Below are 144,179 nucleotides of genomic sequence, written 5' to 3'. Positions count from 1 at the left end.
ATGCTTGTAATTAATGCCTCATCTCTACTCAAGAGGGTAATGTCTATTATCAGCAAGATTTAGTTTCAAATGACATAATCTTTTAATATACATAGTGAGCCAATGGGAAGGCAGAGCACTGAGGACTCAAACGATAATGATTTCCAATTATAGGCAGGAGGCCAGGTGTATGAAGCAGTTTATAGCCAAAAGAATACTGTACTGGGGATGCTGCCAGCACCATGGGCACATGTGAAAAGAATATACAAATAACAAAATAACAGCCAAGACCATAAAAATAATAGTAAACTCTGCCCTTGGGCTGTTCCCACCATAACAAAATACCACAAACTCAGTGATTCAAACAACAGCAACTCAGTTTCACCGGATCCCAGAGGCTAGAATCTGAGTCCTCAGCAGGGTTATTTCTTCTCAGAGCTGGCCTTCCGCTGTGTGTGTGCTCTTAATCACTCCGTTGTAGAAGCACACAGGTTGCATGGGCTTAGGGTATAACTAAATGACCTCACTTTACCCCTCAGTTCCCTAGAGGCTCATCTTCAGATACAGTCATATTTTGTGATGCTGTGAGTTAGAGCAGCCAGACGGGAGTTTTCAGGTGACACAATTCAGTCCTTCATGCTCCCCTTCTTCCCAGTTACTCTGCAGTGCTGAGGTGTCTAGGAGGCTGGTGGGAGGGCCTGAGGCCACCATGGGGCTGGGTGTGCATGACAATGTCAGGTTGCTCCCTGAATGGGAGAATGCCGTAGGAAAAACAAAGAGCAAGCAACTATAAAAAATAAACATTTCCTGACAGTGAAAGAGATTAAAAATAAAATCAAATAAATGTAAGAAGGGAAATAAAAATAAGTTACGTGTAAAACTACACAGGAAAAAGTCAAATCCTGTTAACTGTAGAGAAGGGGAAAGGAGGCACCGGGAAAATGGAAAAAATAAAGGAAGCCGAGGCAGAGCAAAACTACTGCCTGGTAATGAAAAACGTCTAGACCAAATCAGTTGAGTGTCTGAAGAGGAACCGATTTAAATATAATGAAGTAAAAATACTTCTGAAAGCATGGAAAGGGAAAGAGGCACCCCAAGGGGAAGAAGATGAGATGCTGGAGGGTTTATTGTGGGGGTCCCTGAAGGCTGAAGAGCGCTGGTTATACGCCCAGAGTTGGAGGAAGGCGAGTGTGGACTTTGTCTTCCCATTGTTCTTGAACCTCTCACTTCAGATGTGGGTTCTCAGCTCTTCCTCTTTTTCATTGTGGAATAAGACGTCATGTTCACAGTGTCTTTTCCCTCACCAGCGCACACAGAGGCAGCCTCGACTCTACTATCTTTCTTAAAGGAATACATTTACTCAGGAAATGAAACATTTTAGAATTATAACATTCATTTTTCAAAAAGCCCTTTTCTCAGTGTTTTCAAACTCTTGACACGTTACTCTTTGAACTACATCCTATAGGAATATTTAATGAAAAACATGATGTGAAATTCAGACCTCAATAAGCTTAAAAGCCCTCGTGGAATCACATGTGGACATTGCCCAATTAAGGACTTATTTTGCATTGAAGATGTGTTATATATACCTTGAGAGATCATTCAAAAGACATACTTGATATGTTCTATATATGTAACCCACTAGTGTGCAATTGATTTTTATTATTCTTTCTTGTTTTCCTTTCTAAATGTTACACCCACATGCACCTTTAGTTACTTTAGTTACACAGGTATAGATCATAGACCAAGATCTGCATTTCAAGGAGAACATGCAGGTTTATTCGGAGACTTCACTTGTACATTCTAAGTCCATTCATTTTCTTACAAATTTTGTATTTTCATTTCTCCTTAAAGAAAATCATTACTTATAATATTCCATTTCAAATGTTTCAGATTCATTATCCATTTACCTGTTGATGGACCACTAGGTTAATTCCATTTCCTTGCTGTAGTGAATAGAGCAGCAATAATCATGAGAGTGTAAATATCTCTGTGGCAGGGTATGGAGTTATATTAGTCAGAGTTCCCCCAAAGGTTAAAAAAAAACTATAACTGATAAGATGAGTAGATACTAAAGGGGGGTTTGTTAGACTGGCTTACAGAATGTGGTCTGGGTAGACCAACAATGGCTAGTCACAATGAAAAGGCTGAGAATTCAGCAGTCCCGGAGAGCTGCTAGTTACTCTTCAGTCTACTTTGGAATCCTGAAGAAGTAATCTTTAATACCAGCCTCAGCAACAGGATAGATGAACTTGCCAGGCAGAGTGAGGACAAGCAGGCAAAAAGCAAAGCTTCCTTCTGCGTCCTTTTATGTGGGATGCCACCAGTTGATTCCGGATGTGGTCAAGTGGACAACCAAGACTGACCGTCACAGGAGTTATCTGGGTAAACCATGCCCAGGAGTAAAGTAGCCACCGTCCTCACCAGAGCATCAGTATCATCAACATTCACATATAGCAAGACTGCAAAAATCTCCCCTTATCTGTGGTTTCACTTTCTATAGTGTCACTGAAAATCTAGAATAGTTCAATTAATTCTATTAGGGAAGCACTTCATGTCACATGTGTTACACTGCTATAATTGTCCTAATATTATTTATAGTTGTTAACTGCATAGTATACTTAATTTTTATATTAAGCTTTGTCGTAGGTGTAGTTATTAGGAAACACCACATCATTTATAGTGTTCAGTACTAGCCATGGTGTTAGCCTAGTGCCCACTGAGCATCTTGGAATGCATAATCTGAAAGGGATCCACAAAGTTGTCACAGAACACACCCAGACCCCAAGTTCTCAGTGCAAAGGAGATTTATTATCCCAGAGGGACTAACAGGGAGGGGCTGTCTCTGGATGGGACAAAGACAGAGAGCAGGCATCTCTGCAGAAGTGGGTTTTTAAGGAGAAAAAAGGGAAGTCTGTACTAGGGTGAGTTGGGAAGTCCTGATTGGACAGGTTAGCCAGTGTAGCCAAATGATGAATTTTGATTGTTGGACTTCGATGTTTTGATAGCTAGACTTCGGGATTTCAGTCAGGAGTAACAAAATGGCCAAATAAGGGAATAGACCTCATTTGCTAACTTTAGGAATGCAATCTAACTGTTTAGCTAGCGAGGGAGAGGGAAGGGGGGTGAGTAAGACCTGCTGGTGCCATGTTTGCCATGCTGCAGTCTGATACAGAGCCCTTTACAATCCTCAAACCCTTAGAAGTCACAGCCTAAAGGAAGAGTTAGCCAGCTCAGTCTCCCACTGTCTTTGCTTCCCAGCTGCCATGAGTTGACATCTGCACTCTGTTACCGACTCCCATTACAGTATGCTGTGCAACCAAAGGCCTAAAGCTAGAGGACCAAGAGACTGTGAGCTGAAATTTCTGAAAATTCACACACACACACACACACACACACACACACACACACACACACACACACATACACACATGAACCATTTTCATTTTCCTGGTACTGCACACTCCCAGTATGATTTTCCACAGTGGTAAGTTTGAACAAGGATACAAAGTCATGTGTTCCCTTTTCATGGAAAAACAAAGAAACAAAACAATGAACAAAAATCTCTTTATAAAGAGTAGCAAAGACAAATTGCTGAAGGTATTTGCCACAAAAGTTTTATTCTTTCTAGTTGTTTAGCATGTATGGACAGGACATATATTCCACATGACTGTGACTTTCTAAAGCCTAGAAGCCAACCTAGATGAACAAGGAACTCAGCAGGACCCAAACAACTATGCACCCTGTTCTGCACCAGCCATTGGCTGACCATCAAAAACCATCCTAGAAGCAAAATGGAGTTAATTACACCATTCTCAGAGGGTCTAGCTTAGCTCAACCAAAGTGTAAAATTGACAACCTGAGGCGGGGGAAAGGCCAAGTAGTGATGGCACTTTCCTTTAATCCCATAGGCAGAGGCAGGTAGATCTCAGAGTTCAATGCCCACCTGGTCTACATAGTGAATTCTAGGACAGCCAGGCCTATACAGAGAAACACTGTCTCCAAAAATCCAAAAATTAAAATAGAATAAAGACACTCTAGCTCTTGAGGTGTCACAGACATGAAATAAATATAACAAATGGCAATTAATAATATAGGATGACTCACCAGATTCTCTGATGGGGAGCCCCACTAGGCAAAGACCATGGGGTTACTGGCCATAGAAACTGGTTGTTTCTGTCTGTAATTTTTCTCATGTGCTGTCACAATACCTGCCTAAAAAGAACAGCTGTGGGGTTCTTTCCACTGCCACTGGTGATGTGTTTTGTACTTTTGGGGCATTTATTCTGTGATTTCTTCTTAAGCTGTATAATTTTGGTGAATAGAAATATACTTGGATATGCTTCATAACTAGATCTATTGTTCTACAAGGACTGTAAGACACTTTGAAGCCTGCTTTATTACTCTAGCTCAAGTTGACAAGACAAGCTACATACATTTAGCTGATATAAGACCTCCAAACAAATTCAAAACAGACTAGTCACTCCTGCAAATGAAATGCTCAAGGACAGATTCCCAGGTGTCTGTTTGCAGAACCAAGGTCAACCATGAAGCAACTTTAGTAGATGTAATTCTTTCAGCAATTGGCTCTCTGCACATACTCCTAAATCTCAGTTTTATGATACAAGGCTCAAGATTCAGCCAACAAACTGTTGTTTAGGTCCTGAATTTCAATGTCACTCTCTATTGGGAAATAGATTGGGAAATGTTGGGCACTGGGTACCTACATGCCTCCTGACTTTGCTTTATAGACTGTACATCAGGGATCCTGGCTGACAGAAAAGATTCTTCAAGACCTGGGAAATAAATTCACTCAATGGGTTTCTGCTACATGCTTACTGTTTAATGTGGTCTTAAGTCCAGCAGTAGCAATACTCCCACTGCTGCAAGCCATCAACATGTTAGAGTTGGGCAAGCAGATCCCATGCCTACATGCCATAGATATCACTCTGTGTAAATAAAATTCTGATCGGCCAGTGTCCAGGCAGGAAGTATAGGTGGGACAAGAGAGAAGAGAATTCTGGGAGGTGAAAGGTGGGGGCGGAGATTCTGCCAGCCACCACGATGACAAGGAAAATGTAAGGTAATGGTAAGCCACAAGCCACATGGAAAAGTATAGATTAATAGAAATGGGTTAATTTAAGATAGAAGAAGTAGATAACAAGAAGCCTGCCACGGTAATACAGTTTGTAAGCAATATAAGTTTCTATGTGTTTACTTGGTTGGGTCTGAGCGTCTATGGGCATGATGAGTGACAGAGATTTGTCCTGACTGTGGGCCAGGCAGAAAAACTCCAACTACAAACGGTGCCCAATGTGTTGGCAAGAGTTTCCACCTAAAACCTGAGGAAAAAAAGAGTCTAAAACAGAGCTAAAAACAGCTTCCTACTTGTCTCTCTCAAGTTAGCGGCAGCCTGCCGGTTTCAGCTACTATGGTGGGTTCCTGGCGTGTGCATCCGACCGGCAGTGTGGCGGGAATGAGGAGTCTACAAGCTACACTTTACTCTGCTGCATGGTGGATTTAGCCTTTGCTAGTTAAAAAAAAAGAAAAAAGAAAAAAAGTTTCTGGGCTATGCACTGCTTTGATAGAACTGCTTCTGATAGTTGATGGTACACATGGCTCCAGACCCAGAGCTGGCTGTAAACTGTACCACTGCCACTTTGGGAAGCTGAGGCGGATATTACACAGAGAATCTGGTTTATGTTGTCTTTGGGATTTTTAACTACAGGAAAAGGTTGGATCGTAAAAGCTGATGAGTTAAACTAATATGTAAATTTTAAAGGTACCTTGACTTCAAATTTTGGATATAAGGATATGTTGCTTTGGAAAAGAGTCTCTGCTTTTATTTCCACAGAAAGCAAGAGGCTGTGGATTTGTTCCAGATTAAGGTACATCAGGTTTGATCAGCCAAGACCCCCTGAAAGGTCTCCGATGACACCATGGCCCAGATGATCCAACATCCATAATGGTTTCAAGGCAACAGGCTCAGAGGTTCACCCTCACGGAGTACTCCATAATCCTAAAATTTTCTTTGTGTCCCCATAAGATACAGCACTCCCCTCCAGCAGGAAGTAGTAAGAAAAACTATGCCCAAATTCCCAAAATTATCAAGCTGGCTTTGGAGATGGAATTGGCTCACTCCTTCTCTAAACCCAGACATATTGCTAAAAGAAAAGGTTAAGGGATTTTTATGTCCCAAATCAGAAGAGCCCTCTGGTGTGGGACACAAAAAAAACCAGTATTTTTATTTAAAGCAGGTTGATTATAAACGCGATCTCTTTCTAAAGAAGAAAAAAGGATATGATATAGATATAATAGGAAGGAAGGGTAGATTAAGGAACTTATTTCTAAAGAGCAACAACTTGTTTAAAATGTTTTACATTGGTATAGATTTTAGTCTATTGATACAAACTTAAAGTTAATTTTGTTATACTGTGTGTATATTTCTACTCGTGTTTAAGGTATTATGTTTGTATAGCTCATTTAAAATTGTAATGGATAATTAAAAATAGATTAATAATTAATCACTATGATAATCATACTTGTAGCCACGTTAGTTAAGTCTTCTAGGTATACATAGAGATATTTCAGATAGATAGGTAATCTTCAAATACTTCAAAGACCTACAGAATATGGCATTTAAGACAAGTTTGCTCCTGACAACACCGATTTACTTCAGAGAGGAGGATGGGCATTAAAGACACTTCATATCTTATCTTCACCTTGGCAAAAATAGCCATTTGGACAAGAAACTGTTCTTGCCTGGACTGCTTGATCAACTGGACATGCAGGACCCATAGAAAGGTGACCACTAAACTTTGCTTGACAAAATGGTCCTTCAGGTACCTGCTTCGCAGAGGAAACTGCCAGACATTCTACAGGACACTGAGAGAAATGACCAAGAGACTCTAGCCCTGTGGGCTAAAGACAAATGCCCCAACTTTACAAAGGAACATTAGGTCCAGGCTGCCAGCTGTCTCTGTCTACTCTTGGAAAACACCCAAAAAATGTTTGCATCCTTCTCCTGGTTCTCAGGTAATATTATATCCTTCTGAGGTCTTTGATGTGGTTGAAGACTAGATAGTTATAATTTCCTCAGTTGTGATAAAAGATAAGTTAGATATAAAACCTTAGACTCACAAATATAAGATAGATAGCATATCTTCCTTAGTACTGTAACTGTAATTCTTGCTTGATAATTGTTTTGTTATATGTAATTGTACTATGTAAAAGTTAAAACCTTCCTTAAAAAAAAAAAAGAAAAGGGGAAGTGCTGTAGATATCACTCTATGTAAATAAAATGCTGTTTGGCCAGTGGCCAGGCAGGAAGTATAGGCGGGATAAGAGAGAAGAGAATTCTGGGAGGTGAAAGGTGGGGGCGGAGATTCTGCCAGCCACCACGATGACAAGGAAGATGTAAGCCACATGGAAAAGTATAGATTAATAGAAATGGGTTAATTTAAGATAGAAGAAGTAGATAACAAGAAGCCTACCACGGCCATACAGTTTGTAAGCAATATAAGTTTCTGTGTGTTTACTTGGTTGAGTCTCAGCGTCTATGGGCCTGAGGAGTGACAGAGATTTGTCCTGATTGTGGGCCAGGCAGAAAAACTCCAACTACACCTACCACTCAGGGCTCTCTCTCCTTCTTTTGCCTCACCACCACTCCAGGCAGTTCAGAGGCTTCTGCAGCTAATGCTGCTTGTCTACTGTAAATATAATTGTCTCCTTTTGCCAGAATTACACACCATCCAGCCTGTTGTTCACTGTCTTGTTCAATGCCAGCACCATCTGCGCAAGTGACCAAGGGACATTCTGTGTCTCCTTTCTTCCCAGTCCTTGCTGCCATCAGGTGGTTTTTGCTTGTGTGTGTGTGTGTGTGTGTGTGTGTGTGTGTGTGTGTGTGTTTGTGTGTGTGTGTCTACACAAACATGTATACATATGACACACACATATATGCATATACATGTATATGTATATACACTCATATATACAACATACACACACACACACATACATATATATATATATATATATATATATATATATATATCTTAGATAGAATATATTAAATATTAGACTCAGGTTCTTTAGGATAGGACACCTTTTGGAATGATCTTTGTAACATGCCACCTACCCATGCTCTAGACTTCCCTGGATTTTAGTATGTGTTTTTTGCTTGATATTGTTTGCATTTATTGTAATTCCAATTTATCTAGGCCATTATCCCTCATTACTCCTGGACAATATTTGATAACCATTTCTTTGTATATAGTCTTGTATTAGGTTAGAACCTTCTTATTTAGACAAAAGGGGGAGATGTAGTGGGTAGCCATTCCAGCCTTGGCCTGGAAGTTCCAACCCCCATTGAGGCTTCGATAACGGTCACACCCACAAGGCAGGGCTGAGGGAGGACACTGAAGACCCAGGATCAAGAGGAAAGGCTTCTCTTGGTTCCAGAACCCTGGACACTGGAGGTAGACCAGCAAAGTTCTCCAGAGAACACCTCCGGGCTGGGCCATACCTTTCCCAGACCCTGCAACCTATCCCTTCATTTGTAAGTTACCCCACAAAATAAACTCCCTTTTAACTATGTGGAGTGTCCTTAATAATTTCACCAATAGATGTCCCTTTCACTCCACTGCCTCCCATATTCTGCATTAAACTACTGAGAAGTCCTCCCTCCTCCCCATACAGGCCAGCAGCAGTTCATGTTTCTTCAAACCCTCTTGGGTTTCCTCTGTTGGAGGTACATTTTCCTTTCTTCCTTCCAAACTGAAGAAATTCGGGGAAAAAAAAAAAAACCTAACTGGAAGTACTTGTCAAGTTGAAATTGACTTTCATCATCCTTTGCTTATCTCTATTGCAACATCTTTGTTGGCTGTATTTGTGTGTGTGTGTGTGTGTGTGTTATTTTCTCTGTATGTTTTTTGATGATACAACTTTATTTCATATTTCTAGTGTCTGGCAGGGATCTAAGCATAGTTTGTGGTGCAAAGTTAAGTAGTTTGTACAGCACATGGCAAAAGCTGAGTCACACTGTCTAAGAGTTGTCTAGTTTGATTCGTGTGCCTAACCACCAAGGTACATGATTGAGTTACTCAAGGATGTTGAGGAACAAGAAGAAAATCCAATTACATATGGATATACAGTTAGAACAAATGTATTTTACAATCTTCTCAGCTTACTAGACATTCCTCAGTCATGTTGGAGTTCAACTACTGGTAACATCCAAAAGAGAAATTGCAGTAGGGAAATTCAAACCATGAAGTTACCTTCCTTTTTACATCAAAACCCATTAGCCAACTTCATGCATGCTTTTTACATCAAAACCCATTAACCAACTTCATGCATGTTTTTTTTTTTTGCTCTGTGTGTGTGTGTGTGTGTGTGTGTGTGTGTGTGTGTGTGTATTGGGTCTTTTTTTGAGATAGGGTTTCTTTGTATAGCCCTGGCTGTCCTTGAACTCACTCTGTAAACCAGTCTGGCCTTAAACTTAGAGATCTGCCTGCCTCTACCTCTCAAGTGCTGGGATTGCAGGCATGTATTACCACAACCTGGCCCATGCATGATTTTATAACTGCTCAATGTTGACAAATTTGATTAGAATAATGTCAAAAATAACATTTGTTTAAATGTTTATTAATCTCTCCAGCATTCTTTTAAATGAGAGTACTGATAAGCTCACAGTGGCATATATAGTGTTTCCAATTTTTATTTTTTCCTTAAATCTGTGTGCATACATGTGTGTGTGTACATGTGTGTGTGTTCTAAGGTTGTCACCTCTGGGTGCTTTAGGAAAAATTTCCTACCAGTTATTCCATGTGTTGATTCCTACTGTGATTGCTACCTTTGAACCAGATCTTTTTTTTTTTTAATTATTCAGATAAATCATTCTTCTTTGCTCTATTCCTCTTTGCATGCAAAATAGTTTGCTATACTAGAGGGCTCCTGTTGCAAATCACCTTCTGGAGTGATGGAAGGACCTTTCTACTGACACTTGGAGGAGACCCAATCTGGGGTTGGTGTGGGCCTGGGGTTCTGCTTATGTCTTTCCTCAGGACAATGAAATTTCTCACTGGGTTTCTGAGCACTGTGTACACCCTGTGGCTGAGCTGAAGCCCAACATGGCAGAGACCTATTGGGCCTTCGTGAAAAACTCTCCCCTCCCGATGCCAATGGGGACTGAAAACCTAATATGACCAGCTTTGGCAAGCCTTAACATAAACCTAGGAACTGCAGTCATGCGGTTGGATTCTCCAGAAGGTAATGTATGGTAACTGCTCTTTCAAGTATGTTTGAGAATGTGTCACCCAGACACCTTGGAGATTAAGGATAACACTGAAGATCACTGACCTCCATTTATTAACAGTAGCATGCCAGCTAAGCATTTTCATTCTCATAATCTTATTCAAGCTGGAGCAGTACCTGCTTCTCAGGAATGGCTCTGTGCAACATTTTTTGGCCTCCTAAAATTCATTTAGCCCCCCTTGAAGGTACCTTAAAATTTGTGAGCCTGAATGTAGCCATTATGAGACCATTAGTTCTGCTCCTTGTGAGCTGCCTGGTTTTTGTTTTTGTTTTTGTTTTTGTTTTTGTTTTTTAATGGTTCTTAGTTGTTCTTTTGCAGAGCTGCCATCTTAAATCGTTCAAGAAAAACAAGCCTTGGAGGTTCATGTTCCTAGAGTTCTGTCTGTGCCAATGGACGACCACACACTCCAGAAGAGAATTTGACATCACTGCTGCCATTGTTGCTATTATAACAGTGATGACTACTCCTACTACTGTTTCTGGGATTGCCATTTCATAATTGGTTACTACAGCTAACACAGTGGAGACGCTGGCAGCAAAAGTAGCTACCACAGTTAATTAATCTTTTATCCTATTGGGCATGACAAGTTTCAATCAATAGTTATATACATTTAAATTGGCTTTAAAAATTAAAAATATACAAACTCAACTTCCATTGGCTCTAGGGATATCATTTTATAAGTACTCCAATTTGCAGTAAGGCTCATTAAGAAAGGGAATGGCTCATTTGCCTACTGGCTATGGGTGGGTTAAGACTTCTGTTGGTCTTTTCTGTGTCAAACACACAGATTGCAAGCCCAGTGCCACTTAGAGATCTTTGGCAACAGTTAACTCTGCAGCTCTCACACAAGTGAGCCTGTATGATAATGGGTATTCAGAGACGGGAAATGCCTGGGGGACGCTCACCAACGTAAGACAGAACGCCTGTGTGGCCTGGACAGGTGTCTCCATGTTGAGTAAGGTGATGTGCTGACGTAGCACACAATGAAAATTAGAAGCTCATTTTTTAGTAAAGAGGGGGTACCTGTAGATCCCTGGCCCCCGTTTTTTGTAACTGTTGCCTTGCTTGCTGACCTTGACCTTGATATTCTCCCTATGCTAATTCCCTGAGAGATTCCTCCCTCCTGAATGCTTAAGGGAAGCTCCTTGTCTGCCTATCCAGTATATTGGGCGTTACCAGCTTAGATGCAAGATTGTAAAACATCAGAAGCAAACTTCTGCCCTCCCAGGTTCTCCCATTGTGCTGTAAGCCTGTATTTAAGAGCTCCTCCCTCCTTCAATAAATGGCATTGGGCATGAAAAAAAAAAGGGAGGGGGGAGAAATTGAAGACAGCGATGTTGTAAAAAAGGAAGTGGTGTTGGTGTCATGGGCCTATGAGGATGCTGGACTAAAGTCTATCAAATGGTGCAAATAGGAAAATTGAATACTATGTGAATTATCTGTCAATAAAGATCTTATATAAGGGTTGGGGGTTTAGCTCAGTGGTAGAGTACTTGCCTACCAAGGGCAAGGCCCTGGGTTCGATCCTCAGCTCAAAAAAAAATAAAGAAATTATTGCCGGGCAGTGGTGGCGCACGCCTTTAATCCCAGCACTCGGGAGGCAGAGCCAGGCGGATCTCTGTGAGTTCAAGGCCAACCTGGGCTACCAAGTGAGCTCCAGAAAAGGTGCAAAGCTACACAGAGAAACCCTCTCTCGAAAAACCAAAAAAAAAAAAAAAAAAAAAAAAGATCTTATATAAAAAAATAGTTTGCTATTATAAAACTGATATGCATGGGCTGGAGAGATAGCTCAGGGGTTAAGAACACTGATTGCTCTTTCCAAAGACCCAGGTTCAATTCCCAGTTCCCACATGGAGGCATGCAACCAACCATCTGTAACTTTAGTCCCAGGGGATCCAATGCCCTCCTCTGGCTTTCATAGGTACTGATGCACATGATGTACAGGCATGCAAGCAGGCAACACATTCATACACATAAAATAAAATAGTAAATAATCCTTAACAAAAATGATCTATGTTCACTGTATAAAAGTTAGGAAATCGCCCAGGCAGGTGAAAGACACCCACTGGCCAGCCTGGGTCCTCACAGTCTGGACTGGCTGAAGACATTCACAGGCCTTGTGGTGCCAGGTGGGGGGGAGGTGCCATTATGAAGAGCAAATATATGGTGGAGAAATGGGGCAGAAAGAGAAGCAGAACAATCCATGTGCTGTGGAAGGAGGCAGAACTGAAGAAGTGAAGGTGGTGAGGAGTAGGCTGATGTGGGTAGCAGGGTGATATCTGGGACCAGGCTGCTGCCAACGGTCATGTCTGGATCCATGGTCCTGCCTCAAAAAGGGTCTATATTGACATCCATTGCCACCAAGGATGCCTGGGGTCTGGTCCTGAGTCCATGTTGGTGTTGGAGACTCATGCAGCCACCAAGGCCATGCTGATCTGAGTGGCCTGTGCTGTCACACAGGACCACGGTGACATTTAGGCCTGGGCTGCTGCCATGTCTGGGTCCATGGCCCCCATTGCCATCAAAGGCCACATGGATACCTGGAGTTTAGGCCACATAACCTGTGGCCATGTCGGTGTCTGAGAACCATGCCACCATCAGGGCCATGCCAATCTAAGTGGCCTGTTCTGCCACCTGGGGCCATGGTGTCATCCAGGATGAGCTGCTACCATGGGCCATGTCTGGGCCCATGACCCTATAGCAGCCAGGGTCTGAGTTGATGTCCATGGCTCCTGTTACTATCAAGGGCCATGGGGATGTCCAGGGTCTGGTCAGCCACCTGAGACCATGTTGGTGTCCAAGGGCCATGCTGCCTCCATGGCCATACTGATCTGGGTTGCCTGCACTGCCACCAGGACCATGGTGATGTCCGGGCCCAGGCTGCTGCCAACAGCCATGTCTGGGTCCACAGTCCTACTGCACCTTAGGTCTGTGTTGATGTCCATGGCCCATGTTACCACAGGAACCACAGGAATCACGTATGCTGAAATCTGAGGCCTATGCTCAGCAAGCCCCACACTTCATTGGCCCTGGGATAGCTGGTCCTGCCTCTAAATGGACACTACAGCAGGAAACCTGGCCCCACCCCTCATGAGAGAGCTCCCCCATGGCATGGGTCTAAGAGAGAAGGCTCTGCCCTCACCTGAGGCAAGCAGTCCCAGAAGCCAAGACTGACCAGTTTAGCTACAACCCAGGCACACATCCTGGGCCCTAGGCTGGATCACCCTAGCATCTACCCCATTTATGACCTGCAGGACCATGTGAAGGGACTGGTTCTGCTGAATGATAGACACAGGATCTCCATGATTTGGGGCAACCACAGGATATCTGAGAGGAGTTTTGGTGAAGGTCCAGTGATGATGGTGTGCCAGAGGCCAGAGGCCTTGAACCAGACCAATGACTCATTGCAATGAACATTTGAAGGTAGGGCTGATTGGACAAAAGGGTACGCTGCATGACACACCATAGCACCCAATGCCACTTTCAATGAAGTAGTATTGGAGAGGTGGGAAAGATGGAGGAGTGAGGTGACTTCTTTGTTTTTCCTTGTTTTTAATTAAGTTTTTTGTGGGGGTTTCTGTAGTTAGATTTTCCTGCCTGGCCCAGTCAGGACAAATCTCTCTTACCCACCAGTCCCACAGTCGCTCAGACCCAACCAAGAAAGCACACAGAAACTTACATTATTTACAAACTGTATGGCTGTGGCAGGCTTCTTGTTATCTACTTTTTCTATCTTAAATTAACCCATTTCTGCTTATCTATACTTTGCCACATGGCTTGTGGCTTACCAGTGTCTTTACATGTTGCTTCTCATCGCGGTGGCTGGCGGTGTCTCCCTCCAGCCTTCTACTTTCCAGAATTCTCTTCTCTCTTGTCCCGCCTATACTTCCTGCCTGGCCACTGGCCAATCAGAACTTTATTTACACAGAGCGATATCCACAGCAGGTTTCTTTAGGGAGGACAATGCAGGGTTGAGGCTTGGATATGGAGGGACTGGAAGGTGAAGGGATTGGGGTGCATGATGTGAAATTCTCAAAGAATCAATAAAGAATTATGTTACTTTTTTAAAAGTCAGGGAAAATCCTTAATCCAGCTCACAGAAGTTACAGCATTTCTGTTTTCTCTCTGCTTTAAGCAGCCATCAAGCAGGCCTTCCTAGGGAGAGACTAGACCAAGCCCATGCTCTAAAACGGTTTTACATATTACATCCTAATTAAAACTCTCAACCAAGCACTCTTTCTTAGAAACAGTTCCTTCTCCTCTTTCGCACTCACCTATAAGAGTTTCCCATGGCTAACGTCCAGTTACACAAATTTAAGGTGTTAAAAGAGTGTAATTTGGGACTGGGGCATGGTCCCGTGATTAAGCACTAGCTGTGCAAGTGTAAGGACCAGAGTTCAGATCTCCAGAACCCACTGACATGCTAGGTGAGCATCGTGGCTCACCAGTCATTCCAGCCTCAGAAAGCAAAGACAGAATGCCAGAGCAAGCTGGTTATAGAGACTAGCCATATCTGTGAACTCTGGGGTCAATGGAGAGACTCCACCTGATTCGATACAGTGGAAGAGGATTTCCAACATTAATCTCAGTTCTCAACTTGCACAAACACCTACACATGCCTGTCCATGCACATGCAAATGTGTATAGACATACACCTAGGCACACCACACGCAGACACAGGAGAATCAAAACAAAAAACAAACGAATAACAGAGCCACCTTGTATAGGGTCTTCTTCCCCAGCAGGTGCTAGCAGAGCTGCATGCCTATCGGTGCTCTGGGGTACTCTTCTTTACTCAGTGCTGGAACTCAGCTAGCAGTAACTTCTTGAAGAACAGTTGCAGTGGGGAATGTGAAACTGTGTGGGGAGTCTCCTGCCTCTTTGCTTTATTTTAAGACTCAGCTTGGTTTTCTTTTCCAGCTTTCAGAGGCTGCCTGGGCCTCTTGGCTTACTGCTTCCTTCCTCTGCCATGATAGCCAGCTCCGGTGGGCCACATCACAACACTACCATCTTTGGCGTGTCTCTACATAATCATGCTGCCCTCTGACCACAGCCAGGAGAGGACCCACCTGATGTACTCATGAAGATGAATATGAAGTGCTTCCCACCAACTGGTGAGTTGAACATCTGTTCCCCAGCTTGCACTGTTTGTAACATTCTAGTGACCTTAAGAGGTGAAGCCCACCTGTGGGGATGATTCTGTATTATACATTGCTCTCGCCCATTCACTCACTCTTGATCTCTTTCTCTCACTCCCACTCTCCTCCCTCAGTCTCTCACTTGTGCTTCTCCTTCCGGTCTGCTGTGCAGTGAACAACCTATGCCACATGTTCCTGCAGCCATGATACTCTTCCTGACAACTGGTCAGTGATATGGCACCAAATAATTATAGACAAAATCTTCTGAAACTGTAAGTTAAAATAATTTTTCCCCTTTTAGGTTGTTCTCATAAGCATTTTGTTTACAGCTACAAAAAAGTAACTCATTTACAGATATTTCAGGTTGATTTCCCTGTATTAAGCTCCTCAACCTAATCACATCTTCTACATTTTCCCTGTCCATATAAAGCAGATATTCACAGGCTATGACAATTCAGATACTGACATTTGAGCAGGTATTATTCTGCCTTCTACAATTACTGGCAGAAATCAGAGACAGCTCTACTTTTTTCAAAAGCAATTTAAAAAGTGATATACTTTATTGGCTCGTCTTCACTGGTACTTATTCATGACCAGTGATAATTAGATTTATATGTCTGTTTCTGTCCTAGAGATGAATTAGGCTTTTGCTCTAATTTCCAGACCCTTGATGTGTCCAAAGACAGATAGTACATCATTTATCTTCATGTTTTACCTACTCTTGGCCAATTACTTTAAAATAAGTGAATATATTGAATATATATCTTCATTAATAAAATACTGTCTAGTTTAAATTGTAACTAAAGTGCCCCAAACATTAGGTAGAGTATTGTCTCTTATCCACACAGCAACAAGAAAGGCTGTTTCAAGACAGCTCTATAAATTGATCTCAAAAACTATGAAAAGGTGCTAAATCTTTTCCCTCATTTATTTAGATGTGGTCAAACACATAATAAAACATCATATTAACCACTTTAAGTATATCAATTTAAATGTATCCCATAATACAATACAATCACTATCATCCATCACTATCATCATCCATCACTAGAAGTCAATGGACGAGTCAAAAAAGTCATCTAGTAAATTGAAAACTCCATGCCCACTAAGCAGTTGCTCCTCATTCCTCCTTCCTCTTGCCTTTGATTATTCCCCATAGTATATGTAAATATAATCATATGCTGTCTTTCTGTGTCTGGCTTCTTTCCTTTTGTACAATGCCCATCATACTTTGAAATGTGATGGGAGTCCATGTGATGGGATTATAGTGCATGAATTATAATCATACAGCTATGCAGTTATTACCATACAATTCTAGAGCAATTAACAATGTACAAGAAACATGAAGAGAATTCACAACACTGTATTTTCAAATTATTTCTGGATCTGACATGAAGAGCAAAGACAAAAAAAAGACATATAAATTGGACTTCATGTAAATTAAAAGTCTTTTGCATCAAAAAGGCAACAGAATGAAAAAGATCCCCCACTATAAGAAAATATCTTCAGGGAAAAAGGCAACAAGGGTGACTGGACAGAGGGAGGGAGAAATGGAATTGGTAGAATAAACCACAAAGTGTGGACACTTCTAAGTGTGAGGGTACAGACTGGAAAGACACATTATACACATATGACACCCTAATTCACTGTACAAGGTTAATTGGATCTGTTAACCAACCTCAAAATGTGAGATTTTAGAGTACTCTGAAACTTGTACAAAGTAAGAAAACTAAATGAAATAGTAGACTAATGAAGTTGGAGGTCTCTTCAAGTCACATTCACTAATGAGATAATGAGATACACATAGAGTAGATACTCACATGATTGCTAGGAATCAAAACTAAGATCATTTCTGTCCTCAAATATCTCCTATTAGAATAAGGTGGACAAGCAGATAAACAGATAATTGCATTATATTATGTTCCAAAATTGGATTGACAACAGGAAACTTTAAGATTATTGTATATTTAGTATCTATTCTGCTCAACATAGGATGTGAGTATTGTAAAATAGTGTTTGGTGATGGCTGACATAGAAGATGAATTTTTGAGTTGAGAATGACACAGCAACTTTGCAAAATCTTAAGTACACAAATGACCACAGGGCGTTTGGTACAGTTCACACCTCCAGCAAAGTTTCCCTTTCAGCCTTGTGAATCTAGTCAGAGATACAGAAATAAGCAGTAGCCAGAAGCCATGGAACCATACAATCGAGCCCCACTATACTTTTCTGCTGCCAACTTGTCAAACCACATCCATCTATTTACCTCTGCTATCATTAGAGCCCAAGCTTGTGAGGTCACCATTCACAATTGAATCCTGTCCTAATAGATCCTTTCCTGTTGCTGGAGTTTTCCTGCCTGGCCCAGTCAGGACAAATCTCTTACCCACCAGTCCCACAGTCGCTCAGACCCAACCAAGTAAGCACACAGAGACTTACATTGTTTACAAACTGTATGGCCGTGGCAGGCTTCTTGTTATCTAGTTCTTCTATCTTAAATTAACCCATTTGTTAGTCTATAAGTTGCCACGTGGCTTGTGGCTTACCTGTACCTTACATCTTCCTTGTCATGGCAGTGGCTGGCAGTGTCTCTCTGCCCCAGCCTTTACTTCCCAGAATTTTCTTCTCTCTTGTCCTGCCTATACTTCCTGCCTGGCTACTGGCCAATCAGCATTTTATTTATACAGAGCAATATCCACAGCACTTCCCTCCCAAATCTCTAGTCCTAGAGATGTTCCCCCAAACCCTGAGTTCTCATGCCCCAAGTACATGAGGAACAAGAGATAGCTGTCTTCCTGGCTTCATTTTCCTGTGGCTAAACCATTACTCTTGCTCCAACCTTTAGACCCTAGAATTCCTTAAAAGTTAATGGTATCAGGAATGTCACACAAAGCTATTATCATCTATTGATATCTTAGGAACTCCAACCAGTATACAAAAAGGAAGGTGTTGGCTCAGGACCACTAAGCTTCTTTTTTCCTTATCTGTCCCTATTCTTCATGGCACCTGCATCCATGCATCCACAAATCCATAGACCTGTGGCTGGACCATCCAATATCCCATCCCATGACTTCTCTGATCTTCTTGAGCCAAATGAGAACCTATTTGTCTAGGGGCATTGGACAAATGTTAAGCACTATTAAAACAATATTGAAAGCTGTTAAAAAATAATTATTATGGTAAGTAATTTTCAACCTTTCATTGAGCTTAAACTTTTAGTTTTGAAAGGAAATCTCATGTATTTTGGCATTAAATTCTCTTTATAGCCAAGGATAAGTGTCTTGGATGGGTTTTATGTCAACTTGACACAAGCTAGAGTCATCTAGGGGTAGGGAACTTGAATTTTAAAAAATGCCTCCATAACACCAGACTGTAGGCAAGCCTGATGGGTATTTTTAAAATTAGTTATTAATGTGGGAGGGCCAAGCCCATGTGAGTGGTGCCACACCTGGGCCAGTGGTCCTGGGTTCTATAAGAAAGTAGGCTAGCAAACCATGAAGAGCCAGCAAGTAATCAGTATTTCTTCATGGCCTCTGAATCAGCTTCTACTTCCAAGTTCCTGCCCTGACTGCTTTTGATGATGAACTGTTATATCAAAGCATGAGTAAAATAAACTTTTTTTCTTTACAACTTGCTTTTGGTCATGGTGCTTCATTACAACAAAAGAAACCCTGATCCTGAAATCCTGATGCTCCAGCCTCCAATTCCTGGGGGCTACAATTACAGATATGCACTACCTGTTGGACAAGACTGGAAGGGAGAGTATAGGTAGAATTTTTCTGTGTCCCAGCAGATGCTCCCAAATAACCACACAGAGACTTATTATTAATTATAAAACTCAGCTGACACCTTATGCTTGTTACTAACTAGCTCTTACAACTTAAATTAACCCATATTTATTATCGACCCTCTGCCACATGACAGTAACTCTTTCAGCATGGCATGTTCATCTTCTGCTTCATCTTTGTCTTGTTGGCAACTCCTCAGACTCTGCCCTTTTTCTTCTCCATGTCCTCCTAGTCTGGCTCTCCCGCCCAAGCTCTTCCTGCCCAGGTATAGGCCAGTCAGCTCTTTATTAACAATGAGAGCAGCACATCTTCAAAGTGTACAAAGATTGTTCTATAGCAGGAGAGTCCTGGGCATAGGGTCAGAAGGTGGCTAGAAAAAGCAGAGCAGGCCTTATCAAAATACACATTTCCAAACACACCCATAGCAATCTAAAGAAAAATTGACATAAGAAAATATTTCAGGCCTGTGAGATGGGGAAACGGCTCAGCAGGTAAAAACACTTGCCTTGCAAGCCTGAAAACCTGGGTTCGATTCCAAGAACTCATGTGGAAGGAGAGAAGCAAGTCCAGAAAGCCATCTTCAGACCTCACATGCGCACCATCATGGGTGCCCACCACCACTCCCACAATAATAAATTTTTTTAAAAAACCTTATTTGCCCTCACAAAGGAAATGCGTCTCTCTGTACACCTCACCGGTAAATTAAAGGCTAACATTGATAGAGAGCTGGGTATCTCCATTTTAAAGGGTGAGCTCTTTGAAGCAAAGATTCTGGTGTTCAGGCTTTTCTAGTTTCAATACACTTTTGCTAAATTCACGAATGAAGTCTTCAGGGACATTTTTTATCTCAGTGTTTCAGTGCCTTCCCTGATAGAGGGCCTTGGTTCACTGGGCAGCAGGGTGTAAGAAAGTTGAGTCGACATCTCTAGGGTCCATTAATAACTTAAGGACCTTCACATGCTTAGTGTAACCCCAAGGTATTTTATATCATTTGTGGCTATTATAAAGGGTGATGTATCTCTGATTTCCTTCTCAGCCTATTATTCTATTGTATATAGGAGAGCTACTGATTTTTTTGAGTTGATCTTGTATCCTGCTATGTTGCTGAAGGTATTTATAAGCTGTATCAATTCCTTGGTTGAATTTTGAGGGTCACTCATGTATACTATCATGTCATCTGCAAATAGGGAAAGCTTGACTTCTTCCTTCCAATTTGTATCCCCTTAATCTCCTTATGTTGCCTTATAGCTCTGGCTAGAACTTCAAGTACTGTATTGAATAAGTATGGGGAGAGGGGACAGCCTTGCCTTGTTCCTGATTTTAGTGGTATTGATTTGAGTTTCTCTCCATTTAATTTGATGTTGGCTGTTGGCTTGCTGTAAATTGCCTTTATTATGTTTAGGCAGGAGATCCCCCTGGATCAAGAACAGAAAGGGAGAACGAGGAATAACAGACCATGATAAATGAAGACCACATGAGAACAGGAAGAAGCAAAGTGCTAGAGAGGTCCCTAGAAATCCACAATGATACATCCACTGTAGACTACTGGCAATGGTCAAGAGAAAGCCTGATCTGACCTAGTCTGGTGATCAGATGGCCAAACACCCTAACTGTCATGCTGGAACTCTCATCCAATAACTGATGGAATTGGATGCAGAGATCCTTGGCCAGGCCCCAGGTGGAGCTCCAGGACTCCAATTATCGAGAAAGAGGAGGGACTGTAAGAGTATGAATTGTTGAGACTAAGATTGGAAAAGCACAGAGACAAATAGCCAAACTAATGGAAACACATGAATTATGAACCAAAAGCTGTGGATCCCCCAACTGAATCAGGCCGTCTGGATAAGTGAGACAATTGAATAGCTTGAACTGTTTGGGAGGCACCCAGCAGTGGGACCTGGACCTGTCCTTAGTGCATGGGCTGGCTGTTTGAAACCTTGGTCTTACACAGGAACACTTTGCTCAGCCTGGAAGGAGGGGACTGGACCTGCCTGTACTGAATCTACCAGGTTTAAATGAATCCCCAGGGGAGTCTTGGCCCTGGAGGAGATGGGAATGGAGGGGAGGGGCTGGGGGAAAGGTGGGGGTGGGAGCTGGAGGGGGGAGGACAGGGGAACCCATGGCTGATGTGTAAAATTAAAACAGAAATATAATAAATAAAAAAGGAGAAAAAATAAAAATAAAAAAGAATAAACTTTAATATAATTTATTATTTCAAAAAAAATAAATAACTTAAAGAATTTCCACTGTTCACATATTTGCTCAGTACCTGCTATGGTTCTGGATTACAGAGAAAGTATGCAGCTCATGTTTGCCAGAATTTTATGTGAGTAAAAGTTGAATGTGTAGACATTCTACTCCTGATAAAATTAAGCTCTGTTAACCAGGAAAATTTAAATATTTACTGACTAATATTTTGGTAATTTAAAATTTCCTTCATTCTGCCTTTAGCACACACAAAAAAAATCTGTGTGCTGCCAGTGTTGTGTTTATACAATCCTGAAGTATAAAGTATACTTTAGCACATCTGTTCTTTGGTTTGAAAATAAGTAATCTTCAAAATACTTTGTCCAACCACTAAATAATTGTTATTTTTAAAAAATGAGGTCTGTAAGTCCTTTATGCATAAGGTTTTAATTATTATGCTTAATTTAAATGTTCATAATTAATATCTTAGAAAAATACATTTTGTTAAACTGTAAACCCTGTCTGCCTTTATTTTACTAACAGACCTACTAACCAGCATACCTGCTGAGCCAGTTCATGCTATTTTTGGTTTTGCCTTGGGTGCCGACCTCCTTCCCCACATCCCCTGAGCTTGTGCCTCCATTTCTTCTGAGAGTGGGACCAAGCTTCTGTGTTCACCGTGTTCTAAGGCATGGATACCTTTAATCCCTGCACCAGGGAAAGGAGCCATCTCCGTGCACAAGGCCAGAACGGATCTGAATACTCTGTCTGAGGCTAACCCAGGTCCCAGCTGCCGATCCTGTGAAACCCAACAACTTGGAGGTGTTGCTGAGACTACCCAGCTCAGCTGAAATCCATCCTGGAGAGGATTCAGAATCCTACAGTCTGCAGTCTGAGGAAACAAGAGCAGCTGAGGAGTTGACAAATGAGCAAAACGCGACCTGAGAACATAAAAGAAGGCGCCGCCCAGCCACCGAACCAGAACACCAGAATCATAAGCCTACACTACATTGCCTGGGAACAGATAAGCTCCCATCTCCACACTGGCAGATCTGTTCTCTAGCTCCTAGGCCCTACCCATCAGAGTCCCAGTGGCCAGACAGCTACCTTTCCCTGCTCCCCCACCAAAAAACAAAAGACAAAAAAAACCAACTAACCCCTATGAACCTAACAACCACTGAAACTATAAGCACACCCTACACCAACTGGGAACAACTGCTCCCAGAGACAGAACCCACTAACACTGATTTGACTAAGCTGCTCCCAATAAAACAGAGCCCAACAGCACCAATTTAACAAAGAATTAGTGAACCAAGACTAACAATTAGAACAAGAGAGGCACCTTCAGACACAGATACTGCCTGTACTGAACAGAGGAAGAGATGAGTAGACGCCAGTGCAAAAACATAAAGACCTATATTACAACATCAGAGCCTAGTGACTCTACACCTACAAGACCTGAATATACTAAGGCAGAAGAAACAGAAAAATGCTATTTTTAAAAAATGAAAAGATGATTAAAGAAAGTTCTAAGTCATGAAAAATAAACATATACTTCCAAATGTCAATCATTACCAAAAAGACAATGTCAGGAGGGCCCAAACCTGAGGAGTAACCAGAGTGAACCAGAACTTAAAACACAGACTTCTGGAAAGTGTCCATTGGGTTCTTGCTCATTGAGTCTGGTGCTTGAAGGGGAGGGTCTGTAAGCCTTACCGTGGCTTCCATGTGGACTGCTCGAGGGCCAGCATCAGATCAGGCTTCCCACCGTAGGAAGCAGGAGGAGACCTAAGGCCACAGTACACCGATGTGTTCTGGAATCATGGATAGCTCTTTCCGCTGCTTGATTCTGGAATAGCCTGACAAAAAGCACACATGACAGCAGTTACTACCCAGAAAGCCATCTTTATATTTCCTTTCAGTGGGCATGTAGATGCTTTATTTCTGAGGTTTAGTTATTCTTTGAAAGAAAAGTCACTTGAAAGGAAACTTCCAAGACCAGGGTAAAGATGTTCCAGCTATCATAAAAGTATTCATTTACAAGCCTGACAAGTCAGGTTCCATCCCTGGAGACATGTGGTGTGTTATGGGAATTTTGTCACCAGCCTGCTATCCAATTGAAAAGTGTGTTTTAGTCCAAGAGGTGAGGTTTACTCTAAGGATGGACAAGAGGGAGAAGAAGCAGAGCCAGGAGCAGGGCGGGCCCTTTCTGGGATGCTAGTGGCAGAGGAATGTTTTCTTGGTAGCTTGTAATCCAACTTGGTTTTTTGTTGTTGCTCTTTAATATTTGTGCACGGGTTTTGCTTTTAAATAAATGATAAAAGAAATCTTCATCATTTGGTGCTCAACATTGGGCCTTGTTAGACCACTTGAGAGTGTACAGCTCTGCCACATCAGCCCCTGCCTCAGCACCCACTTCTCTTTTTCCCCACCCCCCATCCTGGCTGCTTTTCTGCTTTGGGGGTTTTCTGAACCCATCTCTGGGCTGCTAATCCAGGTAGCTCCACTCACCCCGAGGCTCACTCAGGACTTGGAACTTTACAGCTGCTGTTACCAAGTCACTGGTGGTGGGCAGGAAAGTCAAGGCACTTCTAATATAACCTTGCATCTCAGGCCAGTTCTACCTCACAAACACCAGGGTGGAGCTAGCCTGGCTATGGCCATATTTTATTTGTGCTGAAATGTGATTTTATTTGTATGTTAGTAAATAAAGTTTCCTAGAGATCAGAGGTCAAAGTGGGCCATAAACAGAAGTCAGGCACTGGTAGCACATGCCCTTAATCTGATCACATGGCAGGCAGAATCTCTGTGTGGTCAAGGACACAGCCATGCGTGGTGACTCAAATCTCTAATCCCTGTACCAAACATAGAGACCTGGAGGTTTGTATAGACAGGCAGTGATGAGGAAGTCATGTGGTTGGGTTTAGTGCCAATGAGAAGGCAGAACAGAAAGACAATAAAAAGACAAGTAAGACTGGAAGAAGCTCTCTCTCTGGGGAAGCTACTGCTGGTGGTAAGCTAAAGCTAGTCGTGGCTCTCTGATGTCTTTGGCTATAACTTCTGTGTTTGGCTCTGTGTTTCTTATGTACTAAGACTGTTTCAAATTTCATCTACACCTGCTGCTTGGCCCAACCTCTCCAGCGTGGTCCCCACAGGTGGCTCAAAGGCTGGAGGGCAATTGCTCCTGGAGTGCTGAGTCAGTGCAGCCTCCCTGCCCCTGGATCTCCCACTTCTGCCTTGGTACCAAACCTGCTCCACCTGCTGGTCAATCATCATCACTGCATCTGAATACCTTAGCACAACCCAATCCTGCAAAGATCAGCATCACAAATGGTAAGACAATTGGAAACTTTTAACCAGTAAACTAGGCTGTTAAATTAATTAGTTAATTTTTTAAAAGAGAAAGAAAAAAGGGAAAGGATAATCTTAAAACATTTCCCATGTTAAAAACTGGAACTATCACAATACAAGGAATTAGGACCCTGTTCACTGCTACTATGGATGGGATGCAAATCGAATAAATAAATGAGGAGATAAACAACTTAGCTGGGATTGATGCAATGTCAATCATAATTACTATCAGTCTGGTAATTCGTATTTTATCCTTAAAAATTGGTTTGATAACTGTCCAAATATGAGAAATTGACTGATAACATAGAAATCTTAGAAAAACTTATGATTCATAAGATACAAGCCTTAGAAATGGTTACTACTAATAATATTCAATCCTTACAAATAATTACTAAAGGAAATAATACAGTTTTGACTGATAAGATAAAACTTTTAGAAATATTTACTGATAAAGAGAAAAAAGATGACTTATAATACACAAACCTTAGAAAAACTTACTAGTCATAAGATACAAGCCTTAGAAGATGTTACTATTAATAATATGCAAGCCATACAAAAAATTACTAAAGAAAATAATACAATTTGACTGATAATTTACAAACCTTAAAAAACTTATTAAAACAGATAATAAAAATATTCAGATACAGACAGAGAAATTTAGAGGAGAACAAGCCTCACCATTAAATTATGAAATTAGAGAGGAGAAGCTCAAGGTTATTAGAAAACCAACCTTAATTAATCCAATCACCATACAGGAACAACTGCCAAATGACAGGTATCCTCAAGGATATGGAAGAGCTGACTGGATTTCTGTGGAAATGTTAGATTTGAGGAGATTAAAGGAAACAATAAGTTTCATATGGTATGCATTTACCTTTTGTGAGGCAAATGTTAAAGTCATGGGCAACTAGTAACAGAATTGTCCCCCAAAACTGGAAAGATTTGGTTACAACAGTTTTGGAACCTGGTCCTTAGTTACAGTGGAGGACTTGGTGGAAAGATGGGGCTAGGACCATTAAACAACAAATAGGGCTAGAGGTATTAAAATTTCCCAAGACCAATTTGCTGAAGAGAGTGATTATGCTGATATACAAAGGCAGTCTCTATATGATTACCACACCCTGGCTCTATGCTGTGTAGCAGCTTTGAATGCTTAGGACAGAGTTGAAGGGGTCAGAAAGAGAACTGAGTCATTTGCTAAAGTTATACAGGGCCAAAAAGATGCCTTCACTGATTTTTCACAAAGATTGACTTCAGCTGTAAATAGTATGATACCAAATTCAAAAGCTAGACAAATAATAATCTTTGGCTTTTGAAAATGTTAATTCTCAATACAAAAAGGGTAATTAGGCTTTTAAAGGCAAAATCAGGACTCATAGAGGAGTGGATCTGAGATACAGTGAATATTAAATATCATAATCATGATGATACTTGGATAGGAGAGGTGATTTCCAAAGGCTTGAAGAAGAATCAAAATGTCAGATGTTTTAATTGTGGTAAACAAGGCCATTTAAAAAGAGCTTGTTGGCAGGGCATTCCTAGAAACAATGTCTTTTCTAATGATAATTCAAACAGAAGGCCTCAGGCTTCTGGAGTATACAGAAGGTGCAGCAATGGCTGACACTGGACCAATGAATGAAGATCTACAAGAGACAGACAATGCAACCTTATGCCATCAAGGAATGCCTTTGGGGCCCACATATCAAATTTGGTTCAATCCTTGTCATCATGGGGAAATGCCTCCACAGAGCAATTAAAGGACCTAATCCCTATTGTAAGAAACCATACTGTTCTGGATGACAGAACACCATTAAAAGATAAACAAATTTTCAGGAGAAACCATAAAACAAATATTTTGACAAATGTCTTTAAACAATCAAAGACCAAAGTTAACAATACAAATAAATAGCAGTGGAATGTAAGGTGCAGTGGATGCAGGGACAGATGTAACTTTACTTGCACCAAAATCTTGGCATCCAAATTGGCCTTTTCAGAGCTAAATGTTCAGCTTCTAGGGACTGGAACTTTATCTCAGGTGAGACAAAGCAAAAGATAGGTGGGATGCATAGGACCAGAAGGTTAGAGAGGAAAATTAAAACCATGTGAGGCCAACATAGCAATGAATTTATGGGGATGTGATTTATCACAGTAATAGAAACACAGATCAATATTCCTACAATCTCAGAAACAAACCGTAAAATAGAGAATGCTTCAGGGATAAATATTAAAAGATAGTCTCTAGAGCAGTCACAGACTGTTCAAGTTGTACATAAATGGGACCCAACAGCTGGTGACCTCTTAATGGTGCCAACAGACCTAAATGGTTAAAACTGGCTGGGTGGTAGTGGCACACGCCTGTAATCCCAGCACTCAGGAGGCAGAAGCAGGTGGAACTCTGTGAGTTCGAGGCCAGCCTAGTCTACAAAGTGAGTTCCAGAACAGGCTCCAAAGCTACAGAGAAACACTGTCTCAGAAAAAAAAAAAAAAAAAAAAGTTAAAACTGATAAACCTGTCTGGGTGGAACAATAGCCTTTGACATTATAAAAATCACAGGCATTAGAACAGCTGGTACAGGAGCAGCTAAATGTACAGCATATTGAAAAATTAACCAATCCTTGGAATTCTTGGAATTAATGTATTTGTCATTAAAATAAAAATCTGTAAAATGGAAAATGTTAACAGATTTGAGAGCCATAAATAAAGTAATTCAGCTAATGGGCTCTATACAACCTGAAATTCCCCTGTCTTCTCCATTACCTAAAGAATGGTCTGTTATAGTGGTTGGTTTAAAAGACTGCTGCTTCACTATACCTTTACAAAAACAGAATAGAGAAAAATTTACTTTCATGGTGCCTTCTTATAATAATTCCCAGACTACTAAAAGGTATCAATGGAAAGTTCTCCCACAAGGATGTGAAACAGCTGGTGGATGTATTTATGTATGCTGTGAATATGTGTTGCTCTGCTTGGTTGATAAATAAAACACTGATTTGCCAGTAGCCAGGCAGAAAGTATAGGTGGGACAAGCAGATGAGGAGAATTCTGGGAAGAGGAAGGGCTGAGTCAGCAGTCACCAGCCAGACACAGGGGAAACAAGACGACAAGGCAGAACTGAGAAAAGGTACCAAGCCAGGTGGCTAAACATAGATAAGAATTATGGGTTAATTTAAGTGTAAGAGCTAGTCCGTAATAAGCCTGAGCTAATAGCCAAGCAGTTATAAATAATATTAAAACTCTGAATGATTATTTTATAAGTGGACCTCAGGACTGTAAGGACCTGGTGGAACTGGAGAAACTTTCTGACTACATGAAACTGCCTCACCCTGTGCCAATATTTTGTCCACAGCCATTGGAAATAATTCATTAACAGTTCTCACAATGTATAATTTACATTGTATGGGTGATACCTTAGAAAAAATGTTTAAGGAAATAAAAAAATACCTTGCTGGGGATTAGAAATTGCTCCCCCAAAAATACAAAGAGGAGATTTTATTAATTACCTAGCATAGAAAATAGGTTTATAACAGCCATTGCAGTACATTGAGCTCCATAGAGACAGCGCCAGGGCAAGCGAGAGCCGGACGGGCACTGGGCGACTCTGTGCCTAGTGGAGGAAAATCAACTAAACATGGGCAAAGGAGATCCTAAGAAGCCGAGAGGCAAAATGTCCTCATATGAATTCATTGTGCAAACTTGCAGGGAGGAACACAAGAAAAAGCACCCGGATGCTTCTGTCAACTTCTCAGAGTTCTCGACGAAGTGCTCAGAAAGGTGGAAGACCATGTCTGCTAAAGAAAAGGGGAAATTTGAAGACATGGCAAAGGCTGACAAGGCTCGTTATGAAAGAGAAATGAAAACCTACATCCCCCTCAAAGGGGAGACCAAAAAGAAGTTCAAGGACCCCAATGCACCCAAGAGGCCTCCTTCGGCCTTCTTCTTGTTCTGTTCTGAGTATCGCCCAAAATCAAAGGAGAGCACCCCGGCTTGTCCATCGGGGACGTTGCAAAGAAGCTGGGGGAGATGCGGAACAACACAGCTGCGGATGACAAGCAGCCCTGCGAGAAGAAGGCTGCCGAGCTGAAGGAGAAGTATGAGAAGGATATTGCTGCCTACAGAGCTAAAGGAAAACCCGATGCGGCCAAGAAGGGGGTCGTCAAGGCTGAAAAGAGCAAGAAAAAGCAGGAAGAGGAAGAGGAGGAGGAGGATGAAGAGCATGAGAAAGAGGAGGAAGAAGAGGAAGACGAAGATGAAGAAGATGATGATGACGAATAAGTTGGTTCTAGCGCAGTTTTTTTCTTGTCTATAAAGCATTTAACCCCCTGTACACAACTCACTCCTTTTAAAGAAAAAAATTGAAATGTAAGGCTGTGTAAGATTTGTTTTTAAACTGTACAGTGTCTTTTTTTGTATAAATAACACACTACCGAATGTGTCTTTAGCTAGCCCTGTCCTGGTGGTGTTTTCAATAGCTGCTAACCTTGCCTGGTCCAGTCTGGGGGTTGTAAACTGGCATGGAAATTCAAAGCAGGTTCCTGTTGGTGCACAGCACAAATTAGTTCTACATGGGGACGGTAGGTTTTTGTTGTTGTTGTTGTTTTATTTTTTTGTTGTTGCTTTTGTTTTATTTTTTTTCATCTTCAGTTGTCTCTGATGCAGCTTATACAAAGATAATTGTTGTTCTGTTAACTGAATACCACTCTGTAATTGCAAAAAAAAAAAAAGCAGCTGTTTTGTTGACATTCTGAATGCTTCTAAGTAAATGCAATTTTTTTATTAGTATTGTCCTTTTCATAGGTCTGAAATTTTTCTTCTCAAGGGGAAGCTAGTCTTTTGCTTTTGCCCATTTTGGGTCACATGAATTATTGCAGTGTTTTCTTTTCATATAGTTAGCTGGATAAAAAAAGCTTTTATCTACACGCCCTGCATATTGTGATGGGGGTAACATTTTCATCCATAGTTGAAACTCCAAAGTCGTGATCAGTTGGATAAAGAGATAGTACATAACCTACATGCAAAGCTGAGAATGATCGATGATCGACTCTATCACACGGTGTGGGATTATTAGAATCAAACCATCTGAAAGTCTGTCCTTGAAGGAGTAATAGAAAAGTATGTTCTATTCTAATCACAAGGACTCTTAACGTCCATTACTGTGTAATGGCAGTGACATTCTGCAGTTCCCTGTTAAAGACCTGAGAATGTGTCCCCAAAATACGAGACTGCCAGATTAAACTTGTTGACCTCAGTCCTAGCAGAGGCTGTGGTGAGAACGCTGGCTGAAATGCCTTTGCCCATCTAGCTATAGGATTATTGCTCAGGAAACTTGACTGTTTGAAAAGTATTTTTAATTAGTTGAGCCAACTTTTGTTAAAACTATGCCACATTTAAAATTAAAGTGAGGGTATATTTTCCTATATTGTGATTTATCCCTTGATAAATCAGATACAAGAGAAGATGATAAACTTTGCACATTAGTACCCGTTGTCCAATCCATTTGGTTTTTCTTTATAAAACCCAAACTCATTCATTAGTCATTTTTAATCTGCTTAACAGTTAGGGAACAATTTGGCAATTTTGTGGTTTTTTGAGACTATCATTCTCTTAAAGTTCCAGTGTTTTAAAATAGTGTTCTTGTGCTTTTATGTGCTTTTGTGATGGAGTGCTGTTTGTTACATAATTTTGATTTGGGTTCTTTACATTTGCGTTCGTTTATGTAATTTGAGGAGGAATACTGAACATGAGTCCTGGATGATACTAATAAACTAATAATTGCAGAGGTTTTTTTAAAAAAAGAAAATAGGTTTATAAAAAATTCAATCCCAAAATGTGAAAATTATGAGAGATCAATTGCAGGCTCTTAATGACTTACAAAAATTGCTAGGAGACATTAATTGACTATGGCCCACAATTGGATTAACAACTCAAGAACTAAGTAATTTATTCAGACCTGACAAGGTAACAAGAATTTAAATAGTTCAAGAAAATTATCAGCTGAAGCTGAGAGAGAATTGGCTCTGGTAAATAAAGAATGACAGGATGCAGCCCTTGGATCCAGAGCTTGGTTGCATCCTAAATATTCTACCTTCTAACTATTCTCCTACTGGAATTCTTATGCAGAGAGAAGATAAGATTTTAGAATGGATATTTTTGCCACACAGAGAAAAAAACTAGAGACCTATGTAGAAAAGTTTTTTAAATTGACACTAAAAAGATAATTGAGATGTCATTATCACAGACTGGGAGACCATAGCCCCTGAGCTATTCTAGGATTGTAAATAGAAAACCTCAGAGTATCAAGGGTTTAAGAAAAAACCCTTTTCTATCTAAAGGCTAGACTTTTTCTATCTGAGGATTATAATAAGTTTCTATCTATCTGACTGGTAAAATAAGGAAACACACACCTTTTCTGATGATAACTTTCTCTTTTACTTCATTTTAAAAAATGGTTTCTGACTCTTTCTGTCTCCATACAGCTACATATCTCCACACTGCTGCATACAGCTACATATCTTTATAAGCATACATCTTTTCGCATAACCACACATCATTCTTTTACATACACTTCTCTTCTGCATCTCTTTTCTATACAGCTTCATCCTCCTTGCCTCCACAGTTACAAGTCTCCACACAGCCACAGCTAAACATCTCATTTGTACAGCTCTCTTACCTACAGCACTTCACACGGTTCCTCAGCACGGCTCCTCACATAGCAGCAGCTCTCTCACACACTCACTCACACGTCTTTCCTGTACATTTTTCACTCACTCTTTACTTACATTTTAACCACTCACTCCCTCATGCTTCTCTCATGCTTCTTCATTTCTCACTCAGCACACACACACACTTCATTCACATTCTGCATCAGCTCTCACATGGCTCTACACAGCCGTCTCTCTCCACACCACCCATAAGGTATCTTTTGCAAATAACTTCTTGGTCAGGGGTGGGACTTGGGTCCACTCTCCATTCTCAGTGCTGGGATTTTGTCTGATTTGAACCAGTGCAAGTTTTGTGTGTGCTGTCACAGTCTCTGTGAGCTCATATGTCTACTAGTCCTGTTGCATCTAGATGGCACTGTTTCTTTGGAGTTATCCACCTGAATCATAAATTTTAAAATAAAGCTTACTGCTGGGCGGTGGTGGCACATGCCTTTAATCCTAGCACTGGGGAGGCAAAGTGAGGCAGATCTCAGTGAGTTCGAGGCCAGCCTGGTCTACAGAGCAAGATCCAGGACAGGCACCAAAACAACACAGAGAAACCCTGTCTCAAGAAACCTAGATAGATAGATAGATAGATAGATAGATAGATAGATAGATAAATAAATAAATAAATAAATAAATAAATAAATAAATAAATAAATAAATAAATAAATAAGAAAAACAGGTGGAGGGCTGGTAGAGCCGTTTAACCCACTGTCTAGTTGGCAGCTATTGGACTCTCCTTACTTCTTTGAGCAAAGGGCTGGACTTTTGTGCCAGAGCCAGTCATTTTTTAACATTCTTTGGACTCCTTGAGGAATCTACAAAATGATCACAGCTGCTTGCTGCAATCCCTCAAGGTGTAAACCTTGCTAGGATGGTCTCAGTCAACATCACACTCTATGCTCTCACAAGCATTGGTGGACTCTACTAGCCTGCTTTAGAACCCAACCATTTCCACCTAAGCCAGAGAAGTGCTCCCCTGGTGGCCAAACATTGGGGATTGTTTTCTCTGACTGGAAGGTATAAAGCTGTGATTGGTGGTGGTGAAGAGGGCACAGGATTCCTTAGCATGAAGCATATGCTGTGCCTGGTGCAAACACCCTTCTCTCTCTGCCTATGTATGCAGAAACAGGCTGCTCTGCTCAGTGGCGAATGGGGAGAGAGAAACCTCCATGCTGTGTCCTCTGAAGCTGCAACATTCGGCCCAATTAAAGACTTCTCTTGAGTGGCCTCTTCCAGCTTCCTTTTAGTGCAATGGTATGAGATAGGGACACAAAGCAGTGGCAGCAAAGAGTGTAGAATGGTGGCAGTGATGGTGCAGCGGCTGCAGGGCAAGGTGCATAGGTGGCAAAGTGGCAGCTGCTTAACTGCTGAAAGGGCAAAACTGAGGACACAGAGGAAGGAGCCACAGGGACAGGAATCAAGAGGGAGCAGTGGCAGTAGAGCACAGGCAGTGGAGCAGGGGAGCAGCAGAGCAGAGGCAGGGGAGCAGTGGAGCAGAGGCAGTGGAGCAGGGGAGTAGAGGCAGTGGAGCAGAGGCAGTGGAGCAGCAGAGCAGAGGCAGTGGAGCAGTGAAGCAGAGGCAGGGGAGCAGTGGAGCAGAGGCAGGGGAGCAGAGGCAGTGGAGCAGCAGAGCAGAGGCAGTGGAGCAGGGAAGCAGCAGAGCAGAGGCAGGGGAGCAGTGGAGCAGAGGCAGTGGAGCAGGGGAGTAGAGGCAGTGGAGCAGAGGCAGTGGAGCAGCGGAGCAGAGGCAGTGGAGCAGTGGAGCAGAGGCAGGGGAGCAATGGAGCAGAGGCAGGGGAGCAGAGGCAGTGGAGCAGCAGAGCAGAGGCAGTGGAGCAGGGAAGCAGCAGAGCAGAGGCAGTGGAGCAGTGGAGCAGAGGCAGTGGAGTAGGGGAGCAGCAGAGCAGCAGAGCAGAGGCAGGGGAGCAGTGGAGCAGAGGCAGTGGAGCAGGGGAGCAGCAGAGCAGAGGCAGTGGAGCAGGGGAGCAGCAGAGCAGAGGCAGTGGAGCAGAGGAGCAGTGGAGCAGCAGAGGCAGTGGAGCAGAGGCAGGGAAGCAGTGGAGCAGAGGCAGGGGAGCAGAGGCAGTGGAACAGAGGCAGTGGAGCAGGGGAGCAGAGGCAGTGGAGCAGCAGAGCAGAGGCAGGGGAGCAGAGGCAGGGGAGCAGAGGCAGTGGAGCAGAGGCAGGGGAGCAGTGGAGCAGAGGCAGTGGAGCAGAGGCAGGGGAGCAGCAGAGCAGAGGCAGGGGAGCAGAGGCAGTGGAGCAGCAGAGCAGAGGCAGGGGAGCAGAGGCAGTGGAGCAGAGGCAGTGGAGCAGCAGAGCAGAGGCAGGGGAGCAGAGGCAGGGGAGCAGAGGCAGTGGAGCAGAGGCAGGGGAGCAGGGGAGCAGAGGCAGTGGAGCAGAGGCAGGGGAGCAGCAGAGCAGAGGCAGGGGAGCAGAGGCAGTGGAGCAGCAGAGCAGAGGCAGGGGAGCAGAGGCAGTGGAGCAGAGGCAGTGGAGCAGCAGAGCAGAGGCAGGGGAGCAGGGGAGCAGGGGAGCAGAGGCAGGGGAGCAGTGCAGAGGCAGTGATGGCAGTAGGAATAATGACAACAGCAGAATATGTGGTAACTGAGAAACAGGGTCAAGAGCTGAGGACTTTGGGCCCCTAGGTCTAGAAGCTCCAACTGAGCAATACCAATTTCTTCAGCCTGCACAAGAGCCATAATACTTGTAGACATGGGGACTACAGAAGAGCTATAAGACTGCTCCTTGCTGTGTCAGAGCAGAATGTCATAAGACTACAAGGTGATTGCTGGAAGTACTCCTTCCTCCATCCCACCCACATTAGCCAGGCAGATAGAGCAGCACTATCTCAGACCATGGATCTCATTCAGCTTGGGCTGCCATTATCAAATACCACAGACTTAGTAACTGGACACAATTTATTTCTTACAGTTCTTAAAACCAGAAAGCCCAAGGTTGGGGAGCCAGATGTTTTGTTGCCTGGTAAAGAATCTTGTTTTATTTGCAGATGACCACTTTCTTAAGTCTTTACATGGTGAAAGAAAGGAAATTCTCTTTCTCTTCTAAGGCCACATTTCTATCAGATTAGTGTTTCCCTTTATGACTAGATTTGACTGATAATGTCCTAAAGATCACATCTCCAGATACAGCCACCCTGAGGGCTAGGTTAGGGCTTCATTGTGTGAACTTGGTGGGGAGGGGTACAAGCCAGCCCTAGGTAACATGTTTTTTCAGGTCATCTCAACTCTTAGCGTCTTTGGAGTGCTTGTCATTTTCTGCAGTCATGCAGATGTAAGGACTAAGAAGTTGTGTGTCCCATTTGTTGCTAGTCCCTACCATCATAGAATTACTAATGGTCCATAAACTTGGCCTGGAAAAATACTTACAGATAAGGCAGGAAAATAGACAGAAATAAATTCATTTGTCCTTTTTTTTTTTTTTTTTTTTTTTTTTTTTTTTTTTTTTGAGACAGCATCTCATGCTATATTTCAGACTGGCTTTGAATTCAGTATTTTAGCCTGAGCTGCCTCCAAACTAATGATAATCCTTCTGACATAGCCTCCCACAATCTGTGATTTTAGCTCATGGAAAGTTTTTATATCATATGTCATATGACACAGTTGGAATGTTTTCTAGAAATGTAGGATATTCTGCAAGCAATGGTTCCTGGTAGATAGAAAAACATGCATCTTGATCAAGATTTACATCAGTGTTTGAAGCAACTTTATTCACAGTTCCTAAAAACAGTGGACAGCCTAAATCTGTCAATTGTTGAAGAAAGAAACTTGGTTTAGATGCTCTTGTGATGGTTCAGGAAATTCCATTTTGTACCAGGCACTTTCTTTAACAGATGTTGACCTCTTAAGTAAACTCCTGAAAGATGAGCTCCTGGCAACCTGCCCCCTCCCCCAGAATCATGTAACTGCTGTGAAATGATTAGCTGTTTGTTCTGGCTTCTGTAAATTCTCTTATCAGTGTGTGCAGGGTGAATGAGGCAGTTCCTCACATAACTGCAAATCCTACAGAAATGAAGTAATTGTGGTCTTCACTTTTAAAAGCCCTCCCCTCACCTATTTCTGTGTGGCTTGTCTCTGATTTGGCTAAGAAACTGCAGCCCTGCTAGCAGTTTTAATAAATTTGACTACTTATAATCTGTATTGAGTCTAGTCTTTTCCCAGTAGTCTTGAACACCGTAACACTCCAAGTGTCATTTCTGAGCAATAAAAATTAACACTTGTGTCCCATATTCCAACAGGGTGACAATCTAGACAAAATAAACCTACAGTGATTGGAAGCAGATTGGTTGTTTCTGAAGACAAAGAATGATGAGGACTCCTCACTTTAGGGCATAAAGAAACATGTTAAGGTAGTGAAGTATTTTGTATCACAATCATAGAGGCTGAGACTGCATACATTTGTCAAAACCCATCCAATTTACAATTTAAATTTGTAAAGTTCATCACTTGTAAATTATACCTCACTAAACCCAATTTAAAAAAAAATAGCTCAACAGTAGAGCACTGGTAGTTTTTGAGGAGAACCAGAGCTCAGTTCCTCCACTCACATGGCAACTCACAACTTTCTGTAACTCCAGCCCCAGATGATCCAGTGCCCCCTTCTGGTACTGTGGGTACTAGTCATCACATGAGGCACAGATATTCATGCAGACAAAATACCCATACACTCAATAAAATTTTAAAAAATAGATTTGAAAATGAAAAATATTCTAAATGGCTACTAAGAGAAGCTTAAGAAAAGGAAATGCTAAGACTGATGCCATGCCTAGCTTCTACTCCACTTCCTTTCTCTCTTCCTGCAAGTCCCACCTATACCTCCTGCTTAGCTATTGGCCATTCAGCTCTTTATCAAACCTATCACAGCAATATATCTTCACACAGTGTACAAATGTTCCACAACATTTTCCCCTTCTATCTAAATGAAAAGAAAAAGTTTTAACTCTACCATAGTAAAACTACATACAATAAGAACAATTATCAGGTAAGAATTACATTCACATTGTCCAGTCCACTTGTATTTGACATATTTGGAGAAAGCACTCTATTATCAATCATGATGAATTTAAAGTTTTATATCTAAACCATTTTCTATAATAACTTGTATTACTATCCTAAACCTATCTTTTTAGACCTAAAAACATCTTCTTAAATAAATAACTTAAGCTTTTATGTTTCTCAGCCTTATAAACTTTATATCTCTTATATAAGGTTTTTTTCTGAAAAAAGAAAACTGTATACTGGCCTTACCCACTCTGAGGAGTGGATGGGGGTAGAGTGGGAGGGAGGTGAGGAGGCAGGAGAAGGAAAGGGAGGGGGAACTGGGGTTTGTATGTAAAATGAAAAAAATTTAATAAATTAATATATTTTTTAAAAAAGAAAACTGTATACTATCTAGTGTTCAATCCCCATCAGAGATCCAAGAAGGATATAATATTACCTGAGTAAACACAAAATGAAGAACAAGCAACTTCCAAAACTATAAAAATGACAGAGACACCTGCAATGTTGGGGCATCCATCTTCAGCCTACAGTCCTAGGTTATCTGACAGACTTTTCTATGAAGCAGGAATTTTAAAGGATTGTCCTATCTTGTCTTGGCAAATTTTGGCAGTTGCTCTCTTTTGTGTCCTGCTTGCTCTGTTTGGACAACATAGTTAGCAGTCAAGGCAAAGGCAGTTTATGGCCAAAATGGCTAGCTTTGCCACAATGAAAGCAAACTCTGTATGGAGGTTCTTTGATGCCCATCATCCTTTTTTGAAGTAAACAGTGCTGCCAGGAACAGCTGTGTCTCACTGTCATGAAAACCCTTTGGCATTAAAACATTTTAATGCCATATTCTGTGGGTCTTTGAAGTGTTTGACAACTACCTAGCTATTTAAAATATGTCTCTGACCTTGAAAACATACCTGACATGACTGTAAGTTTATTGTTATAGATGACTAACTACTAACCTGTTTTTCTTTATTATCCTAAATAGCTTCCAAGGACTAAAACTCTATATTACAATTGTAAATGAGGTACATAGGTACAACACCTTAAACAAGAGTAGAAACATACATACAGTATAACAAAAATAACCTTAAATTTGTATCAATATACAAAAATCCATACCAGTGTAAAATATTTGGTTGCTCAAAAGTAGACTCAACAATACATCCTTTTATCTCATCATTTTTATACTATATTCCCGATTTTCTCCTTCAGAAAGAGATCCCTGAATCTAATCTCCTTTGTTCAGCTTTATTCCTGGCCGTGACCAATAACAACTTGTAACCAACACCCCTAAAACATGACAAACATCTATAACCTATCAAACGACCAAAGCCCACCTACCCCACCTCTTGTGAATGTGGGTATCATGTTCTCTAGACTGCTTCTTATTGTCTTGGGGTGACATCCTTGGAGGACCCTGAGTAAATGGAGATAATGGTCAAGTCCTGGGAAAGCTGCATCATATGTTGTTCAGTCTCTATGTAATAGCAAAGTGTAGGGTCCTGGCTGTAGTAGTGCATGAGGCTAGACCAGCTCAGCTAGCAGCTTTGTTCTGGATGCAGAATTCTGAGGAAACTGCAACAGAGGCACTCTAAGAGGCTGGGTCACTTGGGCTGCTGTAGTGAAAACACCCATGCTACTACCACCCCCATGTCTGAGCAAGGGGCTGTGGATCGAAAAACATAGACAAGAGACAGTGTGTCATTCACCTCAGTAGAATGCCAAATGCCATTTATTGAAAGAAGGAAGAAACCTTAAATACAGGCTTATAGCACAATGGAAGAACCCCTGGAGGGCAGAAGTTTGCTATTGATGTTTACAATCTTACATCTAAGCTGTTAACGCCCAATATGCAGGATACACAAACAAGGAACTTCCCTTAAGCATTCAGGAGGGTGGAGACTAGCAGGGAATCAGCATAGGGAGGACACCAAGGTTAAGGTCAGCAAGCAAGGCAACAGCTACCCAAACAGGGGCCAGGGCTACTTGATTTTATTGGTGTCTGGTCCTTTTTTTTCTGAAAACACACACATTTTTAAAGGTAACATACATATCTACATTAACACAAGTATGGATTGTGTGGTGTTCAGAAGTCAGTTAAAGATGATTTTTGTTTTATGTTTGAGCAGGTAAAAGACATCTTCACATATAACCTGTTTTCATTATGTATGGGCTGCTTATCTGCAAAGCTCCTTAGTCTCCGAGTGAAACAGATTTTATAGGATGGCTATAAGTTCAGACCAGAGTAGCAATAGTGCAAAGCACTTTAAAAGAATAAACAAATTAACTATTCCTTTAGTTTCACATTCACAAATTCTGTCACCAAGACTTCCTCATATTGTGTTCCCAGAAGTTCATGTCACATCTCTCAATCTCTGCTCTCTCTCCTCTTTTTCCTCCCCTACTTCTCTCTGGAGTGGCCCTCTCACATCTTGGTGCACTGAGGATTACCTGGAGAGGTTGTTCAAACACTGGCCAACATTGCAGTTTGCCTTAGAAGAACAGAAGCAGAGCATGAAAGTTTGTTTCATTTTCTCTTCTGTTTTCTTTTCTTGTGGTTTTGAAATAGGGTCTCAAGTAGTTCACGCTCGCCTCAAACTTACTGCTTGAACACTGAGCTCATCTTCCTCCTATGTCAATTGCTTAGGATTACAGATACACACTACTCTGCCTAGCTAAGATCTGCTTTCCTGGTAAGTGCCCAGGTGACTCAGAAGCTAGTCTTGAGGACATACTTTAAAGAACATTGCTTTGGATGGCCGGGCGATGGTGGCACATGCCTTTAATCTCAGCACTGGGCAGGCAGAGGCAGGTGGATCTCTGTGAGTTCAAGGCCAGCCTGGTCTACAAAGCGAGTTCCAGGAAAGGCGCAAGGCTACACAGAGAAACCCTGTCTTGAAAAACGAAAACAAAAACAACAACAAAAAAAGAATATTGCTTTGGAGCTAGGAATAGACTCAGTGGGACATTTTTTTACTAGAATTCATAGGCCCTGGATTTGAGCTCCTGCCCAGCACACAAAAGTCAGACTTTCCTTCTGGGTCCCTGCTGCTTGCTGTTGAAATGGGCAAGTTCGTGAAACCTGGAAAAGTGGTCTGGTCCTGGCTAAATACTTTTCAGGACACAAAGCTGTCATCATGAAGAACATTGATGATGGTACCTCAGACCACCCTTACAGCCAGTGGCTGGAATTGACTGCTATCCCCAAAAAGTGACAGCTGCCACAGGCAAGAAGAAAATTGCCAAGAAATCAAAGATCAAGTCCTTTGTGAAAGTGTATGGCCATGATCACCTTATGCCCACAAAGTGCTCTGTGGACATCCCCTTGAACAAAACTGTTGTCAACAAGGATGTCTTCAGAGATCCAGCTCTGTAACACAAGGCCAGGAAGAAGGCCAAGGCTAAGTTTGAGGAGCTATGCAAGGTAGGGAAAAACAAGGGTTTTTCCCAGAAGCTTCGGTTTTAGGTATATTTTTGTTTCCATTAGTGATAATGATAATAATAATAATAATAATAACACTCTCTCCACACATCACAAGAATGAACTGAGCATAGTAGAATATTTGTAGAATCCTGCACTCAAGAGGCTGAGTGAGATAGGAGGACTGTGAGTTCTAGGCCAGCCTTGGCTACAATACCCACTTTACAATACCTACTTTAGAACAACAAAATCTTTTCCAAGCCTTGAAGAGCACAGCTCCCGTTCTCTTTAATTTTGATATCAACACTAGGGGGTCACAGTACACTGCAAGTACTCAGCAACATTTGCAGTTTGCCTCCTACTGTGAGAACAGAGAGCCCAGAGCCCAGGAAGGGTGTTTTTTTGTTTTGTTTTTTGTTTTTTATCATAGCAGAGGTTGGGGTATAGGAAATGTTTGGAATGTCAGGTATTTCCTCTTAGATGCAGGTCCCACTGGGTGGGATCTGCTTATGGTTTTTCCTGTATCCAGATGTTACCTGCCAGAAGCTGTGTCTGGCTCTCTAAGCCTGTCATGGCAGCCTTGTGGTCAAGTTGTTTTGGGCCTCCCCCACTGCCTAGCCTCAGTTCACAAAGGGCAATCAATTGCCAATACCCCTAACAGTGGACAAGGAGAGTTACACGCATACCTGGGCCAACTCCCTACCCCGTCCCCCCCCCACACACACACACATATATGTGTGCAGGAACACACACAGCACACACAGGTAATAACAAAATAACAACAATGCTTAGGACTTGTCCAGACTTGCCCAAGAATGGAAAAGCTATAGCCTTAAACCCACCCCTGCTAGCCCTAACCAATTAGAAATGTACCAACATAATTGCCACTCACTTAAGCCAATCGTAGATAAAATGACCAAATGACCTAACTGCCCTAGGATCTCCCCTTAGCTGTGCTTAAAAGGAGTTTACACATTTTTCTCAAGGTCATCACCATTTTGTACAGGTGAGGAACCCCACATGCATGTGGCATAATAAATGATAGGCTACATGACCGCACATGCACTGTCCAATAGCCAAGCAAGAGGCTTGGTCATTCCAAGGTCTTATGTCCTACGTAATCTGTGTGCTGCTTGGTCACATAATTACGTGGAGCGTGATCACATATCATAATCTATGCACATGCATGGTGTAGCTATGTAAACCCATATGTGCGTGTGTGGGGTAATCCATAAAAAGCAAGTCACAGACCCCCTCCCTCCTCTCTTTCCTTGCATGACCATTTCCATAAGCCTAAGCACTACACTCTGTTCTCCTTCCCCTAATAAACTCTTCTAGTGGGTTTTGTTGTACCTCAGGGCTTTTCTCACATGGTAAACAGTGCCATGCCACTTAATGAATAACATAGCAGTACATAATAACTAACAATGAATGCTCTCTTGCTGATTGCATTGTGACTGGTGATCTTTTGGGGGACTTCTCATGGACCCCAACATATGGTGCATTAGCCAGGAAGTCCCCCCAAGACTCCTGACACATGGCGGTTTGAAAATCCAGTTGGCAGGTAAGTGTGAGTGCTGTTTGTGTGTCTTGGTGTTCCTTCATTCTTGTGTTCTTTGTTCTGTTCTCTGAAAAGCTCGAGCTGAACTGAAGCTGAAGCTGGCCCAGGTATGCCAAGTGGACACACTTCTGGGACCTGGGCCACGTGGATCAAGAGACTTCTTCCATCCACCTGTATAGTATTTGGGGGCTCTGGTTGAGCAGGGAAAGAATAGCAGGTCGCTCCTGTAAAACAGGGCTCTGAAACAGCCATGAGAAAGGCCATTGTCCTGATTCTGGTTTCTGTTTGAGGTGCCATACCAGTACTTGTTTGTCCATGTCTGTTGTCTGTCCTTGTCTACTAACTTCCTTTCTTATCCTAGAGAGATGGGTCAAGCCGCATCCACCCCACCCCATTAATATCCTGTCAGACAACTTCAAGGACTTCTGAGCCCAAACTGATGACTTAGGGTTTGTGGTCCAGAAAACTAAACTCTCCATTTGTTGCAGGAACAAGTGGCCTGTGCTTGATGTGGGCTGCCTGGAGGAGGGAACTTTCGACCTCCCAATTATCTATCAAGTCAAGAACATAGTCTATGGGTTACCAGGGCACCCTGAACAGGTCCCCTACATAACCACCTGGCAGTTCCTTATAGAGAAGCACCCTAAAGGGCTGAAGCCCTTTCTTCCTCACAGAAGGCAATCATGGCATTAGCCGCTGAAAAGAAGGAGGAGCCAAAGGAAGGAGCCAAGCATTCTGCACCATTTTTCTCTGTCCTCCCTTCTCCAAGTGATCTGGAGGAGGAATCTTTCTCAGCCCCACCTTCCTATGCCCGGTAGCTCAGGAGGGAGGGGCAGGGGAAGGGGTGGAGGTACAAGGGGAAGGGGAGGGGCTGAGACACAAGGGGAGGAGGCAGGAGGGGTGGTGATAGGGAAGGAGGAGGGATTAAGGAGTCCTCCACACACTAGGGGTCAGAGGGAGGAGCCACCGGCTGAGGCTGACTCAATGGCCTTTCCACTACAAGCTGTGGGACCACCTGATGCCAATGGCAGGCAGCAGCTGGTCCATTGGCCTTTCGCCACTAGCGATCTGTATAATTGGAAAATTCAGAACACTAAATTTTCTGAGAAGCCTGCAAGGCTCACTGACCTGTTAGATTCTGTGCTTTTCACTCAGCAGCTGATGTGGATAGACTGTTACCAGTTACCCCAGGTCCTCTTCAACACTGAGGAAAGGGAATGGATTCTGGCAGAGGCCAGTAAATTGCTTTTGGGCCCAGACAGAAGACCAACTACCATTGCAGACCTCATGAACACTGGTTTTCCTCTGATGTGACCTGACTGGAACTTCAACACGGAGAAAGGTAGGGAGAGATTGAAAGTCTACTGCCAGGCTTTAACGGGAGGTCTCTAGGCTTCCGTGAGGCAGCCGTAAATTTGTCCAAAGAAAGTCAGGTGTGCCAGGAGCCTTCTGGGAGAGATTGATAGAAACCTATAAGACCTTGGATCCAGAAGTGCTAGGGAATAGATCTGCAGTGAGCCAGGCTTTTGTCAACCAGTCAGCTCTGGACATCAGCCATAAGTTACAAAGGCTAGAAGGGTTTGATGGTAAGAGGTTGGCTGAACTCATTGTGATTGCAGAAAAAGTGTACAATAACAGAGAGACCTCGGAAGGAAGACAGACTAGAGGGCTAACAAAGGCTTTAGATAAGCAGAAACAAGGACTAGGAAAGGTACTCTTGGCTGCATCAGGTGATCCTGAAGCTAATAGGCAAGCAAGTAAATTGGCCTTTGGAAACTCAAAACAGGGAGGGAAAGGCCTAAAGACAAAGCCAGACAATGGGCCCAGCTTACAAAGAGACCAGTGTGCTTACCGAAAGAAATTGGGTCACTGAAAAAATTTATGCCCTGAAAAGCAGAGCCACTAGAGGTACTAGAAAGGGAAGAAATGAGTGATTGAAGGGAATGGGGCTCAGAGCCCCTCCCTGAGCCTTGGGTAACCCTAAAGGTGGAGGGGAAAGCATAGATTTTCTGGTAGACACTGAAGCACAGCACTCCATCCTGAAATAATCCTTGGGCCAAATATCCCAAAAGAAATCCTAGGTATAAGGGGCCACAAGGATGAACCAGTACTCATGGACTACCTCAAGATCAGTAGACATAGGAAAGGGCCAGGTAACACATTCTTTGATGGTCATTCCTGAATGCCCATACCCACTATTGAGAAGAGACTTATTAAACAAGATGGGGGCCCATATCCATTTCAACCAGACTGGATTATCAGTGACAGACCAAAATGGGGAGGCACTACACATGCTTACCATGTCACTTGTAGATGAATATAAGTTGTTCACAAGCCCCCCACATAAAAAATGGGGACCTACTACAAAAATGGCTCAACAAAGTTCCCCAGGCATGGGCAGAAGCTGGGGGATCTGGGCTGGCAATGCACAGGGCCCCCATATTAGTAGAGCTGAAACCTCACACAATGCCAACACACATCAAACAGTACCCAATGCCTAAAGAGGCCAAATTGAGAGTCACTCCTCACATCAAGTACTTCAGAGACCTGGGCATCCTGACTCCTTGCCAATCAGCCTGAAATACACACCTCTGTTGCTGTTAAAAAGCCTAACTCTAATGACTACCGACCAGTGCAGGACCTCAGAGAGGTTCACAAATGAGTAGGAAACATTCACTCCACAGTGTCTAATCCTCATACACTTCTTAGTACCTTGTACCTGGAAAGGACTGTGTATACTGTGTTAGATCTCAAGGATGCCTTCTTCAGCCTGTCACTGGCCTCATCCAGCCAGCTCTTGTTCACCTTGGAATGGACAGATCCAGAAGATGGATTCAATGGATAGGTGACTTGGACACTACTACCCCAGGGGTTCAAAAACTCTGCCACCATCTTTGATGAAGCCCTCCATGAGGACTTGGGTGAGTACTGACAGACCCACACCAAAACCAGCCTATTACAGTAGACAATTTCCTAATAGCAGCTAACACCTTGGAAACCTGCAAAACTGCCACTAAGGAAATGCTCAGAACTTTGGGAGACATGGGGTATTGTATGTCAGCGAAGAAAGCTCGAGTCTGCCAGACTGAGGTAACTGGGATACATACTCAAGGGCGGGGGGCGGGGGCAAGAAAGGCTATCAACAGCAAGGAAAGAAACTGCCCTAAGGATCTACAGACTCAGCAAGCTGTTGGGAGGTGAAAGAATTCTTGGTGTTTGCTGAGGTCTATAGTCTTTGGATCCTGGGGTTTGCTGAGCTGGCATGGCCCCTATATGAGGCCACAAGGTGAGGGAAGGCTCTCCTTGACTGGACTCCACAGATGGAAAAAGGCTTTGATGAAATCATGGCATCTATACTCAGTGTACCAGCTCTAGCAGATGTCACCAAACCCTTCCACCTAGATGTGGATGGGAAAAAGGGAGTTTCCAAGAGGATACTGACACAAGCCCTTAGCCCATGGAAGAGGCCAGTGGCCTACTTATCAAAAAGACCGGACCCAGTGCCACTGAATGGCCCCCTTGCCTCTGTATAACAGCAACAGCCCTACTAGTTAAAGACTCAGACAAACTGACTTTTGGACAAACCCTAAAAGTGACAACCCCCCCCCATGCTATTGATGGGGTTCTTAAACATCCTCCCAGTAGATGGCTAACTAATGCTCAAGCTCTGCTCTTAAACCCACCCAAAATCCAGTTCACCAGCAGTAGTAACTTGAATCCTGCCACTCTGCTCCCAGCTGTGGACCTGGACAGACCTCTCTACAACTGTGTGGACATCCTGAGTCATCTTCACAGGATCAGGCAAGACCTCAAGGACATCCCTCTGATGAGGGATGGTACCAGGTAGGCAGGGGCAGCAGTCACCCCTGAGGATGAAGTCATATGGACAGAGGCCATCAGATGGAACATCAGCTCAGAGGGCTGAATTGATAGCTCTAGCTAAGGCACTACATCTGGAAAGGTACAAGAGACGTTTATACTGATAGACAGCATACATTCACCACAGTGCATGTCCATGGTGCCATCTACAGGGGAAGACAGTTATTAACTTCAATAGGAAAGACTATTAAAAACAAACAGGAAATTTTAGATCTCTTTTGTACCATATGGCTGCCCAGAGAAATAGCTGTTATGCACTTTCCAGGACACTAGAAAGGAGAGGATCCCATCTCAGGGGGAAACAACCAGGCAGAAGCTACAGCACAAGAAATTGCTCTCCAGAAGGCAACCATCCTGCTGGTCTCACCACTGAAGCTGGTAGCGCCCACACAGCCAGAATTTCCAGTTTACACTGACCAAGAGTATCCACACATGTGTGAACACCTACAAAGAGAAAAATGAACAGATCATTCTCCCATCAGATTTTGCCACTCAACTAGTCCAGCAGGTATATCAGAACATTCATTTGGGAGAGAAGAAGACACAAGACTTTCTAAGGAGAGGACACCTTAAGGTTTGTGACCTTAAATCTAAGACAGCAGATGCCATAACTCAATGCTCCACATGCTGGCTTGTGAACACAATGAACAGAGTCACAAGAACAGGACACCAGGAAAGAGGAACCAGACCAGGAGCCAACTGGGAAATTGACTTTACTGAGGTAAAACCAGGCCTATATACTATAAATGCTTATTAATCTTCATAGATACCTTTTCAGGATGGACTGAAGCCTTTCCAACCAAACATGAGACAGCTGCAATCATAGTCAAGAAGCTATTGGAAGAAATTAGTGCTAGGTATGGCCTTCCAGTGCTCTTAGGTTCAGACAATGAGTCTGCATTCATCTTTCAGGTAACACAGAAGCTAGTCAAGGTAATGGGGACTAATTGGACAAATTGGAAACTTCATTGTGCAGAGTTCTGCCCAGATAGAAAGGATGAACTGTACCCTTAAGGTAACCTTAACTAAATTAATCCTTGAGACTGGCAGTGACTGGGCTTCTCTCCTTCCCTTTGCTCTTTACCAGGTTGGCAAATCCCCCTATGTCAGGCCTCCACCAATACTGCCTAACCTTAAACCAGAACTGTTGGAGAAATTTGATGACCCAAAGTTTATCTCCTCCCTACAAGTTCTCTCTCAGGTGTAGAGACAACTCTGACCCCAACTCTGTGCAGTTGACAAGAAGGAGCCACTGCCAGTGTCCCATGGGTTCTGGCGAGGGGATCCTGGAGTCATCAAACAACATCAGAAAGAGACCTTAGAGCCTGGCTGGAAGGGACCCCACACTGTCATCCTGATTACTCCCACAACTGTTAAAGTGGACAGGGTCCCCACCTGGATTCACTATTTCCACATGAATCCTGTGGACCCTCACACTGATCCTGAGAACTATACTTCGGAAGAAGCCAACCCTGAACTTCGGAGGGGCATTGCCTGCAGCAGGCAGCAAGAATACATTATAGAGATTCAGCTGTATATTAAAGCTATACCTAGAAAAATCCAGTAATTTTTCTAGAGGAAAGCCATTTATCAAAGGATATTTGGAGTTATTTAGCTTTTAATATATACCAGCTACCTTTTGCTGTGAAATCCTTGTGTACCCATATACTACTAGGCATAACCAGGTGTAGTAAGAACTGGAGCAGAATTCAAGAGGAGCAGAGTCATGTGGCCAGGAGAGAAAGGACAAGACAGTTTCGGCAGATGGCAAACATCGTTGCGTGGCCAGGGAGAGGAAATAAAGGCAGAGTTTCTCAGAGCAGGAGTAAGGAGCAAGAAAGGAAAAATTGAGGATGAAGGAACAGAGGATGAAGATGAGGTCAAAATCACAGGAGCTTAGTTAGGACTATGAGAAGACAGGAAAAGTAGGTACAGAGAGGAGCTGAATGTGAGGATGGAGCTGAAGCTGTATAGACAGAATTTTGTCTTAGAGAAATAAAGTAACAGACAAAAGAGCATGGTGTACATAGATTCTTTTCCCTCAGATAACCCCATGCTGGACATAGCATCTTCCCCAGAACCCTGGGAGGGATTTTCTCAGAGAAGGCCGTTGGAAAAACTCTGATAATTGCCCATCCACAGGACCATCTCATATTGAGAATTTAGAAAGTCACTGACCCAGCTAAGTAGGCTAAACAATGATTATGACTGTTTGCCCTCTTTCCTAGTCTGTACTTGCTAGGATTCCCCTATTACTTTTAACAGCCAGACAGAATGTTCATATCCCGCATTGGTTCTACAACCTCACTTGGGCTGTTACTGATTTAGAAACTGGGGAAATCCTGAATGAAACCACCCACCAGGCCCCAATGGGAACCTGGTTCTCTGACCTGCATTTAGACCTAACCACCCTGACACTCTGTCACTTCACACTGAGCTCATACCACCAGAGAGACTCCTGTCTTCTCCAAGAACAATATATTTTTAATTCTTTTTCATTTAAAATTTTTTCATTTTATATACCATCACCAGTTCCCATTCCTTCCCCTTGCCCCATCCCTCCACTTCCCCTATTCCTCCACTTCCTCCATCTCCCCACCTCCCCCACATCCCACTCCTCAGAGCGGGTAAGGCCTTCCTTGGGTAGTCAACAAAGTCTGGTATACCGAGTTGAGACAGGGCCAAGCCCCTTCCCTTTGCATCAAGGCTGAGCAAGTTATCCCACCATAGGGGATGGAAGAGCAATGTTTCTATATCTACCCTGGCCATATTAGGGACAGGAAATGGGAGAAGAAATATAGGGGAGTGGATAAATAATATTGTGCCTCATGGAGATCTCATTGCCTAGGGCAGGCCTCCTAGCTTGCAAGAGACTTCAAGTATGGGCAAGGCACAATCCAATACTAAATTTGGTCTACTGAGTCAGGCAGAAAGGCCATAGAATGGACATCAGGTAAAACCTGGGGACTGTAATTTAGGGCGTGTCAATTTGGTGATCCTGGGAAGCTGTTTTCTATACAACTGCATGCTCAGCCTCTGTTATCACCCAAGCCTTTGGGTCCCAATAAGGTATTGGCTGCTCCAGCTAAGCCAAAAGGCACAGAGCTCCAATATCTACCACTGAAATCCCTCATTCATACATACCCTATAGCCCAGGGCCCTTGGGGCTCCTATCAGCTACCTTCTCAGTTCTGAATTATTCAAAGCCTAGGTACCAAACTCCCCTATTACGAAGGGATAGCAATTAAGGGAAATTGTACTATATTCTGTAACTTATAAGCTTGCAGATAGCAACAACCTATTAAGGGGAGGCTCACTTTGCCATTAGTGATAGGATATGGCCTCTGTCTGGGCCAACCCATGCATGGCTACTCCCATCTCTACAATCTTACTCAGAATCCAATGGGAGCTGGCTTACTGATCCCACTGGATGACACCTGGTAAGCATGTGCCTCTGGCATAACCCCCTGGGTTAATGTTCAGGATTTGAATCAGACAAAGGATTTCTGTGTCCTGGTTCAGCTAGTCCCCAAGATAGGGGAAATGAGAAGTTGTCATGGTTGTCTTAGTATCCACCCTCCTAGGTGTCAGTGTAGCTGGAGCCACAGGTACTGGAACTTCAGCTGTGATACTACAAGATCAGAATTCCAGGGCCTAAAGAATGGCAAGAGATGCAGATATAGCAACCCTAGAAAAATTCATCACTCACTTAGAGGAGTCTCTCTCTTCCCTTGCTGAGTCAGTCCTCCAAAACAGGAGGGGACTTGGTTATTATTTCTGGACCAGGTAACTATGCACAGCCTTTGGAGAACAATGCTGCTTCTATGCAACCATTCTGGAGTTTATCAGGGACTTGATGGCCCTGCTTAGAGAAAGGCTACATAATAGACAATTAGAAAAACAACAAAATGAGGGACAGTATGAATCTTTATTCAGTTGGTCACCCTGGTTATCCTCCCTCTTATCAGCCCTAGCTGGACTCCTGATTCTTTTTCTTTTAGACCTGACTTGTGGACTTGTATCATTAACACCTTAATCAGATCAGGTTTGTTATGGAGCTCCACAGTCCAACTTATGGTTTTAAAGCAACAATATAAACCTGTAAACCTGGAAGAAGCATCTCTAGGATTGGAGATGATGCACTACTCAAATGGGGAATGAGACGGCCAGGCAAATATCATGACAGGCCCTTAATAACTCAGTTAAGACCTAGGCCTCAGCTCACAAGCAAAGGGCAATCAATCACCAGCAGTGACAAGTGACAGTGGACAAGGAGAACTGCATGCATACCTGGGCCAACACCCCCCCCCCACACACACACACACACGCACACGCACACTCAGGTAATATCCAAATAAAGGATGATGCCTAGACTTGTCCAGACTTGCCCAAGAATGGAAAAGCTATGGCCTTAAACCCACCCCTGCTAACCGTAACCAATTAGAAATGTACCAACATAACTGCCACTCACTTAAGCCAATCATAGATAAAATGACCAAATGATCTAACTGCCCTAGGATCTCCCCTTAGCTGTGCTTAAAAGGAGCTTGTATGTTTTCTCAGTGTTGTCACCATTTGTACAGGTGAGTGACTCCACATGCATGTGGCATAATAAATGCTCTCTTGCCGATTGCATTGTGACTGGTGGTCTTTTGGGGGACTCCTCACGGACCCTAACAACTAAGAGCTCCAAATGTACTTTGCAACTGTAAAACTTCCCAGAATGAAGACAAGCACAGCCTCTAAGTTTTATGAGGATTAAGGAATGAGACCTCTCCAGAGCTCACCACATTTCCAGAGAGGGGTAATAATCAACATCTGTGGTAACAGTACCTCAAACTGTAGTTGTCTACCATTAAATAAGCCTGAGTAACCCTCACTTCACCTTACTGAAAGTCCAGTGCTATGTCAGGAATTCTCGTTCCCAAAAGGACAGACATTCCAAAGGTATATCTCAGTCAGTCTCAACTCAATGCGCACACTTGGCTGTTAATCCTGACACTTCTCATGTCTGACCTGAGAAAGTCCCATGACAAAGCCTTCAACTGTAGTACTCAGCCAGCTTTCTGCTACTATGAACAAATACCCAAAAGATCTATCTTAAGGGAGAAGGGTTTCAGTTTTGTTGCTTTGGGGCCTTGTGGAAAGGCACCCACTGTTAGAGGAAGAGGCCAGACTTTTAGTATTCCTTCAAGGCCTGCCACCGTCTGGGCCCCACCTCCTACAGGTTCTACCTGCTCCCAATAGTGCCAACAGCTCAGACCAAACCTTTGGAGAAGTTTGATTTCTTAAGCAACACACATACCCTAACTCTTAAATAGACTTACCCAAGTCTTATGAGATGTTTACCCTGAGCCAGAACAAACAGCTTAAGGATAGCAGAAATTTCTGTCTTCAATAGCCCTTTAGTTCTTCTGTTACAGAACTGGTTAAGTTACTGGTCAGTGAGCACAGAGAATCAACACTATGATATCAAGTGTGGGGGTGGGGAGGCAAAGGGATCAAGCAGTAGGCAGTAAGGAAGGAGAAAAGCAGGGAAACTATGGGTGCTTGTAGTGATGAAGTACTACAGACAGGAGCTGTGTTGCATGCTGTTTCAGCTACTCTGGGTTCTGCTGAGAGTTCAGAGAAGATGGAGCTAACAGTGGCCAATGAATGTGGAGATTTGATAAGGAAGCATTGTGGAGGATAGGTAGTAATTGAAGTCCAATCAAAATGGACAGAACAGATGAGAAAAAATGGAGATGGTATAGGCAGTCAGATGTGTCAAGCAGCTCTGTCAGGAATGAGATGCTGGAAGGAAATGCAAGATAAGGCAAAGCTTGTCTTAATCTTGAAATATGTGACTCAGGGAATCTCACAAAACAGGAGGTGAAAAGACTGTTAGAGCCAGAATGGAAGACACCAGGAGAACAAAGCCCTCTGAATCAACTAAACAAGGTGCATATGAACTCAGAGACTGAAGGAGCAAGCACAGGGCCCACACGGGCCTGCATCAGATCCTCTGCATATATATTACAGCTATTAGCTTAGTGTTTTCAGGGAGTCCTGACTGTGAGAACAAATGAACCTCTGCCTCTTGTGCCTGCTCTTTGGGCTCTCTTCCTCTTGTTGGGTTGCTGTGTCCAACTTTGATATGATAGTTTATGCTTCATCTTGGGTTTTATTTTGTCATGTTTGGTTGTTATCTCTCAGGAGCCTGCTCTTTTCTAATGATAGACAGAAAGGAAGTGGATCAGGAGGGGAGAGGAGATGGGGAGGAGCTCAGAGGAGTAGAGGGGGTGGAAACTGTAATCAGGATACATTGCATTACAAAATAATTTATTTTCAATAAAATGAGAAAAAATATATATCTGTTCAGATGGAAATAATCCAATAGTGAGGGGAGACAGACCAACTAAGAGAATGACAAAAGAAAGCATAGTTCCAGATTCTTGCTTGCTGGGAACAAGGAAGTTAGCCTTTGATAGGAACATTTATACCTTTAAAAATATAAACAAAGATGGAACACAAGAGAAGCATTTAGGCAGAGATTAGGTGGTGGGAAGATGGGAGTATCAGTCCTCAGTTCTCTTAAAATTTCTATCTCCTAACAAATTAATACAGCAAAAACATTTCTCTTCTGAGCTAATGTTGAAGAAAACCCTTTGAAAAATATTTCTCCCTTCTTTGTGTCCAAGAAAAGCTTAAAGTAGGAAGGACCACTTTTAACAGAAATGTGCTGTTGCAATAGGTGCAGGAGACAAACTGAACTTGGATTTATGGAAAGGTGGAGTAAATACTCTGAAGGGACAGCAGAGGACTCAGAAAGAGCTATCAGAGGTCAAGACTGTTGGGAAAGTGGAAAACTACAAAGGGCTAGTTGGTATAAACAAGGTTAGGCAGCTGTGTATGCTGGCTGGCAATGACAGAAGTCAGAATTCTGTCTTCCCGCACAGGAGGGGCACATTTCAGAAGAATGGCTCTTAGGTCCTTGAAAAAGACACTTCTGAGTTGCAGGAGATACATATGCATCCCAAAGGAACAAAGGAGTGACTAACACATGTAAGCCCTTTGGAAGTTATTTGTTGTTATGTATGTGTGTATAGGTATGTGCTTGTGTTCATGTATGTGTGCTCTTGGGCAGTGTGCACATGTATGGAGGCCAGGGTCCAATGTCAGGGGCATTCCCCTATTGCTATTGACCCCCCTTTTTTGAGACAGGTCTCTCCCTGAACCCACCACTCACTCACTGACTAGAGTGGCTAGCCAGCTAGTGCTGAGGATTCGGTCTCAGACTCCCCAGTGCTGGGGGTACAGTATCTGCCAGGCTGGCTTTTCTCCCATGGATGCTGGGATACATACTCATATCTCCACACTTATGTGACACACTTTGCTGACCGCCTCTCCTCACCCCATAAGCACTTTTCAGCAAGTGCTCTAGTCTATGTAGACTAGAATAAACAGTAAATTCCCTTGGCAGCCTTGAACAGGCACTAACAGGGGCTTGGGCCTTCCGAGGGAACTGGTAGAAATGGTTCTGGGGCTTAAGTCTTTCTGTGGAGAGGGTGTGTTGTTGGTAGTTTTTTACTCTTTGCTCTTCTACCCAGCTACCAAATAAATACACATACTGAGGCTTATTCTTAATTATGAATGTTGGCCTTAGCTTGGTTTATTTCTTGACATCTTTTCTTAACTTAAATTATCCCATCTACCTTTTGCCTCTGAGCTTTTTCCTTGTCTTACTTCTGTATATCTTATTTTTACTCTTACTCCATGGCTGGCTGTGTGGCTGTGTGGCTGTGTGGCTGGCCCCTGATGTCCTACTCTCCTTGTTCTTTTGCTCCTTCTTCTTCCTCCCATATTTCTCCTTCTATTCATTCCCTCTGTCTGCCAGCCCCACCTTTCTCCTGCCTTGCCATTTGCTGTGGATGTCATTCTGTATGCTGTGAAAAATGTGTTGCTATGATTGATTGATAAATAAAATGCTGATTGGCCAGTAGCCAGGCAGGAAGTATGGTATAGGCAGGACAAGCAGAGAGGAAAATTCTGGGAAGTGGAAGACTGAGTCAGGAGATGCTGCCAGCCGCTGCCGCCAGGAGAAGATGTAAGATACTGGTAAGTCATGAGCCACATGGCAAGGTATAGATTTATAAAAATGTATTAATTTAAGATATGATATAAGAACTAGATAGCAAGAAGCCTGCCATGGCCATACAGTTTATAAATAACATTAGCCTATGTGTGTTTATTTGGATCTAAGCGGCTGTAGAAACGCAAGGACACAGGAGCTGGGTAGACACAGGAAAACTTAATCTATAGCCATTTGCCATTCAGCTCTTCATTAGACCATCAGATGTTTAACACAGGCAAAGTAACACAGCTTCAGAATTAAACAAATGAAACATATAAGAATGCAACATATCTTTGCATCATTAAACAAATATTCTACATAATAAACAAATATAACACATCTTAATATTCCACAACAAGGGTATGTGCTAGAAGTCCACAGATTTTGTAGCCAATGTCAAGGCCTACTTAAGAAGACTTGGAGGAACCTGGCTATTTGGTCCAGGAGAGAATCTGTCACTCTCAAGCTACCTGGGATCACACCTTTCTTCAATGTTTAATTGAAAGAAAAGTTATATTCTGGTGTATTTTTTCCTTACCTTCTTCTAGTCAAATTAATTTCTCTCCTCTGACGTCATAGTATCTACTGTCATATTTCTCACATAGAAATTCCTCAGGTAGTACCTCAGCAATTCTCATCATCTTATTTCATTGTGCACATATGCACACGATGACTCTTTGCCAAGGGACCATTATGCCAGTGTCTCCCAGTTAGAGGATCTGTGCAGCACTGGGATACAAGGAAGAGATTCACTGACACAGGGTCCTCAGGTCTCTTCATTTATTACCCACAACTTCCTCCCACACCAGACACCAAATAAAGATAGCTAAGATGCATTGCTACTTTACCACCAATGTTTTTTGGGTTTTTTTGTTTGTTTGTTTGTTTGTTTTTAATTTAGTCCTGAAGAACCTGGTTCTTAAGACAATGGTAGGTGTGCTTCAACATGCACACAATTTGGAGGCTTGTTATCCGAGCCTCCCTCAAAGGTAAGCAATCTGCAGCTTATTCTCAGAGTATTGAAAAGCCATAACTCTCATGAAATACTAGTCACACTTGGTAGATAGATTTAATACAAAAGAGAATAAGTATTGTTGAAGGTGAGAACCATTCTTCACTACTAGTGGGTGTGGAATGGTGCAGCTACTTTGAAAGCAGTATGGCGTGTTTTCAAAGTTTAGAGATGGAGTTATTGGACAAGTTTAGCAACTCCACTCCTTGATTTCAGCTTCACTCAATAGAAATGAAAGCATGTGCATACAAAAACGGGTACATGAATGCTTATAGCTGCATTATTCTTAATAACTAGGAGGTGGAAACACTGGCATTCCTAGCAACTGCTGAATATATTAATGGAAATGTAGTATGGAATACAATAGAATACACTTCAGTGAGAAAAAGAAATGGAATGTTGACTTATGCTACAGCTCATGAACCTTGAAAGCATTATGATAAATGAAAGAAATCAGACACAAAGACCACATATTGTATAGCTGTTTTTATTTGAAATGTTCAGACTAGGCAAATTCATAGATACAGAAAGTTAAATAGTTTTCTAGGGCAAAGGTTTTTGGAGAGGCAGCTAAGGATAGCGCTTGCTAAAACGTAAAGGTTTGAAAAACAAATATCCTAACACTGTGGCCATGGTTGCACCTATCTGTGAATATTTGTAAGAACCATAGACTGCTGCACTAAAATTGGGCAATTGTTTGGTACGTGGTTGTGGGTTGTACCTCATTAATGTTGTTATTTTTAAAATGCCATCAATTATTTCAATAACTGAAATTTGAAATTGAAAATCCAAAACGTTGTTATTTCATGTCCCCGCCGCCAACAACTGGGGGGCTCCCGGGCAAGTGTCGGCTTTCACATGTGAGGTATCCACGCTGCAGCAGCGCTGCAGAGGTTAGTCGGGACAGCAGAGGACGCGGCCCCGGGTCAGCGCGAGCCCCTCCTCCGGGCCTGAGTCACGGCGTCGCCCGAGTCCCCACGCGAGGATGCTGCGGTGAGCGCGGTCCGGACGCCGCGGGCCCTGGGGCGCAGCGTGGGGCTCTCGGCCGCCCGGCGGCGCCGCTCGGGACTGCTCGGGACAGTCGGCGGCCTGCGCGCCCCGGGCCTCCATGGCGTTCACCCGGAAGAGGCAGCGCGAGCAGCAGCTGCAGCTCTACTCCAAGGAGAGGTGCGCGGGGCGGGAGGCCGGGAGGGCGGGCAGCGCCCGGGCGCTCTCCCGCAGGCCGTGGTCACCTCCCGGCTCCGGGAGCCGCGAGTGGGCCCGGATGCCGGGGACCTCGGGACGCGAAGGCCGGGCCAGCCCGCGCCCGCGTGGGGGCCAGCAGCCCGCGGCCTCCAGCAACCGGCCTGCGTGGGAGGCTGTTGGAGAAGCGCGTGCGGCGGCACGGTCGCGGTCACCCGCGGCCCACGAAGGACTTGGGTAAAGCTATGGCCTCCCTCAGATCCCGTCCCCTTGTAGGGAAGCGCACTTCCGCCCTGCGTGTCCTTCCCAATGCTGTTTTGTGACCCACATGCCTGCGGAAAATCCAGCTCTGGTTCCAACGGGAATGCGGGCTACACCGTTTTTGCAAACACGGAGTTTGTTTGTGGGAGCTGTGGTCGGGCTGTCACGTTGTCGCTCGCGGAGCCAGCCAAGCTGGTTTTACCTAGAAACGCAGGTGCAGCTTTTAATTTTGGGTGGATTTCCCTTCACCTGTAGCTATTACTCAACCCTCCTGCTTCCTTCATCCAAACATCCATCTCTCTTTAATCTGTAATGTCTGGCTGGTCAGGTGGTCCGTTCTGAAACTGCATTTTCCACCTGAGTTTAAAAGGGATTTCTTTGTCTGGCACCAACGACTTGTTAAGACTTGTTGGTGTTCTGTATTTCATTGATGAGCATTCACATTAACGTTTTAAACGTTTGAACTATTGTGATGTTCTAGACTTCATTAATAGTCGTAACAATCCTGTGGCCTCAATGATGAGTGCGGAAACAGAAAAGGGGTATTTTGTTCTGTCTTTTAGATTCTGTTATTTTGATCGTCTTACACTGTTTTGTAATGCAAGGGGAACCTGCTGCCCTTGTTATTTCCCGCATATGCTGTTTTTGTTTTTTTAATGTTAGGCCCCCAGTACTCCATGGTTAGAGTTTTCCTAGCCCAAGCATGTATCAGCTATCAGCATCAACAATCAGCATTGACAGTTGAATTCTACTTCCTGACCAGTCCCAATGTTTTTTCTCTACCTAATGGCTTTGCAATCTTAGGGTACTATTTATAGGTATCTATTTTAATTAGAGGAACGGTCTCTGACTGTGAGGTTTGAACTTAAGGAGATTCTTTGTAAATCATAGACTCCATTCAAAAAGACCAACTTTTAAAAGTTAACTTTGGAAAATGCACCTTACTGAGACCCAAATTTAACATTTCTGCGCACATGTTTCTTGGCTTATCCATCATTGGCAACATGAAGGACAAATGGCGTAAAGGCTATTGGCTCTAGGTGACTCGGAAGGGGGGGGGGGGGGGGGGCTAGCTTGAGAGACAACCCGAGGCCTCCCCTCTGCACGGTGGCCTCACTGGCTCCTCTCATACTGAGTTAGGGATTTTAGATTTCTGCAGCTACCAAACAATGACCCCAGAGAAAGAGAAGCTGAAGTTGGTGTGGATTTCTTGGATTGCTGATTCAGCTCCAGTTAGAATAAGCTGTGCCTTCTACAAAAGTAGAAGCAGAGCCTTTTGGGGAGATTTTACACCAGTGGTTTCCATCACAGTGATGTTAGAAGAAAGAATGCAGTGAAGTAGATAGGTATTCCAGATGTTTAATGAGACTGGTGACTGGTGATGGCTGGTATATGGCATTTACCAGGGCTGGAGAAGGAAGCCTGCCTGGGATTGTTAGGTATGAGACACTCAGTTAAATGCAGGTTTTTGGCATATGTCCCATGTAGATTTGGGGACATATTTATACTAAAATCTTAGACAGACTAAGTATATTGTTTATCTAAAATTCAACTTTTACTGGAATCCTGAACTGCTACTTGCTAAACTACACAGCCCTGCACTGAGACTTCTGATTTGTAAAACCATGCACTGGTGCTGTTTCCTGAAGTTTATGAAAAAACTCTATGCTTTAGTTATTTTCAGGATTAGAAAGCAAATAAACGATTCATTTTATTTGTTCAATTAAGTGCTTTTGTACCCCTACAATTATGTCAGGAGCCATATTAATTTTACTAGTTATTTGAAAATACCTTGCTTAGATGTTGATGAAGAAGCAAAGAGAGAAACTTATATATACTCTTTGAAATAAGTGAGCATGGTCAGTGGGTAAGCAACTGAGGGTAGTCTACAAACTGCCTCTTGTTTGTCTATTTATGAATACTTCTATTTAAATTTTGTCTTCACAACTATTTTTATCTTACTTATGTAGAAGTTTACATAGTTGAGACACAGGCCTTCAAAGCAAAAGCTGTCGTTTTATTTCTGTCATGTAATAGAACAAACAACTGTGGTTTGTAAGCTGTCATGTTGGGCTAAAGTGTTAATGAGTCTTAATTTTCTGTTGTATACCTGTACGTTACATTAATAGTCTTACAGGAATTCCAGAGACTTCCACTCGGCTTCAGAGAGCCCATGGATATATAATTCTTTGGTTACGCTGATATTAATTTTTTTTACTCAACGTATTTGTTTATCAATTGAGTTTGCATTTATTAAAAATACCTTTTCAGAATACTAAATGATTTGTTATTCTCTCATGTATATCTTCCATTTCTGTCGTGGAGCATTCCAGTCTTTTATTTCCCAATTGTAGGTTATACCAGATATTGGAAAAGGAGATAACGTGCAGAATCAGCACTCAGTCAGTGGAGAATGTAATGGATCACAAAGAGTTGTGCCTTTAAAAAAAAATGGCTCAAAGCTGGGCATCGGTGGAGCAAGCCTTTAATCCCAGCACTCGAGAGGCAGAGCCAGGCGGATCTCTGTGAGTTCAGGGCCAGCCTGGTCTACAGAGCGAGATCCAGGACAGGCACCAAAGCTACAGAGAAACCCTGTCTTTTTCCTGAAGTGAATCTTTTAGGAACATATAATAACCTCACTGTTTCTAGTAATATTTTTTTAATTTTGTCTGATATTCCTATAGCTGTATCAGGTGGTTTTCATTATATAAAATTTCCCATTCTTTTACTTTTTCTGTAACCTTATGTTTTATGTATGTTTCTTATGAACTAGTGTATGATCTAACTTTTAAACTTAATTACATTTTGTTCATTTATTTTGTGCATGTGTGCATGTGTGTGTGTGTAAGCATGTGTGAGAGGCCGTCAGTTGCAGGAGGCAGGTCTCTGCTTCCACCAAGATATCAAACTCAGGGTGCCAGGCTCGGCAGCAAACACTGAACCATTTGCCGATCCCTTCTTGTTGACTTTTTTAGTAGTTTATTTTGAATCTTAGTATTAAGAAATAGTTCACTTATTATTATTACAGATTTATTTCTGCTATCTCCCTGCAGTCTTGGACTTCATCTCCTCCCCTAGCCCCCTTTCTTTGGATTAAGTGAAGTTCCTATGCTCTCTTCAATGTTCATGCAGAGTGGGGGGTGCAATATTCTAATTTTATCTTTGTTTTAGTGCTCACGCTTGGAATTTTAACATTTACTATATTATCTGCAGACAGTCATTCTCTTGCTTTCCTCTCTGTAGGTGTGCAGGCCCTGGAATAATTCCTCCTGTCATCCCGTACTGAATTATAGTTCACTGTAGTCTAGTTAAATCTACACATTAGGCATTATGACTGCCTGACTAATAATTTTGTAGTTTTATGTGCATGCTTGCTACAGTCTTTGATGGGTTTTCCTTCTTACATTTCATGTCTTCCTTATGGAAATTTTCTTTCCTAATGACATCCTGTAAAAGTTCCTCTGAGCGCAGTCTGATGATAGTAAACTGCCCTTGTTTTTGCATGTCTGAACATACCCTTATTTTGCCCCTGCTTTGAGAATAGTCTTTCTGGATGTATCATTTTCTTAGTATTTTGAAGATTCTAAACAAAGGCAGATACCAGAGAATAGACCAGGACTTGCTGGAGAAGCAGTAAATCATGATACCCCTAGCAGAGAAATGGTTGGCTGCAGGTATGCCCTGCTCCCTTGCACAGCACTCAGCTGTCCAGCTTTGCCACCCGAGATAGAGAGAAACTTGAATCCTGCAGAATGACCAGGTGGCAAGACACACTGAGTAGGTCCTGCTTGTTACCCCTGGGCAGCCCAGCATTTGTGGCTTTGGATTGTCATTAACCCCACTGGCTACTTCCTAAATCTGGCAGGATTTGTGGTATCCCCGTCCACAGGTGGGAAGCATGAGCACATTCCCTGGCATCATTTGGGAGCTGAGCCAAATGTCTAAGCCTGTGGACAACCAGGATTGATGGCCTTAAACACAAAGCCATAACCAGATTCTGGGCAGCTTCCCAGGACACTACCTTTTTTATCTGCAATAGGCCAGTGCTGCTGCTTTTGAATTGTTGTTTGTAAGTAGAATGTCTTCTCTGGAAGCTTGAGAGGCCTCCTCTCTGTGGTGGTTGCTGCCACTTCTCCAGCCCTGCTGATTTCTTTAAACTCAGATTTTTTTGGGTCTGTTTTCTAAATAAGGTCATCTACTCAATATCTCTACTACATCTTGTAGTTGAACTTAAGAAACTAAGTAAATGATTGACTAGGTCACATAGCTTGGTTGTGTGTGGTGGCTTGTTTTATCACCTTGGTTGCATTGGGAAGCTCCTGTGGACACACCTCTAAGTGTGTCTGAAGACATTTCCAGAGATTAACGGAGGGCAGACACATCCAGAATGTGAATGGCCATTATGGGATGAAAGAGGAAAGAAAGGAGCCTGTTAGTTCTCTCTGTGTCCTGCGACAACTTATGTTAGCTGCTGCTGCTGCCTTTCTGCCAGGAGAGACTAAAATCTGTGAAACTGTGAGTCACAAGACAAAACTGACACCGTGACTAAGTCAAACTAGCACTAGCTCCAAGATCTTGGGCCCAAGTTCAGCCTTTGTCCCCTGGTGACTAACTGATTCTGTTTTCAGTACAAGGCATGAGAATGGCTGGGCAGCACTCATTGTTAAGTTCTCTGAAGTTTAAAATGATTCTTGTGTGATGGAAGCATACTTTATATGACACTGGAATCTCAGTCTCACTGCATCCCACAGACCAGTACAGGAGCATGCCTGCAAGGGTCAGAGGCTCCGCCCAGGTCCACATCAGAATCTCATTTAACACACTTCTTAGATGACTGCACACATGAAAGTTGGAGAACTCAAGATACTGTCAGTTAGGCATCCGTGCTTTCTGTCTGTTTGCTACTTCTTTCCAGCTACTCCTTTGCCTCTGTTGGGTCCCCACAGCTCCCTACACCGTGGCTCCCTGCACCATGGCTTTGCGTGTGTACTACGGGTGCACCAAGGACCTGCATGTGCTTGGTAAGCACTTCACCACTGAGCTTTGTCACCCAGTCCATTGAGCTGTGAGTCTTGATGAGTGAGAAAGCTGAAGGGCTTTTAAGAGCACTGGTCATGTTTCTACCTTTATCATCATAGATGTGGAGACTTGAAATTAGAAGCACAAGGCTTTATTGGTACTGTCAGCATGAGGGGTTTTGTTAGCTGAGCTGCGTCAGAAAGTAATTATCTCACCAAATGAGAAGAAGAGAGTATAATTTCTCAGAGTTGGGCTAAGTAATGGAGCGATGAATGTGCTGTGGAGGGAAGGACTGTGACAGTCAGCTGAAATAGTGAGATGGTTTTGCTAGGGACCCACACCTGCAGAGAAAGAAGGGCCAGTGACTTACATGAGCCGTCGGGTACAGGAACTTGAAATACTATTTAATCACTCATATTTCTGTGCAAATTTATAGACTGTGGATAACTTGACACTAACTAGACACATGGGAAGAGGGGACCGCATGTGAGGAATTGCCTTCCTCAGACTGGACTGTGAGCTGTCTGTGGGGGCATTTTCTTGATTGCTTATTCGTGGAGGAGGGTCTACCTATTGTGGGAGATGCTGTCCTGAGCAAGTTGTTCTGGGTTGTCCAAGAAAGGTAGTTTTACACGAACCTGGAAGTAAACCAGTAAGCAGTGTTCCTCTCAGGTTTATTCAGCTCCTGGCTCCGGGTTTCTGCCTTGAGTTTCTACTCTGGTTTCTCAACCTTCCTAATGCTGCAGCCCTTTTAATCCAATTCCTATGTTGTGGCCTCCAACCATAAAGTTACTTTCGTTGCTGCTTCATAATTCATTTTGCTACAGTTATGAACTGTAATAGAAACATTTGCGTTTTCTGGTGGTTGTAAGTGATCCCTGTGAAAGGGTAGTTCAGCCCCACGTTGAGAGACAGTGCTCTGGATGATGAACTGCAACCTGTAAACAGAAATAAAGACTTGCGTCCCTCAGTTGGTTTTGGTCATGGTGTTTATCACAAGGACAGAACACAAGCTAGGACAAGGGTTAATGTGTGTTGGAGGTGTCACTGAAGCTTGGGGGATGGGAGTTGAGATTAGGATCCAGCTGTGAAAAGCTGCAGATTGACTTGGAAGTATCAACTGGCAAGGAGAGGCAGTGAGTTCTGAATGTCAGTTTGTGGAGCTCAGGACCAGAGTGGGTGGGGCCCATACAGTGAGGACCTTTTGGAAAGAGGAACAGAGATAACATGCTTGCATTCATTCACTCTGGGCCCTGGCGGTGAACAGAGGAAAAAGTGAGAGGTGTACCTGGGGTAGATCAGGAAACAGGAAGTGGCAACAGTGACAAATGCCAAGAAGCGTGGCTGAGCTAATTACAGCCCCCACTTCCCCTCCTAAAGTTGTAACTTACTGACTGCAGAGCTTGTGAAGTTTACTTGATTCTGAACTTTCAAGAGACATGAGTCTCAGTGAAGAAACCTTCAGAGAAAGCCATGATGCAAGGCACCTATTTGAATCAAGGGAGTGAGGCTACAGCCTTACCTAAAACCTAGATTTTTAAAGAAAGCAGTATTGAAACTTGCAAGTGAAAAAGAAAGCCACTATTATTGGACAGTTCTGGAAGGCATTTTCACTTGAGAAGTACATACTATCATCAAAATATAATTTAGAACTTCTGGTCTGAATTGCCTTTCCTGAACAGTTGCCAAAGGCAAGTGAACACAGACGGCTGTATGATCATGTTCCTCCACATTGATTTCCAGAGCTGAGTCCACAAGTTATAACTAGCTTCAAGGAAATTGGAGCCTCCCCTGAATGGAAGCTTTGAAAAACGCTATAGGTTAAGAAAACAAAAGCAGAATTTTCTAAAGTTGTGTTTGAAATGAGGACATATGTAGCTATTAGGCAGGGCCATGAGGACTTAGGACAGAGAAAGTGACTCTTCTGTTGTACTCTTCTCACGACAATGGCCATCATCTAAAAGAGAATTTTGTAAGATGTGTGAAGATGCAGGGGACACAGGTGTCTGCTGATGGGAAAATTCAGGGAGAGCTTGCGATTAGGACTGCAGTTTTCTAGTGACCTGGGGTCTCTGAGAGTTGCTGAAAGAGCGTGCATGTACTGGCTGCTTGTTAGCGCTGAATAGACAGAAGGTTCACAGACCACAGACAGAGGAAGTTGTCACCAATCTCCAGCCTGAATTACCAGTGAAGTCCTGCCCTGGTCCTCTAATCTCTGTGGGCAGAGTTCTGATTGGAAGGTAAACAATGAAGTAGAGTTCAGTCACCATCTCTTGGGCAGAGAAGAAAGTGTTTCTGTTTTCTTGTTTGTTCTTAGCTTTTTGTGTGTGAAAAAAATTAAAATGGGGAGATTGATATTCATCTAGTTAGATGGAGTCTAATGTAAATAACTGTTGAGAGTCTGAAAGACTCTTCCAGAGGATGGTCTTAGGGTGCTGAGTGCTTGAACTAAAGATCTGAAAACGTCTCTTAAGTGAGTTCTCTGACCTCCTGCTTCTGTCCCCTTCTGCCCTGACATGAGTCTTGAATCCAGAACTTTCCCCTAAACTGCCCCTCTCCCTAACAAACCACAGAAACTAGAGAGGTCAATTTCTGTTCCTCTCTTGAAGCCCTTCACTTTGAGAGGTCCTGACCCCATACACATAGCTGGAAGCCAAGAAGACTCAGCAGAACTGTTGTTGGGTGCAATGTTCATCCAGCACCTTCTGACATTTCCACACAGCTGTCTACTTTGCCTGTGTCTCAGACTTAAGCATACAAGGGAGACAGTTTTCTCTGGGTGTTTGGAATGCTTTCCTGCCCTGCAGAAGTCTAAATACATTTGTTAAGCCTGTCTTGTGTGCCGGCTTTGATACTGGAGTGGTGGGTGTGACTGTTGGGATGGACAAGGACAGGTTTTGCTGTTTCTGCCGCTCTACCTCTCTTCAGATGTTGCTGATGTGTGGGAGGGGCATGGCGTTTGCAGGGTGGTGTCACCAGATTGTAATCTCTTTGTATGTCTGTTTTCTTAATCTCTTCCTTATTCCAAGAAGGGTTTTTGTCTGTTTGTTTGTTTTGTTTTTTGAATTTTAAATGACTTGTTTGCCCAGCCAGCTTTCTAGTAGGATCACAACAGCCTGGCTTAATCAGAGGAGAGCTCCGGTCTTCAGGGTATGGGTGGCAAACCCTGAAATTGTGGCTGTCCTATGGCTTGTGCAGTGCAACTTAGGTGTCAAAGCACATTTTCTGTTGAGCTTGTGCCAGATTTACATATGTAACCTAGATACAGGCCTGACTGGTACATACTGTGTACCCACTGTCAGCATGACTGGGAATAACAGTGGAGTTGCTGTGCATGCAGGGTTGCCCCTCTGGCTGTCTGGAGTGGAACAGTTGGTCAAGTGTTAAGCATATCATCAATATGTTTTAAATTCAGGTGACTCGAGGATAGAACAACATGTGTTTAATATAAATGACTTGCTAAATTGAAATGTATCTAGAAAATGACCCATACTCTGTGAAGGTGGGTTACACTGAGACTACACAGACCCAGGGGCACAAGTCTGAAGAAGTAATTAATGGCTAGCTATAATATTAATGCATGAGAGTGCAAAATCATGAAACTGTAAAAAAGTGACTTTAAAGGTTATTAATAATTTATTTATTTTGACATGCATTGGTGTTTTGCCTGCATGTATGTCTGTGTGAAGGTGTTAAATCCCCTGGAATTGGAGTTACAGACAGTTGTGAGCTACCATGTGGGTGCTACAAATTGAACCTGGGTCCTCTGGAAGAGCAGTCAGTGCTCCTAACCACTGGGCCACATATCTAACCCTGAATTTAAAGTTTTTAAAGCATTAGCTTTTACTCCATAGAATATTGTTTGGAAACTATTGTTGAAAGTTAATTGAAATAATTTTCACACAGAATATAATTAAAGTGGGTACCAGTAAAGGCTTCAGTGGAAACAAAACAAACAGCCCTTAAACCGTTAATGTTAAGGAGTGTGATTGCTTAGGTTTCTTCTCAGTAGGTTTGCATTTCTTGTAAAATTTACTTATTTATAAACAAAGGAAACTACTATTTATGATAGACTTAGTGCCAAAATGTGGGTGGGCATCTGTTTTAATCACCACGTAGAAGAACAGTTTATTTTGGAAGGTGATCTGTGTTTCCTGGCTGTAAATTCATGCATGTGTCTTGTTGAAGAACACTTAACTCTATTTCCCCTTCCCATGGGAGGAGAGGGGATAGCAGGAGACAGAAGGAAGGACTACCCACCGCCATTCAGGTGCAGCCAAAATCTGGGGGCAGGGGCACTAATTAGTGAATAAGTTCCTGACTGGTACCTTCCTGCACATCACCGGACACATCAAAGGAGTGATACCATCCTCCTGAATCTGATGACTGTACTGGAATTCAGATGGGCTGCAATGTATTTTGGGTTGTGCTCTGTCAGTTTGGCTAATGACTAATTTTTTTTAATATCCTAGAGACTATTTATGACTTCTTTATGACTAATTGTTGTTCAGAAATTTTTTAAATGGAGGACAGGTCAATAAAACTTAAGTGGTAAAACTAGTTCCTGTTATCATTAATTTTAATTTCATGAGTCAATCCTTTGGGTCAGGTATAGCTGAAGTTTTCCTGTGTCCAGCCTGGCCTGCAGTCAGGACAAATCTCTCCCACCCACCAGTCCCACAGGCACTCAGACCCAAGTAAACACACAGAGGCTTATATTAATTAAAACTGCTCAGCCATTAGCCCAGGCTTCCTATTGACTGGCTCTTACACTTACACTCAGCCCATTTCTGTTCATCTGTATGTCGCCACATTTTCCACGGCTTTACCTGTGTGTCATTACATGCTGCTCCCTGGATGGCTGGCATCTCCTGACTCAGCCTTCCTCTTCCCAGAATTCTCCTTGTCTGCTTCTCTAGCCTATACTTCCTGCCTGGCTACTGGCTGGTCAGTGTTTTATTAAACCAGTGTACAAAAGCATTATTCCCCTGCAGTCAGGTTGTGTTTTGAACGAATGACCTCCCGTGTCACTCGTTAATTTGAGAGTTTTGTTAATTAGAGTGTTTTCACCTTCTGTTCCTTGTGTTGTCTCTAGTCCTTCTTGTGTATCCTCCCTGTTTATTTGGGCGTTACTCTGTCATGTTTGGTCTTTATAAGGGTAATGTTAGTCTTGACCTTTTCTTCTGACCCTGGTTGTCTCTGTCAGCTCAGCTTGTATTCCTGTGCTTGTTTGTGTCTTGTTCTTTCACAGTAGAAGCTTCTCATCTTGGAGGGACTCTTCGGTGACCGACACTGGGTAAAGCCCTGTGCTTGCACTGGTTTTCAGATGAGTGGTGTTGTCCCAGGAAGCATCTACACTGCTTTCTCTCTGTGGCTCATTCCCATCTGCTCCCTGGCTCCCACAGATCGACTCACATCTCTTTCTCTCTTGGATATCTCTCTAGTTTGCTGTCATCTTTGGATTTTGTCACTTAAAAATATTTTATTCACATCTTAGTTTTGTTTTAGGAGGAAGCAAAATAAGCAATATTCTGTGTAACGCACATTTAATCTGGGTACCTCCCTCCAGGACAGCAGAGCATCTAGATCCACCTGAAGTCTGTCCCCAGCTGGAAGCTCCTCCGTGACTAGATGCTGTCAGCGTTCCCTGATACTCTGCAGCCAAAAATGCGCTTCTTTCACTTTTTTGGCCGTGTACCTATTTCTGTGGCAGTTCAACTAAATTTCTACTTTATTTTATTTTTTTAGTTGTGCGTGTGCACCCCCGTGGTTCACATGTGGGAGGTCTGTGGACAGCTCCCAGGAGTCAGTTTTTCTCTTCCCCTGGGGGTCACTCAGGTCATCATGCTTAAGCAGCAGTCACCTTTACCCTAGTCACCTTACCACTGTACACTTCTGCCGTTGTGCTTTTAAAGTACAAAGCACTTAAAACTGAAGGAACTATACAACTCAGTCTATTTGTTTTACTTATTAAACATGGATGGTATCTAAACCATCAGGTTGGTTGTAGCCATCTGCACACCTGCCTCCTAGAGCTCATTACCTCGTGGGAGTCGTAAGAACTCAAGACAGTGTGGGACGTGGTCTCAGGGTCATGGCAGGGTAGGGACAGGAAAGCCTGGCATGTACCATCAGGGGGCACTGACACAAAAATTTCATCGGGAGGAGAGCAAGGTTGTCATAAACACTTAATTTTACAGTCTGGGACTTTTGTGTATGTTAGGAGAGTGCATCTTCGCTGTGAAGGACTCCATTTGGGACATGAGAGAGAGGACTGTGGGCTTCACAGAGTGCTGCCTGGGGATGTGGGAGCAGGCTTTTTATGTGCAAAGCCTTCTACACCAGATGCAACATGAAACCAGATGCAACTACGTAAACAATGTAAACGAGATGCAACATAAAACTGTCGTCTTCTTCTTCCATGTTTAGGTTTTCCTTACTGCTGCTCAACTTGGAGGAATACTACTTTGAGCAGCACACAGCTTTCCACATCCAGCACCAGGGCAGCCATGAGGAAAGGTGAGTGAGCTCACGCAGCTCTGGGCACTGTGAAGTCTTATGTCTTTAAAATAAACACAGGACTATGTAGGAGTCCCTCTTTAATTAGGTAGCCAGATGGCATAACTGACAGTGGTTCTGTTCCTCTGACAGAGGCTGCTGGGCAGGGCAGGGCTCCTAGGGTGGTTCTGCTCCCCTGAGGCTGCTGGGCAGAGCAGGGCTCCTAGGGTGGTTCTGGCTCCCCTGAGGCTGCCAAGCAGGGCTCCCCGGATCCCTCTTGTCACAGTGCACCCTGCTCTTGGTCGCTGGGATGATGATGCAGTAAAGTAATGATCGAAAACCATGGAGCAGTGAACGATGTCAGCCTCTTCAAAATGAAGTAATAAATAATGCAATGTGAACCAGAGCAAAATCTGGTTCCTCCATAACTACTTTAAAAACAGGTCCTCCATAACTCCTTTAAAAACAGGTCCAGTTGCTTGGTTCAACTTTTTTTAAGCGTAATAATGAGCCATTATTAAAAGAGTACTTCCTCAGAGCTCTGTATGTAGACCAGCTGAGCTAAGGAGGGGCTTATACAAGAAGCAAAAACAACCAATGCTAAAGTTAGGTGATAGGTAGATGGGCGTTTTCTATTCTATTTGCTTATACTTAGAAATGTCATACTGTTAACAAATTTAGTTGTTGATAAGTTTGGATATTAAAAGTAATGCACTTAACAACATGAAAAAATGTAAAATTTCAAAACCCTTTGAGAAAGGAGAGTTGTAAACTGAATCATAACCTGTGTAATGGGCCTGTTCATCCATTCAGTGCATATATTGAGCAATGATGATAACCAGATGGCTCCAATATCACTTCCTTCCACAAGAGAGGAGAGTTCTCTCTGGGGGTTGGGAGGACATTCTCAGACTTTGCAGCTATATTTCTAGTTGTGGGCTTGTTGTTGTTTTTGACACTTTAGATTTCTAAGTTATATAGAGATATAGATTCACAGATTTCCCTCTGATTTTCACAAATACCCAAGTCCTTGATTGGCGCAGGTCCCTCACAAAAAGTGGCATAGTATTTGCATACAGCCTTCAAGCATCTCCCCATTTACTGAACACATCTGTGATTATGTCCAGGACTGAACATGGCACCACTTCATCCCCATCCTTTCAGCACAGTATTTGATCACAGAAAATCCTAGTTTTGTTTTTGGAACTTTCTAAAATTAAAAGAAGTAATCTGAGTTGCTTGAGTACATGGAGACAGAACCTTGGATATACAGGGCCACTTGCTGCCACCTCAGTTAAAGTAGGCTAACCCAGAAGCCCTGGGTGCACAAAGTGAAAGAATTCACCCAGATACCAACCAAGGGCTGGGAAGATGACACAGTGGTTAAAGCACCCACCATCCACTCATTAGGACTAGAGTTCAGACCCCAGAACTAGGGAAAATTCTGGCTGGGAATGGCAGCCTGCCTGCCACTCTCTAGCCTCAGAAGACAAAAGACGGGGCTTCCCCAGAGCAAGCTGGCGAGTGAAACTAGCCATTTCCATGAGCTCTAGGTGTGGCTGGGAAATCCTGCCACAAATGATAAGGTTCAAGAGCTATGGAGGATGATTCCAACATTACCCATGGCCCTCCACACACATGTGCACAGGTATGTATGGACATTTCCCCATACTCATCTGCTACACACTTGCAGACGTGAGCATACACGCACATGCACATACACATGAAAAATGGGAGAAAAAAGAATGTGAGATCGTAAAAGTTGTACTTGTATATAAACATGCTTTTGGAAATTACCTCATTTGTTCATAGTTAGTCAGTATTCTCTTATATGTCTGACTTCATAGTAAGCTCTTGTCTTGTTTTAGTCACTGATAAAAATCAGTTGATAAGAGAAAGTAAAGGTGATGTTTATTGGCTCAATTAACAACAGCCTCTAAGACACTTGAGCATATTTTTTCCCCAAAAACTTAGTAAAGCCATATGATTTAGGAAACCACAGCACTTCCCATATCTGATTATCAGCTCCATATTACATCACATAGTCTTTAAAATTGCTTATTGCCATGTAATAGATTTTCCCTGAATACTTCAAAGTCATTAATTATTTATGGTATTTTGTATGTAAAATTCAAATTTAATTTTTCCATGTTTTAAAAAGCAAAAAATAATCTTTTGTTTATTGTTATTTTCTGAGTAGTTCTTCAAGATTCAGAGAATGAAAAGCCGATGGAATTTGCTGAAAACATCGCAAATGTAGCCGATGTCAGTGTTTCTGAGTCTTGGTTTCTCTGGAGAGCAGTTGTGAAGACTCAATAATAATAATGATGCTGATAATAATTAATGAGGTTATGGGGCTGCACTCAGCAAATGCAGCTACAACTGCAGCCTGTGTGGTTTTCTCCAGCCTCCTGAGAGTGGAGCTGAAGGAACATGGTTGTTTTCCGCCATGCTACACCCTTTCTGTAGTTGCCAAGTTTGTTTTTTTTTTTTTTTTTTTTTTTTGTGTGTTGTGTGTGTGTGTGTGTGTGTGTGTGTGTGTGTATAGCTAAGGATCAAACCCAGGACCTTGCTAGGCAAGCATTCTACCACTGAGCTAAATCCCCATCCCCACCAAGATTTTTTTAGCTGACACCTTAGCAATCCACATTCTAGTTCAAATAAATAACTTTATGATTGTTCTGGTGTTCAAACAATCTTTTCTCCTTTGGCTCCTAGGAAAATCAGAGGATCCTTAAAAATATGTTCAAAATCAGTGATTTTTGAGCCAGATGCAATATCCCAACCCATCATTAAGGTAAAGGTGTTTTAAATGTGCTCAGAGACATTCCTAATTGTGTGTGCACATATACTTTTATTTTTGCTTACTTTTATAATATTTGTCAATTTTATCCAGATTCCTTTGAGAGATTGCTTAAAAATAGGAAAACATGGAGACAATGGAGCCAACAGACACTTTGCAAAGTATGTCATTTTTCACTTTTAATTTTACTTCAACAAAAATTTTACATATCTGATGACTTTTTTCTGTATTCCAGGGCAAAGTCTTCGGGTATTTTACTCATTTTCAGACAGGTGAGAAGTATGTAGTAAAAATGTTTACTAAAAATGTTAGTATGTATTTTTCCCAATTTGTATGAAGATTTCTGTGTGTGAGTATGTGTAATTTTTTGCATGATGAAATTATTCACTTATATAGATCTCAACTGAAAACACTTGGAAATAGATGTTTAAATGCCTTGAGAATTTAGCCATTGAGAAGTAAACATTTTAAAAGATAAGATTCTTCCATTGGCCCTTCCATGTTTACTGAGTATAGGGACTGTAGTTTGTCCTTAGAATCAGTAGGGGAAGGTTCTGCAACCTCCCCTGCTAAAGGTGGCGAGCCAGTGCCAGGCTGCGGAAGCAACCTCAGGCAGTGCTCCAGAAGGGTGGTCTCTCCCCTCCGGAATGACCTGAGCTTTTGTCTTTTGTTCACCCAGATACACACTGCATTTACCTGTGCACCCACTGCTGCACTCAATTCAGTATTGGCGTCACTTGTAATTTTTCTGCTGGCATATCATTAATTAGTTTGTAGATTTAAAAAATTAAGTAAAGAAAGAGCAGAGGTCTTTTCTTTGTTCTTTTGGTTTTGGCTCCACATTCCCAACTGTCACAGGATTTGTTTTCTGGGTTGCCTGGACTCTGCAGCGCTCTAGTTCTGTGCACTGTCAGGTCAGAGGAACATTCTGTGATCCAGGAAGTGTAGGAACTCTGTGGAGAACGTGACTGCAGCTGAGCACTTGATCCAGAGACTTGCACAGGACAGTGCCTGAAGTGTTGTTGGCTGTTTTTGCTCTTTTGGGGGTGAGGGGGGGTACTGTCACCCAGCTCCCAAATAAATCAACATGGAGGCTTATTCTTAATTATGAATGTCTGGCCTTAGCTTGTCTTAGCCAACTTTTCTTGACTTAACTTATCCTATCTACCTTTTGCCTCTGGGCTTGTCCCATTCTCCTACTTTTATAAATCTTACGCTTACTCCATGGCTTGCTGTGTAGGTGGCCCCTGATATCCTCCTCCTTCTCTGGCTACTTCTTTTCTCACAGATTTCTCCTTCTATTTATTCTCTCTGCCTGCCAGCCCTGCCTGTCCTCTCTCCTGCCTCACTATTGGCCATTCAGTTCTTTATTAGACCATCAGGTGTTTTAGACAGGCAAAGTAACACAGCCTCACAGAGTTAAACAAATGCAACATAAACAAAAGTAACTCACCTTAAAGAATATTCTACAACACTGAAGCATCTGGGTGAGTGGAGGGGGAGGAGGCAAGAGCAGCCTCTACTGTCTCTCATGGAATCCTTTGTTGATAGAACACTGTTTAACATGCCTTGACATTTCTCTTATGAAATCTGGGAGATTTTGAATTAAGTAACTTCCTGTTAGCACCTTCTGTAATTCCAGTTTAAAAAAAAAAAAAGAAGGGATGAACTATCTTCAACTTCATATTTGGTGCTCCAGATGCAAACAGATAAAGCCCATCTGGTGTTTTGTGGGGAGTCCTGTTACTATCCCTAACCTGTGTGCTCACAGTGTATTTCTTACTACATCATGAGCTTATTGAAGGGCATCCATATCTTGGAAGGAAAGGGAACTTTTTTTTTTTTTTTTTAGTTAAAAGTAACATTTTCTTTAGAGAACTACCCATCTTAGTAAAGGATGAGTAACTTGGTTTTAGAAATACAGCTAAGAATAATCGATTCAAAATCTAGGGGCACCCAGGGCAAGCTACGCTTCCAAGGGATATTTTAAGCTTCATGTGTCCAGAAGACTTTCACCAAGTCTCAGAAAGAGGTTTTGGGACAGAGTTTTGCTTTCACATTTTGTTGTTGTTGTTGGAATAACATGTTTGTTTGTATATTATGTGTGCATGTATGAACATTATCAGTTTTAAGCCATGTGTTCAATAGGGAAGATAGATGATGAGGGGCAAAATCTCTCCTCCTGTGTCAGTTAGTGATACATGTTATGAAGAAAATGAGAAGCAGGACATAGTGTAGGGCATCCTAGGGAATGTTGCTGTGCTCCTTAAGGCAGAGTGGTCAGCAAAGAGAGAAAGCCACTCGCAGTGCCAGCAATGTGAGCCAGCAGTGATCATGAGATGGGAGTTGAGTGGAATCAGGGTAGAGGGCTCCGAGGAAGACTGGCCTCTGAACCATGTAAGGCTGTAGAGAGCAGATGAGAACACCACTGGGGAGCTGTAAGAATAGTCTGACCTGGTTTGTATGCATTTGAAACCTGGGGAGGATCAGGAGTGGAGCGAGGAGACCCTGAGTGCTCTGTATCAGGCCAGTGAACGCTGCTCATTATCTGGGTATGTGCTGAAGACAAACCTGGCAATGTGCTGATGACGTAGTTGCAGTGCATAAAGGATAACAATCCAGAAAGACTTCCAACTAGAGCTTTGTAACAAGTAAACATTGAATTCATAGTATCTTTGTAGGAATTCTTGACATGAAAACTCGGTTATTTCAGTGTTGATTTGCCTTTCTCAGGTATATTTCATTAAAGAACACAACATTGTGGCACCATATAAGGTAGAACGGGTAAGTAAAGTTTTTCATGTAGTATTGGAAATGCGTGCAGTGATTTGGAGCGGTAGGACTTTCATGGTTCTATTAATATCTTTAATCAAATATGGTAATACTGGGTACTTCAAAGTTTATTGACAGTTAATGCAAAAGTACCCAAGGGAAACATAGACTTTAGCCCTAAGAGTAAAAGCTTAGAGATGATATTAGAAGTGGGAGAAATGGAGAGATGCTCAGGGGTTAAGAGTGCTGGGGATTTGTTACTTACATGGCAGCTAAAATCCATTTGTAACTCCAGTTCCAGAGGATCTGATGTCCTCTGTTGGCCTCTGCACGCACTGCACACACAGTACATAGATGTGTATGCAGGCAAAATAACTATACACAAAATAAAAATATCACCTTCTAAGAAAGGAAGGAACTGAAGTCAGTGTACAAATTTATAAGCATACTTTACTGTGTATTACTGAGAATTTTTTGCTGGAAATTTATTTTTTATTTATTTTTTTCTTCCAAGAAAGGGTTTCTCTGTGTAGTTTTAGAGCCTGTCCTGGATCTTGCTCTGTAGACCAGGCTGGCCTCTAACTCACAGAGATCCATCTGCTTCTACCTCTCGAGTGCTGGGATTAAAGGCGTGCGCTGCCACCTGAAATTTTATTTTCAAGAGTAGTCAAGAACTGCTTAGTTTTAAAAATACCTATATTTGATAACAACTTTTATAAAGCCATAATTTGGTAGAAGTTATAAGGATTTATCAAGGAAGCATAGGCATTTATGTGACCTCACCTGTGTTGTGATCCTTCACACTGCAGCAAACTGTGTGGGGAAGGCATCACTCCTATTAAAAGAGTTTTTATAGGACCAAGGAGTGGATGAGAAAAGCCACACTCTCTGGGCAAACAAACCCAGGCCCACATGCTGAGTCAGCTCCAGGTGCAGGCCAGCCTGCAGTATCCTGTCCAGCAGCTTATGAAACACAAACTGCTTAAGCAGTTTTATAGACAGGAAAACTTGCATGTGTAGATGACCCAGGAGTTTGACCACTATGTGTAAGCGACCCTTCCTCCCTGCTAAATGCTTCATGCCTTGTGACTGTTCTCTTGTTGTGACATTGTCTCTACACTTTGACAAACGTCTCCATGGGCAATAGCCTGCCCTCCTAGAGAGAGTGTTGTAAGGAATTTATTATGAGGAATCAATGTGGGAAATAATAAAGACTGAGACATCCAGCCTCTGAAGAGCACACAGTGTAAGACGAGTCTGCATCTGAAGGGAAGGGAAACCCAGCATTCCATCGAGAAGATAGTCACAAAGGTGTAAGTTTCTATCTGTAGTCTTTTGTTCTCTTTGGACCTTGACAGACAAGACTCACTTACATTGAAGAGTTTAGTCCATTTTAGTCAGTCTAGTGATTCGATGTGAATTCTGCCTCATACACATACAGAAACAACGTTTACTGAAATATATTGGCATTCTGTGGCCCAGTCAAGCTGACATGTAATGGTAGCCGTCATGTACATGTGTTCCTGTCCCCAGGGCACCTCAGTACATGGAGTGAATATTGAGGGAGCTGAGGGAGAACTAGATGTCAATACAGTGACAGTGAGAGAGTTCTGTCCCACTCAAGAATGAGAAGAGCATGTGGAGAGAACACCAGCCAGGAGTCAGCATTGTAGGCTAGATGGACTCATGGATATAGCACATTCTCCCAAGGTGACACATACCACATGTTAGGTCACAAAGCAAGCCATAGCAAAGGTAAGATTGAAATCACTGCCCCATATTGGAAAGCCATGATTTCAACAGCATATTGTCAAGCTAGCAGTGGGTAAAAGAAATGAAAAGAGAAACTTGGAAACATTGCATGACAAATGAAAACCAAAAGAGAATGTCAGATTATGGGAGCAAAGCAGCATTAAGAGAAATGTAAACTAGATGTCTACATTACAAAAGGAAAGACTCAACATAAAACTGACTCCACCCCTCCGGGAATGAGAGCAGGAAGCACAGACCAAGCACTGGTGCAGGAAGGCCCTGAGTGACCAAACAGCCCCAGCCAGGCCCGGCCCTCTCAGTTCCAGGATGAGAGCAGAAACGTGCAGAGTTGGCACCTGCTGGGCAGATGCTCTTAAAGTAGCAGGCTGACATGCTCTGCTTCTGTCCTCATCAGGGAAAAATGGAGTATGTCTTTGACCTGGAAGTTTCTGGGAAGGTGGAAGATGTTGTGGAGACATTGCTACAGGTAAGCCGGCTGGCCCTTGGTCTGGCTCCCACAGAGCACAGAGCAGAGTGGGCCGGAAGCCTCAGTTTTGGTTTTGCTTTTGTTTCGAGGCAGGGCTCATGTAGCTCAGGCTGGCCTCCCTCCGGCCTCTCTCTCCCTGGAACTGCGATTAAAGTTCCCACATCTGCTCAGAAGCCATCTTTTAAATCTCATATTTCATCTTGTCCAGATAACTATCACTTTTGTAAACATGCTGATTACTTGAATTTGGAAACTTAAGTAGGAAAAGCCACAGACATCAGGAGTGATCTCTGCTGTGACTAAGTAACCGGTGTTTTCCATTGCCTCTAAAGAAATACTTGCTGTCATCTGCAAGGAAACTAATTGTGTGTGTTTGTCACATTGTAGTTGCACAGAGCATCCTGTCTTGATAAACTTGGTGACCAGACGGCCATGGTGAGTGTTCTGAATGATTGCTGTTTGACTAGGAGGTAACTTCTGTTGAGCTCACTTACACTCATGTTCACATTTTTAAATGGTTCTTCCCATAGATAACAGCTATCCTGCAGTCACGTTTGGCTAGAACATCATTTGACAAAAACAGGTAAGATTTCACCATTTTGTTTTCTGACAAGAGTGCAGTGAACGGCTCCATCTGTAGGCCTCTTTCAGCAGCTCAAAGCTGACGCAGGCTGGGAAGTGGGGAGCACTGGCCTAGCACTTGGTTCTGGCCCCAGCGCGGCTTCCATCATCTTATTCCTGCTCATCTTAGGGAAAGGCCCGGCCTAGGGATGATAACTCTTAGAGGTTCCTCTGTTCTCCTCCTTCCTGGCATCTGCCACTTAGAAGCCTGTGCATCCACCACTGCTGTCTCACCAGCCTGTCCAGTCTCACCCACTGGGCTTGCCACAGTGCGCCATAGCAACCCTTAGTCCATCTTCTCAGTGTTGGTCTCCCTGCTCAGTTCCTCTTCACCTCCCCAACATAATGACCTGCTAAATTCTGGCCTATGTAAAGAACACATCTTGACTGTTGGAAGTTACAGTGAACTGCTGCCATGAGGCGGTGCCCGCTTACTGCCCCATGCTCCAGGTGGCTGTTGCTCTCAGGAGTTCTGAGCTCTGGCCGCTTGCAAAGGAAGCAAGACGCTGCTGGTCACCTGCTCTCTGCCCTCTAAGCCGTTGTCATATTCTCTCGTTCCCTCATCCTCTCTAATCTCCTTCGCCATCTTTGCCCCTTGTTTTCTCATGTACGGAATGTGCAACTGCCTGTATTTTGCTGCTGACTAACTGGGCTTTCTGCTTTTAGCTTAGCTGTCTATTCTTAAAGAAAGTAATTGCATCTAGTACTTTCCTATCATTCCCCACAGGGACCAAGAGAGTGTACTATTGTTCTAATGGTTTTCCCATTGATTTTCTTAGCTTTATTAAGTATGCAATACAGTTTCTGAAAATAATGGTGCTATTTATTTTTATCCTAGTTTCGTATTTATTTCTTGCATTAGATGTGGGCTATTTGCCTACATTTTCATTTCATATTCTTCTGTATTACTTTATCTTCACAGTGACTATTGATACCTGGTGGTCCACAACCATTTATAGTGCCAGGAGATCTGGCCTCCTAGGATACCAGGCACACACATGCACAAATATACATATGGGCAAAACTCATACATATAAAATGAAATAAATAAATCTTAGGAAAATTAAAAAGTGGTTCATTTTGAAAGTTGTAATTTATTTATCCAGAACCTGAACTGTTGTCCTGAGGGATAAAGGGAGGAGTCTTTGCAGTGTGAAATGAGATATTCCAGTCACGTGCACTGCTACTAAAACAGTGAAAGCAAACTTGCGAACATGAGCTTTCATCATATTTTTGAAGATATGTCTCTTATTTGAAGATATATATTTTCCTTACTTTTTATGTTGAAAGGGTTCAAATTCTGTCAAGGTGAAAGAATAGTATAAAGAACCCAGATATCCTATGACTTACTAGGTGTGTGCTTGTTCATGTCTTTCCAGTTTGCTTTAGACATTGCCATGCTCGTTTGCATATTCATGTGCTCTGGTGTGTGTGTGTGTGTTTTATTCAGTCTTTCTTCCTGTCATTACCCCCCAGTAGTGCACTAAGGCAGCCTCTGTGTAGCACTTGAAGGGCATTAGTGATAGCTTATGCAAATACTGTGTCCTTATAGATAAGGAAGTTAGGTGACTGCAGAGTTGGGTGCATGTGCATGCGTGCGTGTGTGCGAGTATGCTCATGTGCAGTGAAATCTCTATGTAGTATATATGTACGTGTTTGCATGCTGGGTATAATTTTTCAAATTGTTTAACACTAGGCTGTAGGACATCATGGCAGTGTCCCAGCAGTATTTAGGTGTATATGTTTTAAAGAATCTTGTTGCAGTCCTTGGTATCATTGTCATGTCCAATTAGCCACAATATCTTCTGACACAGCTCTACATTCTTATTCATCAAAAGTTTTAAAAAAAACTCTTTATTTTAGAATGTTTCTGTTTTTAAAATGAAGGATTCTATACAACTCCCTTCGTTCTTCACTGAGCTCTCCCTAGTATTAGGATTGGTGTGTAGATGTGGCCATCTTTTTTTGGGCACATTCTAGGTATTTGCTTGATGGCACTGAACTCTTCTTTTCTAGATATTTGTTACTGGTACAGAATATAATAAATACTTTTTAACATTGGCTTTGTACCTTGCCATTTCTTTCTTTTTTTTTTTTCTTTTGGTTTTTTTGAGACAGGTTTCTTTCTCTGTGTAGCTTTTGGAGCCTTTCTTGGAACTCACTTGGCTGGCCTGAAACTCACAGAGATCTTCCTGCCTCTGCCTCCCGAGTGCTGGGATTAAAGTTGAACACCACCACACCTGACATACCCTGCTATTTCTAAATTCATGCAGGAGTGAGTTCTAGATGGGTTTTTAGTAGATCTATGTTGTTTTCATGTTTGCAGTCATTTCTGGATAAGGGCAGTTTCACAGACATGTCTGTTTGTTTTCCACTTGCTGTCTCATTGTACTGTTTCGTTAGTGAATACCTTGGGTGCAGAAGCTCTGCCTATTCTTGATATTGAGGGAGGATAGTTTAGTGTTTATCATTAAGGAATAATGGTGGCTGTAGGTTTTTCATAGGCATTCATTGTCATAGTAAGGAAACTAGTTTTTATTTTAGTTTGCTGAATGTGTTTTCAGTAAAAGGTACAGAATTTTGTCAAGTATTTTTTCTGTACTTATGGACATGATAATTTTTCATTTCTTGTTAATATTATAAATTATATTGATTTTTTAATGTTAAATGAACTTTGTATTCATGTAAACATATTATTTAACATGGTGTTTGACCCTCTCTATTGCTTTGTGGATGTTTTATCAGATGTTTTTGCATCTGTCTACATGCAGGACATTGCTCTGTCATTCTCTAGTAGCTGTTTTGGTACAAACTTCTGCTGACCTCATAAAATGCATTTGGATGTGTTCTGTGATCCTGTGTTTGTAAGAAGAATGAGGCGTGGTGATATTTTTTTCTTACTTTTTTTAGTATAATTTACAGATAAAGGTATATAAATATGAAGTATTTTTAGGGATGGTACTTAGTGTAGTTTGTTATTATTAATTGGTACCACCATCCTTATTACTGTTATTTTGAGAGAGGATCTTGCTCTGTGGCTAAAACTGGCCTTGAACTTCCAGTCCTTTTGCTCCAGTCTCCTCAGCACTGTGAAAGAAGTGAGGCCACAACACCCAATTTATCTCATTTCTTTATGTTTGTTTTTGTCATGTATATGGATGTTTTGCCGACATGTGTGAGTTTGTACCATGTACATTTCTGGTATCTGTGGAGCCCAGGAGAGGGTTTTGGTTTACCCAAAACTGGAGTTACAGATGGTTGTGAGCCACTCTGTGGGTGCTAGGAATCACATCTCAGTCCTCTGCAAGAGCATCAAGTGCTGTTAACCATTGAGCCATCTCTTCAGCCCTGGCCTTACTTATTTTTTAAATTAGATGCAGAACTATTTAATTTCCAAGAAGCTTTTTTTAAAATCTATTTTGGTGTGGGAGTCTGTGGGAGACCAGTTCCGACCTGCACCCACCTTTTGAAGGGTTCTTGAGTGGAGGAGAGAGGAATGAGAAAATATCAGAAAGATAGACCTAGATGATGAGAAAAAAGACAGAGACACAGGGTAGCTTCAGGAGGGCCTAGGTCAATACCCAATAGCCCAGAACTTTATTCAAAAGGACTTTTTATAATATGCCAAAGGGAGAGGTAAAAGACCTCCCCCTTACAAGATGAAAGCACGCTGTACAGCCAAGTGTAGAGCCTTCCAAATACCTGGTAAACATGCCCATGGTCAAATCATCCAATTATGCAGCCCTGCTGGGTAAAGCAAGCTCAGATTCTCTGACCCTGAGTAAGGTCTCACTAGTAGCTTCTATGGGCCACCACAGCTCCCCCTTCTTATTAATATGTGAGGGTTCAGAGCTTAACTCTATGTAACTTTGAATCACCTTTCCCACTAAGAGCTTGCAAATAGATGGAAAAATCATAGCAATACTTCTGCTTCTCATGGCTGCTATACCTCCTAGTAAAGGAATAGAGGATGACCAAGATAAAATGGCCTTTTAAAATGGATCTAAGATGACTATAGCAATTTTAGCTGCATCAAACTTTTTTAAATCAGTAAACTCCTGATGCAATTGCATCAAATCTAAAGACTCCTTAGCATCACCATTAACATTAGCAGGTTAACATCATAATTCTCACATAAATATTACTATATGTAATTACAATTCTCACAAACTTACATCCAAAAGTAAACTCCCAATAGAATTACTTACACTTTACAAACTTTAGCAAATATCCAAAAATAATCTCTTAAAAGAACTATTTACACTTTTTGCCAGCAAAACATAGGGTACATTAGCATAAATTAACATTAATCCACTCAAGGGACAAGAAAATATTTTTTTAAAAAAATTAAGGAGACTGAGGAATATTAACTACCCCTTTTCTTTTTAATTTTTAAAGATTTATTTATTTATTATGTATACAGTGTTCTGCCTGCATATATGGCTGCAGACCAGAAGAGGACACCAGATCTCATTACAGATGGTTGTGAGCCACCATGTGGTTTCTGGGTATTGAATATTTGGAAGAGCAGTCAGTACTCTTAACTGCTGAGCCATCTCTCCAGCTCTCTTTTTAATTTTTTTAAATTGCATCTGAAGCCTGGGTAAATAAAAAAAAAGTCTCTATTCCTACACCAAAAAGTTCCATTTTTACACAAAAGAGTTCTTGAGTCACCCAAGTTAATAAAGCATATGTGCATAAACAAAACGATTTGTAAGTCACTCCGTTGATAATGTATATAGGTGAAATCAAAATTGTCTGATTTCTGCAGTCTTAAAAGTTCAAAAACCAGTTCTGATACAAGTCTTAAAGTTCCACTGAAAGCCTTCTGATACCAGTCTTCCAAATACAAAGAAACCCACAACCAATTTTTTTTTTTTTTTTGCAGTTTCCTTGAATGCAACAATTCAGTTCAAACACGAGTCTCTGAAACTTCACTTTCAGTTATATCAACATTTTATGACAGTCTTACCCTAGGAACTCTGTCTCAGGCCAAGGTAGCTGTCACAGTAACTGAGCTGCAGAGCTCTTTGAAAAATCTCTGCACATATAGCAAACAGAAATTGTGTAACTTTAGCTGCTGGCTCTGTTCCACTTATGCTTTTACAATCCCAGTCCTGAGGCCCAAGGACTTTCAACTGACTCCTGCTGCAGGGGCTTCAGGTGCCTACAAGCTATGGCTTCCTCGGGTCCCATTACCTGCTCCACCGGCAGGCCTGGTGCTCTGCACACTGGGTTCCAGAAGCCTCTCTACACTGCCCTGCTTGCACAGATGATCACCAACCTCAGGGCAGCAGCATGGCTCCAGCCACATGCTGTTGCTTGGAACTTGGACTGCTCCTGTCTTCCATTATCACCACAGTTCAGCCTGGAGCATGGCTTTGCCTCACTCAGCAGTTCCTGTGCCTGCTGGAGCCTGGGACAGCAGCCTTGCCTCCACAGGCTTCCACTGCTCACTGCTGCTCAATGTTTGACTTTCCCTTGGCGTCTCTGCTGGGCTCTGGCTGCCCAGCGACTCCAGCTCCTGGTGACAGACCTGCTCTGTCCGCTGGAGTCCAAAGTCTCTGTTGCTGCCTGGCTGTGGCAGCCGCTCACACTCTGCTGCTGCTTTCTGAAGCTAGCAGTCTCTGAAGCAGCTTCTGTTTCTCAGACTGCTAAGTCTGAAGTAGCTGCTTCATCTTGAATGCTGCTTTCTGCATCCAAGGTCCTACTGTGGAAAAATCTATTCTACCCTAAGTTACTTTTTTATTAAACCTTCACCACATCCCTAAAGCCTGTATTTCTCAACCTTCACCAAAACTTCTTTACAACATTAAACCTAACTTAGTAAATAGATAGAAACAGAGAGACATAGACAGGGACTTAGAGAGATACTTGTTGCAGCTTAACTTTAACTACTTGCTTTATATTTACAATTTTACTCTGGAAGAATAGAATTTCACCACCTCCATTTAATTAATTACCAGGTATGCCCCCTTAACCTGCCATGTTCCTACCTTTTATCTTCCGTATCCAAATCCCTGTTCAATGCCTTATGTAGGAATCTGCTGGAATCCATCTCTGACCTGATCCCACCTTTGGAAGGGTTCTTGGGTGAAGGAGAGAGGAATGAGAAAATATCAGATAGAAAGATAGACCTAGATGATGAGAAGAAAGACAGAGACACAGGGTGGCTTTGGGAGGGCCTGGGCCAATATCCAATAGCCCAGAACTTTATTCAAAAGGGCTTTTTATAATATGTCAAGGGGATAGGCAAAAGATTTCCCCCTCTGTACAGCCAAGTGTAGAGCCTTCCAAACACCTGGTAAACATGCCCATGGTCAAATCATCCAATTATGCAGCCCTGCTGGGTAAAGCAAACTCAGCTTCTCTGACCCTGAGTAAGTTCTCAATAGATAGCCTCTGTGGGCTCCCACATTTTGTTAAGTTGTATGTTTAAAAAAATGTCTATTTTATCTGACTTATCAGACATGTATTTCTTGGTGTCCTTTAACATTTGTAAAAAAAAAAAAAAAAAAAGTTTATTATTTAGTTGGGAATGGGAGGTCAGAGTCACTTCTGTCCTTCTATCATGTGGATCCCAGAAGTTTTAATGTTAGCAGACTGTGTGGTTGTGCATATTCATGCCTGCTGTTGATGCTTTAGGTTGTCCATTTCCCTTTATCAGTATTGTGAAGTGATTACCAATTTTATTAATCTCAAGTAATGCCCTTTGACTTACATTTTTGTCAGCCATTTTATTTACAGCTGATGTCTGCTTTTATGATCTCTTTTCTCAGCTTACAGAGAGCAGAGGGGGTGTCCTCTGGTGCTAAGTGCAAAGCTGCAGTAGCAGACATGGCTTTCTCTTGTTACAGTAGCAGGCACAGCTTTCTTTTGTTACAGTAGCACTTCAACTCAGTCTCCCTCCCTCTGAAGTGCAGCTCAGGTTTCTTTGTTGTTCCTTTTGAAATTAAGTTGGCCATTTTTTAATCTACAGGTGATTAGAAATATGTTGCTTACTTTTTACACAATTGAAGATTTTATCGTTATCTTACTGTTGCTGATTATTAATTAATATTAATTGATCAGAAAATATGTTTTATGTTTCAGTCTTTTGGTGTTTGCTTGAATTTGTCTCATAGTCCAATATATGGTTGATCTTGGTGAATATTTCCTATTTCCTGTAGCTCTTGGATCCAAAGTCTGTAATAGCTCACATGATGCTTGTTTCCAGTGTATATATACCATAGTGACTGCTCTGTTGACTCACTTGTTTGCTGGAGAGAGATGTTAAAGCTGGCAGTAATGGTTATTCAATTACTTCTCTTTCTCTGAAGCTGTCCTGACCTACAGACTTCATTATTGAATTTCTGATTGGTTCTAAGAACTCATGAGGATTATTCAACTTACAGTTGATTTTGACCACTAGTCAAGAGCCTCAAGGGTCTCTTCTGGTTTTCATGTTTTCACTTAGAGAAAAGTTTGTCCCAGTGTCATGTCCTATATTTCTTTCTCTTTTTTACTTGTCTTTGGTACCAGGATTGAACCAGGGCTCCTGCATGATAAGCATATGCTCTAGTGTTGAGCTGCACTCCCAGGTCCATGAGCTCTACTTTTAATAATTTAATAATTTAGAATATTGGTAATTTAGTTGTTTCCACAGTACTTTAAAGTAACAAATCAAAAATGGAGGGTTTTTTTGTTAGACATTTTAAGAGTAGAAATGGCATCTTTGAGTGGTTTTATATAATGTATCAAACTGACCTTCAAGCAGTTGTAATTATGTGCTCAAAACCTGATAAAGTAAATGTGCTAAGGATAGGGTCTTGCTCTGTAGCCCGGGCTACTCTGAAACTCAGGATATTCTGCCTCAGCATCCCTAGGGCTGGGATAACAGGTATGAACCTGTGCTCTACAAGGAGGTCTTTCTTAACTGTGTAACAGTAGGATGTTACATGATTGTAGGAATAGCTTCAAGACTGTTCATTTTGGGGAGAGATTTTGTTTCTGTGAAATGTAATCTCTTCTGTTAATAAAAAGTCGGGCTTCCGTTATTCAATCTAAAAGAATATCAACCTTATTTAAGCAGCCAATTTATATTACCACCTTTTTCATATTAAGTGTAGTGTTTAGACAGATAACAGGCAAATTTACACTGTCATTAAGAGTAGATCGATTTCTGACTTTGCTAACTCTTGCTGCAAAACATTCTTTTCAGGTTCCAAAATGTTTCTGAAAAGCTGCATATGGAGTGCAAAGCAGAAATGGTAACGCCTCTGGTGACGAATCCGGGACATGTGTGCATTACAGACACCAACCTGTATTTCCAGCCTCTCAATGGACACCCAGTACGTGGGTCCTGGGCATGGGGCTATCTACAGTGCTTGCTTCTGTCTTTCAGCTTGATTTTCCAGGACCTGACATCAGAATTACTGTCTTGAGTTACTTCCCCGCACTTCCTGGGGAAGTTCAAAGTCATTTGGCAGCCCCTATAGCAGTGTGGCTTCCTAATACCCTGAGTAGTTGGTACACACTCACTGAATGCAGTCCCCTCTGATCTGTGTCCAGACATTCTGAAGGACCTTGTTCCTAGTAGTGTGTAAAGAAACTCCACCCTCCTGGTTATGGTCACATCAAGGGAGACTTAGCCTTCTTTTAGAAAGCACAGGGAAAGACACCAAGAAAGTGCTGTAATGAATGAGAAATTGGTCTCCCGTGTGCACTTTGCCTGGCACTGTCTTCCTTGAGTGGTGGTGTGAGCTTCTCACAGCCAGTGTGGGGTTGTGTAGAGATGCTACATCTGGGTCTATGGGACTTCTTCCATAGTCTAGGACTTCTCCTATAGTCTAGGAAACCATCTTCTTGTTAAAAAGAACATTAGACTTAAAACAATGCTTAGAAGTAAACATTAGCTCATCTCTACACTAACTTGTGAAGATTTATTGCTTGTGCAGAGATGGTCCTTTTTGGAGTGGGTCATGAGAGGACCAGAAGTTCTGTCCCTCTGGCCACACTATTGGGCCATTGACAGGCATTTTAACTGACAGAAAGTGTTTTCTGTGGAAGAAGAGTATGCCCTGGACATTCTCCAGGCTCGTCATTGGCACTAAACTGAAGTCAGACATGGTGTTATAGCGATTCTGTCCACTAGGTGGTGACAGATACTGGTCAAATCCAGCAACATGGCCCATAGCTGGCTGGCATGGTGTTCTCTGATATTGGCTACGATTACTATTTTTGATCAAAAACTTGTAGAAAAAAATGACTACAGAACAGCTTCTGGGGACACAGTGAGCATACATTTCTTCCCAAAGCCCTGGTCAGGCTTTCTGGACTGTGTTGGGGTCTTTAGGGCCTTCCTCAGTGCTGCAGAGCCTGGCTTCCCGGCACCTGCGAGCAGCGGAGAAGCTTTGCCTTCCAGCTGAGCACAGATTATTTTCTAATTTTGATTCTCTCTTACTATTCTTCTCCAGTTCCAGAGAATCAAAAACATGTTTTCCTTTAAAAAGAAACAGTCTTGCCTTATATTTAATTTATGAGGTTTTAAACTCTGTAATAAAGGAAATTAAAAACATAATTCTTGAAAAAAATGGATGTTAGGACAAAGCAAATTCCAGACCAATACTCAGGGCTGGAGGGATGGTTTAGCAGTTAAGAGCATATGCTGCCCAGTCGTCAGGACCACAGCTAGAATCCTATCCCCTACAGAGCCCATGGTGTCCCACATATACCTGTATATCTGTACCCTCAGCTGTGAGCCAGGTGGAGGTAGGTCCAGGGAGAGAACCTGCCCCAGAAAAATAGACTTCTCTTGGCCTTCACACATGTAACCCCTCAGTGCATGTATACACTCAGAGATACACACACACACACACACACACACACACACACAAATGAATAAATGAATGAATAAATAAATAAATGTTTTGAAAGAGCAAACTTTTTGAGTAGTTATTTATACTCATTCCTGAGTGCTCCACACCACACAGTAATCCTTGCAGTAACCTGAAAGATGAGAGCACCATAATCTGAGTTTACTGAGGAAGGTTAGGAGATGTATCAGAGTAAAGTGTGAAACTGGGTACCATTTGTTCCAAGATCTCCTAGGTGTGCAACACACTGGGAAGGCAAGGATTTGTGTCTCTCTCCTTCCCTGCTGTAAGATACAAAAAATCAACTTGTAATTGTGTTAGAATGGTGACTCTTGACACTGCCTTTGTGCTTTTTACAGAAACCTGTGGTCCAGATAACACTCCAAGATGTCCGGCGCATTTACAAAAGGAGGCACGGCCTCATGCCTCTGGTAAGTCAGTTCACGGGTGCAGGACAGTTCCCTGTGGGGGACTGCCAGACCTGCAGTGAGGCAGCTAGTTGACAGATGGGCCTCTGCAGCAGGCCTGAAAGCCCAAGAGTGCTGCATGTGAGCGTGTAGAAGCTCGACCTTGATAGAAGAATAACTCTTCTCTGGAAATAAGAGGTTCCAAGAGCATAAAGGCTAGAGAGTCCTTGACTTTCTCCCTCCTGAATTTCCAGAGCTCCTGGGCTAAGGCTATAACAGTGATAGCAGAATGTCCCCATATTCCTCCCACCACACAAGCACTACAGCCAGGTCTCAGAATAATACTGAAATCCTTAAAAGTAATTCTTTAGTATGGAAGAGGAGTACACTAATACAGTCACAGCGGTTAATTAAGCCTCTGAGCTTAGGGAGAGAGAAATAGAAAGAATAACCATTAAAGCATATGGTTGGTTCTTGCCACCATCTCCTTGCTATGTAAACACCCCCTTTCCATTTATCTCATATATGCACCTTAGAAATTAGATGGTTCCGTTATGTTTTGGATTGACACCAATAAAAAATTATTTTCTTTTGCAGATTATAACTAGCTCATTTTTGTACTGTTAATTTGTGAAATTCAAGTACTTTGCTACCTATTTTATGTCCATTTCTAATGATACTAGGAAATTACAGAAAATAGATACTATTAAAAATCTTGTGCTCTCAGTATAGAAGAGCAGTCAGTAAAAGTGAAGAAATTAGCATTGGTTAGACCCACACATTTCTATCACAGCCCTGTACATTGTAGATAAAGCAGTTGTGAGCCCAGGAATTAACTTCCTAACTTCCTTAGGTAGTGAATGCCAATAGCCTGGACTTAAACCCAGGACCCATCTGGGCTCTCCTTGTTGTCTTCTCCCATCTTACTTTGCCAGCACAACACCCATGAAGCTTACAGTTTTCTTTTCTCTTGAGACTTGGCTTTCCTAAAGCCCAGGTGGCCAGAACTCATGATTTCCTGCCTTAGCCTCCTGAATGCTAAGAAAATAGGCATTCAGCTCATAGTTTCCTTTAAAATGACCATAATTGAATGAGTTATTTAATTATTAATTTGTTGTGTTTTATAGTTACTTAATTTATACAAGAACACTAAACATTTATGTGCAAGAAAGAAATGTGAGTTCATTGAGAATCTAATTTTAAATTTCAGGATAAAAAGCTATGTCAATAACAATATTTGGTACTAAAGAGAGTAACATTGTTTGCCTGATGTACATCTCTTGTTCTCAAGATGTTTATAAGAAAACATGAATATAAGGATATAGAACTTGAATCAATTTATAAATGTCAACAGGCTTAAGGCTCAAGCATAGAAATGCTTAGCTGACTTTTGAGATTGTGTGATTCCAGGATGAACATGGAGCTTTTTGTTTTATTCTTTCTGAATTTTCAGGGCTTGGAAGTATTTTGCACAGAAGACGACCTGTGTTCTGACATATACCTAAAGTTCTATGAGCCTCAAGACAGAGATGACCTCTATTTCTATATTGCCACATACCTAGGTTTGCTGGTCTCCCTTTACTGTGTTCCTGGGAAGGTAGCTCAACTCCTTAGAAGCTGGGATGCCAAATAAGAGAAGAAACCGTGCTTTGCCATAGTATTGCCTGTTTTGTTCTCTGATATAATATCCTACAAACTAGGGAAACATTGGTAATTTCTATGCACAACATTTTGGTAATAGTTCATTTGTGTGTTTTGAAAGCTGATGAATATGTTAAATGCTTCTCTTTTTTAATGCCTTCCAACTTGAGTAGGTTGCAAAGAGTCTACTCAAATGTTTTTTCATGTCATGATTTAATTTATGAAATCCAAAACTGAGTTTTTTAAGGTGGGAGAATATGTTTGTGATCACTAGTTGAGGTGGAAGGAGCAGGTGAATCCTCTGTGCTCAGCTCAGCACCCTTGGAATAGAATCTACTTTCCTGTGGAATGATTTCTCAATCCTCATGGAAAATGTGAAGTTCTCCACCTTTATCAGAAAAATCTTCTGCCTTTTCATCAGTTGTGAACTCTTTGTTAAGCTATGTGACTAAATTAAATTCCTAATTTACATAATTGTCATATTACTAAAAAGGAATGATTTTTAAATGGAAGTTGAGGTTTTATTAATATACCCTAATTTGTTTCTCTCTAGTGTGCAATGAGATCATTTCTAGATCAATGTGTGGTAAAGGATATCTTTCCTTGAAATGAAATTTCTCTTTAAGGAAAGATTTCATTCTAGCAGGAATATATTTTATTCCATAGTAGCTTTTAGTTATTTCTCCCCTCATTGAGCCCATTACATTAACGTAGCAAATAAGCAGAGACTGGTTATGAGTTTGTCTTTATTGTCTACGCCCAGTTTGTTTTCTTTTTCTAACAATGACAACAGTAGAAAAGTCACTGCTTAGGGGGATGCTGAAGCTGCAGTCAAAGTCACTCCCGTGTCTGAGCTCATTTCTAAGTTTGCTCCAGTTTTCCAGAGGGTTCCAAGAGTTAAGAAAACGTTTTACTTGCGAAGCCTTTCCTGGTAGCTAATTAAACATGGTAAGAAGTAAGAACACATACAATAATACACTACATACATAGTAATAGCACTTGAGTTAAGATGCTTGATACAGCCAGTAAAGAGTTTTTAGATTCAGAAAAGCAGAGTTTTCTGAACAAGATGAGAGTCCATTCTGACTTTTCTAAAGCAAGCGTGCTCACTGAGAGACCGGTTTTCCCCAGGAGGGCCTTCCTGGTTGTTCTGGTTTAACAGTCAGTGCCACGAAATCCCCCTTTTCTTTGGCAGTTTTGTGTTTTTCAAGTTCTCAAATAATGAATAACTACTGATCAACTGGCAGTAGTCCACCTCTTCAGAATCTAAAATCAATTAAGCCCTATATGGTTTTGTTCTGCCTTATAATAAAGGAGGGAAGTGTGTACAGGTGGCCATGGCCTCTAAAACTCCATCAGAACTCAGCAGACTTGATAGAAGTCTGTGACTCTGTGTGATTGGCATCTGAGGCCACGTCATATTTGTATGTTCACTCGTAGTCTTATATTGTTCGAGTTATGTAACATTTGGAGTGGTTTAATAGTAGTTCAGTAAATTTAATAACTTCTTTTCCTGTATCTTTGTGAAAACGAATCAAGACACTCTGAAACACTAGAGAAGCTAGTTCTGCCACATTAAGTCGCAGCTAGCCAGTCATCCTGGAAGCTCAGTGAGCTCTCTGACCCCTCTCCCCTCAGAACACCATGTCGCAGAACACACTGCGGAGAGCTACATGCTGCAGTGGCAGCGCGGGCACCTCTCCAACTACCAGTACCTGCTTCACCTCAACAACCTGGCCGACCGCAGCTGCAACGACCTCTCCCAGTACCCCGTGTTCCCATGGGTAATAAATGACTACTCCAGCACAGAATTAGGTGAGCACTGTCGTGCAGGGGCCTGATGAGGATCTGCTTCCAAAAGGGCATATGTGACTTATTTTATATCATATCAGACTATAGGAACAAATCAGAGCTCATTTCAGTTTTCTTGCCAATTTCCTTTCACAGTAATGGACAGATACTGTATAAATAGTGTTTTATGTGTATTTGCCACTTCTTTGAAGGTTATGCATAGGAAATGTGTACATAATTTTAATTCAGTCTTCCCATTATTATGTGTAAGTGCCAAGTTCTGAAACATTTAAATTTCTCACTGAAAATTCCAAGGTAGTTTATTATTTTAGATTTACATTGAAAATTTGAATACCAAAAAAAAAAAAAAAAAGTTAACCATCCACCACTAATCACAGAAGGAAATGGAAGTCATCCATAGTCACATTATGAGAGGGAACAGTACTGCTCAGACTTTTGTGTTGTTACCAAGTAAACCAAGTGATAGGTGGAAAGATTGATGTTAGCCCATGGTTTCCAGGGGTTTAGTGCATCATGGCAAGGAAGTAAGCAGAGCCAGGAAGCATGGTAGCCAGGAAGCGTGGTAGCCAGGAAGCAGAGCAGAGTAGAGCAAAGAGCAAGGGCAAGATACAGCCTGGAAGACATGCCCTAGTGACCTTCCTTCAACATTTTTCACTGCTTCCTAATACTGACATATTATGAACCAACTGAAGGATCAATCCATTCATTCGGTAAGAGCCCTCCTCATCTGATTGTCTCAGGAAATGATGTGAAGACACACCCAAAAACTTCTTGCTAATTTAGACATTTCTCAGGCCACTCAAGTTGACACTCAAGAGTATCACAACACTTTCTTTTTTTATGGCATCAATACTTCTTTCTTGTTCCCTTAAATAATGTTTCTAAAATTTGATAATATTGTAATTTTATATCATAACATACTAAAATTATATATTATGATCAAATAGTTTTTTAAAAGTTCAGTGAGTTGATCCTTTGTCATTGAAAGTTATAACAAATTGTCTAGGGATATAAGAATGTATTTCTTTGATAATTTTCAAATCCTTGGTTTTCAAGTTTTGTTAATGTAGCTGGACCATGGTGGCACACTCCTTTAATCCCAGAACTCAGGAGGCAGAGGCAGGTAGATCTCTGTGAATTCTATCTCTGTGAAGCATGCTGGTCTACAGAGTGAGTTCCAGGACAGCCAGGGCTAACCAGAAAAACTCTGTCTCAAAAAAATAATAATAATTTCTTTTGCTAATGTCACAAAAGAATATTCACTGTAGTTTAGACATAGAAAGTAAACCTTAGTGGAAGAATATGGGTTAAAAATTTGTTTTTGTAGTTTTACTTGGAATTGGGCTTCCTTTGTTTTTTATTAGAAAGTACTTTAAAATGACATTTACTTATTTATTTGTATGTGGGGGGGGGGGGTTGGGTGTATGGCTGCACATATGCCAAGGTGGACCCATGTGGAGGTCAGACAACCTTGGGAATCTGTTCTCTCCTTCCACCAAGTGGGTTCCAGGGATTGAACTCAGGTTGTCAGCCTCTATGGCAGATGTCTTTACCAACAGATCCATCTGGCCTGCTACAGAAAATCTTTTTTAAAGTCTATATTTAGAATATCTTACACTACAGATGTTACTTTTAAGTGAATGTGGGTTTTTTCTTTTTCTTTTCCTTTTGGCAGCTATATAAATAACGTAGGTGCTTACTGCTTGTGTACTTATCTCAGTTTGTAAACTACTTTGTAGAAACAAGTGTGAACTTGGCTCATTCCAGGAGAGTAAAGGTGATATGACACTGTGTTCATGTTTACAGACTTGTCAAATCCTGGAACCTTCCGAGATCTGAGTAAGCCGGTGGGAGCCCTAAATCAGGAACGGCTGGAGCGACTGCTGGTATGTACGGGGCTCCTGGCTTCTAAGCAACATGCGCATCATGGCCTGTGCTTGCTCAGTAACTGAAGCTTAGTCCCCAGACTTAGGTGCTCAGTGTCAGGGTGTCCTCAGCCCTTTCCTGCCCTGACTGGTGGCTCACTGTTTCTGTGTGTTTGTCTTTGTCTTTAATTGGGGCAGTAGAAGGATGACCTGCTTGAATTATTTTCATGAAGATATTCTTTGATAAAGTGAAAAAGAGGTGCCTACCATTCGTTCTGTTCGTTGGGTGTCAGCACCTTCCCTACTGTAAGCCTGGAAAATGAGAATGCACAGCAGGAGTGCTGCTAGTCACAGATGCGCTTTCTCGCCAGCCCTCTGCTCTTCTGAGGGTTGACACCTTGAGTCAGTTACTGTTTGTTCTTACGTTGTAGACTCGATACCAGGAAATGCCCGAGCCAAAGTTCATGTATGGGAGTCACTACTCTTCCCCAGGCTATGTGCTCTTTTACCTCGTTAGGATCGGTAAGGCTCTAGCTAGCATCATCCACAGTTTCGCTTGGATTCCCAGATAATTCTACAATCTGATTTAACCCTGTTTTTCGCCCCCCATCTAGCACCAGAGTATATGCTATGTCTACAGAATGGAAGATTTGATAATGCAGATAGAATGTTCAACAGGTTTGATAAAACATCTCACTATTTTGAACACTTTCTGATTATATCTGTATAGTATGCTTATTTTAAAATGCTAGATATAAACAAAAACACAAAAAAAATGTAAAGCCTAACCAGGCCTGAAGGCATATACTTTTAACCCCAACACTCAAGAGACAGAGGCAGGCAGATCTCTGTGAGTTCTAGGCCAGCCTGGTCTTTATAGAGTTCCAGGACAGCCAGGACTATACAGTGAGACTGTGTCCCAAAAACAAGTCATTATTTTTCAAGCTTTCATAATGTGTGTATATATAGGGAAACATGGTTTTTTATTATTTTTAATTTATGTTATGTGGATGAGTATGTGTCTGCTTATGTGTATGTGCACCATGTGCATGTGCACCATGTGCATGCCCTACCAACAGGAGCCAGGAGTTGACCTGGAACTGCAGTCACAGGGAGAGCTGTGATCCACCATGTGGGAGCTGGGAATCCATCCCAGGTCCACTGAGCCATCTCCAGCTCTAGAAACAGATTTTTGTTCTGTTTTGTTTCAAAACAAGGTTTCTCTGTGTAACCCATGCTGTTCTGGAACTCACTCCGTAGACCAGGCTGGCCTCGAGCTCTGAGATCTGCCTTCCTCTGCTCTCTGTGTGCTGGGATTAAAGGCATTTGTCACCACACCCAGCTTAGGCACAGATTTTTAAATATAGATTTTCTCTTGTCCTATGTAGCCTGGGCAGTTTTTTCCTATACTATGAAGAATATTTTGAAATAATGACCTTAAAAATTGATTGTGTCATGTTTTAGAATATACACTATTTACTTAAACTGTTATTGTCTATTGGGCAATTAGATTTGTCTACCCAAATTTTATTCTTCTTAATAATTCTACTATGGTGAAGCATTAAAATTGGATTACATATTTGCATGATTAACATTTCCTTCCCAGAATACAAAAAGGAAGTAAAGTCCCCTTGTGTCCCACCATGTGTTTTTGGTCTGATCTTTTGTGGAGCCACAGAGCAGTTGCTCAAATGATGTGCACCTCCATGAGGCAGTGTGCATGTGGTGGTGTGGGATGGTGTGGTGTGCACCTCCATGAGGCAGTGTGCATGTGGTGGTGTGGGATGGTGTGGTGTGCACCTCCATGAGGCAGTGTGCATGTGGTGGTGTGGGATGGTGTGGTGTGCACCTTCCATGAGGCAGTGTGCATGTGGTGGTGTGGGATGGTGTGGTGTGCACCTCCATGAGGCAGTGTGCATGTGGTGGTGTGGGATGGTGTGATGTTCACCTCCATGGGGCAGTGTTCATGTGGTGATGTGGGCTTGCTTCACTATCCTGTGATTTCTAGTGAAGTTCCACCAGCCCCCTGGGCCACACTTTTCTTTTAGGTCAAGGGGCTTCACATGCACGTTAAAAGCTGTGTCTGTGAGAAAGCTGGGGTGCCAGAGCCTAGAGCAGTAGGTGTTAGTGGGAGGATGCAGAGAAAAGCTGCTGCTGCTGCCGCCGCCGTCCGTAGCTCAGGTTGATCATGAGCACATCACTCTTTTTCATATCTAGTATTGCAGAAACCTGGAAAAACTGTTTGGATGGTGCAACAGATTTTAAAGAGGTAAGCAATTCAGGAAGATGACAATCCACAGGGCTTTGGTTTCTAAGTGCTTTAAAAACATGTTGCCACCCCTCCCCCAACTTGCAGTTGATTCCAGAATTTTATGATGAAGACGTCAGCTTTTTAGTCAATAGTCTGAAGTTGGATCTTGGAAAGAGACAAGGAGGGCAGATGGTAGACGATGTGGAGCTTCCGGCATGGGCCTCAAGTGAGTTCCTCCTGAGGCATGACAGCATAGCATATTGCATGCTTTCTAGAGTAGTGGAGTTGTGATGTCATTCATTGTGTTGTATTCTTGTGGCTTTTAAGAATACATACTTAATTGAACTGGAATCTGTCTATCCCAATCAGAAGTATGTTGAGTCTACATTGTAAAGACATCAGTATATGTTTGGTAGACCTAAATGTTATCAAAATGCTTCCTGCCACTTTTTCAGAAAAAAATAAATATAAGAATAAGGCTCATTAGAAATATGTGTGTCTTTATAGGAAAAAAAAATAGATGCATATATCTCTTTTCTCCTAGAAGTTTTAAGCACAAATGGATAGGTACAAGAAATGAAAGCAAATACAATAGAGATGCATAAAATTCTGATGAAGTCTACCCTGATAGGTCCCCAAGACTTTCTCCAGAAGAACAAGGATGCCTTGGAGAGCACTTATGTGTCTGAGCACCTCCATGAGTGGATTGATCTGATATTTGGCTATAAGCAAAAAGGAAGTGAAGCTGTAGGGGCCCATAATGGTATGTAACATTGACTGCTGTTTCACTTAGTGTGTGATGAGAAAGCAGACATGCAGACAAACAAGCTGGAGACCCAGTGCTCTGGCTGAAGACGGGGTACATGAGCTCAGGACCAGTCTGGGCTACATGTCTAGATGCTACAAACCAAACTAAAACCTCTGTACTAGAGCAGTAACTTCAATGCCTGTGAAGGCCCAAAGCTTGCTTTTAATGAGCATGAAGAAGGAAGATGGCAACTGTCCACCTCTTCAGCCTCAGTGCTATATACCTCAAGTTTCTCTGATTCTCTCTGTCAGTAGCAAGGAACTGGAGCTGAAATCCAGAAGTGACTCACGTGGAATGCTCACACCAGTGCTGTGACTAATGTTTCCCTAAAGGAGAAAGAAATAACCAAGGAAAACACCCAGATGATAGCATATCACATCTGCCAAAAGATAATAATACAAGATAATATTTACTGTTTGAATATTAATGTTTCACAAACGAAAGAAAAGTGAATTTCTTTGAATGCAGCTTTGAATTGTGCAAAATCTGGACAGGATATTTATAACTAAATGTACATTTTTTCATTAGTGTTTATATCTCTCCTTCAGTATTTCATCCCCTGACCTATGAAGGTGGTGTAGACTTGAACAGGTATGTATATGTCTACAAGGTATTTCCGCTTCATTATTATTAATACACTTATTTGATAAGATATAGAAATTTTGAAATGATTTATATCTTGCTTTCAACATTGTTAGTTGCTAAGACATAGAAAATAGGGGTTAGAGAGACAGCTCAGCGGTGCTCTTTAGAAGGACTTGAGTTCAATTCCTAGCACCCATGGGGGGTAGCTCAGAACCAGCTGGCACTCCAGTGCTGAGGAATCTAATGCCTGCTTCTGGTCTCCTCAGCCACCCATTACAGATGTAGCATTCACCACAACCACCCGGCAATATTAATCCCAGCACTCAAGAGGCAGAAGCGGGTGGGTCTCTGAGTTTGAAGGTAACCTGATACAGAGTGAGTTCCAGGACAGCCAGGCTACACAGAGAAACCCAGTCTCAAAACAAAACAGACGAAACAAAGAAAAAAAAATATTATGTAAAGGTGTACAGAGAGGTTTAGTCCTCACCCATGTTGGCTTTTTATTTGAGGTTCTGTCTCCCTGTTGATCTGCATTGTTTGAAGTTCGTGCTTCAGGACCTGAAGCTGGTGGTTCACAGGATCTTTTGTGTTTCTTCCTAAAGCATTGAGGATCCTGATGAGAAAGTAGCCATGTTGACCCAAATTTTGGAATTTGGGCAGACACCAAAACAGTTGTTTGTGACACCACATCCTAGAAGGATCACCCCCAAGTTTAAAAGTGTGTCCCAAGCCTCCAGCTATAATGCTTCTATGACAGATTCCCCAGGTAAGTCCTGTGACCAGTAGTGTAAGGTAGGGGCCTTTTTTCGTCTTTCTGAAGATTCTGAAGCAGAGATGAAACACAAACTGCTGAGTTGCTTAAAGATGTTTGCATCTGTAGGAGGCTTTGGGCTACTTCAGTGACAGAGCTAGTATGTGCAGAACAAACGTATTTCTCCCACCCGTTTTTGTTGAAGGTTTTTTAGACTGTCAACTTTGAGAAAGGTCATTTACTGAGGCTGGGACTGCCCTGGCTCTTCCAGTGCTTCTGACTTTACACTCCGTGCTTTACAGCACTGTCAGACATGTTCCCAGGCACCTACTCGACACTTCTCTAGAAAAGACTTGGCCTTGACTCTACAAAACCCCCATACAGAGCTTGGATTCAGTTCAGACTGCTTTGCTTCTTAACTTTGTTCTTTCTTTTTTAATTTTCTTACTAACATGTGGCAAATATGTGTAGAGTATCTCTCCCATCCAGGCCATGCTGGCTACTAAGATGAACTTTAAGGGTGGGAAGATCACACACCTTCATCAGTGTAACCATGTTTCAATTGATAACCATGTTTCATATGTCACAGAGCTACACATGAGGAGTCATGTGACAATACAGCATCTCATCAACAAAATGTCTCCTTTTCTTCAGTTTTGACTTATAGACACCCCAGGCATGCTCAGGCTGCAAGAGTAGCAAAGCCCGCTTTCCAGCATTTTCCTGTGAGGGCTTGACTTAGGGGCAGCTTAAAATACTACTTGAAGACATTCAGGGTTAAGTCAGAAATGCTGTCTTCATCCCTTAGTCACCAGCCATAACCACCATCATGACCCGGGTAATCTATCCAGGTTTTCTTCATGCAGAAGTAAGAGGGTTACTTCTGCCCAGAAACCCTTTGAGGGACCAGAAGCCTTATTTTATTTTTTGTTTTCTTTATCCTTCTCAAAATCACCATAAATAATGCTTCCTAGGCAACTGTCAAGTTTTACAAAGGAAAAAACTGAGAAGGGAATGGCCACTCAGACTTCTGTTCCCCGTGCCTAAGCAATCAGATCAGGACTTTGCAAACGCTAGGAAGTCTGGAGCTTTCAGTGAAACTTTCTGTTTCTAATTTGTTCTTGGCTAACACTGGGCCATATGACGAATACCTTTGAAAGCATATTTTGGTGGGAAGCTTGTTTTCTTGGTTCCTTAATTTTAATAAAAAATAAGGTAGTCTGGTGCAGCTGCCTTTCTGTGATTACTGACTCACTCAGCAAGGGTTTCTTGTAGTGTCTCCAGGGGAAGAGTCATTTGAAGACCTGACCGAGGAAAGCAGGAGTCTGGCCTGGAACAACATCACCAAGTTGCAGCTACACGAGCAGTACAAACTCCACAAAGAGTAAGAGCGCCCCGCGCCCCGCACCTCCTCTGTAAAAGCTGGGGTCTCTCGGGGTGAGGGTGAATCGTAGAAGCCAAGTGAAAGGATGGTACACGGGTCTGGTGGCAGTGCTGGTTACTCCAGGGAAAGGTCACAGTCACGACAGAACCCAGTGTTAGTTTTCAGAGCTTTATTAGGAGGGGAAAGAGGAGAGCCAGGCCTGGAGAGAGAGAAAGACAGTGGAGGCAGGGAGCAGATCAGAGCAGAGCAAAGAGAGCATGGGGTCTGCATCTGGCTTTTAAGGCGCAGATTGTGTGACCACGCTGGTATGTAGTTGCTCGCGCCTACTGGTGACTTAAGACGCAAGACCCCAAACTGCACGTGTGCAGTCATGTAGCTGGAGTGAGGGCAAAATCCTAACACCAAGTCACGTGCAAAGTGTCCATTCAGTGTTGCTGCCTTTGGTTTCCAGCCTGCAGGGATTTCTGATGTGAAGCCATTGTAGCAAAGGGAAACTTGACAGGAGATGGTTGGTTTTGGACCCCATGCTCTTTCATACTGTCATTTCTGTCATATGTTGTTCTAGAGCAGTGATTCTCAATCTTCCTAATGCTGTGACTCCCTAATACAGTTCCTCAAGTTATGATGATCCCCAACCATAAAATTATTTTGTTGCTACTTCATAACTGTAATTTTGCTACTGTTATGAATAGTAATATAAATATCTGATATGCAGGATATCTGATATGTGGCCCCTGTGGAAGGATTGTTCAACCCTAAAGGGGTTGCAACCCACAGGTTGAGAACTGCTGTTCTAGAATGAGATTGAGCTGGCAGACAGCCTGAAGTTTTATACCTCTAATACCACCCCTCAAATCTTAAAAAGTGGAAAATTATGGGACAAGTGTGTCTGTCACCAAGTTTTGAATTTACTGATAGTGTAGGAGAAAGTACATCTTAAAAAAAACAAAAAACAGGGCTAACAAGGTAGCTCACTGGATAAAGCCCTTTTCCTGCAAGTGTTAGGGTGGAATTGAGATCCCTAGAACCCGTGTAGAAGCTGGGCAGGTACAGTGGAGGCCATCTGTAATCCCAGAACCAGGAGAGAGACAGAGAGTCCCTGGGCAAGATTGCTAGCAGAGATTCAGTGAGACCTTGGCTCAGTAAAGTGGACAGAGAGCCATCATGGAAGACATCCACATGCACAGACACCTATACAGACACATGCCCCCAGAGACATGCAGATGTTCACATGCAAAAATTATAACAAATGTGGGTGAGTGAGTGAATGGATATATGGATGAATGGGACAGTTGATCAAGATCTTTTGTAAGGTAATGATAACTCATGGGTGGAGAAAGAGAGGCACCATAAGGTAATGAAGTCAAATGTGGTAAGAGGAGAAGGGGATGTGCAGGATGAGTGAAAGACAGGGAGAGAGGGAGGGAGAGAAACAGAAAAACATATATCCATTGTAAAAATCTCTGTGTGTGTGTGTGTGTGTGTGTGTGTGTTGTTGTTGTTGTTGTTGTTGTTGTTAAGATGCCTGTAACTTCAAGGAACTTGGGTTTGTGAATGAAAGCCTTCCATGTTTAATGTCTCAGAATGTTCATGTACTCTGGTAGGAAAGCTTAAGAAACTGGCCTAATGGGCCAACCTGCTTCATAAAGAAAACCCAAGCCTGAGCTCAGGCCGTGGCACAGCTCCCTGGCGTCAGCACTCTCATACAGGTAGTGGCCGTGTTTTCCATTGGTCATGAGTAGGTTTGGGTGTGCTAATGCCTAGCTTTGTTTTAGGTGTGTGGCTCAAAGCATAGTATAGCATCTTGAAAATAAGACAGCTAGTTCTACCTTGTTTCTTTTAGAATAGCTTTTCTTCCCTCAACTTCCCAGAAAGGCACATAGAAGAGTTCATGTGGTTAAAGACAAGATGATGGTGTAAAATAAACTGTACTTGTACAAGTAATGTTTAATGGTTGAACCTTGGATGTTCTTAAAAGGGCCCACTGGAACCCCATGTGTACACCATTGACAGACATTAGGGACAGTGTATTCTGAATGAAGCAAGCTTAGTAATTGTAAAGAGTAAGTGCCGTCACTTTGGGGATGGTCAGGTCAGGTGTGATTGTAAGAGAAGCAGTTTTCACATGTCAGAAACATGTTAGCGTGTTCTGTAGCAGCTTGGGGAGCAAAGAGTGAGGATGTTTTCCAGCAGCAGAGTGTTGTCTGAGCAAAGGTAGGCATTGCCAAGTAATGACTTGTCATGGCAGGAGCATGCAGAGAACAGACTGAGTGAAGAAACTATGAACACAAAATGAAAGGAGCTTAGTAAAAATAAAGCAGGTGTGCCAGCACATGGCTAATGGTAATTTATAAAACTTTGATTTTCAACAGGGCGGTTACAGGGATAGCAGTGTCTTGCAATGGGTCTTCAGTCTTTACCACATCACAAGGTATGTTTTCCCATCTGGAAAGCTCTTTAGCTGGAATTATAGTGTCTGGGCTTTACTTTACTGGCATGTGCTGCTTCCATATAAAATAGGCTTGGAAAAGTTTTGTTATAGTCTGCCAAAAAGGAAAGGCTTCCTGTTGCTGACAAGGTTTCCTGGATGAAGGCACAAGGCAGGAAGAGTCCATTGGCCATGGCCTTGCTTACTCCAGGCTGTGTTACTACAAGAGGTTCCACGTCTGTTGCTGCAGAACTCAGAATGTCATGGAGGAGTAGCTAGCGCTAAGCTAGACCTGGACTGCCAGGGTGCTGGTGCACATTAGCTTGTGGAATGCATATTTCCTGTTAGATTTCACCCTGACATTCAGCATATAGCTCTAGATTTTTTTTTGTAGAAATTAACATAGCATTGAATTCATATATTGATAATGTACCTGTGCCTTATTGATAAGACTTAGAACTATATCTTAGTGATACATTAGAATTTGGTTGTGCTGATCTATAAGAACACTAAAATTCATCTCTTGCTGCACATGTGTTTTTCTGGAGGTCTATCATTAATTGAAGTATCCTTTAGTGTCAGGATAACCAGTTCTGACAAAGCTAGTGATTATTTTTCATTAAACTACTCTTTAGTCCTAGATTAGCACAGGAGACTGTAGTTCCCATCTGTCATGTTTATAAATGATGCTATTCAGCTAACCACATCCAGGTAGATGAGTCACTGCTACCATATTCTGTCACTATGATGTGTTATCTGTAGCATTTCATTCCTTTCTATTCACATACCACCTTGGATTCCATAAAATAGAATTCCCCACAAAGTCTACAAAATAATTTTTTAGGAAAGGTTATATGCAGGACCCTACACTGGACATGTCAGGGCATCTACCGTGCTGCTCAGGAAGGAGGAAGCCATCTGTGTTTTATCAGAATTTCTAGCTACTGCATTGACCCATTAAGCAACCAACAAACATTTGTATCTTTTAACCAAGTCTCTAGTGCACCAGTTCTCGACCAGTGGGTCACAACCCCTTTGAGGTGGAATGAGCCTTGCACAGGGGGTCACATTCCAGATATCTTACATATCAGATATTTATTTTATGATTCATAACAATAGCAAAATTACAATTATGAAGTTGCAACAAAATAACTTTATGGTTGGGGGTCACCACCATGTGAGGAACTGTATTAAAGGGTTGCAGCATTAGGAAAGTTGAGAACCACTGGGCTAGTGGTTCGCAGGGTTTGTCTGGCATGGTATATCAAATCTTCAAATCTTTGTACTCACGTGACCTTGTAAACCATGAGTTTTATGTTATGACCATCAGGGCTTCAGATCTCCCCCAGTACCACTGCTTTGAATTTGCTAAGTAAAAAGGAAGGATTTTTGTTAAAGTCAAACATTTGTATTTTTGCTTTAATTTACATTTCTCAAGTTTAGATTTTCATGATTTGTATTACTGGTTTATATCCACCCTAATATTGGCCTCAAAGTTAAATTTCTTGCTCAGATGCATAGTGTTTGTGACTCAGATGCTTAAGTTTTGGGACCATTCACAGGGATCACCACCTGGGGGACCAGTGCTCACTGCCATCTTTAACCTGGTGACTTCTAGTGCCAGGAGAACATCTCTGATTTTGAGAAAAGTGTCTTGGCTGCTTATGTTTCTTTAAAATGGTCAAATTGTCTCTGGTAGACTTTGTGGTGAGCACTCAGAACTGCCTAACAGGACCAAAAGCAAATTGGGAGGACATCCCAAGATCAATGACACCCTGAAGGAATGGCCAAGTGCTGTTGTGTCTCTGTGTTTGTTCCCAAGCTAGTGCTAAGTAAAGTCTTACAGAGGCTCCTGTTTATAATTTTCATGAACTCTGTTGCCAAGGTTAGGTTGAAATGTTATGTTTACTGTAGAGAAGAAATTGATTAGCGCTTGTTACAATGGGTTGCCATGGTGGATGTTTAGGAAGTAGGTTACTGCAGGATGGATAGCTGTACAAAATGGAGTTGTGCATCTGGGGTTTGTGGTGCTGGAGATGGCACCATGGCTTGAACCCCACGGTAGTGCTCTTCACTGACCTCTGCCCTGGCTTTTTAACAGCTGGTGTTGTTTAGTCAAGGAAATTCAACATTTGGGTATTTTCATTCCTGCATCACTATTCTTTTACAAGCTAGTGGTTCTCTCAGCCAGCTCAGGCATTGGATCTGCTGTGGAATAAGAGTGTTTGATGATTCTGCATCCCCGCTCCCTTCTGGTTTGTTAACCTTAACCCGGCCTTTCTTTTCAGTTCCAGCTCTGCTTGTCCAAAAATACCTTTATAAAACAGGAGTGTGTGGGGCAGAGCTCAGGCCTCTAAGTGCCTACTTTAAGTACCATTCATTATACAACAAAACATTTTCCTTCCTCAGTAAAGAGGGAAAATAATAAAAATAAAAGTACTATTCATCTATAAATAAATTTAAAGGTCACTCTATAATAAGGCCATTCATTTAAAAAATTACTTCTGTTGGCAAGTCTTTGTTTTCTTAAAATTAAAATTGGGCCTGAAGATATGGTTCAGTATTTAAGAATACTGACTCTTTAGAGAACATGGGTCTGGTTCTCAGCACACATGCTAGTTTAAAACCATCTAGAACTCCAGTTCCAGGGAATACAGCACCCTAATCTGGTCTCCACAGGCAGCAGGCACACATGGGATACACATAAATGCATTTTACAAAAAACCACTTATCTATACACTCACACACCTGTACATCCTTGTTGAAAGGATACTGTTTGTTTTAGTATTAAGACACTCACACGCCTGTACGTCCTTGTTGAAAGGACAATGTTTGTTTTAGTATTAAGATCTCTGCCTCCTCCTCTATAATTTTCCATGCGCTTGAGTGTGGGGCTTCCCTGTGCATGCAGGCCTTTAGAAAGAGCAGTGGCAAGCCATGTCTGTGCTGGGATTGTGTGGTTTCAGCCATGAAGTTGTGTCTTAGAATCTTCATGTTGGCATGGCCTCAGAGGCCTGCATACACTTAGTTTTCCATGGAGCGATGCTGACTTCTGCCCTCCATGAGTCAGTAGGGTGCTTGTCCTTTGGCGTCTGCAATGCTTAGGCAGTCTTTCTTCTCTTTTCTGACTCTTAGATTCCACTTTGAAGATGTTTTCTAAGGAATCCAAAATGCTACAGAGAAGTATATCATTTTCAAATATGGTAAGTTTATCTTATCAGTGTTATTTATGGTAGAAACCCATGGGACCTGGGGTGTAGTTCAGTGCAAGGCCCTGGATCCTGAATCTGGAGGGTGGGAGGGAGGGAGGCCGGCAGGAAGGAATAAGGGAGGGCCAGTTTCTCCTTACTTTTTCTTATACCAGTGTGATTTAACCTAAAATCTTGGATACCCAGTAGAATACTCCTTAATAAGTTTATCCTTTCTTTTAGCTATCAGAAAAGAAGTATTCTGTGCTACTTAAATAATTAGGCACTTCTGATTACTTGGGGAAATAAAACCAGTTATTAAAGAATGTGCCTTATTTTTAACATCAACACTCCAGGAGATGTTGAAATTCCCTTGGGAACTTTGTACATTTTCCTTAGCCACATCTCTGCAATACAGAGAGGGCTATTTCATCCTTAAGGACTATTCTCCTACCATGCTCAACACCCCTCCAGCCCTGTGAGAGCCCACGAAGCATCAGGCTGGGTTAAGCATTCCTGACTACTTTGAGCATTTGGGAGAAAACCAGTTTCTGGACTTAGCAACTCTGAGTCCTGGAGAGTGATGAGGAAGGCCACTATAGAAAGAGTCTGACATCTGTCTGGCAGGAACCCATAACTAAAGTGTACCAGTGAAGGGTTTACTAACTACTGCAAGTCATTAATATCAGACCTTTGGTATTTCAGGCTTTATCATCTTGCTTACTTTTGCCAGGAGACACCACTGTCATCAGCTCTTCATGGGATAACAACGTGTGTGTATCTGCCTGCTTCTTTGTAATTAATTCTGCATGCTTAGTGGCTGCTCACATGGGATCTGAGGGGTGTGCAGGCTTGCATTAGAGGAGACATAGTAGAGATGAGGACAGTATCATCAGGATCAAATACCATGATTTTAGTATAATAATTTCTCCAAGTAGAATCTATTTTTCCTATATTTTAAACTCAGGTGAAATGTAGCTAAGATAGATTTGGAAGTAATATAATTTCAAATTCAAATGTTGAATATTTTTCTCTTAATAACAAGAACAAGTAATTTGTAATTTTAGTAAGCATTAGTAGTTTAGAAATAATATTTGTTTCTTAAATGCATGTTTAAGAATCTTAAAATTAACCTTGGATATTATTTTAACAGCCCTTGTTATCTTTTAGCTATTTTTATTCCATAGCATTTGGAAGACGCCAAGACACACTGATGGGACACGATGATGCTGTTAGTAAGATCTGTTGGCATAATGACAGGCTGTATTCTGCATCTTGGGACTCTACCGTAAAGGTCTGTATATACTTTTTAACTGAAAATGTTTGATTATATACTATTGTGAGCCATTCAGTTTCCTATCAACATGTTCAGAAAGTATGTAAATAACATACAAGGATATGTTATTACTGCATGTTCTTAACGTTGTTGTACTGAGCATTTCTTCCATATATCTTTTTTATTCTTTGATAGTTTTACACTTGCATACAATGTATCTTGATCATATCCAACACATATTCCCCTCTTTTTCACTCTCACAATACTTCCCTCTCCCACCTTCAAATCCTCCTCCTCCTGTTTTTAACAGTTAGTGTTGCTGGCAAGCAAAATGGATTGTAGGCCATCCACAAGAGCTTGGGTAGACTATCAGATGCCACACCCCTGAAGGAAAGTGGCACCTCTACCCCACCAAGTTGCCAATAACTGCTTAGCTAGGGACAGAGTCTCCTGAGGGCTTCTCCTATTTCATGAGTGAAATAGCCATGTCATGTCCAGAGGACATTTCAAAGCACTCCTCCCCATCCTACAGACTCTCACATCCTCTTCCATGCTGCCACGCTCTCAGCACTGGGCTGTTGATGTGCATGTTCATGAAGGACTGAGCAATCAACAGTCACTTACTCTCCGTACTTTAACCAGTTAGTAGTGTCTACATCGACTGCTTCCTACTGCGAAAGCAGCTTCCTGGCCAAGGTTGAGGGAAGCACCCATCTATGGGTCTAAACATAAATATGTAGACGGTAGATTGGCAACGTGGCTGTTCAGCCAAACAGCAGTAATGGGCTTTCACCTAAGGCCTAGGACTTCCCCAGCTGTGGGCCTTTGACCAGGTTTATAGGACAAGACATGAATTCCTTCCTGTGGAGTAAGGCTCAGATCCAGTTGTAAAGCCATTATTATACACAGCAGGCACATCTTGACTGGCATCTCAGTCTAATAGCATGCAGGGTCCACTGTTGGATAGATCCATTCACGACCCACTCATCCCACCCCTGCCTCCCCATCCCCCACCCCCCATGCCCCCAGTGACTGACACTGAAAGCTCTGCAGCGGGGAAGAAATTTCCAGGTCAGTTCCGGCTTGATTTCGTAGGTCTTTAAATACACATGTGTTGTGTCTTCAATAATAGGGTTTCACTGTGTGCTTGTGAACAGTGTGTTCACCTAAGTGTTTCCAGGTCTTCTTCAGAAACAGAATTGGAGCTCTTCTTGTTTGATGACTGCAGACACAGACTGGAGCCCTAATAGTTGATCAGTTAACCCTAACAGTGCAAGTGAAGTTGAGGGATCGTTGAAAGATCAGAGTGTTTAAATGTGTTCTCACTGTTTCTGTGCTGTATAGGGTCATCAGCTTGCTCTTCGGACTCCTGTTTTCCCATACAAGCTTCTCTACTGCTTAGGTTTCCAGATTAGATTTGATTCTGTGTATAGGAAAGAAACAAAAACCATTATGTTTCTTGCAGTTTGTCGGCATTTTTTCTCCAACCTTATAGATAAGTTTCCTGTATATAATATTATAATTTGGGGGTTTGGTTACGTACTTCTTGAAATGCTACGTGACATTGCAACACTTGTGCATTCAACATTTCCCTTGATTCACACAGTGCTTAAACCACACAGAGTAACATATTGAAGGGATGGATGTGGACAGAGGCATGTGTGTACTAGTGGGGAAGAAGCCCATGGGAGACACTGGACCTGTACCAGCATTTACTGGCAGGCATGCTAGATGGGAGTCTTTTGCAAATGTGTGGAGAATTTTGTATTAAAATTTAAAAATATGTTCTGCAACATGCTCTGTCCTAGGTGTGGTCCGGTGTTCCTGCAGAAATGCCAGGTGCCAAAAGACACCAGTTTGACTTGCTGGCTGAGCTGGAACATGATGTCAGTGTGAGTCCAACAACAAAGCTCTAGGTCCAGAGGGTGGGTGGGCAGTAAGTACTTGGATTTGTGTATGTATGTTTTGTTCATTTTCTTTTGCATATTAGAGATTATAGGCCAGCTCTTTGGGTGATCCTGTTAGGTGTTCGATTCTGCCTTCCTTCCCCCTCTGATAGGCTCATTAGCACATTTACCTGAGAGAATTAGCTTCTTTCCCAATTAATTTTCAAAACGTCAGTTCTGTGGTAGGACCATCATCTTCGTGCTTCCTGACCTAGAAGGTAGAAGGGACCATCTGTCCTAGAGATACCTGTCCCAAAGCTGAGAGAACTGCCAAGCTGTGGAGATGGCCATGAATGCACAGCCTAGCCAGAGCCAAAACACACTTGTTTCTGGTGGTTTATTGAGTCGTGCTACTGTTTGGTTGGGGATGTAGCTCAGTGGTAGAGCGCTTGCCTAGCAAGCACAAGGCCCTGGGTTCGATCCTCAGCTAAAAAAATAACACAATACTGCCATTGTCCAGCAGCTGCAAACTGATGCTGCATTTTCATGGTCTTCAAGGTTGAAGACATTTAGTGTGCAACTCAAGTTCCTTCATTCCACACAGCCTTCAAATAGTCATGGATCAGCCCTGCTTCAAGTAGTTTGCTGCCTCAATATGATTTATTATTCAGTGTTAACTTTTTAAAATATATATTTAATTGAAATAGAATTATATCACCTTCTTGCCTCCATTTCCTCCCTTCAACCCCTCCCACCTAATGTCCCTTGAGCCCCTACCAAGTCCCCTCACTCTCAGGTTCATAGCCTTTTTCTTCACTATTGTTACATACATGTATATATATATATGTATATACACGGATATATATATATATATATATATATATATATATATATATACATATACGTATACATATATGTGTATATATATATATATATATATATATATATATATATATATATATATAAACACAATGTGCTGAGGCTGTTTTTGTTGTTTCAAGGCTGACCACTCTGTATTGAACAATCAGTAAGAAGGCTCATCCCTGGGAAAGGTTAATTCTCCTAGTAGGCATCAGCTGCCTATAGTTTCTTGTCTAGTTGTGAAACCCTGCCAAATTTTCCCTTTTCCACATTAACATGTCTGCTGATATTGCCACTGTTCCAGTCTTGTTTATGTAGCCATTTCTGAGAGAGACTGTCTTACCGCTGGCTTCTGGTATTCTGGCTCTTACACTCTTCTCTGTCTTCTCTTCCTCCGTGTTTCTTGAGCCATAGATGCAGGAGCTGAGATGCAGATGTATCCAGTGGGGCTGGGCTCCCTATAATCTGTTAATCTCATTGTGTCCAGTTGTGGTTTTCTGTAATGGTCTCTGTTTACTATAAAGAGAGACTTCTTGGATGAGGGGTGGTAACTACACTTATCTGTGGGTATAAAGACAAGGTTTGGCAAAGTGGTAGTAGTAGATTGTTTTCTAAAGTCCATGACCTCAGTAGTATCAGGAAGCTGGCTAATTTAGGAATGTACCAGGAATGCCTTCCCTCCTGTGAAGTGGCCTTAAGTCCAATTAGATAACTGTTGGTTGCCACTGATATATGAGTGCCACTCACTGCTTTTATGTGTATTTTACCATGCTGGTAATTGTCTTGATTCCTAGGTGTTACAGATGGGTAAGACTGTTTTAATGGCTTCCTTCCCTTAGCAATTTGCATAGTAATTTCTGGAACCATGTAAGGTAGACCACAGGAAAGAGTCTTTCAGGTCAGATCCAGCTCAAGTCATCTGAGTCCTGTGTCCTCAGGTGTAGTGTCTTCAGGAGTAAGGGCCCAGCTTCAACTCCTGAGAGGCACCAAGAGCTATATCAAAATCTACTATTGTTTAGGGAGTCACTTCAACTACTATGACCATTCAAAAGGCAATTTCTCGTGTCCGGTACTGTAGTGTGTGTATGTTAGTATATGATTCTTGTGGGCAATCATTGTTAGCCCAGGTGGTTTAACTTCCTATGCGTATGCACATACACTTACGTATTGTGTATAATTTTATATCAGTATAAAGTAATATGATTTCTTGAGGGATTATCAAACAACTTTGGTGTTACTTGTCCCTTGTCTCTTCTTCTGTATTGACCTCCCCCTACTGGCACCCCCTCCTAATTATTCCATTTCTCACTTCACCTGCTGTCCTCCACATCGGTGATCCCTTTATACTCTCCAGGTTTCTATGTGGGATACTCACATTTGGAGCTAGGAACTGAAGATGAGAAAGAATACGTGACATATGTCTTTCTGGGTTTGGATTTCCTCACTCGGTATAATCTTTTCTAGGTTACCTGCAAATTTCATATTTATGTACAGCTGAATAGTGTTCCATTGTGTATCCGTGTACCACATTCTCACTATCCAATTATCTGTTGGGCATTAGGTTGTTTCTATTTCCAGCTATTGTGAATAGGGTTGTAATGGACATGGCTGAGCAAATATCTGGAAAAGGATGTTGAGTCTTTTGTGCATATGCCAAAGAGCTTGGTCATAGGGTAGATTATTTTTTCAGTTTTTTGAGGATCCTCCGTACTGATCTCCAGAGTGGCCGCTGTACTAATTTGCATTCCCAACAACAGTGAATGAGAGTTTGTCTCAACAGACGCTAAGCATTGTCAGCTGTTTTTGTTTTGTTTTGTTTTATCTTAGCCATTCTGATTGGGATGAGATGAAATCCCAAAGTTGGTTTAATTTTCATTTCCCTAATTGCTAAGGATGATGAACACTGAAGTATTCTCAGCCATTTTTATTTCTTCTGTCAAGAACTCTGTTTAGATTCCCCAGCCCATTTTTCAATTGGGTTGTTTCCTTGACTCTTTGGTTTTTTGGCTTTGATTTTTTTGTTTTTGTTTTGTATGGTTATTTGTTTTAGTTCCTTGTATATTCTGAATAATAATCCTCTGTCAGATATGTAGCTGACAAAGATTCTCTCCCATTCTGTGGGTTTTTTCTCCAACGGTTGATTGTTTCCTTAGCGTATGGAAGCTTTTTAGTTTTATGAGGTCCTACTTGTCAGTTGCTGGCCTTAATTCCTTGACTAATGGAGTCGTGTTTAGAAAGTCCTTTCTTACATTATATCTTATAGGGTATTGCCTGTTTTTTCTTCTAGCAGTTTTAGCATTGTTTCAGATTTAAAATTCAGGTCCTTGACCCACCCGGATTTTTGTACAGCAGGACAGATACGGGTATAAGTTCATTCTTCTACATGTGGACATCCAGTTCTGCCAGTACCATTTATAGAAGATGCTGACTTTCCTCCAGGATATATTTTTTGCCTTTATATCAAATAATCAGATGACAGTTATGAATCCTCATATTTGGGTCCTCTCTTTTATTCCTTTGGTCTACATGTCTATTTTTGTGCCAGTACCCTGTTTTATTACAAATCTGGAATTACAATCTCTCCCTTACTATTCTTTTTGCTCAGGATTACTTTAGCTATCTAGAGTTTTTTCTGATTTCACTTGAATTTTAGTTTGTTTTGTTTTTGTTTTTTCTTATGAAGAATATTGTGGATATTTTTCTAGCATACTTAGAATTTTACTTCATTTTAAAATAAATGGTCATTAGATATTACTAAAATATAAGTCATATTAGTTGTACCGTCACACACTGCACAGTAAAGCTTAATTTTTGTCATTGTGAGTGGATACTTTAAGGAGCATGGGAAAAGCATAGTTAATGAGGAGTCTGAGCCAATTATTTATCACTGTTTCTTCTTAGGTCAACACCATCAATTTAAATGTTGAAAGCACACTGTTAGTTTCTGGCACCAAAGAAGGCATGGTGAATATTTGGGACCTCACTACAGCCACCTTATTACACCAGATTGCATGCCATTCAGGGACAGTATGTGATGCTGCTTTTAGCCCAGGTAAGTATTATCCTTTTCAATATAGAATGTATCAGCTCAGCTAGAACTCTGAAATTAAAAATTCAAAAACAAAACATACCTTACTAATGAGAGGTTCTGACTATAACTAAGGCTAGTTCATTTCTGGATACATGGGAAGAGCCATGTGATTTCTTTGGGGAATGAGACTCTCTTTGTAGCCAGACCCTGGAGACCTTGACCCATTGGCAAATACCTGTGGACATTTCACTGCATAACTCCACGCATGACCCCAGGAGCATGGTGCTATATGCTCTCCTAGCTTTCACCATACTAGCCATACTGCTGGCCTGAAAGAGTCACAGTCACAGGTCATGAAGTTTAAATTTTACATATTTGTATAACTGTTCTGGAGCAAATGATTTTAACCACAAGAGTCTTTGAGAAATGTTACTAAGTAGATGATATCAGGGGTTAATGGGAACAGTCTAGAGACAGGGAATGAAGTAGAATCATAGAAACCAACAGTTCCCTCATTTCTAATAACTGTACCAATGTGCCAAGAAGTTAAGGGAGATGGACACAAGGACAAGGGATAAACAGTGCCAACGATTAAGTTTCCAAGTTATGTTGTCTATAGGATAAATGGAAAAACCTAGTATATCCTCAGAGGAGATGGAGTAATGCGGAATGTAGAGTGGATTGATCCAGCTTTGGCTGGTGAGTTGGTCCTGAGAACCCACACCCTACCAGATGTAAATATTAACCACTAGAGACAAAACTGTCTCTCACTCTGCATGACCCTGTAACCATATGTGCTGCCTTCGGGGCACACTGTTCTACCTGTAGGTGTGCCTAGCCAGAAAAGTTCCTTTGTAGCTTGCAAAACTGCTTATGCTTCTGACAGTAGAGATCTAGATCACAAAGGTAATGGCTACAGATGGAAAAGTTGGGGGATGGAAGGTGGAAGAAGGAACAAACTGATAATTATTGTAACCATTTTTAGAAACTTAGGAAGGCTCACTGTAAAACTATTCATGAAAACCATTGAAAATGTATAAAGACAGCAAAGGCGGGTTACTCATTTAAACAATTTCTTTATGGCACCAACTTCACACATCCATCCCAGGTCATCAAACCTGTCTGGAGCAAGGCTTCCAAGCAAATACATAGACTTTTGGCACTCGTAATTTATAAATTGAATACTGCTTTTAATTCTTCAGCTGGAGGAATCAGCATGTATAATGGAAATGAACTTGTATCAAAGGGCCATCTCATTTCAGGGCCTTAGAAACTGGAAAAAAAAAAAAAAATCAAGGAGCTCCAGGAAAACGAAGTAGGCAGTAGATTCAGAAGTCAAGTCTGAGTGATCAGACCTGCTTTCTGAAGCAGCTTCCTATGTGTCTTTATGGCAGATAGTCGCCACGTCCTCAGCACGGGAGCAGACGGCTGTCTGAACGTGATTGATGTGCAGACGGGCATGCTCATCTCCTCCATGACATCACAGGAGCCACAGAGGTACAGCGGCTGAGCAGTGATGACACCTGCAGTCTGTCCGTGCTCTTGTCCTCTGGTCCCGTACTTCCTTTATGACAGACTGTCTCCTGATTGTGCTTGCAGGTGCTTCGTCTGGGATGGAAATTCAGTCTTATCTGGAAGTCGGTCTGGTGAGCTGCTTGTTTGGGACCTCCTTGGAGCAAAAATCAGTGAGCGGATACAGGGCCACACTGGTGAGTGGAGTGCAGCTATTACGTCTGCTGTGACTCAGGTCCCTTTCCAACAGGGAACACTTGTGGGCAGACCCCATGTGTGCTGTGGGTTGTTAACATTTCCCTTGCACATTCTGATTGGCCACTGGTTATACATTTCAGTTTCCTTAAGATTTATATTTATTTTAGCCTCTGGAAAAAAATCTTTACTTCCATACAGAGAATTAAAAAATACGGCAAAGCTGAGTCTTAAAAATAATGCAGCTACCAAAAGACGATGAAAAATAAACTCCCATGGAAAACTAAGGCATCCTCCTACCTTCCAGTGTCAAACTGCAACTCAGACATCCCAGTCTTGAAGGTTGTTTGCCAGTGAATCCCATATGGATCTTTCCGGAAGATTATGTGGAGAGAATTGCACAATATACCATATCACATAAAGCTCCCTGCTCCCTGTTCCTTTTCATTTGCAGACTCTTGGAAGACTCAACATAGTCTGCTTAACGTTTGCAGGGCTGTTTTAACCGTTGCCTCTTCCCACTGTGTTACTCTCTTTTCTTGTCATATAATTTCACATGCTTTATTTCTTAGACATATCTCTCTTAAAATTATGTAGCTGTGCTTTCCCTCTTGGTTCAGTGGGCTTTTTTTTCAACAGTTGCAATTCATCTGTGAATCTTCCCATGGAAAAGGCATAAATCTGCAGATGTGGTCACAGGCTACTCATTTCCTTTTCCATAAAATCTCTTGACTTTTCTTATACCATTTGCCAAGGTTGTGTAATAGCATCAATCATTTTGCTTTTAGATTCATAATTAATTGGTTTCATTCCTTTCAAGTTCTCTGTAGAAGTGGGTGCTTTTAATCTTATAGACAGCTTTTGTTTTACAATGACAAGGAATAGAGATGGCATCTTGGTAAGTGTACGGAAGTCAGCATGCAGTCACCAAGTCTACCTGGTTGCCTCCCTGTCTTTCAGGTGCCGTGACATGCATATGGATGAACGAACAATGTAGCAGTATCATCACAGGAGGGGAAGACAGACAAATTATGTTTTGGAAATTGCAGTATTAAGTGCCTTTTCCTCTCTGTTAAGTTCAATTCTATTTAATGTATTTTTAAACCAAACTTTTAACTGGTGAATGTGCAATGGTATAATACTTAGAAGTTTCACCACATGAAGAATTTGTGGTTTCAACTTCCGAAATCATGGTGACTTCATTCAAAGCCATTTGTTGTCATCCGTTAAGGCAGATAAAAATATGGCAGCGTTACGGGCAAGAACATTCTTTTTAGACAGAAGACTGTACTGGGTGGTAGAGGACGAGAAGAAATACCCATTGGACTGAGAACATCGGGTAGCACTGGCAGCTCAGTTCTTGGAGAAGCAGTGCAGGAACCTCAGATCCAAGTTGCCTGGTTGTCACAAGGTTCTTGGATGTGTTTTCATGGACTGCTGCCTTTCTACAGTGCCGTGTGTGTGCCCAGATTCTAAGAATCTAGGGGAGGAATAGCAGTTCTTCTAACAGTAAGTCTGTCACTGTGTATAGTAAAGGTTTATATTTCATTACGCTACTAATGTTCATCTTTTCTACATTAAAAATATTTTTCTGTAATGAAAGCACTTTTCCTTTTATTTAAATAATTTCTTTTAACAATTACAAATATTAATCCTTCTACAAAACCAACTTAATGACAAATATAATTCCATTTCTTTCGGGCCTACCTTCAGAACCAAGTCCAGACAGTAAGGTGGGTAAACTGGAAAATGTGAATTTCCAACAAGGTAAGCTATGTAGCAATAGCAATGACTTTCTTTTTACTTAATCTCTGAACAGCAACCATATAATTACAAATTTTCAGTGCTATTGAAAGTATTTTTATAGTGTGGTTAAGAGGGAAAATTCCCAAATCAGACCGAAGTAGTAGAAACTTGAAAGTCAGTTTTAAGCATCAGTGAATACATGTGGATGTTTTGTGATTTCACTAGAGGTGCACCAGTCTCAGTAGGTTCCTAGTCACCAGAAGTGTGGAGGGTGAACAGGGCCTCGGTCTGGCCATCTAGGGCTCCCAAGCAAGTGTATTTCCAGACACAGCTCTAGGGCTGTTCTCAGAGACCATGGATGTGAAAGGACCGAAGGAATAACAGACAGACAAAAGTTTAGCATTTTTATACATTTACTAGGATAATACCAGATAAAATACTAGGATAGGCATAAACCAAGAAAAAGGAAAAATCAAAATAAAGTGCCACTGCCATTTTTGTTTAGAGGACGGAGTTAGAAAAATGGGACAAATTAAAATGGCTAGGGAAAGAGTCTAAGACTACCCAAGGTAGCCAAGTTACATACTGTTAGGATTCAAATGCCAAATTAAATATTGCCCACTTAATCTACAAGGAAAAAGGAAACTCCAAGATTTGTTCTGTTTATATAACAACTTTTACTTGAAATATATAGCGATTCGTTTTTCAGAAAGCAATATGGCAACATTTAGGCGTTTCCTTTATGCAGTGACTAGAAAATCTCCATACAACCCGGCAGCTCTGCTTTACCAGTAAGCTGCTCGGGGCTAACATCTACCAGCTAGATAGAGAGCTAACATCTCAGGTCTCAGAAGGCAGCAATAATTCTATTTTGGCTTTTATTCTAAATGCTTACTGTTGTTAAGGCGACAGTTGAAGCATACTAAGTGAAGGTAGTTAAAATTTAGTGACAATCATGATAGTCTCTTGCAAACTACACACACTGTATAATGCTTTTGTGGAATGAAACCAGTGTTGATTAACTGGAATTTTACACACATACAGAGGAAACTTAGAAAGTAACTATCAAAGGCAATCATCCTCAATGTTCTATGCTGATGTTCTAAAATCCAAGTATGCCACTGAACACGACTAGCACTGTGCTTTATCTAGGACAAAGGTGACCAGTTCTCACACAACTAAGACTATACCAGTCATCCTAACCACAATGGCTTATTAAAAACATCAGGTTTCCAGTAGAGAAACAATTCTAGGAAAGTCAGTAAGTTTCACATCTGTAAAACCAGGATAAGGCTACACCTATCTTAAAATCTGCAGAAGACATCAGATAGAGTGAGGTTTCCAGCCATGATGGAAGATAGGTCCCCATGCAGCATATTCTCCCTGGCTCCAGGAAAGCTTCATATGCAAAATGTAGAAGTTGCCGACGAAGAAGCTGGAAACAAACATTCAGCTGTCTATGTTGTGCAGGTTCTTAAACCTCAGGAATGGTGTGATCCATCAGGCTTTTCATGATGCTTGGCGCCATCCTGCAAGAGAGCCGCTCATTATCTAAGTGATGACCTACTTGCAAAAGTGCCATGTACACTAACCCAAGGCAACCCCAATTCCAGCTTAGCACTGTTATCACTGATGAGCCCGAGGAGAAGAAAAAGTCTTTCAATGAGCTCAGAGCCAAGGAACTGATAACTGAGTTGGCTGAGACTGTCCAGGAAGACTAGACATCTGTACCAGGGTAGATATGCTAGAGACAGTGTGAGTCCTTTATGTTAAGACAGGCAGTTTAATTAAAATAAAATAGCAAGGCTATGATGAGTCAGAAGAGAAGGGACCTACCAATAGTTAAGAAAAAAAGACTACAGACCAAGTCTTCCTACCCTGCCCCCCACCAACTAGGGTGGCTAGCTGCATTCTATCCAAAAGCCAAAAATATAGACAAAGATTTCATTACAACAATTATGCTTATGTATCTTCCACATCTCACTTTCACGTGATATATCAGGATTCTGAATGAAGAGTTTCCAAAATACCATGGTAACAACTATAAGGAAGATAGGAGCAGAAAAGCTCTGGGCAGAGTCACCCCTTGCTGGCCCTTGTCAACTCTCATGGACTTTATGTTCCTCCATTCCAGAGGACTACCTCCTGAAACACACTGGGAAGAACAGCAACGGCCACTCTTAATATCTCACAGGCAAGAAATCCCGGTCACAACCACCATGACTAGATTTCTAAAAAGCAGAACTGCAGACTGAAAGCAGTGTTTATATTTATGTCAGGTGATCACAAGCATAAAGTAGAGCTGTCCACTTACCGTTTAATAATATGCTCAAAGATAAAAGCAGGCATGATTGTAATGGTAACTACAGTCCCAGCTGTTGACAGTATGTCTGCAATCTGAGAGTCCTAATGAAACATAATAGAATTTCACTGAGGCTTTATTTAATAAATATGAAACTGTAATTGTTAGGTTAAAAAAAACACTATATTTGCTGTTCTTGTGCTAATATCTCTGCTGTCGCAATCCCTGGTATGTCTGAATTTTAATTTTACTGACATACATTTTTTAAGCTGGTCACAAAGTTGAAGGTACTGAATAAAATCCTTTCCTTGAGAATGGATAGCTTGCCCCATATACAGTCAACTGATTCTAGAATTATTTATGAATTAAAGTTTTACTTAAAACCTTTAGATATTAAGATAGTCTTAATTCAGCCGGGCGGTGGTGGTGCACGCCTTTAATCCCAGCACTCGGGAGGCAGAGGCAGGCGGATCTCTGTGAGTTCGAGGCCAGCCTGGGCTACCAAGTGAGTTCCAGGAAAGGCGCAAAGCTACACAGAGAAACCCTGTCTCGAAAAACCAAAAAAAAAAAAAAAAGATAGTCTTAATTCAAGAATTTATAAGCCAAGCATGGTTTCCATGCCTTTGAGAAGCAAGCAGATCTCTCAGACTTAGAGAGCAGTATGGCCTACATAGTGAGTTCCAGGACAGCCAGGGCTATTTAGAGAGACCCTGCCTACAAACAAGAACTTTACAGATCAAAAATGTATAAAAACAAAGTATTAATATATATACCAAGACTCCTTTTCTATATTTCTGGACTGAAAAAAGTTGGCCATTCACCCACTCAAATGTCTAAAAATTTCCCTGCCCATGTTTCCACAGATTCCCTGCCAGGAATCAATAGTTTAGCCACCTCGGTATGGGAAAGACAATTCCATGTAGCATCCCAGAGTTATTTCTGTGATGGTCCAAGAGCATTGCTACCCAGAGCCCCAGTTGCTACATTTATTTCCCACCAAGTTTCATTGTCTGAAGGTCATCACGAAAGTCATACCACCTAAATGTTTTCTAAACCAGGGTCCAGTGCATTCCTTACCTTTAAGCCAATGACATTCTGCCCATTGATCTCACAGATGTGATGATCAGTGAGAAGGCCATTTCTGGCAGCAGAACTATCTTTTACTATGGATGTGATTTTTCCACTTTTAAAGATAAAACCAACATGCCCGCTGCTGTCCTTATGCATAGTAATTGTCCGCTCAAAGGGCCTGTAAGCATAAGGGTTGGGTTAGATTGAATCATTAAATTTAGTATTTGGTTACAGTAAGTGCTGTTTCTAATAATTTACTATGACCCTGACACTGTTTACACAGGACACCTGAATGGCCTTTCTTTTTCAATCTCATGACTTGACTGACTTGCTAATCAAGATATCCTTCTGTTAATTTTGAGAGAACAGAACATAGTGCTTTGTGGAATTATCAATATATTTTTCTTTACAGTTCACCATACTTTGAATTAACGAGATGGCTTTAAACTAAATCACTGAATACCTTCAATACTTCTGGGAGCCAATTGATCTTAGGGCATTTAAATTTTAAAACATTGTGTTTATTTATTATATGTGCACAGGTGCATGTATATGGGTGAGTTGCAGGAGTCAGTTCTGTCCACCACATGAGTTCTGAGAATCAAACGCAGGTCATCAGGCCTGGTTGTGCATGCCTCACCCACTGAACCCATGCCAGCTTTACTGGTTTGAGACAGGGTCTCAATGCAATCCAATATTCTCAAGTGCTGGGATTATAGACAAACCTGTCTGGTCTAATTTGTGGTAAGAAATTTAAAACAAAAACAAAAATAAAAAACAGAAACAAAAACAAAAAAGCCACCAGAGAAGCAATGAGAGGATTCCTCAACCCTGACTGTAAGGGAGGCACAAACTACTATTACAAAGGCCATATGAGCATCTGTCTCAGATGCTGCCATGCAGTATAATCCATGCCTATGTTCTGCAACTCTGCCATAGTGTTACTTAAGATTTTAAGGCCATCTGGTTTGTTCACATTATGAAATTCTGCAGCTGTACCTTCCTATCAGTCCCACTTATAAAAAACTTCTCTTATGCAAAATGTTTAAAATTATTTAAGAAGTGAAAGACCTCTCCCAGTACAAACTTCAAGATACTGAAAAAGGAAATCACAGAAGATAGTTAATGCTGGAAAATCCATGCAACTGGATTGGCAGAATATTGTGAAAATAGCTATATTACACCAAAATTAATTTACACATTTAATGCAATACCCATCAAAATTCTGATATCAGATTTCACAGTTTTAGTAAAAACAAAAACAAAAAACCCTCAAGAATTCATTTGGAACCTTAAAAGATCACAAATAGCCAAAGCAAGCCTAAGAACACTTGTTGGAGTTTTACAATACTCAACCACAGATCATACCATAGCTATAGTCATAAAGAAAGCCTTGTGCTGGCATTAAAACAGACAGAAGACCAATGGAACAGAAAGAGGGCCCACAAATAAGGTGGTAAAGCTATGCCCATGTAATTTTTGGCAATGGAGGCAAAAACGTAATGAGAAGACTAATCAAGAAATGACATGGACGGATGAAATTAGATTCTTTCACTTTGTGCAAAAATAAAAATGGACCACAAGAGAGGCAGTGGTGGCGCATGCCTTTAATCCCAGCACTCAGGAGGCAGAGGCAGGCAGATCTCTGTGAGTTCCAAGCCAGCCTGATCTACAGAGCGAGTTCCAGTCAGGGCTACACAAAGAAACTGTCTCCAAAAAATAAAAAATAAAAATAAATAAATAAAAGTTCAATATTACTAGCCACCAAGGAAATGCAAATTAGAACTACTTTGGAATATATTAGCTAACTTGTCAGAATGGCTATTATTAAAAAATGGGGTCTGTGTGTCTGTCTGCAAATTAATACACCAATTGTGGAAGTAAGTTTGGAAGTTTCTCAAGCAATGATCCCACTACTTCACTCCTGGGCATACACCCAGAGACTGCATACCCTACTGCAGATACTTGTGCTACTTATTCACTATAGCAATGAACTGGAATTAACCTAGATGTTCCTCAACAGATAAATGGGTAAAATATATATGACTAGTATTCAGCTCTGAAGAAAAATGCATTCATAAAAGTTGTGAACACGGGTGTCAGAAAATATATTCCAGAGTGAAAATATAAAATCCAATGTGAATCTCCACAGCTTTTTTTATTCCAAATAGCTACTCTGTGTAGAGATTCACTGAGACTTACAGTCTTTAGATCTGGCTAATTTCAACATGCAATTTTTGTTTTTTATTTGCAACATTAACATTTTTTTTTTTTTAAATGATGTAGGTGGGTCTGTGCATGTGAGTGCAGGTGCCTATGAAGAAACAAGATGTCAGAGTCCCTGGAGCTGGAGTTATCGGCAGTTGTGCCCTTTCCAACTTGGGTCCTCTGGGAACAATGTGTAGTCTTAACCATCCCTGGTCCAACTTTATGAAATTGTGCTTACAGATTAAAAAAAATTATAAGACTTTTTCCATTTTCAATTTTTGATATATTTAGGAATTTAATAAAAAAATTTTAGACCAATGTCATTTTAAGATTAAAATAGACTACCCATCATGCAGAACGATTCATCCTCTTTTACTTAATTGCACAACCACCCCAGAGACCAGATTTGGTTTTAAAACTGAGTTCTTGGGAACTCTGTGTCTATTTCAGTCCTCGTGACAAAGGGCCCTGGTAAGGATGCTTAGTCAGTGGGCTGCAGAGTGAGCATATGTATCCTTTCTAAAGAGAGACAGACAGCAAAATCACTGCCTAGAGGACAGATTCCCATACAGAGCTGTAAAGAATATATGCAAAAGCAGAATTCTAAAAAAAGAATCTATGTTAGAAAAATCTGTAGCACACAACTGCAGCAACTCAACGACTGTAATGAATCAACATTTTCTTAAAAAAAAAAAAAAAAAAAGTGAAAGCAGAAAGCTGTATTTACAGAACACTGAAATGAAAACCCAAGTGTACTTGAATCTCCATTTTCACTGTTGGGTCGCAGCTCACCTATCGCGAATGGTCATGGTGATCTTCTCTCCAAACGCCTGCTTGAGCACCTTGTGTGCCTTATCGGAGCTCCAACCCGCACAGTTGTCGCCATTGATCTGGAGTACTTGGTCCCCAAATCTCAGACCAACCAAGGAGGCTGGAGAATTAGCCTGAACTAGCTGAACAAATACACCCTAGATAAGAAGAAAAGAGTTATTTTTCACTGCTATGGCCGAGGAAGTGGCTGATGACAAATCCTCCTACGACTGTATGGGTGCCACGTCATTTCTTAAAAAGAAACAAAACTTTATTAAAGCAATAATACCCCCAAAATAAATCAAAATAAATAGATCTCAGTCGGGACCTACCTGAGCATCCTTGGTCACATCACCCTGCGCAGAGTCAAGTGACAGGAACGGGCAACTTGGCCCAATGCAAACCTCTACACTGCAGGTTCTGATTACACCAAGCACTGCATGTCTAGTGAGTTGTTTTACTGCTTAAGTATATATAAGATGAACTCAGGTTCCCAGCACTAAGGCTCACAACCATGTCTAACTCCAGTTCCTGAGGATCTGGTATCACTTTGTGACTTCTGAGGGTACCAAGTATGTATATGGTGTACACACATACATGCAGCCAATACTCAAGACATAAAATTAAATAAATTTTAAAAATAAATGATAGTCTAGAGTAATAATTCCATGTTTTTAGTTCAAAAACCACTCGTTTCTTAAAATAGCAATACTGCTAGGATTAAACAGGCTAAAAAGATAAACATGTTAGCTATAACATGAATGCTTATAATAATCCATTATGAAATTCAGAAGGGTACCTCTAACAACTAACCCACAGAGACATTCATACTTATGTAATTCAATCAGACGTTAAACCTAATGGACAAACATAAAAGGAAAGCTAAGGATGTGCAGACACATCTATAAGGCTAGGCCTTCCCTACAATCTAAGGTGGCCAGACATGATTTCTGCCATGAGGTGCTATGAACAGGCAGCACCCCACTATACAAACTAGAATGGTGCCAAAGGACCCAAAGAATCTCTGCTGCAGTATCCTGCAGGAACGCAAGAGAAGGAGAACATCAGTGAGGTCAAGGCTTTACAACAAGCACAATGAACATGTGTTGAGGGCTACACACAATCATGCTCTCAGCCCTTTGAGTGGAAAGGTGGTGCTGGCATTTCCTGCCAAGATCAGCCTCATCAGCTAAACAGTATTTTGTCTGTAGAAAGTTGGACTCACTAAGCTAAGGAGTCTTAAGACTGAAACAGAATCCAGAAAGATACTGACTATAAAAAGAAAAAGAAAATCACAAATTGAGGTTTATGAGACCCACCATGTCTGTAACATTTTAAAATGTATCTGGGAAACCTGATTTCATGTCTTTAGTGTGCCAAGGGGATTCACTCACTGCCTGAATTACAAAGAACTTGTTCACAAATGGTCATCAAGTTAAAATTTTATAGACAGAAAGAACAACCAACTTTGCAAAACCATCTCACAAATTAAATAACTATCACTTAGTTTAAAAATGCACACCCAAGCCAGGCGGTGATGGCACACGCCTTTACTCCCAGCACTTGGGAGGCAGAGGCAGGAGGATCTCTGTGAGTTCAAGGCCAGCCTGGTCTACAGAGCAAGATCCAGGAAAGGCACAAAAGCTACACAGAGAAACCCTGTCTCAACAAAACAAACAAGAATGCACACCCAATTCTCACTGTCAGTTTTCCATTACTTTCACATATGCTGCCCTATGCCAAGCCCAGAATTCTATCATGCAAACTCTGTCATAAGGTTTTGTAAAGCTAGTGACATCATTCATTTCAGTAAAGAGAATCAAAAAGAAAAGCTCGCTCATAGTGATCTGCTTACAAGTTCCAGCACAGGCTGTCTCCACTTGTAAGTGGAAAATTAAGTCAGATTTGTGATATTCCTCACTGTAGATGTGTTGTTACAGCTAGCCAAACTATTTTTATTTCTAATTGTCTGATATTAATATTTCAGAAATAAAAATACTTACATTATCTATTGACTTAAGTCTGAGCCCAATTTTTCCATCTTGATCCTTACACAGAATGACTTCACGAATCCCTTGCTTAATTTCTGCTCTTCGAATTCCAGCATCGTTGCCTGTCACAGGTGCTACCATATAGTTCACACTGGATGGTCTTGCTACCAACTGCTGGAACAATACATAATCTGTCAGTGTCTAGAAGCACTTTCCCTGAAAGTAATCGACAGAAAACTGGAGCATGCTCAGTTCTTAGAAATATTGCTCCAAAAATAAGACCCCACAGTGAAGTCGATGTCTACAATGATGGCACTGGTTTTCACTTCTTCGTTCCTCTAGTAGTTTAAGACTCAGGGACTTTGCTCCAGGCTTGTGACTCTAACTCAACTGGCACTCTTGTGTATGAATCATCATCTGCTGCTGAACTACCTCAATCAGAGAACACTTCAGTGGCAGCAGTCTCTAAAAACTGCGCTGCCCAATGGAGTCATATGACACTACATAAAGCTGCCACAGCATTGAGAGCAACACATGAGCTGGGCAGCAGTGATGCACGCCTTTAATCCCAGCACTTGAGAGACAGAGACAGGTAGATCTCTGTGAGTTTGAGGCCAGCCTGATCTACAGAGTGAGATCCAGAAAACTACATAGAGGAAACCCTGTCTCAAAAAACAAAAACAAAAAAAAAAAAAAAAAAAAAACAAAGAAAAAAGCAACACATGAAGAACCATTTCTCAGAAAATATCCCTGTCACCAACAACTACGCTTGTTCACCTTCATTTTGAACATATTTTCCTAGAACCAAGATGTCACACAGAATTTCTGCAACATGTATTTTCCAGAGGATTTCTGTGGTATAATCATAAAATTACCAATTTAAAAATAAACTTAATATGATCAAGGACTTAGGTCAGGAATGAAACAAGGAGATGACATAAAAACATTTATACTAAACTACTTGTGACAAAGTTGCCATGCATGTACAATGGGATTGGGGAAACTGAAGCACCCAATGCAGGGCAGTGGAACTGGGGCTGATCTTATACCAAACATACAAACCAACTCCAAATGGATTCAAAAGGCTTAACTGTTCAGATCTGCTGAAAACACAAGACAAATCTCTTTGATTCTAATCTTGACAATGATTTTTAAAAATTTTTTCACACCAGAAGCATAAGCAAAAATATGTACAAAAGACTACATCAAACTTAAAAAGGTTCTTCACAGCTGGGGCCAGGCATGGTGGTGTACACCTCTGAGTCTAACAGAGGTAGATCTATTTCTAACTTCAAGGCCACCATGGTCTACAAAGACCCTGCCTCAAAACAAGTTCTTCACAGCCAAAGAGGCATTCAGCAAACTGAGAGCAACCCATGGGAATGGAGAAGCTACCTACAAATCACATATTAAGGGGCAAATATCCAGATGTATAAAGAACTCAAAACTTAACAGCAAAAAAGCAAGTAATTAAAAAACGGGCAAAAAGCCTATATAAGACATTTTCTCAAAGCTAACAAATGGCTCAAAGGTATGTGAAAGGGATCATTTATCATTAGCAGACAAAAATCAAAGCCAAAAAATGACATTATAACCTCACAATGTATATACCAAAAAGACATACATGTTGGTAAATAAACATTTGTGTACTGTCATGCACCAAATGTACTTAATATAAGCATTATGAAAAACCATATGGAGGATCCTCATAAAATGAAAATACATTTGCCATAAGTCAAACAATCCCACTTTTAGGTAAATATCAAAAGGGAAATAAAATCACTATATCCCAATGATACCTGCACTCCCATGTTCACTGACGCATTATTCATAGTGACCAAAGCTTAGAAACAAGTGTCTGTCAACAGATAAATGAATGAAGAGAATGTTGTCTGTAAATACACAATGGCATATTACTCCAGCCATAAAAACATGGGCATTTGGACAGTATGGATGACCCTGGAGGGCTTAGACTAACAGAAATATGTCAGAGACAGAATGATAGTACAGTCTGCTCTTAATACGAAAACAATAAATACAGAATTTCAGAAGTAGAGAGCAGAAGGACACTTGTGGGGGTAAGGGGTGGGCAGAGGAGAAATGGGGAGATATACAGACTTTCAATGATAAAGTAATTCTGGGCTCTAATGAACAGCACAGTAACCATGCTGTTAATACCGTGTAACTGAACTTGCTAGTGTTATAACTACATACTAAAAGTTGTAACTCTAGGGGGACAGATGTATATAATTGGCTTGATTGTGGGACCATTTCACAACGTACACAAATTGATACATAATGTTGTACACTTTCGATATACATAATTTTAATAAAGCTGAGGGAGAGAACTAGATAGAACACAAAAACAAAAAATATATGGTATGTGAAATGAATTAGTCACTACATGGAAGAGTTAATAGAAATCTCCAGAACAAATTAAATATAACAAAATGATAGAAAAAGAAACGAGCACACCAAAGAGCCTTATACATGCAAATACTTCTAAAGGAAACTTCAGGTTACCTTCAAGGCCAGAAATGTACACATGGAGGGGACCCTGGTGTGCTCATTACATTAAAGGGAACAAAAACTGCAGACCTTGGCAAAGGAGGTCAGACACACTAACTGGAGCCTCAGCATTAAATAATACCTATAATTGGCTTTTTTCTGATGTGAGAAGATAAATTTTCTACAAATATAGCAGTTAACCTTTGTTTCTCCATACCTCCTTGTAAAGATTTACTTTTATATAATATATCTACATGTGCATCTCTGTGTATTTGCCACTTGTGTGGCTGCCCAAGGAGCCAGGAGAGGATGTCAGATTCTCTGGAGCTCCTTTGCAAGAGAGGTACGAGCCATCTCTTACCAACTCACCCAACCCCTAGGGGGCTGCAGCTATCAGAAACACTTCCCAAGGTCAAAGCTGCAACAGACTCCACCCTAAGCACCTTGTCCACTCTATCCCAGGACAGCAGCTGGCTTCCTGCAGTTCTAACTGGGTTCTACTTTTTCCTTTGAAAATCTCTATCTAATTTCTTAAAATTACCTCAGTTGAAATACTCTGTTTTTCAACTGGATCCTGACTAATACAAGTAAGTTTCAATAAATAAATGCTACATACTGTATTAAACAGTGGCATTATGGCAAAAGAAGAGAAGTCGATTCATTCATGAAGTATGTAACTATACTCATATCAAGTGCTATATGTTATATGTAACCCTAGCACCTCACTCTAATTATAAGAAGTTTGGCTTCTAGTTATAAGAGGAATAATAAAATTGTGAGCAAAATAATATGGCAGATATATACTTCACATGACTGACTATCCACATGGCAATACTGTTTGAAATAGTAATTGCTGAGATATGGAAGACACAACTGAACTATCAAGGTTGAAGTACAAAACTCAATGCACTCCCACAACTAGAAAGGAGAAAACTAACACACAGGACAGAGGCCCAACCACAATGTCTTAGGAAAGAACAAGATGCAAAAGACAAAGGAGAGACAAAGACTTAATAATTCAAGAGTGGGCAACAATGTTCAGAACTACATCTATAAAGAAATCTAAAACCAGGCTGGGCATGGTGGTGCAGGCTTTTAATTTCAGCATTCAGGAGGCAGAGGCAGGTAGATCTCTGCAAGGTCAGCCTGGTCTACAGAATAAGTTCCAGGACAGCTAAGGCTACACAGAGAAACCTTGTCTCAAAAAACAAACAAAAGAAAAATCTAAAATCTGAGACATCAACACTAATGTTCTAAATTATAGTGATATTTTATTTGTATTGTAATGTGATTTTGTTTGTATGTTTATAATAAAGTTGCCTTGGGGTCAGAGCAAGCCATAGCAAAAGCTGGGCAGTGGTGGTGCATGCCTTTAATCCCAGCACTTGGGAGGCAGAGCTAGGCGGATCTCTCTGTGTTCAAGGATACAGCCAGCATGGTGACACACGCCATTAATCTCAATAACAACCATAGAAGACCTGGAGGTCTGTACAGACAGGCAGTGACGAGGAGGTCATGTGGCTGGGTTTACAACCAATGAGAAAACAGAACAGAAAGTCTATAAAAAAGAAAAAACACACAGAAGTAGCTCTCTGGCGGAGAGGAAAGACAGCAGCAGCAGTGAAAGGTAAGGTTTTCAGCTCTCAGCTATTGCTCTGACCTCTTGGCTTTTAACTCTGAAATTGGCTGTGTTTCTTATTTAACAAGACAGTTACATCTACACTAAATATGTAAGTTCCCTATGAATGAGTTTACATTTACATATAAAGAGCATTTTATAGAATTCAAAATTATACTGTACATACCCCTTGGGTTGGTGCTCCAGAGACCATGGGCATATTTGTACATATTTCTTCTTCATTTAAAGTCAATCCCATGTATTGGGAGAGCTCTGGATACAGTTTAGGATAGAGATCTAATATAAACAAATGAGAAAAAAAAGCATTGACAGAATATTCAAAATAAGAACACATGGACTTACTGTGTTTTATTAAAAATAAAATCACATTTAAGGTACAAAGATTTAGACACATTTAAAAGATCCATAAAATGGAAAGACATCTCTCCTTCTCTGCCATGATTAGAATGAAAAGAATCCATAAAATATTTAATGTGAAAGCCCTAAAATATAAATACATCTGAGGTAGTCATCCTTTTCTTGTCCAAGCACTGGGTTCCTAGTCTGCAGGTGTTCAAGTCCCTCATTTAACATGGTCTGAAGCTGGCTGGTGGGGATGGCTACAGGAGTTCTGCCACAGATCTGAGCCCAGCCAGTGCTAGACAGCAAGACTTAAAGTTGAAATAAGTAGACGGAAAAGAAGGCCTTCTAGCCATCAGCAGACCTGTGCAAACCCTGCTGTCAATTTGTGACCCCTGCTGGACACTATCACACACAATCCCCCAACACTAATGGCTGTTGCATTTCTCTAAGGAAAATGGGAAAAATTTGCACATGTTCACAGTACAGATAAAAAATTTAGACACAAACAGAGAATACAGAGGGGTAACTACTCAAAGGTAAAAATTCTTTTTCTAAATAAATGATCTCGCCCTTTCTGTTTCTTAAGATAACCCTATGCGTTGGAAATTGGGGGATTATGGCACGAATTCTGTTACTGCCACAACTGCTCAACTCACTCCATAAGCAGCTATGAGGTGTGATGGCTCCTCTCACCTACCAGGAGAAAGGGCAAAGCTTGCCAATTTATTCCGTTTCCTACCACTTTAAGAATAGGAGCCACAGTCCAATGACATCACACAAACGGAATCTTGAAGCATGAGCAATGTTAACATTTTAGAAGTGTGCCACTTCTGGAGTCTTTTCCTGTGATCTACTTGACTTCAGGGCAGATCCACCCCAAAGACTAATGTTAGACGGCCACGCAGAAGATGAAAGGCCACAGAAACTTAAGAATTTACCATTTACTTTGTATCCCAATGTCTTATAGCACGGTCCTGAGCCCCTGAATCAGTATGGAATCTGGAGAGTAACTCTTAGATTTGATGTGAGACCCAATGGGAGCTAGTTGGAAGCTTCCCAAGCTCCCTGGCAAAGGTGAAATGAAGCAGCTCAGAGTGTCTGCCAGCTGTCAGAAAAGCTTAGCTCCCATGCAAGAGTGCTTTCCCGTTAATGAACCGACCATGTTAAGGCCTATGAGTCCAAGTAAAACACAACTTTATTATGCCATAAAACACAACTTCATACTCACAGATCACTCTCTTGATTATACAGGTTAGCTCTTTAGTAAACCATTTTTCCTTATTGCTACTAGATCATTAAACACAAATTCATGTAACACATCAAAATCCTAGGTTCTAAATTTCAGGGGGGAAAAAAGGCTTTGTATGTATTTCTGTCCAAAGAAAATGAGCCCAAAGGATGAACCTACTTCCATCTGGAGGGAAAGCAGCAGAAACATCCACCAAAACTGCTTGGGTGGCAGGGCTGGCAGAGAAGGCAGTCTGGGCCTGGAAAAGAAAATTCTATCAATATCAAAAATACTTACATATCTTTCTTATATGAGTTATAAGTTAAATACAGAACTTCCCAAAGAAATGAACAACTGAAGTTTTACTCAAAGTTTCATTTTAAATACTTCAGCAACCATTTATTTTCCAAAGGAAACCTATAAATAAAAAAAGTTAGGAGTACCTTAAAAACTGAATGACACCACTTATTTATATGATACATGTTATTTATAGTCAGTGCTTAGCAGTCTCCTGCAAAGAAATCAACTGTGCTTTCTCTTTTGGTATTTGAGACAAAGCTTAATGTAGCCCAGGCTAGCCTCAAATTCCCCATTTAGCTGAATATTGTATTACCATCAGCTCTTGATTCTCATGCCTCCACCTCCCAAGTGCTGGGGTGATAGGCATATGCCACTCTGCTCAGTTTAATGTTGGGGATGGACTGAAGCCAGGACTTCTTCATGCATACCAGAGAGGGATAGGCTGTTAAGAGTTTGGAACTGAAAAGGGTTCTAGGATTGATCGTGTAGTGCTGAAAGTCATGGCTTAATGGCTACTATAAAATCATTAACAAAATAAGAACTGCCAGTTCACTGCTGAGGTGCAGAGAGCCAGATGACAAGAAGGAGTGTTACACTCCTCTCTAACTTCTTGCCAGGGCGTCTCAAGATAAAAAACACACCAGTCACCCACCTAGATGATGAAGCAGAACAACTAGTCCAAGAGGCTGGACTAGGAATGTCTGAAATCTAGTAGGAACAGAAGAGCCATACCCACCCTCCACCTGGCCCCGTTCCATCTCCCAGCAGCTAGCTCTCCGCTCTGAACATTGAAGGTCCTGTAAAGGAACCTGCTTCTCTTAAAGGGGTCAGCTGACATAAACTGAAGTCTTTTACTTTACAGGAAAACATCTGATGACACCAACTGCCTTCTGTATTTTCAAAGTGAAAACGCTCTACTAAAAGCCAACTGTAGTTAATTTAAGTTTAATTCCATACAGAAAAACATGGACAAAGATCACTCTTTGCAATCTGTGTGCTAATCCTTAATGTAATATTAATTGTTTTAGGGTGAATATTTCAGATAAAAGCTTTTTGAAAACAGTACATGTTCAGATGAACTTTGTGAAAATGACCACAGGGGGAAACTGAACACTACAGAAAGAATGGCAGACATTTAAAATTATGGAGCATGCTGTTCACCGCTTAAAATCATCCCTCCTTGGCAGCTCAACTGCACACTTCAGATGCTAAAAGCCACATTTAATAGCCTTCCTGGAAAACTGTCTCCGGAGCAATTTCCCTACTCAGTGTCACTAGGTCAGGCCATAGGACAGCTGCTATTTCTCTGTTCACTCTCCTTTCACCTGAGGACCGTATCAAGAAAACTGCAGCAACTTTACATAAATTTACATAAACCTACCACTGCCTAAGGCGGGTATGCATATTATACACTCCAACTTACATGAGTTATATGCAATTTAAACTGTACTAAGAAAATTAAGCCCTCTGGAGATTGTAAAACAAATTTTAAAGAAATACTATCTGGCTGGAGTGGTGGCTCAGAAGTTATGATGGAGAAGTACAGTGCTCTTGAAGCAGACCCAAGTTCTGTTCCCAGCACAGGAGCCTGGCAGTGTACAACTACCAGGAGCCCTCTTCTGGTCTCACAGAAGTCTGCACTCACATGTCTGTGGTACACACACACACACACACACACACACACACACACACACACACACAAGTTTTGTTTATCTAAAAAAGAAATACTATGCCAGGGCTGATGGATACAGAAGTAATAAAGAATGTCTAGTCTTCTTGTAACGTTTTAGTCTACAACAGACCTAAATAGACGTACGACTACACCAACAAATGCATGCTTACCATTTCATTTCATAAGTGAACATGTTATGAAATTAACTTTTAAAATTGAAAGCAAACATACCTGAATTACTTTGTCTACCTTCAAATCTTCAAGAGATGGATAAAGAGACATTTTTGCAGGTTTTTTCTAAAGGAAAAAAAAAATTTCAAATGTCACAGAAATTTACAGTGTGCACAGCCAGCAACATGCACATAAACATGGACAACTGTTTAATACAATAAATACATAACTTCAAAAGTCAAAACAGGAGGACCACTTAAGGCATATCACAGTTGTTAGCAGACTTAACAGTAGTTACCAAACTCTGTCTCTGTTCCCACAGCTACCAACTACATCCATCACGGATTTTAAACTTTACAAGTAAAGCTGCCATCACTTCACAAGTCATGAAAATCAGAGAAAAGAGGCGTGTGGCTTATGCTTAGCTGACACAGTGCTCCTCAGCAAAACCAGGGTCAGGAAATGACCTTTCACAAGATACATTACTTCTAACAATGAGAGCCAAGAGCAAATAGTGTGCAATGTCCCATGTAAAACAGCACTGGGAGAATACACATATGTACATGGAAAGACTAACATATGCCATCGGTGTTTTTTTTTAAGCAGTGGTTTTTATCTTGGGAAGCAGATACAAGAAGGAAACTATTATCTTTCATTCTTAACATTTCTATACTGTTCAATTTTTTTAAGCTACCATAAGTTGTTTTTTGCAGCAATTTAAAATAAAATTCTCTGAAACATTTAACACTGAAATAAAAAGACACATATTTTAGATTTTGTTTAGATATTCTGAGATAAATACCCAAGACTTCCACTTAACCAAATAAAACAGAAGGTATCCTAATTGTTAACAGGTTTTGGCAATTACTGAACCAGCTTATCAACTTCCCACTTCCAAACCCATTCCTTATCTCCTGCTCTCCAAAACCAGCTGAACCTTAAGATGTACTGCTGACAGAAAGCAGGAGGCCTCATGCTCAGCAAGGGGAGACAGAGGCATGATGCCGTGCTGGGGCCAGCACCCTCTCCAACCAGCCCTACAAGACCTGCTTCTCTAGTATTCTGCACCACAGGGAGAAGACTCATGCAGCTTAGCACGCTATGTTGAGCAGAAAGCCATCAATCATGCTACAGCACGTCACCCAAACCCTTTCCTGTGGCTTTGCAGTAAATTCTAAAATGTGACATGCATTAATCAACACTCACTGGTGAAGTTCTGCCATGTCTGTCAAGGAGCACCTCACAAGCCAGAGAATAAAACTATCAGCAGGCAGCTTGCTTCTGTGGTGCACTCTCTTGGTCTTAGTAGTGGCTCCTTATTAAAACAAAAATCCCAATATAACAGACATGAGAAGTCCTCGTTGAGTTATTAGCCAGGGCTCCTGTGATAGTTTGAAAGAAAATGGCCCACCCATAGGGAGTGGCACCATTAGGAGGTGTGGTCTTGTTGGAGGAAATGTGTCACTGTGGGGATAAGCTTTGAAGTCTCCTATGCTCAAGCTACACCAGTGAGAGAGTTCATTGCCTCTTGCCTGTGGATCAAGATGTAGGACTCTCAGCTCCTTCTCCAGTACCATGTCCCAACCATGATAATGGACTGAACTTCTAAAACTGGAAATTGCCACCCAATTAAATATTTTTCCTTTATAAGAGTTGCCATGGCCGTGGTGTCTTTTCACAGCAATAGAACCCTAATTAAGACAGCTGTCTAAGACACTTCCAAAACATATAGCCTATTGCTACTACCCTTGGTTGCCCCATAGAGATGGAAAATATGTCCCTACTGCTGACAATAACATGCATTCCAGAAACAGGGCTCAGAGATTCCTGAACTGGAACTTACCTGAATGCCTCTTCCCTGAGGACCAGCTTTCATGATACCAGAAGGCATCATAAAAGCTTCCAAAGGAGGAAGGCAACAATCAGTCCTATCCAGCTCTGATGCCTATGAACCACACCAACAACCACTGCAGGCCGGTAACACTAAAGGTACAGTAGCGGCACACATACCTTGTCGGTAACCAACCGCTCTCTAACTGGGCCTTAAGAGCTGCTCGACAAGAAGGGAACCTGGTACTGGAAACTTAGCTAACTACTCATGGATACTAGAAGAGAACCTACAATCACTGCTTTACTAAAGCAGCACAATCCTTAACTATATTCTAAATACTTGTCCTTAAAGTGTAGTCTTCACCATTCATCAAGGAAACTTCCTTTTTCAACAGATGGAGACGAATACATATAACCACAACCAACTAAAATGCAATTGTGTGGAGGTGGTGGGGCGGGGCGGGGGGGGGGTCTTAAAACTAAAACGTAGTCTTCACCCCTCATCAAGGAAAATTCTGTTTGCAACAAATGGAGACTAATACAGAAAACCACAACCAATCAAAATGCAGAGTTGTGGGAGACCAGTCCCAATGCAAAACACTCCTGTACTTACGGCTCAGAGAACATTGCAGATGGGGTGGAAAGACTGTAAGAGCCAGAGATGAGGGAGTTTGCTGTAAGACTGTATACCCTAAAATGTCAGAAGTTACACCCATAAAGTCTCGCCAACCTGAGCTGAATAAAAACAATAACACACATGCCAAAGTGAATGGGACTTACCTGATGTGGGCATTTTAACTAGGATTATAGACTGCATGGCCTTTTATGTCTGCCTTCTTTCATACTGGTTCATACTAAAGGTTCATCAATGTGGTGGCATCCAGAGATGCTTTGATCCTTTTAAGGCTGAATACATTACATTGTTTACATCCCACTCTAGGTTTATTCATTGTGATCTGTACCTTGGGGCCATAAAAATAATGCTGTTCATAATGCTAACACTCTTTTGCATTACTTGTAAGTAATATATATATATATATATGATTTATAAGGTTTTGCATAAAAGTATGTCTTTAATTCTTTGGATATACATAGTTAACATCACTTCATTTTTTTGTTTTGGTTTTTCGAGACAGGGTTTCTTTGTGTAGCTTTGCGCCTCTCCTAGAACTCACTTGGTAGCCCAGGCTGGCCTCGAACTCACAGAGATCTGCCTGGCTCTGCCTCCCGAGTACTGGGATTAAAGGTGTGTGCCGCCACCACCACCCAGCCTAACATCACTTCTAAATCAATGAGGTAACCCTACATTTAACTTTTTTTGTAAACTATCAAACTGGTTTCTAAAAGGATTATACTATTTTTATACTCTTAGATTCTAATTTCTCCATTTCCTCACTGCCACAGTCCGTGGTTCTGATAGCTACCCCAGGAGTGAAACAGCATCTCACTGTAGTTGGAATTTCATTTCCCTAACAACTGACTATGCTGGCATCCTTTCCTGCACTTGGCCACTTGCAGACCTTATTACATCTACCTCTTCTGTCTATGAAGATGCCCATTCAAATCCACTGCCTGTTTATTTAACTGGATCATTATTTTTTAATGGTAATTGTTCTGCTTATGGTCTAGAAATTAGGTTTTTAATCCATTCAGGTTACAAAAAAAAAAAAAAAAATCAATGGAGCTGGTTGGCTTATAAATACAAATCTATCTGCACACTGGGAAGTCTAACAAGATGAAATGTCATGTCCTGTGTCACAGACAGCAACTTTTCATTGCATCTTCACATGGAAGAAAGGACAAGACAGCTCTATGGAGTCTCTACTGAAAGGGTACTAGGTGCCACTCATAACAACAGAGCCCTCAAAATCTCAGTCCCAAACACCTACTTTTATCTTGGTGCTTACAGGTTTAAACAACGAATTTTGGAGGAGCAGATACATTCAGACATACCACATATTTGGAAATCAGATATCAGATATGATTTCCAAATACTTTCATTCTTCAGATTGTCTTTCATTTTGAGTGCCCTTTGTAGCACAGAAGTATTTTGTTTTGATAAAGTTAAATGTGTTTCCCTCTGGCTATTTGTCCATTAAATGCAACATAAAAAAAAAAAAAAAAAACTAATGCAACATAAAAAAACTAACTCGCCAGATGGTGGTGGCGCACGCCGTTAATCCCAGCACTCGGAGGCAGAGGTAGAGTGGATCTCTGTGTGTTCAAGGCCAGCCTGGTCTCCAAATCGAGTTCCAGGAAAGGCGCAAAACTACACAGAGAAACCCTGTCTCGAAAACAAAAACAAAAACAAAACAAAAAAACCCTAACTCATGGTCATTAAAACACCGTTTTGGTCTAATTATTTAACACATTTGCCTATAATATTTGCATCTTTTATCTATTTTGAATAGTTTTTGTACACAAATAAAGCAGTGATGCAAATTTAATTCTTTTCTATTTGGACATCAAGATGTTGGCTCTGGCACTGTCTTTGGAAAAGGCTAGGTTTTTCTTACTGAATTGGGCCTAGTTCAAAGTCAATTGATGGTTAAGTATATCATGATTCCTGGCCCCTATTCTACTGGTTTATTTTAACCCGTACCAGTTTTGATTACTATGCCTTTGTACTGTTTTGAGTATGAATTTTCCCACACTATTGTTATTCTACATCCACTTTAGTTTAGGGTGAACTCTGGAATCAGCACTTTCTATCCAGTGTCCATCTCTGACAATTTCACACAGTGAATTCTGGTTACTCTCACCCCACCCTTCCTCACATTTTAAACATAGAATCTGCACTTATGGGCATGTACTAGATCTGGGGGCTGCAGAGATCTGAGTGGTTAAAAGCACACATTACTCTTGTAGAGGATCAGTTCCCAGCACCAATGTCGACAGTTTACAACTGCCTGTAACTGCTCAAGTTTGAATCCATTGTATTTTATTTTTGTCACTGATATTTTTTAGTTTTTCCTTCAATTTCTTTTACACTAAAAATTATTTATATTTTGGTTTCTACTTTACCCTGTGGTCAAAAAGTTGCTTGATATATTCTTAGAACTGTTGAGATGTAATGACCTCATAGGCGATCTTTCTTAGGAGTATGCTGTACATGCACTTGAAAGTGTCTTCTATGAATGGATGGAATGTCCTGCTAATTAATGTCTTTAGGTCCATTTGGTCTACAGTATTGCTCAAGTCCCCTGCTGTCTTGCTAATGCTCCATTTGGATGTCCTCTCCACTATCAGAGCTCTCATAAGAAAGTCCATTATGCTGCTGTTTCTCCTTTGTCCCTATCTGCTTTATGTATTTTAAGAATTTGAGGTTGTAAGTGCTTGCTTTCTGAGTGGGTGCTCTTAGTACTATAGCACCACCCCTTTGCTTCTGGAGTGTCCTATGCCAGTGGTTCTCAACCTTCCTAATGCTGCAACATTTAATACAGTTCCTTATGTTGTGGTGACCCCAACTATTTTCATTGCTACTTCACAGATATAACTTTGCTACTGTTATGAATTATAATGTAAGTATCTGACATGCAGAATATCTAATATGTGATCCCCTGTAAAAGGGTCTTTCGACCTCCAAAGGGGTCATGACCCACAGGTTGAGAACCATTAATCCTATGCTTACCACACAAAACATGCTCAATTTACCATATATTAATATCTAATCCCAGCACTCAGGAAGCAGAGGCAACCAGATCTTTGTGAATTTGACACCAGCCTAGTCCACAGAATGAGTTCTAGGATAGCCAAGGCTACACAATGAAACCCTATCTCACCTCCCCGCCCCCCCCCAAAAAGGGAAAAAATAACAGTCTCTAAACTGGGAAGGACAAGTAATATTTGCCGGGTCTAAGTACTTCTGTCAAATTACTGAACCTAATTAGAGGGAGGGGTCAGAAGGAAGGGCTATACCTTGTCTCATGCTGAAAGCCATCAAAGGCCTGGAGCAATAGCTGTCAACCTATGGGTTGCAACCCCCTTGGATTCAAAAGACCCTTTCACAGGCATCATACATCAGATATCCTACTTATCAGATAGTTACATTATGATTCATATCAATAGCAAAATTACAGTTATGAAGTAGCAATAAAATAATTCTATGGTTGGGGTCACCACAACATGAGAAATTGTGTTAGCGGGTAGCAAATGCAGTAGTAGGAAGGCTAAGAAGCACTGGCCTAGAGGAGAGAGAAGCTTAAGCAACGGCTGATTATTCACCGAGGAGAAAATCGAGCCAGCTAATAGTTTACTTGGCTTACCATTTACTCCTGTACCACCAGCTTTCAACCCATGTTTCTATGTCATGTCATGTACAGTATAGACAACTGACCTTTTCCATTCATTCATTCATGTTTTGTGTCCTCTGCTTAGCAGTTTCGTCTTTGTGTACCTGAAACTTCCTTGCCAGCAGTTGAGAGCTCAGTGTTCTCTCATTTGGGTGTGCATGTGCAGCTATGCACTTCTCACTTATTCTCACTTCCTTTCTATAACCCTCTCTGTGGTTACCATGAGGCTTTAAACAGCTGACCACCTGTGTGAGGAGGTAACCATTTTCAGGACTGTGACCTCTCCTTCCACCATGGTACCATGGTACAGGAATCAAACTCAGCTTGTTAGGATCGCAAGGCAAAAGCCTTTGCCAGCTGAGTCACCTCCCAGGCCCCACACTTACCTTTTACAAATGAGCTCTGTGCTGTCATGTTTTGCTGGTGAACATCCTCTACCAGAAGCCATTTGTTGGACTCCTTTTATCACCTATTAAAGGGCTAATCTGGTAGGAAACTCCACCATTTTTTCTAGGGCACTACAGATGCTTTGTCTATGAATGGCAGTTCTGCTACATACAATACTTTGCAGAAGGATTATCAAACTTTGGATAGATAACACTCTGCAAGGGCCTGTATAAGTTCTGCTGAAACCTCTGCCCTTAGCCCTACCAAGGCCCTTGTACATGATGAGTTGTTCTTCTCTTGCAGCTCTCTCTAATTTGTTAATTTGATACTTCTGATTTGCTCCAATTTGCTGTGTACAGGATTCCTTGACTGTCTTTTCCTTTCTCCAGATTTGGGAGTTTGGGGCATATTTTTAAAGCAGATTTTCAGTACCTTCTCTGCTCTGAAAGTTTCTGAAGGCTAAAGTTGTGAGTTTAAATTACTGTTCTTTAGAAATAATAAAACAAAAATGCCTCTAACTTGTAAGCCCTACTTGCCCAAGGACAGACAACTTCCTGGAATGTTGGGGACTTCTGTTCCTGTAACAAGCCACTTGTTTTCACTTTTGTAAACAAGATTGGTTGCCCAACTGCATAGGATGTGCTTCATCAACCATAGGTGGGAAGTGTGTAGGCAGGATGTATGCTTACCCCCACTGGATGAAGATGTACGTTGTAGCCCTGTGGGTTTGTGGGTTTTGCCTTTATAGGCACCTTACTATTATAATCTGTGGTCATTCTCTGGGAAACCCAGGTATGGACATGGCCAGTGTCCATTGTCCTAGCTAGTATTTATAATAAAGCTTGTTTCAAAGTTGGCTAAAAAAATGTGGTAGTGGTCTTATTCTCACCTGGTGGGATTAACAAATTTTGTATCAGCATGATGGCTTATAAACCAAGTGTTCCTGTAACATCCTCAAGTTCCATAATTTGACAGAAATGCTCAAGCCTCAACAAAATGCTACTTATCTTCCCGGTTAATTATAGTGTACAAATCTGACAGAGATGCACCAAATGGGGGTGGGTGGGGGCGCAGGGCAGGAGTGGAGGGCTAGCTGATCTCCATAAACAGCTATAAGAAACACTCTTCCATCCCAGCATACTTGCCACCACAGTAAAGAAATGTCCTCTGCATTATGATGGAATGCCCTCTTGCTTTAGGCCAATCACTGGCCCCAGCTGTGCTTTGTTTCTGTTTTCCATATTAACAATTGACAGAATAATTTTCTCCTTGGTGAACAAAACGTACTCATTGATCAAGCTTTGCTTAAGCTTCTCTTCCCTTTAGGCCTCTGCACTTTGACCTACTTTCAGCTTGAGCCAGGGATACCCCTTCATTCCGGCCCCTCCCTACAGGAACAAGCTGACTTCCCTAGACTAGGACTTGAGTTTGCCACTCTGCCTCCTGCTGATCCCCTCCCCGACCTCCTCACCTTGTTTCTCCTTGGTATAGCCAGCTAACCTTTTTCCACCTATGCCAAATAGATGTTTACAGATATCATGCATGGCACTTCCTGCTCTCGCAAACCTCCTTTAGAAAGAAGTCCTTCTAGCCAGAATCAACTGACAGTCTAGAAGGCAGCACAGGACAGCTATCACAGCCCTTCTTCCCTGGGCAACCCTAGCCTTCTCCACATCCACTTATGCACCCGCCCCACGCAGCCCCAGCTCCCCAGCTCCACATGAAACTCCTCCCACTGCTGATAAGACAAGGAAGGGGTGCTGGCAAGAGAGGCTTCTGGGACAGAACTGGGCCTTCGATGACCCTGGGTGCAGGATCAAGACTGCTTCTAGCCTCTCTCCGTCCCCTCCTCTTGTTAGTTTACATAAGCAACAGTGCTAGAAAGAGCCAACAAAATCATCCAGCTAACTGTTTATCACTGTTGGTGGATGAGATCATAGGCATTTATCTTCCACGCCACAACTGGAAGAACAATCCAATCCCTTCAAGCAAGAAGTGGGTCATTTAATTACTATTTCCACAGCAAAGCCAATTACTAATCCACCTATGTGACCTATACTGTATCCCATAAACTGAGATTGAATCTGGCATTGATTCCAGGGTACAGAACAGTTTGCCAAAAGCCGTTCCCCAGCTTCCTCTACTTCCCTCCATCCCGTCACAGGGGCTGAGTCTCTCATCTGATTCCAAGTGTCGAAAGTATTGAGCTCTTTGTGCAGGACCGTGAAACTACCCTTGACTGGAATTTTACAATGGCCAAGTGAATTATGAGAATTCTAAAAATATTACACCAGTCAAGAGTTCTCATTTTAATCCCTTACAATTCCTATTAAACCATCATGTGCTGACTAAGTCACAGAATTCTGCTTCTAGGCTTCCCATTTGGAATGATGGCACGATATATCACCCAATGCCCCTGAAGGCTCCCAGAGTCAAATTAGCACCCAAAGTCCTCGATATCCGAGGAGTTTGACACTAACCTCCATAGCAGCTGCTCTGCTGTTCTTATTCCTTGGAAAGAACTGATGCTTTCAACAATCAGCCCCTCAAGCAGGACTAGGCTACCACACATTGGCTGAAAGCCCAATACCCCATCATGTCTTATGAATAGCCCTGAACCCAATGCACCAGTAGGCTTTAGAAAATGTCGCCCAAAGGTGTGTCTGTTGCAGAGACTTTTTTTCTAATGATTTGGGTCATACCAGAATCTCTTCAAAACATAAAGACAACAATGAAAAGGACTACAAAAATTTTAGCTGTAGAGCTGGTGCCTTCTAGAAAGGACAGTTACTGTGGGTGGGACAGAGTAATGCTTCATTTCACTGCTGCACTGCTGTTCTGAGCAATTCGACTGCTCCTGTAGGCATCTTAGGGTTTTTGTTTGTTTGTTTGTTTGGTTGGTTGGTTGGTTGTTTAGCATCATTTGGAAAAATTAGTGTCTGAAGAAGTAACTTCTAAGTTGATAAGAATTTTCTACCTACCCCTCAACACCAAGCAATATGGTGTTGCTTCCTTGGGCCTCTGACCCACTCACAGCTCAAACAAGGGAGGTGATATTTTGGAAAAACTAGGGGGTTGTTGTTGTTCATAATAAAAATCTAGAATGTTTTCCTCTTTTGGCCACAGTTGCAGAGAAGAAAACTAAAGGGTAAGGGGATGCACGTAAGACCAGCTAGTGTATTACAGGCTTATAGTGAGGGACCTCACCATCTACACTGAGGCTTTAGAGGACATCCTTCTAGCTGAAGCTCCTCAAACCTGAGAATCAGTAAATAAACAACTTATTTCTATTTAGTAGGAGAAACAAGATTCTTCAGTGCCAGGAAGAACTTGGTCCTGTGGCATTTTTAGACAAGCCCCACCCACCAATCTCACTAAGAGGGTGTTAGTTTTCTTTCACAGCATTACTTGTATTTACTGTGCATGTTTATAGAGGCCAACTGTGGAAAACATGTACAAAAGGTGATCAGCAGGAACCATTAAAGTAGGCAGCTTAAAAAAACCAACTACACTGATTATTCTATTTAATATTTATAAACCTAAACGAAAATTCTCTTTAAACAAGGAACAAAAATGGATACTCAGTCAATCATCCTAAACCACTCAAGTTACTAAAGATATTTATGATATTTGACCAGAGAAATAAGAAAATATCAACAAGTAGTACTGAGAGAACCCACTGATAGTTGAGATCTGGAATCAATATTGTGTTCTAATGACCCAAGTGCAAGAAAAACCAAAGGCAATGATGTGTTAGAACAGAGATCTATTTGAAATCTTCGCAATGGTTAAAGGACACAGCCACACATTCTAGTAAACAAATAACTATCGTCAGATCTGGCAACAATAGTGGGAAGTGGTGTCATGCTCATTTTATGGGACTGTTTAATCAAAAAGTACATTGAATTGCTAATCAGTCCCTTCTTGTTCATGATTTTTAAATCTTCATTAATGGCTACAGCCCATAGCTAAAGTCTGCTTCCAAAGTAACTTTGTTATAACGGAGTGATTGTTTACTGAAACTTCTGAGTCTTTCCACTTCCTTATTTCCTGGCGTAATAGTCATGTACCACGTAAGACCTGAAAGTTTAAGGAACTAAGCTGCTCACAGGCTGGAAATGAAGATTTTCAGTTTGTCTTCAGCCTTAAAACGAGAAAATGAATGTACAAATCTGTTTAATGTCTCACCTTTACGTTGAAAAAGTACGACAATTTACCAGGCCAGCAGCTATTTTAACGTAACTTTCGTTCTTAAACATTGTTCTTGGTGTAATGCGGGCATGTTAAGAATTTCAAACCCGACACTTTCTAATCTACCTAAGGGAGAAACGCCGCTGTGTGTCTGAAGTCTAGACGAATACAACAGACGATCCCACACACTCCACGGCTCCATAACTGCACTTCGGAAACTGGAAAGTTTCCACGTCCATAGCCTCCCTCCTCCCGGTATTAGAAGGAAATCCTCAGAGGAGAGCTGAGTCACCAGACCTCCAGGGACAGTTCCTGTGCACACACCCTCCCCGCCCCCTCCAAGAGCCGCCGCTCAGCAGCTAACCGTTGTCGCCTCCGGTCGGTCCCCGCCCGGGCCGTCCAGATGCCGCCGAGGACTCGACCAAGGACGGCCGAGTGCGGGTGGGGGTGCCGGCCGGGCCCAGGCGGTGCCCGGAGCAGCTTCCGGACCTCCCGGGGCCGGGGCCCTCGCTGCCGCTCACCTGCACCGACGACCGAGACGCTCCCGCCGCTCGCTCCGGCACCCGACTAGCGAAGCTCACCGCCCGCCCTGTGCGTCATCCCCGCCCCCGCCTTCCGCCGCGCAGGCGCAGGCGCACGCGCCGTCCCCATGACAACGCGGCGCATCCCGCGCGACCTCCGGGCCCAGCCTCCTCCGCCGAAATCCGCCCAAGACCCGGCTCCCGCCGCGTAGGAGCCCCGCCGCCTTTTACTACCCTTTGTTCCCAGAGCGAAAGATCATTGGCTGCTGACGTGTACTCTCTGTAACGCACAAAAAGTAAAAGCCATATCCTAATCTGAAAACACACACTGATTTCTGAGAGTTGGTGATGCTGATACAAGAACTCAAGCTATGTTTTGAGTCCGCATTAGTGTGCGAAACCAGCGCAACATTTCATGGCAGAGGCCATTACCTGAGCGTTTCCCAGTAACGGGTTATGACAGCATTCGCATGCAAGCAATTGTCTGTCTAAATTATTTAGTTCACAGTAATTTGAAATTTTATTTCTGGTAACTAGTAAAACAATAAGCATTAAACACATGACAAATAGAATAAAAATTTGATCCTCAGGGAGCTTATGGCTTAACTGATGAAAAACTTGTAAAAATACACAATTGAAAAAGAAGAAATACAGCTGTTCACAGATGACATGGTTATCTACGTAAACAAAATAAACAGTATTGAGCAGTTACAGCAAAGTTGCCGGGATACAAGGTTAGTATACAGAAGTCAGAGACTTTCCTCTCTGCTGCTCCTGTCCCTTGCCCCTTCTCTCCCCTCTCCTTGTTCTCTTCCCCTTCTCTCCTGCCCTCTATCTCCTGTCTTTGTCCTTTATTCCCGTCTTTTTTCCCTCTAGGGAAAATAAATCTCCTTTGTGCTGAGACCTTGGTCTGAGAACTTGGTCTTGGGGTGTCTTGTGCTGATACTGGTCCCTAAAGATAATGAAGAAAACAAAATATGTAGCTTGACAGTGTTGTTCTTTGGCTTCAAGAACAAATTGCCAAAGGCTAGGTGGTTGAAGCAACAAAAACATTTCCCTTTGAACTCTGGAGACAGGGAATAACTAGATGAAGATTGTGGGACCAATGAGGACCCATTTCTTAATCTGCAGATACTTATCTTCTCTTTACATCTGAAAGAGAGAGAGAGAAGACAGAGGGTGGGGTAGGGTAGAGAGGAGAGTTCATGAATCACACTGCAGAATGGGCTTCAATGTAGAAATTTGGGGTTAGAGACTCAACCATCCTGCTCAAAGCAATACTCAACACAAAACTTCCTTTGATGTTGTAGTAATCAAGAGAGTAGATTTAACAGGCAAATGCAGCATAGGAGTAGAATCAACAAATACACTGAATAGATCTTTGACAAAGAAACAAAATCTTCCAAAGGAAAAATTTAAAAATCTGTTCAATGGTAGAGTACCTGCTTAGAACGAACACAGCCCTGGAGTTGACCCCCACCCAGCCACCCCCACACACCCAGTATCATAAAAGAGAAGATGAAGAGAGGAGAATATAACAGCACCCATTTCACTTTGGCTATGGGGAGAGGAGGAAGACTGGAAAGGAGATGGAAGATGGGTGGTTCTTTACCAAGTAGGTTTCCTCAGATAAACCTAGATTTGGACTTTAGATCCTTTATAAAATCTACTTTGAGATGGATTATGATCCTAAATTTAAAATGCAAAACTCTAAAACTCCTAGAAAATAATATAGGAGAAAATCTATGGGAACTTGGGTTTGGGGAAAAGTTTTCAGATGTAAGTACAAATGCACATTCTGTGGAAGGAACACCTAACAAACTGGCCTTCATTAGAAAGAAAAGTGGTTGCACTGTGAAACATAGTCCAGAGAAAATGGTACAGACCAAGAGGAGAGAGAAGGTAAGAAAACACATCTGAGAAAGGATTTATCTTCCCAAGACACCAATTACACTTAAACTCATCAATAAAAAAGTCAATGAGCTGGTAGTAGTGGTGCATGCCTCTAATCCCAGTACTCAGGAGGCAGGGGCAGGAAGATTTCTGAGTGCAAAGCCAGCCTGGTCTACAGACTGAGTTCCACAACAGCCAGGTCTACATGGAGAAACCCTGTCCTGAAACAAACAAACAAATAAATAAATAAATAAATAAATAAATAAATAAATAAATAAAAGTTAAGTCATTAAAAACTTGACAAAAAGTCTGAACAGACATCTCAGCAAAGAAGATATAGATGAAGGCAATTTGTGAAATTCAGAATCCTATAACAGTAGGAGACTGCAAACTTAAAAATGAGATCAGAATACACATCTGGCAGAATGCTGAAAATCCAAAGCGTTGATAATAATAAATGCCAGCTACAATGGAGCAACACTCAAGGAGCATAGCCACCGGACAGCAATCTAGAACTTTCTTACAAACCTAACTGTAGTTTTGTCAAATGTAATAGCCATGCTTCTGGGCACTTAAATTAGCTGAAAACTTAAGTCCACCAAACAACTGCACATGAATATTTATTTATATCAGAGTTATTCATAATTGCCAAATTTGGCCACCAAGATGGTCTTCAATAAGTGAACAGAGAAACAATGAAGTTTTATCCATCAAACTTAAAAAATGAGCCATTAGGCAAGTGAGATGACTCCATCAGTAAAGTGCTTGCCTTGTAAAACCAAAGACCTGAGTCTCATCCTCAGACTCACACAAAGAAGCTAAGAGTGCTGGTGTGGTGATGCACCCTTGTAATTTCAGCACTCGGGAGGCAGAGACAGGTGCACTCTTGAGGTTCACTGGCCAGTCAGCCTAGGCCTAGTCAGTGAGTTCCAGAGAGTGAGAGACCCTATCTCAAAAAAAAAGGAGGAGGATGGTATCTGAGGAAGACAAGCTATCTATGTGTCTTAGTTGGGGTTTCTATTGCTGTGAAGAGACACCATGACCATGGTAACTTTTATAAAGGAAAGCATTTATTTGGGGGCTTGCTTTCAGTTCAAAGGTTTAGGCCATTGTCATCATGGTAGGGGGCATGACAGCCTGCAGGCAGACATGGTGCTGACTGCATCTTAACCAGAAGGCAGCAGGAAAATGAATTGTGACACTGGGGCATAAGAACCCTCAAAGCCCACCCCCACAGTGACACACTTCCTCCAACAAAGCCACACCTCCTAACAGTGCCACTCCTTATGAGATTGTGGGGACCAATTACATTCAAACTACCACACTATGATTGACCTTTGAGCTTCTCATGCATGTACACAAATGTACACTCATGCACCTGAAAACACAGGTGCATGTGTGCACTCTTGTGTGCAAGTGTCCACACATACATGCATACTCACACACACAAGCACAAATGAACTATAAAGCCACACAAAGATGTAAGAGAA

At 41.8% G+C, this 144,179-nt stretch overlaps 2 protein-coding genes and 2 pseudogenes across 6 annotated transcripts; 3 read left to right on the top strand and 1 right to left on the bottom strand.

Moving 5' to 3' along the window:
- The first annotated feature begins 27,399 nt into the window (after positions 1-27,399).
- On the top strand, positions 27,400-29,027 carry LOC118578572 (annotated as a pseudogene).
- A 10,507-nt stretch (positions 29,028-39,534) lies between these two features.
- LOC118578767 lies at positions 39,535-39,937 on the top strand (annotated as a pseudogene).
- Positions 39,938-55,326: 15,389 nt separating this feature from the next.
- Nsmaf (neutral sphingomyelinase activation associated factor) lies at positions 55,327-113,178 on the top strand. 2 transcript variants are annotated; one of them, XM_036178990.1, is made up of 31 exons: positions 55,327-55,624; positions 67,349-67,438; positions 70,136-70,214; positions 70,314-70,381; positions 70,456-70,492; positions 72,954-73,004; positions 75,160-75,231; positions 75,619-75,666; positions 75,762-75,814; positions 84,053-84,182; positions 86,066-86,137; positions 87,567-87,675; positions 89,393-89,569; positions 91,373-91,452; positions 91,863-91,953; positions 92,046-92,109; positions 93,649-93,700; positions 93,788-93,908; positions 94,314-94,445; positions 95,039-95,081; positions 95,678-95,841; positions 97,102-97,210; positions 99,583-99,641; positions 102,774-102,841; positions 103,532-103,599; positions 103,997-104,120; positions 105,911-105,994; positions 109,751-109,901; positions 111,275-111,377; positions 111,480-111,589; positions 112,548-113,178. In XM_036178990.1, the coding sequence occupies exons 1-31, from the start codon at positions 55,566-55,568 to the stop codon at positions 112,640-112,642; spliced, it is 2,763 nt and encodes a 920-aa protein (XP_036034883.1). In that variant the 5' UTR covers positions 55,327-55,565; the 3' UTR covers positions 112,643-113,178. The 2 variants fall into 2 exon arrangements, with proteins under 2 accessions (XP_036034883.1, XP_036034882.1); XM_036178989.1 differs by lacking the exon at positions 55,327-55,624 and adding an exon at positions 55,650-55,876.
- A 546-nt stretch (positions 113,179-113,724) lies between these two features.
- On the bottom strand, positions 113,725-140,881 carry LOC118578239 (syndecan binding protein). Of its 4 annotated transcripts, none has more exons than XM_036178991.1 (9): positions 140,797-140,881; positions 129,636-129,701; positions 127,613-127,691; positions 126,029-126,138; positions 121,728-121,889; positions 119,707-119,882; positions 116,713-116,884; positions 115,648-115,739; positions 113,725-114,862 (listed from the first exon to the last, which is right to left on the bottom strand). In XM_036178991.1, the coding sequence occupies exons 2-9, from the start codon at positions 129,684-129,686 to the stop codon at positions 114,808-114,810; spliced, it is 897 nt and encodes a 298-aa protein (XP_036034884.1). In that variant the 5' UTR covers positions 129,687-129,701; positions 140,797-140,881; the 3' UTR covers positions 113,725-114,807. The 4 variants fall into 4 exon arrangements, with proteins under 4 accessions (XP_036034884.1, XP_036034886.1, XP_036034887.1 ...); XM_036178993.1 differs by having other exon boundaries at positions 121,728-121,886; XM_036178994.1 differs by lacking the exon at positions 140,797-140,881 and adding an exon at positions 140,640-140,790.
- Positions 140,882-144,179: the final 3,298 nt, after the last annotated feature.

Source organism: Onychomys torridus, chromosome 2 (assembly GCF_903995425.1).
Source record: "Onychomys torridus chromosome 2, mOncTor1.1, whole genome shotgun sequence".
NCBI lineage: Eukaryota > Metazoa > Chordata > Mammalia > Rodentia > Cricetidae > Onychomys > Onychomys torridus.
Note: the sequence above shows the minus strand (reverse complement) of the source record. Positions and strands in the feature narration are given on the sequence as shown.

Coding starts and splice junctions, on each gene's coding strand:
- Nsmaf (XM_036178989.1), top strand. CDS start 55,722: ATGCCGGGGACCTCGGGACGCGAAGGCCGGGCCAGCCCGCGCCCGCGT. Junction 75,232..75,618: donor TTGTGGAGACATTGCTACAG/GTAAGCCGGCTG, acceptor GTCACATTGTAG/TTGCACAGAGCATCCTGTCT. Junction 75,667..75,761: donor TTGGTGACCAGACGGCCATG/GTGAGTGTTCTG, acceptor TTCTTCCCATAG/ATAACAGCTATCCTGCAGTC.
- LOC118578239 (XM_036178991.1), bottom strand. CDS start 129,686: ATGTCTCTTTATCCATCTCTTGAAGATTTGAAGGTAGACAAAGTAATT. Junction 127,692..129,635: donor AGGTAGACAAAGTAATTCAG/GTATGTTTGCTT, acceptor TTTCTTTTCCAG/GCCCAGACTGCCTTCTCTGC. Junction 126,139..127,612: donor TGCTTTCCCTCCAGATGGAA/GTAGGTTCATCC, acceptor TGTTTATATTAG/ATCTCTATCCTAAACTGTAT.